The sequence below is a fragment of the Homo sapiens genome, chromosome 7, assembly GCF_000001405.40.
Source record: "Homo sapiens chromosome 7, GRCh38.p14 Primary Assembly".
In the NCBI taxonomy this organism is placed as follows: domain Eukaryota; kingdom Metazoa; phylum Chordata; class Mammalia; order Primates; family Hominidae; genus Homo; species Homo sapiens.
This window is the reverse complement of record NC_000007.14, coordinates 4359214-4484567: the sequence shown is the minus strand read 5'-3', so window position 1 is coordinate 4484567 and position 125354 is coordinate 4359214. Positions and strand designations below refer to the sequence as shown.

At 43.8% G+C, this 125354-nt stretch overlaps 2 long non-coding RNA genes across 2 annotated transcripts; one reads left to right on the top strand and one right to left on the bottom strand.

The window, feature by feature from the left end:
* Positions 1 to 8125: 8125 nt before the first annotated feature.
* On the bottom strand, positions 8126 to 50090 carry LOC124901579 (uncharacterized). Its single transcript, XR_007060198.1, has 2 exons — positions 50046 to 50090; positions 8126 to 8408 (listed from the first exon to the last, which is right to left on the bottom strand). It is a non-coding gene; the product is annotated as an uncharacterized LOC124901579 (long non-coding RNA).
* Positions 50091 to 68051: 17961 nt separating this feature from the next.
* LOC124901578 (uncharacterized) lies at positions 68052 to 71661 on the top strand. The gene is made up of 2 exons (XR_007060197.1): positions 68052 to 68472; positions 71421 to 71661. It is a non-coding gene; the product is annotated as an uncharacterized LOC124901578 (long non-coding RNA).
* The last annotated feature ends 53693 nt before the right edge of the window (positions 71662 to 125354 follow it).

Here is a 125354-nt window from a genome sequence, read left to right as displayed (position 1 = left end):
TCCCCTCCTCTTTCCCCCTTCTCTCTTCCTCCCCCTTTCCCTCTCCCCCTCCCCCTTTCTCTCTCCCCCTCCTCTCTCCCTTTCCTCTCTCTCTCTTATCATTCCCTGCTCTTTTTCTTATTTCTCCCTGCTCTCTTTCTCTCTCTTGTCTCTCTCCCCTCCTGTCTCCCCCCTTTCTCTCTCTCCTCTCCTACCTCCCCCTTTTCTCTCTCCCCCTTCCCATTCTCTCTCCCTGCCTTCTCTCCCTCTTCTCTCTCTCCCTCTACTTCTGTCTCTGAAACCAACCTAGTAGTCCCATAGACAAGTTTTTTTGTTTTTTGGATAAACATAGAAGTTGACCCATCTGATCAAGTTCTTAAAGCTTGAAACTTGGCTTTGTTTTATCTGAGTTCCTGTTTTCTTACACATAGTTACATTTCTTCCCTGCTAAAGAAAGGCCTTTAGTGGGTCAAGAAGATGGATTTGAGACTGAGCTCCCATCTCAGCTGCTGCACCCGATTAAAGCCTTCTCCCTCAGCAACACTCATTGTCTCAGTGATTGGCTTTCTGTGCAGTGAGCAGCAGGGCCTAGACCAAACCCCTGGTGTTTTGGTAACATCTCTCCCCCTCTCTCTTGTCTTTCCCTCTTCTCTCTCTTTCCCTCCCTCTCCTCTTTCTCTCTTTCTCCCTTTCTCTCCACCTTCTGCAACTCTATACAGACTCCCTACTGGGGGCTCTTCCCCGGCAGTTCCCTTAGCAGAGGCAGATGCATATCTCTTCTGGGCAGTTGTTCCAGATTGCTACTGCTACCCAACAAATCAACCCTAAGCTTAGCAGCTCACAACGACCATTTTTGTTTTGCTTATGATTTCATGGGTAAGGAATTTGGGAAGGGTTTGGTGGGGCGGTTCTTGTGCAGGGCCTCTCATGGGGTCACCAGCCCAGAGTGCTGGGGCTACAGCATCTCCAGGCTGCATGGGGCTGGATGTCCAAGGTGGTGCACATGGAGGGCTCAGGTGGGCTGTGGATTAGATGCCCACAGGTGGCCTTTCCAGACAGCTGGGCTCTGAGAGGTGTCCCAGGGACTGGCACTCATGCCCAGAGATCCAGGTAGCCATGTCCTCAGACTCCTCAGGCACATAAGTCAACCAGCTGGGGGTTAGGACACATCACACGTCTTAGGAATTGCTGGGCTTCCTTCCCCTAGGACTTTTCCTCTTGCTTTCCTACAATTTGCTACTTTCCAGCTATATAAGGAGATTTTTAAGCAATGGAGAGAGAAGTCTGTCCTCTTATTTATTTATTTATTTATTATTAGTATATATATATTTCTTTTAGAAACAGAGACAGGGAGGCCAGGTGCAGTGGCTCACACCTGTAATCTCAGCACTTTGGGAGGCCGAGGCGGGTGGATCACCTGAAGGCAGGAGTTTGAGACCAGCCTGGCCAACATGGTGAAACCCCGTGTCTACTAAAAATACAAAAAAAAAAAAAAAAAATAGCTGGGTGCGGTGGCCGGCGCCTATAATTCCAGCTTGGGAGGCTGAGGCAGGAGAATTGCTTGAACCTGGGAGGCAGAGGCTGCAGTGAGCCAAGATCACACCATTGCACTCCAGCCTGGGGCACAGAGTGAGACTCCATCTTAAAAAAAAAAAAAAAAGGAAATAGAGACAGGAATCTCACTGTGTTGCCCAAGCTGGTCTTGAACCTTGGACTCAAGCAATCCTCTTGCCTCAAACTCCCAAAATGCTGGGATTCCAGGCGTGAGGCACCGTGCCTGGCCCATCTGCTTCAATTTAATCTTGGACAGCCGCTCTGCAAAGAGAATTCTAGAAAGAAACTGTGCCCCTGTGAGGCAGGAAAGTGGCTCTTCTGTCCAGTCCAGTGTCCCAGCATAAGCTCTTTCTAACTAAAATCCGAATCTAAAACCAGAAACCAGATTACTTAGCAAAATGCCATTAAATACAATTTGGGGTACATGTCAATATCTTTTAAGCCCCTTACCAAGCTGTCCTGAATCCTCCCTCCAGCACTGTTCAGTCTCAAGATTACAGCAATTGTCCCCTTCCCTCCCCAAACCCAGCAAAGCTTGGCTCATGGTGGGTGTCTTTGCCTGCCTGGCTTTTTGTGTCTAAAATTGAACCGTGATACTTCAGTGTCATTGCAGAATTCCACCTGAGTTTCCCCACATTTTAGTCATTGCTTAAGAACTAAGGCCTTTCTTTTCTTTTTTTAAAAAACCTTTTATTTTCAGTGCAGGGGTACTTGTATAGGTTTGCTGTATAGGTGTATTCATCCATTTTCATGCTGCTGATAAAGACACACCCAAGACTGGGGGCCGGGCACGGTGGCTCATGCCTGTAATCCCAGCACTTTGGGAGGCCCAGGCGAGTGGATCACAAGGTCAAGAGATCGAGACCAGCCTGGCTAACATGGTGAAACCCCATCTCTACTAAAAATACAAAAACTAGCTGGGCATGGTGGTGGGCACCTGTAGTCCCAGCTGCTTGGGAGGCTGAGGCAGGAGAATCGCTTGAACCCGGGAGGCGGAGGTTGCAGTGAGCCGAGATCACGCCACTGCATTCCAGCCTGGCGACTAAGTGAGACTCCGTCTGGAAAAAAAAAAAAAAAAAAAAAAAAAGATGTACCCGAGACTGGGCAATTATTTATTTATTTTACTTTAAGTTCTGGGATACATGTGCAGAACATGCAGGTTTGTTACGTAAGTATACATGTGTCATGGTGGTGTGCTGCACCTATCAGCCTATCATCTAGGTTTTAAGCCCCACATGCATTAGGGATTTGTCCTAACGCTCTCCCTCCTCTTGTCCCCCACCCCCCAACAGGTCCCAGTGTGTGATGTTCCCCTCCCTGTGTCCATGTGTTCTCATTGTTCAACTCCCACTTATGAGTGAGAACAAGCCGTGTTTGGTTTTCTGTTCCTGCATTAGTTTGCTGAGAATGATGGTTTCCAGCTTCATCCATGTCCCTGCAAAGGATATGAGCTCATTCTTTTTTATGGCTGCATAGTATTCCATGGTGTATATGTGCCACATTTTCTTTAGTCTATCATCGATGGACATTTGGGCTGGTTCCAAGTCTTTGCTATTGTAAATAGTGCTGCAATAAACATACATGTGCATGTAAGAATGAGTATTTTATAAAGAAAAAGAGGTTTAATGGGCTCACAGTTCCACGTAGCTAGGGAGGCCTCACAATCATGGTGGGAGGTGAAAGGCACGTCTTACATGGTGGCAGACAAGAGAGAAAGAGAGTCAAGCAAAAGGGGAGACCCCTTATAAAATCATCATATGTTGTGAGACTTACTCACTACCATGAGAACAGAATGGGAGAAACCGCCCTCATGATTCAGTTATCTCCCACTGGGTCCCTCCCACAACACGTGGGAATTATGGGAGCTACAATTCAAGATGAGATTTGGATGGGGACACAGCCAAACCATATCCACAAGTGAACTCGTGTATATACCCAAAGGAATATAAATCATACCATAAAGACACACAGAACTCCTTCACAGTGTGCAACTTTCAGAGGCTATGGGATGGGGCCACTTCCCAGAAAGGAGAGGGCAAAGGAACTCCTGGTGGAGAGGGGATCAGAGAGTGGGTCTGATGAAGTCTAGATGATGTCACGCATATGTTCACTGCAGCACTATTCACAATAGCCAGGACATGGAATCAACCTAAATGCCCATTAATAATAGACCGGATAAGGAAAATGTGGTACATATACACAACATAGAATACTATGTAGCCATAAAAAAAGAATGAGATCATGTCCTTTGCAGGGACATGGGTGGAGTTGGAGGCCGTTATCCTTAGCAAACTAACGTGGGAACAGAAAATCAAATACTACATGTTCTTACTTACAAGCGGGACCTGAATGATGAGGATACATGGACACAAAGATGGAAACAACACACACTGGGGCTGGCTATTGTTTTCTTTTCCTTTTCTTTTTCTTTTTTTTTGAGACAGAGTCTCATTCTGTCTTCCAGGCTGGAGTGCAGTGGCATGATCTTGGCTCACTGCAACCTCCACCTCCCGGATTCAAGTGATTCTCCTACGTCAGCCTCCCGAATAGCTGGGATTACAAGTGCCCACCACCACGCCTGGCTAATTTTTTTTTATTTTTAGTAGAGACAGGGTTTTACCATGTTGACCAGGCTGGTCTCAAACTCCTGACCTCAGGCAATCCGCCCAACTTGGCCTCCCAAAGTGCCGGGATTACAGGAGTGAGCAGCCACGCCCGGCCTGTTTCTTTTCTAATAAGAGCAACTAGGCTTGCCTTTCCGATCTCCTCACGGGGGGGCATCAGGTAGTGGATTTAAGGAAGCATCTATTGCAGCACTAAAAACCCATGCGTCTGTAACCCAGAGCCAATCCAGAGTTAAAAATGGAGAGCAAGGATTTTCAACTATTTCAACAATTTCAAAGTGGTTGGTGTTTGGCTATATCTCAGTCCATCGCATCATGTCACACTGAGATTCTATAAACTGGAATCTACCTTCAGGACTAGCAGGGTCCACTACTGGGGCGGGGGTCTGCAAACCTTTTCTGTAAAGGGCCAGAGTGCAAATATTTCAGGTTTTGCTGGCTCTGTGGTCCCCGTTGCAACTATTCAACAGTGCTGCTGTAGCAAGAAAGCTGACACAGACAATACATAAACCAGTGTGGCTGTGTGCCAATAAAACTTTATTGACAAAATGAGCAGTGGGCCGGATTCAGCCCATGGGGTGTTGTTTGCTGACCCCCGGTCTAGTGAAACCAGGAAGTCCAGCGAAAACCTGCGGGTGAAAGTAAAATGCCACCGAGTCAAGGGAGTAAAGTTCTAGTCCTAGCACCACCCTGACTAGCTCTGTGGCCTGAGGAGTATCCCCCATGTCTCTGGTCCTTCTATTCCTCAATAAGCACAGGAGGTAATTGTAGGGTTTGAGGGGTTTGGAGGCTGAGCAAAGAAAAAGACATGACCACAAGATGGCAGTAGAATGCATACGTTTTCTTTGGTCAAAGCCTTGACAGATTTGCTGGAGGGGGCGGTCCCTCATGGCATGCAAACTTCAGAGGCTATGGGATGGAGCTACTTACCGGAGGGAGGAGAGCAAGAGAACCTCTGCTGGAGAGGGGATCAGAGAGGGATCTGACGATGTCTAGGCAATGTTGCTTAGTCCCAAGTAGCCGGGACTACAGGTGTGTGTCAGCGTGCCAGCTAATTTTTGTATTTTTTGTAAAGAGAAGGTTTTGACGTGTTACTCAGGCTTGTCTTGAACTCCTGGGCTCAAGTGTTCCTCCTGTCTTGGCCTCCCAAAGTGCTGGGATTACAGGTGTGAGCCACTGTGCTTGGTCAGGCTAATTCTTTCTTTTTTCTTTTATATATACATATATATATATATATATATATATATATATATATATATACATGTATATATGTGTATATACATTATATATATATTTTAACTTAATTTTTGTGGGTACATAGTAGGTGTATATATTTATGGGGTACATGAGATATTTTGATACAGGCATGCAATATGAAATAAACACACCATGGGGATGGGGTATCTATCCCCTCAAGCATTTATCCTTTGAGTTACAAACAATCCAGTTACACTCTGTAAGTTATTTTAAAATGTAATTAAAGCCAGGCTCATTCTTTTATTTATTTATTTATTTATTTAAGATGGAGTCTTGGTCTGTTGCCCAGGCTGGAGTGCAGTGGTGCAATCTCTGCTCAGTGCAACCTCTGCCTCCCAGGCCCAGCCTCACGACTCGCTGGGATTACATGCACATGCCACCATGCCCAGCTAACTTTTGTATTTTTAGTAAAGAAAGAGTTTTGCAATGCTGGCCAGGCTCGTCTCGAACTCCTGACCTCAGGTGATCTGCCCACCTCAGCCTCCCAAAGTGCTGGGATCACAGGCGTGAGCCACCACGCCTGGCTGCTATGTTCCTTCTTAAGCCACTCTCAACTCCAACTTCCTTCCTGATTCTAGGATGGGCAGGTGGCTCAGGGCTTGGCTAATCACAGCCTGTGTCCCCCTGCACGCATAAGCCCATCAGGCTGATGAGGGACAATGAGCATTTGGTGGAACTGTTAGTAGAAGGGTGGCCCTTTCCCACTGGACTGGAACTGGGAAGACAGAAGTAGCTGATGGAGGTAACCTGCCTCCGTGTAGGGCCTGAGGATGAGAGCAGTGTGGAGGAAGGCAGCCTCCACACAAGGACAGACTCAGTCCTGTGAGCACTGTTTAAACCCCTGCTCCAAGCCTTGTCTGCTGCCAGGCGTGTCTGAACTTTTCTGTAACACGAGAAAGTCAAGTCACTTCTTTCTGTAAGCCACAGGGAATCAAGTTGTCTGTAACTCTCAGCTGGTATGACACTAATTGATACATATATTCTTTCTTTTTTCTTTTTTTTTTTTTTTTGAGACAGAGTCTCTCTCTGTCACCCAGAATGGAGTGCGGTAGCTCGATCTTGGCTCACTGCAACCTTCACCTCCTGGATTCAAGCAATTCGCATGCCTCAGCCTCCTGAGTAGCTGGGATTACAGATGTATGCCACCACACCTAGCCACGGATAGTTTCATGCTTTATTTCTTGTCCTTTGAGGAGTGGTTATTTTATTATTGTTCCTCCAGTAGTTTAGGAACAGATTAAAGAAGTTATACATCTGTTTCTATTTTTCTAGTAACTACCCTTTAACAGATTAAAAAGTTATACATCTATTTCTATTTTTCTTTTTTCTTTTTCTTTCTTTTTTTTTTTTTTTTTTTGAGATGGAGTCTCACTCTGTTGCCCAGGCTGGAGTGCAGTGGCATGATCTCGGCTCACTGCAAGCTCCGCCTCCTGGGCTCAAGAGATTCTCCTGCCTCAGCCTCCCAAGTAGCTGGGATTACAGGTGCCCGCCACCACGCCCAGCTAATTTTTTTGTATTTTTAGTTGAGATGAGGTTTCACCACGTTGGCCAGGCTAGTCCTGAACTCCTGACCTCAGGTGATCCACCCGCCTCAGCCTCCCAAAGTGCTGGGATTACAGGTGTGAGCCACTGCGCCTGGCCTAAAATGCTAAGTTCAAAATAATTTTCATCTCCAAAACTTTTGAGGTTACTGCTCTGTTGTCTTCCGGCATCCATTGTCCCCAGTGAGGAGCAGAACCCAATTTAATTTTTGTTTCTTTGTAGGGAAATTTCTTTTCTTTTCTCTTCTTGTCTTTTCTTTTTTCTTTTCGACAGAATCTCACTCTGTTGCCCAGGCTGGAGTGCAGTGGTGTGATCTTGGCTCACTGCAACCTCTGCCTCCTGGGTTCAAGGGGTTCTCCTGTCTCAGCCTCCCAAGTAGCTGGGACTACAAGTGCCCAACACCACGCCCGGCTAATTTTTGTATTTTTAGTAGAGATGGGGTTTCACCATATTGGCCAGGTTGGTCTCAAACTCCTGACCTCAAGTGATCTGCCCACCTCAGCCTCCCTAAGTGCTGAGATTACAGGCGTGAGCCACCATGCCCACCCGGGAAGTTGCTTTCTTTTTCTCTCTCTTTCCTTTCTCTCTCTTCTCCCTCCTTCTCTCTCTCTCTCCTCTCCTTCTCCTTTCTTCTCCCTCTCTCCTCCCTCTCTTCTGCCTCTCCTCCCTCTCCCCTCTCTCTCCTATTCCCTCTCTTTCCCCTGCTCCCCTCTCTCTCCCTCGGAATTTTTTTTTTTTTTTTTTTTTTTTTGAGACAGAGTTTCACTCTTGTTTCCCAGGCTGGAATGCAATGGTGCCATCTCGGCTCACTGCAACCTTCGCCTGCCAGGTTCAAGTGATTCTCCTGCTTCAGCCTCCTGAGTAGCTGGGATTACAGGTGCCCGCCACCACGCCTGGCTAATTTTTTGTATTTTTAGTAGAGACGGGGTTTCACCATGTTGGCCAGGCTTGTCTTGAACTCCTGACCTCAAGTGATCTACCTGCCTCAGTCTCCTAAAGTGCTGGGATTACAGGCGTGAGCCACTGCACCCAGACTGCTTTGAAATCTTTTGGAACTTACTCTTCACCCCTGTTGTTGTGAAATTTCCCAGTGCTGCCTGTAAGCGCTTATCTGTTTCACTCACTGTGATCAGCTTCCAGTGAACTCATTCAACACACATACATGTGTCTTCATTTATCTCTGGGTAGTTTTATTTCACTATTAATTTTCTCTCTCTCCTCTGTTCTGTCAATCCTTCACACAGGAAATTCACATGAGATGCCTTTTGAGCAGCTTGATTATTGGGGCCATAATTCATTTTCAGGTGCATTGATCTATTCTTCACCTGGTCTGTTGAGCTCCATGTTGGAACCATTATTTTAAATTTCTGAGGGTCCTCATGGTTTACTTTTCTTTATTCATCACCCTCCACACAAACATACATGCTGTCCCCTCACCAGGCATTTCTTTACCTGTGGAGACAAAACATACGAAAACCAGAAACCTTCTCAGTGTTACTTGGACATCATGCATTCATAGTTGCTCTTCACTTTGGTCATGCATAGCAAGGTCAGAAGAAAGGAACAGAACTGGAAGTTGTACTGTTTTTGTTTGTTTGTTTGTTGTTTTGTGACAGAGTCTCGCTCTGTCACCCAGGCTGCAGTGTAGTGGTGCGATCATGGCTCACTGCAGCCTCCACCTTCTGGGTTCAAGTCATTCTCCTGCCTCAGCCTCCCGAGTAGGTGAGACTACAGGTGTGCGCCACCATGCCCACCTAATTTTGTATTTTTAGTAGAGACGGAGTTTCTCCATGTTGGCCAGGCTGGTCCCGAACTCCTGACCTCAGGTGATCCACCTACCTTGGCCTCCTAAAGTGCTGGGATTACAGGCGTGAGCTACCGTGCCCGGCCATGATACTGTTTGTTTATTTATTTATTTATTTATTTATTTATTATTTTTTTTTTTTAAAAACTCCTGTCAAGGGTAAAGTTACCAATCTTGCGCTCACTTTGGAGCAACACAAGACTTCGTCTTCTCCTCAAAGTGGGACAAATGAACTAAATAGACTTTTTCTGAAATGCTCTACGACCTCTACTCTGCCGTTCCCCTTGTCGCACAGCTCTGTCAGTGAGGCTAAATTTAGATTGTCCCGTTACGAAACCAGGACATTCCATTTTTGTTCAAACAGGAATGACACAGAAGTCAGTTCAGCTGCTTTTAATTCATAAAACAGATGCAAATGTATCTGAGGAAATAAAAGCCGTTAATTGCAGTGTTATTTATAATGGCACAAATTGGAAACAACCAAAGTGGCCAAAAGCAGGAGAAAAGAAAATGAATCATGGGGTACTCAATCAAAGAATATTATGTAGACATCAAAAATGACAGCTACGAAGGCTCAGGGGCAAGACGGTAAGTGCTAATAGGAGGCTACGTGAAAAACAGGACTTAAAATTATACACGTGCTACTACGACAATGACGCATATGTCAAACGCACTGAAAAACAGGAAAAAATGAAAAAAAGTGGTAATGAATCAGGATACTTTTCATGGGGAAGTTTTTTTTGTTCGCTTTGTAAAGCCAAAGCTTTGCCATGTGAGATAACTTTTAAAAGATTAAATTATTAAGAGAAAGAGAAATAGAGAAAGAGAAAAAAAGAGAAAGAAAAAAGAGAGAGAAAGAGAAACAAAGAGAGGCCAGGTGCCGTGGCTCACGCCTGTAATCCCAGCACTTTGGGAAGTCGAGGCGGGAGGATGGCTTGAGCCCAGGAGTTCAAGACCAGCCTGGGCAACATAGTGACACCTTATCTCTACAAACAAACAAACAAACAAAATACAAAAATTAGCCAGGCATGGTGGTGTGTGCCTATGGTCCCACCTGCTCAGAAAGCTGAGGCAGGAGAATTGGTTAAGCCTGGGAGGCAGAGGTTGCAGTGAGCCAAGATTGCACCACTGCATTCCAGCCTGGGCGACAGAGCAAGACCCTGTCAAAAAAAAAAAAAAAAAAAAGAAAAGAAAAAGAAAAAGAGAGAGAGAAAGAAATACAGAAAGAGAGAGGGAAAGAGAAGAGAGAGAGAGAGAGAAATATATACATAATATATACAGAGAGAGAAAGAAAGAGAGCCAGAATTAAAATGACGGTGTTTGAGTAAACATTGCAATAGAATTGGTTTTTGTTTTTGTTTTGTTTTGTTTGTTTGTTTTTGAGATGGAGTCTCGCTCTGTTGCCCAGGCTGGAGTGCAGTGGGCTCACCTCAACCTCCGCCTGCCGGGTTCAAGCAATTCTTCTGCCTCAGCCTCCCAAGTAGCTGGGACTACAGGTGTGCGCCACTATGCCCAGCTAATTTTTTGTATTTTTAGTAGAGATGGGGTTTCACTATGCTGGCCAGGCTGGTCTTGAACTCCTGACCTTGTGATTCACCTGCCTCGGCCTCCCAAAGTGGTGGGATTACAGGCGTGAGCCACCACGTCCTAAGAGTGGTTGTGTGTGTGGAATACTTGTTGTGCCCTGGCCTCTTTAGTGACACAGTGGCTCACGCTGATCCAACCAGAGCTGCATGCAGTGGGACAAGCTCGCTGCTATTTGCCACCACTGATGGGTCAGGGCTTAGCATGAACTCTAACAATTTCTAGCCTCTTTGAGTTAAAATAAACTTCCTATTACTCAGGGTATGATTCAGGAGCTAGAATCTTCCTCTTTGTTCTGTATAGGTGGCCTGGCGCATGCCACCACACCCAGATAATTTTCGTATTTTTAGTAGAGATGGGGTTTCATCATATTGGTCAAGCTGGTCTCAAACTCCTGACCTCAGGTGATCCACCCGCCTCGGCCTCCCAAACATGAGCCACCACGCCCGGCCCCTCCTTTCTCTCTCCTCCCTCTCCCTCTCTCTCTTTTCCCTCTCTCTCTCCTCTCCCTCTCCTTTCTCCTCCCTGTCTCTCCTCTCTCTTTCTTCTCTGTCTTCTCTCTCTCCTCCCTCTTTGTCCTCTCCCCTCCTCTCTCTCTCCCTCTCTGTCTTCTCTCTGTCTCTCTTCTCTCTCCTCTCCTCTCTCTCTCCCTTTCCCCTGCCTCTGTCTCTCTCCCTCTCTGTTTTGGAATCTTTTGGGACTTCCTCTTCATCCCTGTTGTTGTGGAATTTCTCAGCACTGCCTGTAAGTGCTTATCTTTGCATTCACTGTGATCAGCTTCCAGTGAACTCATTCAACACAAATTCTCCTACTGACTAGTATTGCTACTAAGCTTTGAGCTCCAGTTGAAATGGAATGCCTGACCCACGGAGGCCCGATCCCAATTTCTTTGCTTGATACACCTAGTTTAGGTGATCGGTCAAGGAGCTCTAGGACTGAACTCCAGGCCTGACAAGTCAGAAGGGTCCACAAAGCCTTCCCTGTCCGATGGATGTGGGGGCATTGAAGACGGCCGTTGGCCGAGCCCCAGAGGTAACTCAGCCTTCTGTGACAAAGTCGCAGCTCTCCCTGTGAGACAAACCGTGTCTCCCTTTCTGCTTCCTGAAGCAAAGCCCAAGTGACCAGCTCTTTTGGGGCCTTTTGTTCACAAAGGTTCCCCTAAATGCCTGAGTCTGGCTGAGCTGAAACCCAGTGGCGTCTGCGCCAGCCATCCAGTCTCCGTCGAGCAGAACCTGTAGAGGCTACGGCCACTCAGCAGGTGGAGCTCAGCTGCTAGACCATGGCAAATCCGAGACAGCCTGTTAGGGGTGGGAACTGTGGAAAGAGACAGTGGTCGCTGGTGGAGCAGACTGGGTCACTCATGCAGATGGCTCGGCACTGACCGTGAGAGAGGAGAGGCAGGCATCCTGCAGGACAATGAGGGCTGCATTCGCCGAGTGCCTGCTGTGTGCTCTGATGAGGCCCACGGGAAGCAAGCAGCTGAGAGAGACTGTAACTCATTTTCAATTTTTCACAAATGAGGCTGCTGTGAACATGTGTGCTCTGACGTCCTATGTACGGGGGCTGGTGTAGAGTCAGAGAGGGAGAACTCTTGGATGGAAGGGTAGGAGAATTTGCTATTTTTACAGATGCTGGTAAATTGTCTTCCAAAGCAGGGTATGAGTGTTCCCATCTCCCTATGCTTTAAAAAAAATCAAGACAGGATCTTGCTCTGTCACCCAGGCTGGAGTCTAGTGGTGCGATCATAGCTCACTGCAGCCTCAACCTCCTGGGCTCAAGTGATCCTCCCACCTCAGCCTCCTGAGTAGCTGAGACTACAGGTACATGCCATCATGGCTAATTATTTTATCTTATTTTTTTGTTGTTGAGACAGGCTCTTGCTATGTTGCCCAGGCTGGTCTTGAACTCCTGGACTCAAGCAATTGTCTTGCCTTAGTCTCCCAAAGTGCTGTGACCACAGGTGTAAGCCACTGCACTTGGATCCTATGCTTTTTAACGTAGGATTTGAGAAATATTTTAACTGAAGTATACAGCATTTGAATTATGATTTTTTTTACAGCATTTGAATTATGATTTTTTTTTTTTGAGATGGAGTTTCGCACTTGTTGCTCAGGCTGGAGTGTAATGGCACAATCTTGGCTCACTGCAACCTCCGCCTCCCGGGTTCAAGTGATTCTCCTTCCTCAGCCTCCCGAGTAGCTGGGATTACAGGCATGCGCCACCATGCCCGGCTAATTTTTGTATTGTTAGTAGAGATGGGGGTTTCTCCATGTTGGTCAGGCTGGTCTTGAACTCCCGACCTCAGGTGATCCACTCGCCTGGGCTTCCCAAAGTGCTGCGATTACAGGTGTGAGCCACTGCACCTGGCCCTGACTTATGTTTTATTATACAATGTTTTTATTTAAAAACTCTAGTTTTGGCTGGGCGTGGTGGCTCACGCCTGTAATTCCAGGACTTTGGGAGGATGAGGCGGGTGGATCACCTGAGGTCAGGAGTTGAAGATCAGCCTGGCCAACATGGTGAAACCCTGTCTACTAAAAATACAAAACTTAGCCGGGTATGGTAGCACATGCCTGTAATCCCAGCTACTTGGGAGGCCGAGGCAGGAGAATCGCTTGAACCCAGGACGGGGAGGATGCAGTGAGCTGAGAAAGATCTCGCTCTGCCACACCACTGCACTCCAGCCTGGGCAACAGACCCAGATCTGTCTCGAAAACAAAAACAAAAACAAAAAAACTCCCAAAAAACAACCAATTCTAGTTTTGTCTAATACTCGATGCATTGCTTTAAAACAATTAACATATAATAATTGTACATATTTATGGGGTACATAATGATGTTGCAATACATATAATTTATAGTGCTCAGATCACAGTAATTAGCATATTCATGATTTCGAACATTTAGGATTTCTTTGTGTTGGGAGCATTCAGTATACTCCTTCTAGTGATTTGAAACCACATAATATATTATTGTTAACTGTAGCCATCCTACAATGCTATAAACACTAGAACTCATTCCTCCTATCTGACTGTAATTTTGTGTTCTTTAAGAAATCTCGGTGGGGCATAGTGGCTCTTGTCTGTAATCCCAGCACTTTAGGAGGCAGAGATGGAAGGATTGCTTGAGCCCAGAAGTTCAAGACCAGCCTGGGTAACATAGCAAGACCCTGTCTCAACATAAACTGAAAACAAAACTAGCCAGGTGCGACGGCATGCATCTGTAGTTCCAGCTACTCTGGAGGCTGAGGCAAGAGGATGGTGTGAGTTCAGGAGTTCAAGGCTGCAGGGAGCTATGATTGTGCCACCGCACTCCAGCCTGGGTGACAGAGCGAGACTCTAAGTCTTAAAAACCAAAAAACAAACCAAAAACCCAGAAATCTCTCCCTATTCCCTTGTTTTGAAGCATTGCTTTTTTTTTTTTGACAGAATTTCACTCTCATCACCCAGGCTGGAGTGCAATGGCATGATCTCCATCACTACAACCTTCACCTCCCAGGTTCAAGTGATTCTCCTGTCTCAGACTCCCAAGTAGCTGGGATTATAGGCGTGAGCTACCACGGCTGGCTAATTTTCATATTTTTTAGTAGAGACGGGATTTCACCATGTTGGCCAGGCTGGTTTCGAACTCCTGACCTCAGGTGATCTGCCCACCTCTGCCTGCCAAAGTTCTGGGATTACAGGCGTGAGCCACCCGCCCGGCCTGATGTATTGCTTTTTACTCAGAAACACTTACTGAGCACTTACTGGGTGCCAGGCACTGTCCTAGGTGCTGAACACTCAGGCGGATGCATAGGGGGACACAAAAAAGCCCTTTCCTGATGAAGCTTCCACTAGAAGTGGATGAGACAGCAGCAAAGATGCTGGGGTCTAATAACTGCACTCCCTTTCACAGGATGACAGACAGGGACAGGAGTTATGCAGAGATGTGAACTAGAGTCAGCAGTGGAGAGGGGATGCGATTTTAGGACAAGAAAAGCCTCTCCAATCTCATGACATGAGAGCAAAGATCAGAACGAAGTGATCAATATCAGAGGATCCACAGGTGCTGACTAAGTGAATTAGAGTTGCAAATAAAAATTTCTACCACAGCAGCACCTGTCTAAGACACATCACAACTGCCCCTTGTGTTCCATCACACCTGGCCCCAGCCAGCTGCTGCTGACAGAGGCGCATGCACTTGGACTGACCCCTGATACCCTCTGGACCAAACTGAAGACATTTCCCATGCCAATGAACAACGGGGCTTGTTTTAACCCCCATGCACACACCTGTGAGCTCATTCTGCTGCAACCACAACATTGGTGATCAATCCTCCATTAGCACAACCAGCAGGGCCCCCTATCCAGAATGTAAATGTTGTGTTATGCTCAGTGCATTTCTTCATGAGCTCTTCCTCCTTTGCTTGCATCTGAATAGACTCAGCTCTGTATTTTTTAAAAACAAGCTCTGGTCATTTTTCTTTATTCTTTCATAGTCTTTACTGTGCCTGATCTCACTGCATAGCAGCACCCACGCTATTCTTATCCCTTTGGTGCCTGCTACCCTGAAGTTGTGCCATGAATAATGACCAGAAATGAAAACAAACTTTCCAAAGCCTTCCAAGCAGTCCTTTTTTTTAATCACAGAGGAAGCCAGAAAAAAAATCACTTTGACATTCAGGAAGTAAGACAGAATTTACTTTCTGTAGCAGAGGAACTGTTGGGAGATTTCTGATTCCCTTTCAGCTGTCTTCGTTTCTAAGGAATGATTTTTGGTACCAACCAAGTATCCGGTGAGCTATTCTGGACCCTCGGTCAATTGGAAATGTATGAAGTTAAGAGCTGAGTCACCACTCAACAACTTTTGTTCATAATGCTGATGGTCATGGTTAATGTAATACCGTCATTCAAAGCACATATTTTGTCTTAATATTCTGTAGAATTACATTCACACAATTAGATAAACACACATTCATAAAAAATACTTTCTAGTGCCCTGTGCATTTCAAAGTAAAATCTATACAATATAAATATAACCGGGCTGGGTGTGGTGGCTCATTCCTGTAATCCCAGCACTCTAGAAAGCTGATTTGGGAAGACTGCATGAGCCCAGGAGTTCGAGGCCAGCCTAGGCAACATAGCAAGACCCCATCTCTACAAAAAAATAAGATAAAATAATTAGCCACAGTGGCATGTGCTTGCAGTCCCAGCTACTCAGGAGGCTGAGGTGGGAGGATCACTTAAGCCCAGGAGATTGAGGCTGCAGTGAGCTATGATTGGACCACTGCACTCCAGCCTAGGCAACAGAGTGAGACCCTGTCTAAATGCGCACGTGTGTTTGTGGTGTGTGCATGTGCACGAGTGTGTGTTTATATATTAATTATAGTACATTATACTAAATCATATTATAGTCTGATATGGTTTGGCTCTGTGTCCCCACTCAAATCTCATCACCAATTGTAATCCCCAGGTGTTGAGGGAGGGACCTGGTGCGAGGTGATTGGATCATAGGGGTGGTTCCCCCATGCTATTCTCATGATATTGAGTGAGTTCCATGAGATCTGATGGTTTAAAAGTGTTTGTCATTTCCCTCTCTCTCTCTCTCTGCTGCCATGTAAGATGTGCCTTGCTTCCCCTTACCCTTCTGTCATGATTGTAAGTTTCCTGAGGCCTCCCCAGCCATGTGGAACTGTGAGTCAGTTGGGCCTCCTTCCTTTATGAATTACCCAGTCTCAGGAAGTTCTTCATAGCAGTGTGAGAAGGGAGTCATACTTAGTCATAGGGTGACTTAGTGGTTTGATTATCTTGATCATTGGAGGTGTAGCTTTGGATCCGATTGAATGAGTAGAAATCCAATTTGATTGCTAAAATAGCTGGGATTTCATCCACCATAATTTTGCCTATTGATTAGGTTTAAACTGTTTCTGGAGCTTTAATGTGCATATCAGTGGAATCACATGGGGATCCTGTTAAAATGCACAATCTGACTCAAAAAGTCTTGGGTGGCACCTGGGAACCTGCATTTCTAGCCAGCTTCCAGGTGATGCAGATTGTTTTGGCTCATGGACTCCATGCCAAAGGACAGGGGCTACATCTTCCTGTGTGGTGTGCTTGGAGACTCTGGTGGGCCGAGCAGGGGTTGCAGGGCTTGAGGAATCTCTCTCAATTATTATACAATGTTTTTATTTAAAAAACTTGTCTGGGCATGGTGGCTTACACCTGTAATCCCAGGACTTTGGGAGGCCGAGGCAGGTGGGTGACTTGAGGTCGGGAGTTCGAGACCAGCCTGACCAATATGGTGAAGCCCTGTCTCTACTAAAAATACAAAATTAGCCAGGCATGGTGGCACATGCCGGTAATCCCAGCTACTTGGGAGACTGAGGCAGAAGAATCGCTTGAACCCAGCAGGTGGAGGTTGCAGTGAGCCAAGATTGCACCATTGCACTCCAGCCTGGGCAACAAGAGCGAAACTCTGTCTCAAAAAACAAAACAAAACAAACCCCCCCCAAAAAACAAAGAAAAAAAACCCCAAAAACTCTAGTTTTGTTTAATACCTGTTTTAAAAAAATCAAATTAACATATAATAATCGTACATATTTGTGGAATACATAATGATGTTGCCATACATAATAATTTATAGTGATCAGATCAAAGCAATTACCATATTTATTCATAATCTCAAACATTTATGATTTGAGGGCCTGGAAGCGACTGGAGTTTCCAGACTGGTCCTCTCCAGCCAAGAGCAGCCTCACATCTTGACACCAGTGGTTCCATTTTTGTGTGTGTGTGCTGTAATGAAGTCAGCAGCACCTTTGACTTTTAGACCCTAAACCATCAGTATCTGTTGGAAGTTTTTAAATTTCAAGGGACAGAAAAACACAATTCAGAACGACTTTGATGAAAAAGAAATTTATTGGTTCACGTAATTGCAAAGTCCAGGAATAGACCTGGCTTTCGGCATTCAGAGGATGTCACCTGGAGAGATGGGGTCTCACTCTGTTGCCTGGGCTGGAGTGCAGTGGTGCAATCACAGCTCATTGCAGCCTTGAATGCTTTGGCTCAAACAATCCTCCTGCCTCAGCCTCCCAAGTAGCTGGGACTGCAAGCACGTAATAGCACATGTGGCTAACTTTTAAGTTTTTTGTAGGGACAAGGTCTCGCCATGTTGCCCAGGCTGGTCTCGAACTCCTGGGCTCAGGCGATCCTCTTGTCTCAGCCTTCCAAAGCATTGGGATTACAGACGTGAGCCACATGTGCCTAGATTCTATATTATTTTAGCTCCACTTGCCTCCAAGAGGAGGCTGGTTTCCTTATATTCTCACATTCTTAGACTCCTATTCCTGTTCATTCACTGTGATCAGCTTTCAGTGAACTTATTCAACACAAATACTACTACTGACTAATATTGCTACTGAGCTCTGGTTGGAATGGAATGCCTGACCCATGGAGGCCTGATCCTGATTTCTCTCCCTAGTTTAGGTGGTAGGTCAAGGAGCCTGAGATGGCTGGGGCACCTCTCAAGGTCACGGTTGCTGGGTCCCACCCTCAGGGTTTCTGATTCAGCAGGCTTGGGTAGGAACCAAGAACTTGCATTTCTAACAAGCTCCTGGGTGATGCTGAAGCTGCCAGTCTGAGAGCCATGCTTGAGGACCCCCCTCCCTCCAACCATCCTATTTTCTTTTCTTTTTCTTTTTCTTTCTTTTCTTTTTCTTTTTTTTTCTTTTTTTTTTTTTTTTTTAGCTGGAGTCTCACTCAGTTGCCCAGGCGGGAGTGCAGTGGCGTAATCTCGACTCACTGCAACCTCCGCCTCCCAGACTCAAGTGATTCTCCTGGCTCAGCCTCCTGAATAGCTGGAATTACAGGTGTGCATCACTACACGTGCATATATATATTTTTTTTTTGTATTTTAATAGAGATGGGGTTTCCCCATGTTGGCCAAGTTGGTCTTGAACTCCTGACTTCAAGTGATCCACCTGCCTCGGCCTCCCAAAGTGCTGGGATTACAGGCGTGAACCATTGCACCCGGCCCAACCATCCTATTTTCAAGCCTCCCTCTTTTTTGGTACTCATCTCTAGGTCTCACCATGGACTGCCTTGTGTTAGTGATGAGACTGCTCTGTGTTCCTCTCATCTCAGCCATGTTCAAGCCCCTGAGAGCTACGGATGCCCGTTCTCATTCAGAACACAATAGACACGAAAATTGCCAATGAGCTTCTAGATTTGGAGAGAAAAAGCTAAAAGCCTCTGTTAGTTGCTAACCCTGCAGAAGTCCTCTTTAACCCACAACTTGCCTCCTTTCAACATTCCTAATAGGGTACCCATTTATCCGCATACCTCACCACTGTCCCCCACAAAACACAGCCTCATTTACAACTCTATAAAGGAAAATTTCATACGCTTTCCCTAGAGATTTAAAGCAAGGAGTCATTAGCGTAAATGCTGTTCCCACTCAGCAATTTGAAGGAAATCTAAATGCTCTTCCTCAGATGGTGCCAATTACAACAGCCGGTGGAGGTGACCTCCTGCCTGCCCCACGCTGTGGCGGCAATCACCGTGTATCTTCTCAAATCGAGGCAAAGTGGACTCTATTCTTCCCTCAGCTTGTAAGCACTCTCCTTGTGTGCCTGGCACAATTCTCTCTGTGCCTCTGCCCTGTGCTCTTTTCCGTTCTGGCTACAAGATGACTAAGAGAGATGAAAACTATGCAAGCATACAGCCAATCTCTGCTTGTGTCATTTATGCTGGACATCCTTTTGGCCAAAGCCAATACCCAACATCAGCACAGCAGGAAAGTAGATTCTGCCTCTGTAAGACTACACAGCAAGCATGCATGCTAGACAAACAAGAATTCAATCTACCAGACCCTGCACCCACCTCTGCTGGGGAAGAGTTTTTCCTCTCCGAAGAATCTTCAAAGGAAAAAAGAACTGGGCCAACAAAACATCACATCAGCCTTTATTTGCTCAAAAGGAATGTGTAGGCTGGGCGTGGTGGCTCACACCTACAATCCCAGCACTTTGGGAGGCTGAGGCAGTTGGATCACCTGAGGTCAGGAGTTCAAGACCAGCCTGGCCAACATGGTGAAACCCATCTCTACTAAAAATACAAAAAAAATTAGCTGAGCATGGTGGTGGGTGTCTGTAATCCCAGACTCGGGAGGCAGGAGAATTGCTTGAACCCAGGAGGCGGAGGTTGCAGTGAGCCGAGATTGCACCACTGCACTCCAGCCTGGGTGACAGAGCGAGACTCCATCTGAAACAAAAAACAAACAAACAAACAAAAAACAAAAAAAGAAAGAAAAAAAGGAAGGTGCAGTTTACCACTTCAGGCCAGACTGGCTTTTCCCTTGGGCAGCATAGATGATTATGTAGAAGTGTCTTGGAGGGCTGTCTTGTCTGAAATCCTACAGTTCATTTCCTGGGGTTCAGTAATGTTCCCACATGATACTCTTTCTAATAATACAAATTTCATTTCCTTTCATTCCATTCACAATACCTCCGTGTGAAGAAGCCAGGGACTGCATGAAGACACTGAATGGCTCAGTAGGAGAAGTGGTGAATGAGATTTGCTGAAATGCAGGGTGTGGTAAATTGAATTCTTGTTTGTCTAACATGCATGCTTGCTGTGTAGTCTTACGGAGGCAGAATCTATTTTCCTGCTGTACTGATGTGGGGCATTGGCTTTGGCCAAAAGGATGTGAGCACAGATGACACAAGCAGAGATTTGCTGTATGCTTGCACAGTTGGACAGGCACTCTTGCCCTTCCGTTATTTACATGAGAAGAGCTTCCCCTGAATAGCTTCTGGCCCTTGAACATGGACCCCATAATGAGTACACATGGTGCAGACTGAGATCCAAATCATAGAGGTGGAAGGGGTGGGGCCGACCAGACTCGTAGCTTGAAGAAGCAAAGACTCCCAGATGAGCCCAGTTTAGTTCAAAAAACACATGCTATTTTTCTTTACCACCGAATTCTTTTTGATCTGTTTGTTACACAGCAATAGCTGACTGACACAGAGGTCAAAGATGCTGGTGAGAAAGTTGAGATTGCCAAATAAGACTTTATTACCTTCTCAAAGTTGCCTAGACAATCTCTGCTCCCATATCAGAAATCACAGATCCATGCACGGCTTTACCAAAAACCTGATTCATTTTTGTCTCCTTCATGATGATTTGCAGGATAATGATGTCATTAAGAAGCTTTTAAAACTTTCACATTAGCCAAAGGATGGGATCAGAAGAAACACTTTGGCAGGATTTCAAAACCGAAGGGGAGTTGTGAGAGGTGGGTTCATTTATAATAAAAACAAATGACTTGAAGGTTTTAGTTTTCAATTATTAACATTCTAGTGCCAAAGGCCCAGCCATGCAATTTAGTTCTTAGCTATTTTTGCTAATATCTCCTCAATGCTTGACGTCTAAATACCCAGTCAATCAACAGCCATTACAGAGTTATTACACGCAGTGTTGCGTATGGAGCTGGGGAGAGAATATAAGAAGAAAAAATGCTCCCTATTCTTTGAGAATTTATAACTTAGAGTAAACACAAGCCATACATAGATCAATTATTCATTTAAATGTTGAAAGAATTTTATCAATGGACTTTTAATAACTTTTAATTTTTATACATTATTATAATGTGTGTTTCTTTCAAGTAACTTACAAAATATACAAAAGCACAAAGAAAAAATGGATTGCCAATAATCCTAACATTCAGACAGGCACTGTTAACACTGTGATGAATAATTTTCAAACATTTTTTAAGGTAAGCATATTTTTGTACACACGTTTCTTTTTAAAAGCAATGTTGTTTTTGGCAATGGCTATCTTCCATGTTAATAATTATTGATCTGTAGCATAATTTTAATGGCTGTAAAGTATTCCCCTGCATAGGTATGCCATTATTTGTTTCATCAATCTCCTACCAATAGTCATCTAGGTTATTTTCTGAGTTTTCTCTATTATAAAAAGCAATGCTGTTAACATCCTCATACATTCATCTGCATCCAATGGTCCCCTTCTGGTCTTAGGACAAGCTCCTATGAGTGAAATTTTTAGGTTAAGTGTGTGGTATTTCTAGAAAGCATTTGATCCATGTGGGTAAACTGACTTCCAAAGTTTCCGTTTTAAATGTCTTCTCTAAAAAAAAATTATTTTGAGTAGATAGTCATGTCTCAATTGAAACATGTCATGAGGTCGGGCATTGTGGCTCATGCCTGTAATCCCAGCACTGTGGGAGGCCAAGGAGGGTGGATCACCTGAGGTCAGGAGTTTGAGACCAGCCTGGCCAATGTGGAGAAACCCTGTCTCTACTAAAAATACAAAAATTAGCTGAGCGTGGTGGCGGGTGCTTGTAGTCCCAGCTACTTGGGAGGCTGAGGCAGGAGAATCGCTTGAACCCAGGAGGCAGAGGTTGCAGTGAGCCGAGAGCGCACCACTGCCCTCCAGCCTGGGTGACAGAGTGAGGCTCTGTCTCAAAACAGAGAAAAAAAAAAAAAAAGAAACATGTCATGAGTTTGAGTCTGTCTCTTGAAGTCAAAGGCTATTTTCTCAAGTTGATAAGTTGGTTTGAAAAGCCTGATGTACGTGCAACTCAATTAAAAACTTTGAATTTTGCTCCTTTTTTTTTTTTTTTGAGATGGAGTTTCGCTCGTGTTGCCCAGGCTGGAGTGCAATGGCGTGATCTTGGCTCACTGCAATCTCCTCCTCCCGGGTTCAAGTGATTCTCCTGCCTCAGCCTCCCGAGTAGCTGGGACTACAGGCACCCGCCACTATGTCCAGGTACTTTTTTCTCCTGTTTTTAGTAGAGATGGGGTTTTACTATGTTGGCCAGACTGGTCTGGAACTCCTGACCTCAGGCGATCCACCCGCCTTGGCCTCCCAAAGTGCTGGGATTACAGGCGTGAGCCACTGCGCCCGGCTCAAGTTTTGCTCCTTTCTACTTAATGTCCGTAAGTCCCTTCTTTCTCTGTAGTTCACCGGAAGATCAGGTATACATGTGCAGAAAAGAAAATGGGACAGAAGGTGTGACGGCATTGCTCCTGAGACTTTGAGTCTAACTCATTCTGCTTGCCTTGTGTTTCTCCTCCCGGCTCGCCATCCTCACAGCCGTGACTACTTTCAACCAACCAGGCACTCATCTCCATCACCGGACACTTCCAAACGGCTCCAGTGTTTCCATGGATCTGAAAACTGCCTTCAGGTGGGACCAGTACTGCCTCACTCACCAGATGCCCCCCTGCTCCCTGATGGTTAAGGCTGGGTGCTTCACCCACGCGCTGACCTTGGTTTGCTTCTCTGGGCAGACAAGTTTTGCTCTAAATCAATGATCTTCTGATTTAGCGGAAAAGGATATTGCACGCAAGGAAGGAGCTCATAAAGGAACTTAAATGTGGACGTACAAGTTTTGCTCTAAATTGAGGATCTTCTGATTTAGCAGAAAAGGATATTGCACGCGAGGAAGGAGCTCACAACGTAACTGAAATGTGGAGTCTCTTTCACAGAGTGGTGTAGAACTAACAGACCCAGGAAGGGGCACTTCCTGCCCTGATGGGGTGGCTTTTCACTGGGTTTCTTTCTACCAAGTTCTTCTTTTCCCCCACGCTCTTTCAGTTTCTGGTCCCCAAGTTCTGTGTCTGACCTTATGGAGAGTTAAAAAGCAACGAAAACCAAGGCCAAATATAGCAAAAGAAAAGAAGGAAAGAGAACTGAGGGCGCCTGCATTCTCTACATTTCCGGAGATACCCAGATTCCTTGGGTTCTTTTACGTGGAATTTGCTCTTTCCCCATCTGATTTCTCTGACTTCATCTAGGGAACCACAAGATGGGCAGGGGCTGAAGTGGGCCCCTCCCTTAAATCCAAGCCACGTCTGCAGAAGTCAGTGATTTTACAGCTTTCTCTGGAGGAGGAGGGGGGTGCTATTATCCTAACTACTCTTTCCACCTCTGTCTCTTGTTTTAAAAGGTACATCTAAAGCAGAGGGCACGCAAAGGTCGAAAACAAAAGGATGGAGAAAAATATCTGGCCGTAATAATATACTACCCAAAAGACTGTGGTACTTAGGTAAATATTAGACGAAATGGACTTTAAGACAAAAAGCATTAGAAGGCATAGAGTTGGTCTCTGCATAATGGTAATAGGTTCTATTCAGCAAGAAGATACAGCCATTCTATACAGGGATACACTGGGTAAAATATCCCTAGACAGATGAAGCTACAAATGGACAGAACTGCAGGGGAAATTGATAAATAGACCCTTACAATTCTTTCAGTTATTGATAAGCCAATCAGGTGATCAATGAGCAAAGATATGGGAGATCCGCACAAGCCACAACCTTGACCCACATGGAATTCTGCCTTCAGTGCTAGATACACAGAGAGCCCTGACCACCTGCAGACACTAATTGTGTGGTTGCTAGGCCACACAGCAGCCTCCATAAATCTTACAGAACAGGTTTCATACAGCTTTTGTTCTCTGATTACATGGCTATGAAGTTAGAAGCTTCTTGCTCTGCCACCCAGGCTGGAGTGCAGTGGTGCAAATCATAGCTGACTGCGGCCTTGACCTACTGGGCTCAAGTGATCCTCCTGCCCCAGCCTCCCAAATAGCAAGGACCATTGGTGCATGCCACTATGCCTGGATAATTTTTTTTTTTTTTAAGAGATGAAGTCTTGTTATATTGCCCAGGCTGGTCTCAAACTCCTGGCCTCAAGTGATCCTCTTGCTTCGGCCTCCCAGAGTGCTGGGATTATAGGTGTGAGCCACTGGTACCTGGCCAAGTTAAAAGTTAATACAAAAAGGTCAATTTTTAAATGCTCACAAGTTGGGAATTTAAAAACACACTGCTAAATAACTTGTGGATGAGCAAAGAAATCTTAATGCAAGTTGAAAAAGAGTCAAAAGGCGTGAAGTGGGCGGCCTTTCAAACTGGACCCTTCGTCCTTTTAAGGTCGCCATATGAATCTTTGACAATGACCTTGCTTTTTGAGCAAAAACAAAATGTCCCAGGCTTATCACATGCCCTTTGGTCTCAGATGTTGGGTCAGCTGTTTCTACAAGGAATGTTGGTTCCTGTTAGAGGAGGCTGATATTTAGATATCAAAATACAGGTGCAAAGGTGCTCGCTGTCCCTGTAATGTGCACCTAGGACACCCTGGCTTGTCCTTGCTTCTACATCTTTTCAGTAGACACATGCATCTTTTTTTTTTTTCTTTCTTTCTGAGACGGAGTCTCACTCTGTCACCCAGGCTGGAGTGCAAAGGTGCGATCTCAGCTCGCTGCAACCTCTGCCTCCCAGGTTTAAGTGATTCTCCTGCCTCAGCCTCCCAAGTAGCTGGGATTACACGCGCTTGCCACTGCGCCTGGCTAATTTTTGTATTTTTAGTAGAGATGGGGTTTCACCATCTTGGCCAGGCTGGTCTCAAACTCCTGACCTCGTGATTCACCCACCTTGGCATCCCAAAGGGCTGGGATTACAGGCGTGAGCCACTGCGCCTGGCCAGACACATGCATCTTATGAAAATCACAAGTTCATTCTGAGAATTCAAGTGTCACTATTCAGTATTTCATATTTTTATGTTACTATTGAACATTTAAATTTAAAGTCATTTAAATATTAGTTTAATTTAAAAAATCTATTTATTTAACTTAAATGTTTAAAATTTAATATTCAAAAACAAAATCCAGCAAATAAAAACTTTCTAAATTTTACAGTTGTATTTCCTTCCTTTTATAGTGAAAATCTTGTTTCACCTATGATCTACCTTGGCTTGTTTCAAAATAATAATATCAATATTACTTAACACTAGAGCAAAACAAATGTGGCTGCAGTTTTATTTTATTTTAGTGCTCAAAATATGACCCACTAAGAAAGTATGCTCAAAGTCTCATATTCTAAAATTGTGTGGAATATTTCTTAATAATTCTTTTCTTTGTGTGCTTATGCTATCAATTTTATGCACAATTAGGCCCCTTCATTTCAGTTTGGTGCAAATTTTTAGGGATTTACTTATACTGTTTTGTTTATTTATTTTTTCTCTTTTTTTTCCTTCCTTCTTTCCTTCCTTCCTTCCTTCCTTTCTCCCTCCCTCCCTCCCCCACCCCTTCATTCTTTCCTTCTTTCTTTCTTTTTCTTCTTTCTTGAGTTTTGCGCTGTCACCCAGGCTGGAGTGCAGTGGCACAATGATCTTGGCTCGCTGCAGCCCTGACCTCCTGGGCTTAAGTGCTCCTCCTGCCTCAGCCTCCCGAGTAGCTGGGACTACAGCCATGTACCACCACACCCGGCTAACCTTTTACATTTTTTAGTAGAGATGACGTGTTGCTGTGTTGCCCAGGCTGGTCTCGAACTCCTGGACTCAAGTGATCCTCCCACGTTAGCCTCCTAAAGTGCTGGGATTACAGGCATGAGTCATGGAGACTGCCTGTCTTATTTTGTTTTGATTTAATTTTGTTTTTAAAGAAAGCTATTTTAAGTAATTACGTGGTTCCAATAGCAAAATCATGTAACACAGAATATTCAAGGAAGTTGGAATTCCATCTCTGTTCCCTCCACCCATTCCTCCCTGGCCCCATAGGTAACCAGCTGTAATTAGTTGCTGGTTTGAAAAACAGAGGGGGTGTGTGTGTGTGTGTGTGTGTGTGTGTGTGTGTGTGTGTATGTGTGTGTTGAAAGAATGAGAGAGAGAGTGAATCCCTCCCTTTTAAACTCGAAGTCTAACATACTGTGTGAGTCAGGAAAGGCTGTGCTTTCACATAGATTTGATTTGGTAACAGCCCCAAATCTGAGGTGCTTAATCTAACAAAAGGTCATCTCTCACTCACATGGCTTCTCCACCGAGGGTCCGCAGGAGGCATCTCTGCAAGGTCAGAGGCCCCTGCCTACTGCCTTGCCCTCCCGCAGTTGTGCGGGCTGGAGCGCACACCCACGCACTTCCCATGATGGGGAAATGAAAACAGCTGAGACTGTTGGCAGCCTTTGCCAGTTTCCTGAGCCAACACCAACTCTTCCCTCCTCATGCTATTATTGTTAAGTCTCTAATTTTTTGTATTAAGTCTCTCCGAGCTGGAAATGTTAAATCGGTCTCTATTTTCCTGAGCAAACTCTGATGATACAGGTGGAGTCTGGCTCTTATTTTCCCCAATTTGGCATCTTACAATTTCCAACTCTCACGGAGAGAGGGGCGAGTATCTCAGGTCGGGGGGCACCTCTAAGGTTACAGCCATCAGAACAAAGGAGCATTAGCCTCAGCAGACACTCAGATGTATGACAGAGCAGCGCTCGTGGAGATGGCTAAGGCTTTGGGGCAGGAATAGAGAAAGGCCAAGGAATAGACTTGGGAATCTAGGAATAGGTTCAAGTACCCATGGGAACCTGGTGAGTGATGATGTGGCATTGGCTTTCAAATCACAGGCAAAAACTGGATTATTTAACATATCATTTTAGGCAAATTGACAAGCCTTTTCTTTGTCTGAGACGGAGTCTCGCTCTGTCGCCCAGGTCGGAGTGCAATGGTGCGATCTCAGCTCACTGCAACCTCCGCTTCTTGGGTTCAAGTGATTCTTCTACCTCAGCCTCCAGAGTAGCTGGGATTACAGGTGCCTGCCACCACGCCCAGCTAATTTTTTTTTTTTTTTTTTCTGTTGCAGAGTCTTGCTCTGTCCCCCAGGCTGGAGTGAGTGACGTGATGGCCAGACTGGTCTCGAACTTGGTCACATTTTTTTTTTTTTTTGAGACAGAGTCTTGCTCTGTTGCCCAGGCTGGAGTGCAGTAGCACGATCTCAGCAGACTGCAACCTCCACCGCCCCGCCAGGTTCAAGCAATTCTCCTGCCTCAGCCTCCCGAGTAGCTGGGACCACAGGTGCCCACCACCACGCCCAGCTAATTTTTTGTATTTTTAGTAGAGATGGGGTTTCACCGTGTTAGCCAGGATGGTCTTGACCTCCTGACCTCATGATCCGCCTGCTTCGGCCTCCCAAAGTGCTGGGATTACAGGCGTGAGCCACTGCGCCCAGCTGACCACATTCTTTTTAAAAAAATTAGTTCCGCTGCACTCAAGTGATCTTCCTGCCTCAGCCTCCCTAGTAGCCAGGACTACATGCGTGAGCCACTGTGCTTGGCTCAGTTTAAAACATTTTTGTAGAGATGGGATCTCACTTTGTTGCCCAGGCTGGCCTCAAACTCCTGGCCTCAAGCGATCTTCTTGCCTCAGCATCCCAAAGTGTTAGGATTATAGGTGTGAGCCACCACACCCAACAAAAATGTAAGCTTTATGAAGGCAGAAACTTGTTTTTTTATTGCTGAATTTCCAGTACAATCACAGTGCCCAGGACTTGGGGGAAGCCCTGTAACTGTTTGCTGAATGAATCCAGATCATCAAATAAGACATTTGCATGGATAGTCCAGGGATCAGAAAATGTGACTTGCGGGTCAACTTCCGGCCCTCCTCTTGTTATTGTAAATAAAGTTTTACTGAAACACAGCCACGCCTGTTAACTTACTTTTGCACCACGGTGACAGAAGTAAGTAGTTGCAACTGAGACTGTCTGACCTGCGAAGCTGAACACTACTATCTGGCCTTTTACTGAAAAAGCTTGCCCACTTCAGGCCGGGCACAGTGGCTCTTGCCTTTAATCCCAGCACTTAGGGAGGCCAAGATGGGTGGATCACCTGAGGTCAGGAGTTTGAGACCAGCCTGACCAACATGGTGAAACCCCGTCTCTACTAAAAATACAAAAATTAGCCAGGTGTGGTGGTGGGCCCCTGTAATCCCAGCTACTTGGGAGGCTGAGGCAGGAGAATCGCTTGAACCCGGGAGTCGGAGGTTCCAGTGAGCTGAGATCATGCCATTGTACTCCAGCCTGGGTGACAGAGCAAGACTCTGTCTCAAAACAAAACAAAACAAAAGTTTGCCCACTTCTGTATTAGTTGATCAGATCAGCCAGTTTCCTCTAGGAGGGCAGCACTTTGGAGGGAAAAATATGGGATTCATTTTGATTTTTCAACACTTCCTTTTTGACCTCATTCATCATTTATTTAGTCGGACATTATACCGAGACGTCGGATTCTATGGATGGGTAGGGAGCCAGCTAAGCCGGGTAGGGTAGAAAGATGTGTCAATACAGGTCCACAGTCCTTACATGCAACTCCAAAATTCAGAAGTTTTGCAAACTGAAAGTTTTTGGAGCTCTGTTAGCTGCAAAACCTGACCTGAGCTGATGAGAGACTATTTATAATCATTATTTTCCCCACTTACTCTGAATATTCATGTCTTTTGCTGCAGAAATATTAATGGTTTTGATCATGGGGTGCTGCATCCAGATCCCTCAGGGGTTTTAACGCACTACAGAGCAGCTGTGGACGCAATGTATTATCTTTTTGAAAGCTGCAAGATGCTGAATTCTGAAACACATCTGGCCCCAAGTGTTTCAGATAAGACACCTTGGCCTCTAATTGTAACATGACACCATATAGTTATAAGTGAGTTACAAACGGAGGGCTCGACTTTGTACGACTTTGTACACTGGGAGAAGAAAAATCCTATAAAATTGAGGAGGCTTGGGGACTCAGGTGGGCGGCTCTTAGTGGGCATCTGGTCACTAAGTATATATTAGACATTCAGAAATGTTTGGGGAGATGACAGAGGAAGGGAGGGAGAGTTCCAGAATAAGCTAGAAAAATCAAAAGCAAATTTCTCATTTTTCCTAGGGCTGACCCTATCTTAGGCCCCTTCTGTTATGAGTTGAACTCATTCACCTCCCAGTGAAATTGTGCCACTTCTGTGATGTTGATGTCTTTCTGACCCTTTCTGTGATCTTTTCTTTTTGACTGATGTCCCCTTCCCTAGATATCTAGTATCCTCGTGTTGGAGGCACTCCCCTACATTTCCGGTTCTGGTTCTGGTGAGGACACTGTAATGACAGAGCTCCCTGTCCCCGGCCTCCTATATCACTAGCTCAGGTGTCAACACAAGGTGTGTACTGATTGGAGAGGGCAGGTCACATGTCTCTGCTTGAGTTGCAAAGGAAGCTGGGAAAATGAGGTCTAGCATTTTCAGGCCTGGTCGTGGGAGCAGTCTTTACCACTCCATGTGGATCCCCTCCCCCAACTCCCCAAGAAGATGAGAACTTGTCAAATGCTAAGAGGGGTTAAGATACTGGGCAAGGCTGGGCGTGGTGGCCCACACCTGTAATCCCAGCACTTTGGGAGGCCGAGGTGGGTGGATCACAAGGTCAGGAGATCGAGACCATCCTGGCTAACATGGTAAAACCCCGTCTCTACTAAAAATACAAAAAATTAGCCAGGCGAGGTGGCGGGCGCCTGTAGTCCCAGCTACTTGGGAGGCTGAGGCAGGAGAATGGCATGAACCCGGGAGGCTGAGTTTGCAGTGAGCCGAGATCGTGCCACTGCACTCCAGCCTGGGTGACAGAGCAAGACTCTGTCTAAAAAAAAAGAAAAGAAAAAAAAGATACTGGGCATGTAGGATGAATGACACATTGGCCAATGTGTTGGAGAAGTAGAATGATTGTAAAACAAAATGGAGCTAGAAAACCAATGAAATCATGGAAATTCCAAAATGATCTATTGTTTGGATTGTGTTTTCTATGCATTTAGGCCAATCTTTGCATTTTATTCTATCCTCAACTTGGGATTAAATTATACTTTCAGAAGCTAGTCATTTTTTATGTACTGATTGAATGACTTCATTGAGTTGAAAGAACATTCAGCTAGCTGCCTTTAATTGCTTTTTCCCTTTAAATCAAAGGTGCTGAGATTCAGGCCTAGGTCTGCTCCAAATTAAGTGATTATATGTTGTTGCCTTCATACTCTCCTCTAGTAAATAGGCTATTCACTTCCCCTCCTAAAAGTAATGACCCATTCACAGAGGTAATACCTGCCGGCCGGGCGCGGTGGCTCACGCCTGTAATCCCAGCACTTTGGGAGGCTGAGGCAGGCAGATCACAAGGTCAGGAGTTTGAGACCAGCCTGGCCAATATGCTGAAACCCCATCTCTACTAAAAATACAAAAATTAGCTGGGCATGGTGGCGTTTGCCTGTAATCCCAGCTACTCGGGGGCTGAGGCAGGAGAATCACTTGAACCTGGGAGGCAGAAGTTGCAGTGAGCCAAGATCGTGCCACTGCACTCTAGCCTGGGCGAGAGGGCGAGACCCCCACCTCAAAACAACAACAACAAAAACACACATCTGGCATCCTGAGTGTTTGGCTTCCTGGGGAGAGGTGCATTTTCATAGTGTAGGCAGCTCCCTTAGAATTCTTATTAAAAGGATCAAACTAAAGGATAGAGAGAGATAACGGGAATGGCTGCCAGGATAAAGTAGGAAAAGTGATGTCTGTAATCGAGTTGCTTTTCTGTTTGCTGAATTTGATTCATTAAAAATGGAGAGTGATTCAGCACCTATTCTATGTAGAGCTTTACTACCACGGCAGCATAATCTCTCTCTATCTATCTATGGCATAAGGTCAGGGCTGTTGAGATCTGTCTCTCTCTTTTTGTTTCTCTCTATGTATCTATCTATGTATATATATATATATATATATATATATATATATATATATATATATATATGTATCTATCTATCTATTATCTATCTATCGTCTATCTGTCATCTATCTATCTATCTATCTACCTACCTACCTACCTACCTACCTACCTACCTACCTCTATGGCATAAGGTCAGAGCTGATGAGATCTCTCTCTCTCTCTCTTTTCCCTCTATGTACCTGCCTATCATATCTATCTATCTATCTATCTATCTATCTATCTATCTATCATCTATCATTTATCTATGTCTATTGCATAAGGTCAGGGCTATTGAGATCTCTCTCTCTCTCTCTCCATATCTATCTATGTATCTATCTATGGCATAAGATCAGGGCTCTTGAGTTCTCTCTCTCTCTATGTACCTGTCTGTCTATCTCTCTCTCTCTGGCATAAGGTCAGAGCCACTGAGATCTCTCTCTCTCTCCATGTAGCTGTTTATCTATCTATCTATCTATCTATCTATCTATCTATCTATCTATCTATCTTCTATCTATATCTATCTATCTATCTCTATGTATCTATGTATGCATATATGTATCTATATGTATGTATGTATGTATTTGTCTATCTGTATGTATTTATGTATGTATGTATGTATCTATCTATCTATCTGTCTGTCTATCTATGGAATAACGTCAGGGTTGTTGAGACCTTTCTCTCCCTCTCTCTCTGCATATATATGGTACTGTCAGAGAGGACTGGAGGGGCATAGGTGAGAAGGAGGTTGTAGGTGAGAGGCAAAGCTCAAGCAGAGAGAGAGAGGTAAAAATGAAAAAAAAAACAAAAAAACCCAGCCATGACTGAGGACAATGGTGATGTCTCAGTCGGTCCGTGTTAGGTGTATGGATCCGTGCCAATTGTCACAGCTTTGGGAGGAACTGCTTCTTGTAGAATTAAAATCCTTTGAAATGCAGTTTCTTGGGCACCTTGAAAAGCAGAGAACATAAGTGGCTATCATGAAATGCAATCTAGTTAGAATAAATTGTCCAGGAATGAAGGTGAATTAGCTGCAGAGACGCCGACTGGTAGGGCCTGCCCGATTTGGTGACTGCCATCTGCTCTATTATCAGGTGATAATTATTCGAAATGACCTCTCAGCCCATCTCTAGGCTAGTACAGAAGAGTGACGATATTCCCCAATCGAGTTAAAAAACCGTTTTGTGTCTGAATTCCGTTTGAATGAAGGGAACTCAGAATTGACAGGGGGTAGATGGAGACAGCTGGAGGCCTGGGTGAGGCTGGGGGCTTAGGAGCTGACTGTTCTCAGGGAAACTTTCACTGCAACATCTCCTAGAGGCGAGGACTTCGATAAATGGCGAAAAGGAATGAAGAATCCATGCAGGTGTCACAAAAGAGAGAAGGAAGAAAGCCAAGGCCTCCCTTGTCACCGTCGCTATCCATTTCTGCCCCTGTGAGCAAGATCCCATTGTCTTCTGCAAACATCACCTCCCCTCTGGGGCCCACATTCCTTATCTTTCCTAATTGTGAACATTATCCAAGGAGTAATCTTGAATGTGAGTACTTTTGATAATCTTCTTTTCCTTGAAGACCTCTGGTGTTTTTAAGACAGTTTGTTTTCCTTGAGACAGGGTCTTGCTCTGTTGCCCAGGCTGGAGTGCAGTGGTGTGATCTCAGCTCACTGCAACCTCCGCCTCCCAGGCTCAAACGATCCTCCTGCCTCAGCCTCACAAGTAGCTGGGACTACAGGCTCGCAGCCACCACGCCCAGTTAATTTTTGTATTTTTAGTAGAGACGAGGTTTCACCATGTTGACCAGGCTGGTCTCCATCTCCTGAGCTCAAATGATCCGTCTGCCTTGGCCTCTCAAAGTGCTGGGATTACAGGCATGGTGAGCCACTGCACCCAGCCAGAGAGAACTGTTTTTTTTTGTTTGTTTTTTTTTTTTTTTTTTTTTTTGAGACAAGGTCTTGCCCTGTCGCTCAGGCTGGAGTGCAGTGGTGCAATCTCTGCTCACTGCAGCCTCTGCCTCCTGGGTTCAAGCAATTCTCTCACCTCAGCCTCCAGAGTAGCTGGGACTACAGGTGTGCACCACCATGCCCAACTAATTTTTTGTAGAAACGGGGTTTCACCATGTTGGCCAGGCTGGTCTCGAACTCCTGGCCTCAAGTGATCTTCCTGCCTCAGCCCTCCAAAGTGCTGGGATTACAGAGCCACCACACCCAGCCTTCATACTTCACCTACTGCATGTTGAAGCCTTGGAAGTCTACAGCTCCCGTAGTGAACTCAGTTCCCGTCCTGGATCTCCACCCATTTGCAAGGCATTTCTGCTTAGGGCCCCTTCCCTTGTCTCAAACTCAAAATGTCCCAAACAATGGAGGTCAGCCGCCCAGCCCATTTATTATTTTTATCTATTTCCGTCAAGGGTACCACTATTCTCAGTCATGGGGCTTTGAGATTCCTCTTCTCCTATCTGTTGACTTGTGCATTCAAACATCCAGGAACATAACTTTTATTTTTAAAATCTTCCTTGAGGCCAGGCACGGTGGATCACATCTGCAATCCCAGCACTTTGGGAGGCTGAGGCAGGAGGATCACTTGAGCCCTGGAGTTTGAGACCAGCATGGGCAACTTAGCAGGACTCCAACCCTACTAAAAATAAAATAATTAGCCAGTGTGGTGGTGCGTACCTGTGGTCACAGCTATTCTGAAGGCCAAGGCAGGAGGATCGCTTGATCCCAGAGATGGAGGCTGCAGTGAGCTATGATTGCACCACTGCACTCCAGCCTGGGTGACAGACAGAGACTCTGTCTCAAAAATAAAAAATAAAAAATAAAATTCTATCTTGAGTTTATCTTTTCCTTAAAAAAACCTTTTTTATTAGGGTACAAGATAGACACCCACTGAAATGTACCAGAGAAAGTGTACGTCGTGTGTGCATGTGTGTGTGTAACTCTTACCCCACTAAAAAATTTACAACATCCCCATGATCCCAAAAGTAAGCCTCCCTTGGCTTCTAGCCTGTCAATATCTGACCCTAGAGGGAGCTGTACTAAGGTGGTTCACATCAACACAGATCAGTTCTCCTGTCTCACATTTTACATGAATGAAACCTCACACTGCACTATTTTGTGTCTGGTCAACAGAATATTGACTTATAAGATTCATGCATGATACTGCTTGTAGCATTCTTTTTTATTGCTCTATAATATTCCATTGTCTAATATGTGATAGTTGATGTATCCATTCAGTTTTTTTTTTTTTTTTTGAGACAGTATCTCACTTTGTCATCCAGGCTGGAGTGCAGTGGCACGATCTTGGCACACTGCAACCTCCGCCTCCTGGGTTCAAGCGATTCTCCTGCCTCAGCCTCCCAAGCAGCTGGGATTACAGGTGCTCGCCACCATGCCCAGCTAATTTTTGTATTTTTAGTAGAGACAGGGTTTCACCATGTTGGCCAGGCAGGTCTCGAACTCCTGACCTCAAGTGATCCGCCCGCCTCGGCCTCCCAAAGTGCTGGGATTACAGGCATAAGCCACCATGCCCAGCCTCCATTTAGTTATTAATGGACATTTGGGTTGTTTTAGGTTTGGGGCTGCTATGAATAAAGTTGGTCTGAACATCATAGTTTGTGCTTTTGGCAGGCAAATGCACTTATTTCTCTAGTAACAGAGTTGCTGGGTAGGTATATGCCTCATTTGTACTGGGGGGATTTTAATTTGTGAGGGAATGTCCTAGAGAAGGCAATGCCATTGAAAGAAGTATTTATTATTTACATTCCCAAGAGAAGGAGGCACGCTGTGGCACGCCATGCCACACCCCTGCACCACGTCATGCCATGCTGCACCACGCCACACCATGCCACGCAGGGTCCCACAGGGAGCACCAGATTTGGTCAGGGGGCAGCAGCAGGAGCAGGGGGAAGGCCTGGGTCAGTCTTTTATTTACCTGTTCATTGACTTATTTATTTTTTGAGACAGAGTCTCGTTTTGTCACCAGGCTGGAGTGCAGTGGGACGATCACAGCTCACTGCAGCCACTACTTCCCTGGGCTCAGGTGATCCTCCCACTTCAGCCTCCCAGGTAACTGGGACGACAGGCAGGCTAATTACCATGCCCGGCTAGTTTTTGTATTTTTTTTTGTAGAGATGGGGTTTCGCCATGTTGCCCAGGCTGCTTTCACACTCGTGACCTCAAGCGATCTTCCTGCCTTGGCCCCCTCAAAGTGCTGGGATTGCAGGACTGAGCCACTGGGCCCGCGTAGGTCATAGTCTTGATTGGGGTTTCTGAGGGAGGGACTAGGTAGGTCAGAGTCCACAGTTCAGGACTGGCTATTTGAATAATCCTGGCGGGTTCCGTGCTCTAGGGGTGGTCGCTAGTTGCCTGGTACCTGGTCCTGGGGTGATTTAGGGCAGGAGAAACAGTGGCTTGGTGTGTGGGTGTTAGATAAAGGAGGGAGTCAGCTTGGGTAGGAGAGGCATGTCTGTAGCTCAGTTGTTCTCCATCTTTAGGAGTCAGCTAGCTCTTGGGAAGGGCAGTCTCTCCCTGGCCAGCAAGATTTTCAAGATGTAAACATGATAAGACACAGAAAATTCAAAACACGATGAGGATGGAAGGCATCAGGATTCCTGTTTTTCTTTCCATGTGGATGTCTAAAGACTCCAGCGTCATTTATTGCAAAGACCCTTCTGTCCGTTTGGAATGGCCGTGGTGCCATTGTTAATGAAGTGACGGTCTGTGTGTGGGTCTGAGTCAGGACTCTCGGCTCAGCCTCCCTGGTCTCTCTGTCTTTGTGTCAATAGCGTGCTGAGATCCTTGCCATAGCTTCAGTGAAAGTCTATATTCAGATCTTACTTTATCCAGCCAACCTCATCTCCCACAATTCTGCAAAATAAACTCTCTAGTTTAGTGAGGCCAGCTTTTTAAATGTTTTCCTATTTGCCTTTTTGTTTTCATGTTTAGAAATCAAAACAAGCTGGGCTCAGTGGCTCATGCCTGTAATCCCAGCACTTTGGGAGGCCGAGGCAGGAGGATCACGAGGTCAGGAGATTGAGACCATCCTGGCTAACAAGGTGAAACCCCCATCTCTACTAAAAATACAAAAAAAAAAAAAATTAGCTGGGTGTGGTGGCGGGTGCCTGTAGTCCCAGCTACTTGGGAGGCTGAGGCAGGAGAATGGAGTGCACCCGGGAGGCGGAGCTTGCAGTGAGCTGAGATCGCGCCACTACACTCCAGCCTGGGTGACAGAGCGAGACTCTGTGTCTCAAAAAAAAAAAAAAAAAAAAAAAAAGAAACCAAAACAAAAAATGGCTTGAGTGCAAATATTAAACGACTGAACACTGTTGTGCTCTGGTTGGGGCTGAAGTGAGAGATGGGGGTGCCGAAGCTGACCCCCTTGGCTCCCCTCTGGCCTCATGTCCATCATTCATTCACTCAGTCGTGTCCATTCCATTTGTATTTATTGAGTGCATACTATGTGCCAGGCCCCCTGTGCAAAGCAACAGGAAAACAGCAGTCTCCTTAAAGCTTCCAGCTTAAAGGGGGAGCCCTGTAAAAAGGTGTTGTAAACCGCAAACAAATCATATATTAAAATCATATATGGTAATTAGTAAGTCATAATTGCAGATTGTGAACAGGGCTATGAGGAAAACACAATGCAGAGAAAGAGAGCAATGAGAGTGAAACTCCTTATGTAAGTGTTCTGGGATGGCTTCACAAGCCAAGGCCTGGAGGCTGAGAAGGAGCCGGCCTTGCAAAAGAAAAGCTTGCTCTCAGCTGGGAAGTCCATGCACCTGCAAAAGTCTCAAGGCAGGTCCCCAGTGGATGTATTCCAAAAACTAAAGACAGGAGCCCACACAGCTGCAGTGATAAGGCTTAAATAGTGGATTCATCTAGAACTGATTTCTTCAGAGGTTGTAAGTTCTCGGAACATAAGGACTGGGTCCAGTGACTTTTTTTTTTTCTCAAATAATTTGCTATAGCAAGAAGAGCACAGTGTGATGATTATGAAGTATTTGTGGAACGGAGTTATCAACACGTTGTCAGAAACTAGAGGTGCATGACCGGAAAGGCTGGTAAGCCCACTTGTGCCTTTTTCCACTGGTGAATTATTTTTCTTGTTTCGATCTTGGAAAAAGAACAAAATCAAGTGAATAGCTTTCCAGGAGCATGCCCTGAACTTTACAGTTTATATTTCAAGATTTAACATCACTCATTCGTAACTTCTTTGTTCGTGTATGAGGTCATGGTGCTCTTCATTACCTTTTAGGTACATTGAAGAAAGTAAATGAGTAAGTAAGTAACAATGATAACGTCTTCTGAACCTGGGTGGGTAATAATGAAATACTGGCTGTTATTGGGCCATATGTTTGGCTGCAAACCGCTGTTTTTATCATTAACTCATTCAATAATGGGAGATGTAAAGAAAGCACTGGGAAGAGATGTCATATAATTAACGACACCATGGGCCAAGGTGGCGAATCAATGGACATGCTCACCGTATATAAAGTAGCCAGAGATGATCAGATGATCATCTGTACCATTGGGACTGTGGACTCCAGAGCATCTACACTTGCTCCCATCACTGCTCCATCCTTCTTGGCAATGTGACCATGACTCAGTTTCTTCATTCATAATGGGAAGCTTTTACTATTACCCACCTTATAGGATATGTGGTGGACATTATATGATATAATGGGGACTGTGGGCTGAACCTGATCTGCCATTTGTTCCTGTACAGCCTGTGAGCTAAGAGTGGCTTTTTTTTTTTTTTTTTTTTTTGAGATGGTGTCTTGCTCTGTCACCCAGGCTGGAGTGCAATGGCATGATCTCGCCTCACAGCAACCTCCACCTTCCAGGTTCAAGAGATTCTCCTGCCTCAGCCTCCTCAGTAGCTGGGATTACAGGTGCGTGCGACTATGCCCGGCCAATTTTTGTATTTTTGGTAGAGACCAGCTTTCACCATGTTGGTCAGGCTGGTCTCGAACTCCTGACCTCATGACCCGCCCTCCTCGGCCTCCCAAATAAGAGTGGTTTTTTACATTTTTAAATGCTTGGGGGGAAAATAAGAGAAGGATAATATTTTGTGACATGTGTAAATTAGATGAAATTCAATTTCGCCGTCCATGAAAAAGGTTTCATTGGGACATCCACGCTCATTCATTTCCATGTTGTCAATGGCTGCCTTTGCGCGACGGTGGTAGGGTTGGGCACCTGCCACAGGGATCACGTGGCTGGCAAAAGTTGGCTGAACTCTGGGATAATGCCCAGAAAGAGCTTATCACAACAACTGGTCGTATGTCAGCTATGAAAATAATGTATTAACAAAAATGTACATAATCCTTTGGGTTAAGAAAGTAAATTGGTTTCTTTCCCCCCATCCTTTGTCCTCCCTTTAAGATCTTTTTATTCTCATTACAGTTATTCTTTGGGGGAGAGAGGAATATCCCAAGAGGTAGCTGAGATTGAATTTTCGTCACCTTGAAAAGAGGGCACTGGGAGTCAGCTTTTTATGATTTAGAAAAATAAATCAAGGTGATGTTTCTTGCACCTGTGCATTCTAGAACAAACCTGGTGTTTGTGTATGTATGTATGTATGTGCATGTATGTGTGCACGCACATGTATGTGTGTATGTGTGTGCATGTATGTGTGTGCACATGTATGTATGTGTGCATGCATATGTATGTGTGCATATACATGTGTATGTGTGTGCATGTATGTGTGTATGCATGCATATGTATGTGCATATGTGTGCACATATGTGTGTGCATATGTATGTGTGCACATGTGTGTATATGTATGTGCAGAGGTATGTGTATGTGTGTGTGCATGTGTGTGCGTGTGTGCAGATGTATGTGTGTACATATGTGTGTATGTGTGCATATGTGTGTCTGCATGTCTCTATGTTTTGTGTTTGTGTATGTATGTGTGTCTGTGTCCACATGGCTCACTCCCATGAACAACCATAATTCTTCCTCCCCTTCTTCTAGTCCTATCAGCTGGGCTTGGAAGTTACTTATTTTCTCCTGCTTGAAATAGATGTTTTTTATTTGACTCCTCAAACATCGGTTTCTCTCCTCCTACCTCGCTGGCCTCTCCTCAGCAACTCCTTCTGGTTCCTCCTCACTTTCTCAGATTTCAGTGTTGCTGCGCCCCAGGGCTGAGCCTCTGGGGCCCCCTCTCCTGTGTCTGGGTTCCCCACATCATCTCATCTCCTGGCTTGCAGCTGGAAACAGCATCCTCATGCTGGTGCCTCTCAGCTTACGTCTCTCGGCTGGATTTTTCTCCTGAGCCCCAGATGCTGACATTCGACCAACTCTACCTGGATATATCTCAACACTCTCCTGTCCAAAGTGAACTCCTGGTCTTCTCTCCACAGACCCGTTCCTCTCTCAGCCTTTCCTACATCTGTAAATGCCAGCTCCATCTTTCTCATGCCCTCTCTTTTCCTCATAACCCATGTCCAATTTGACTTAAATTCCATTGGTTCCACCTTCAGAAAACTTGAAAAGTCTGGCCTTATTTTACCGTTTCCTCCACTACCACCACGGTGGAAGCTATACTCGCTTCTCACTCAGATGATGTCAGTGGTCTCCTCACCGGTCTCCTAGCCCCACCTCTCAATCATCTATTCCGAAAACAGCAGCCAGATAAATCCTTCTATAACACAATTCAGATGACATCACTCTTGTATTCAAAACTCTGCAGTGATTCCCCTTCTCATTGAGAATAAAGGCTAAAGGTCTTACTTGCTTGCAACCCAAAATAATTGAAATGATTAGAACACAGTTTAAAGTAGTTTACTCAAGTGAAAAGCTGAGACTTGCCATTCAGGTGATGCAGACTCCAAAGGAATGGGGTCAGCGCTCTGACATTAAAAGCTAAGGTCTTGCTTATATTGGCAGAAAACAAAGAAATTTAGTAAGACTATAACGCTTCCCATACAAGGCTGTCTTACAAGTTACCACGTAGTTACATTTTATTTTATTTTCCATACAGCTTCTTTTCTTTTCTTTATAGCTTGTTTTAATTTCATTTCCAATTTCAAACAGTATATTTAACATTCCATCTTAGGTACTGTAAGAGTCATGGAGTCTTCATGTCAGAGAGGAAAGAGGAAAATTAATCTACAATGAAGATCAACAATTAAGAGGGAAGGGGTCCTCCCTGGTGATCCCCCCCGCCCCCCCACTTTTTTTTTTTTTTTACAAAACAATGTAGGTAAGGAAAAAAAGGCTAATCTATAACCAGAGAAAGAAAGGTTACAGCTGCAGCTGTCTAGGTTATAGCTGCCTGTTTATGTGACTCAGGTCCCATGATCACATTTCCTTAAGGCTCAAAGTGTTTTACAGTTCTAGCAGCTTAATTTTGAACTACATATTTTCACATTATGATGCCACGTAATCTGGTTCTGGTTTTCTTTCTGGCCCTGTCTCCCAGCTCTTCCCCTTGCCCCTGCCATGCTGGCCACCTTACTGTTCCTTGAAATACCAGGCAGGTTTCCACTTTGAAGCTCTCTCTTCCTGGAAGTCTCTTCCTCTAGAAAGCTGCAGTTTCTTCTGTCATTACTTTCATGATTCAGCTTAAATGTCACCTTACTCAGGAGGCTTTCCTCTATAAAATAACAAGATTCTCTGTTCCCACCATTCTAGCTCTTTAACTCTCTTATCCTGCCTCACTTTTCTCCACGGCACTTATCAGACAGAAAATATTTATCACTAGCCTTCTCTCATTAGCCCCATCAAGCAGGGGCATTGTCTGTTTTGTTTATCTTGTTTCTCCAATGTCTAAAACAGAAGTTGGCTCATAGCAGGTGCTCAATGAGTATTTGTTGAATGAGTGAATGATACTAAAGAAATCCAAATAAATCCATATTTACTAGAAATATAGTTTGACTCCTCCAGCTAATAGACATTGTCAGAATGAATACAAAACCAAAATCCAACTATGTGTTATCTATTAAAATACATACATGTATTTTAATAGATACATGTATCTATGTATGTATCTATGTATGTATCTATGTATGTATTATGTACGTATGTATAATACATGTATGTATTATGTATGTATGTTATAATACATGTATGTATTTTTACATGTAACGACACATGCACCATCACATACATGTAACGACACATAAACGTATCATCACATACATGTAACGACACGTACACGTATCATCACATACATGTAATGACACGTACACGTATCATCACATACATGTAATGACACGTACACGTATCATCACATACATGTAATGACATGTACACGTATCATTACATACATGTAATGACAAAGTTTGAGAGTAAAAGGATAAAAAATTATAACAGTGGTGTTGCTATATTAATATTGGATAAAATAGATTTTAGTGGAGGGATAAAAAATGTTGGTGAAGGGGTGCTAAAATACATTTAGAAGGAATAAATTTTAGATTTTACAGTACAGTAGGGAAATAATAAAGAATGATAATTTATAGTATACTTCAGAAGCTAGAAGAGAAGGTTCGTAATGTTCCCAACCCAAAGAAAAGACATGTTTCAGGTGATGAATGTCCCAATTATCCTGATTTGATCATTACACATTGTATACAGATACCAAAATATAACACCCCAACATATCTACACCTATTATATATCAATTAAAAATTTTTAAAATAAAATAAAATAGGCTTTAAGACAAAAATCCAAAGAGAATTACTATATTATGATAAAATTTCTTCTCTTGAAATGAATGTCAATTATAAATTTGTATGCACCTAATAATCCAACTTCAAAAATCTACAGAGCAAAGATTAAGAAATCTACAACTAATAATGGACACATCCATCAAAAAAATAGGAGTTTTTAACTTACCTCTCAAGCAGACAAGAGAAAATCAGTAGGATATAAAAAGAACATAATTAACAATCTTGTTATAATAAACATATACAGAATGCTTTGTACAAATCTGGACTTAAAAAAATTCCAGCATGTATCCCAATGTTTCAGTTAAGGCAGTGGTTTACTACCCTACCAGATCCCTTTTGACAGCAAATATTCTGTAATTTTAAAAAAGTTATCTTAAGATGAATTTGATATATATCCAAAGCAAGTTTCATTTTTCTTCCCTCAATAATATAATCAATAAATGTAATCCAGCATATAAACAGAACCAAAGACAAAAACCACATGATTATCTCAATAGATGCAGAAAAGGCCTTTGACAAAATTCAACAACCCTTCATGCTAAAAACTTTCAATAAATTCGGCATTGATGGGACGTATCTCAAAATAATAAGAGCTATCCATGACAAACCCACAGCCAATATCATACTGAATGGGCAAAAACTGGAAGCATTCCCTTTGAAAACAGGCACAAGACAGGGATGCCCTCTCTCACCACTCCTATTCAACATAGTGTTGGAAGTTCTGGCCAGGGCAATTAGGCAGGAGAAGGAAATAAAGGGTATTCAATTAGGAAAAGAGGAAGTCAAATTGTCCCTGTTTGCAGACGACATGATTGTACACCTAGAAAACCCCATTGTCTCAGCCCAAAATCTCCTTAAGCTGATAAGCAACTTCAGCAAAGTCTCAGGATACAAAATCAATGTACAAAAATCACAAGCATTCTTATACACCAATAACAGACAAACAGAGAGCCAAATCATGAGTGAACTCCCATTCACAATTGCTTCAAAGAGAATAAAATACCTAGGAATCCACCTTACAAGGGATGTGAAGGACCACTTCAAGGAGAACTACAAACCACTGCTCAATGAAATAAAAGAGGATACAAACAAATGGAAGAACATTCCATGCTCATGGGTAGGAAGAATCAATATCGTGAAAATGGCCATACTGCCCAAGGTAATTTATAGATTCAATGCCATCCCCATCAAGCTACCAATGACTTTCTTCACAGAATTGGAAAAAACTACTTTAAAGTTCATGTGGAACCAAAAAAGAGCCCACATCACCAAGTCAATCCTAAGCCAAAAGAACAAAGCTGGAGGCATCACACTACCTGACTTTGAACTATACTACAAGGCTACAGTAACCAAAACAGCATGGTACTGGTACCAAAACAGAGATATAGATCAATGGAACAGAACGGAGCCCTCAGAAATAACGCCGCATACCTACAACTATCTGACCTTTGACAAACCTGAGAAAAACAAGCAATGGGGAAAGGATTCCCTATTTAATAAATGGTGCTGGGAAAACTGGCTAGCCATATGTAGAAAGCTGAAACTGGATCCCTTCCTTACACCTTATACAAAAATCAATTCAAGATGGATTAAAGACCTAAACGTTAGACCTAAAACCATAAAAACCCTAGAAGATAACCTAGGCATTACCATTCAGTACACAGGCATGGGCAAGGACTTCGTGTCTAAAACACCAAAAACAATGGCAACAAAAGCCAAAATTGACAAATGGGATCTAATTAAACTAAAGAGCTTCTGCACAGCAAAAGAAACTACCATCAGAGTGAACAGGCAACCTACACAATGGGAGAAAATTTTTGCAACCTACTCATCTGACAAAGGGCTAATATCCAGAATCTACAATGAACTCAAACAAATTTACAAGAAAAAAACAAACAACCCCATCAAAAAGTGGGCAAAGGACATGAACAGAAACTTCTCAAAAGAAGACATTTATGCAGCCAAAAAACACATGAAAAAATGCTCACCATCACTGGCCATCAGAGAAATGCAAATCAAAACCACAATGAGATATCATCTCACACCAGTTAGAATGGCAATCATTAAAAAGTCAGGAAACAACAGGTGCTGGAGAGGATATGGAGAAATAGGAACACTTTTACACTGTTGGTGGGACTGTAAACTAGTTCAACCATTGTGGAAGTCAGTGTGGCGCTTCCTCAGGGATCTAGGACTAGAAATACCATTTGACCCAGCCATCCCATTACTGGGTATATACCCAAAGGACTATAAATCATGCTGCTATAAAGACACATGCACACATATGTTTATTGTGGCACTATTCACAATAGCAAAGACTTGGAACCAACCCAAATGTCCAACAATGATAGACTGGATTAAGAAAATGTGGCACATATACACCATGGAATACTATGCAGCCATAAAAAATGATGAGTTCATGGCCTTTGTAGGGACATGGATGAAATTGGAAATCATCATTCTCAGTAAACTATCGCAAGAACAAAAAACCAAACACCGCATATTCTCACTCATAGGTGGGAATTGAACAATGAGAACACATGGACACAGGAAGGGGAACATCACACTCTGGGGACTGTTTTGGGTTGCAGCGGGGAGGGATAGCATTGGGAGATATACCTAATGCTAGATGACGAGTTAGTGGGTGCAGCGCACCAGCATGGCACATGTATACATATGTAACTAACCTGCACATTGTGCACATGTACCCTAAAACTTAAAGTATAATAATAATTAAAAAAAAATCAATTTAAAGCCCTTACTATGATACAACAGAGAAGTAAAGGGAAACAAATTAAGATAAAATAAATATTGGAATGTGTAAATGCTCAGGTGGGCCTATTCTAGAAGATAAAGGAAGAAGTCAGATGCATCTATGTGTAGAACTACGCTTGTGACAGATACAAATGCAAACGAATAGAGACGTATTGTATTGGCAACTCTATTTATTATGATTAGCATTGCCACTGGTGATATGGTTTTTCCGAAAAGGTTAAACAGAAAACCTCCTGGTAAAATTCCAAAAAATAGTAGCACAATCGTCCCACTGAATTTACCTTCCTGGAAATTCAAGTGTATTAAAACCACGCAAACATACTTTGTGTTTACACATAAATCTGAGTTTCATCTAAGTGTAGATAATTATGAAGAGGTTTTTCATCTTCTTATCATGTCAATGTCGGTGAGAACATTACAAAGTCATGAGAAATTTGCAGAAATCTCTTGTCCACTGCGGAGCACCTAGTGTCTCTGAGCCCACCTACTAAGTGCCTCCAATCTTGTGACAAGAAGTGTTTCCAGCAATTTTCAAAATGCTGCCTGGGATAAGGACTGTCCCTACAGAGAACCACTGAGCTGGGTCATCCCTCTTGAGACCTGTCTAACGGGAAAACAGCGGATCAGCCTAGAACTCCACGTTCTTGGAAGAAATGCACCATATCAGCTGCCTGAATGATGGCCCAGCTGCCTAGTCTTTCAGAATTCCTAAGCAGCATCTTGTCTAAAACATAAGCTGGATTTCTATTGACGGAAACTTCTTTCTATGCCCCTCAAAGCTGTACCAAATGTTAAGGTACAAATCACGTTGTGAATGATTATTAGCCAAATAAAGGGTAAGAATCATACCAGAGAAAAGTTAGTTAGCTTGAGAAAAAGCTATAGATATATATAGATAATTGTGAATAGGTTTTTCATCTTAACTTATTAATGTCAATGGAACATTACAAAACTGTGGAGGATTTGCAAAAGTGTCTTGTCCAATGCAGGACATCTAGCATCTCTGAGCCCATCTACTAAGTGCCCCCGGTCAAGTAACACATGCTCTCTATGTATCTGTGTATATATCTATCCTATCTATCTATCTATCTATCTATCTATCATCTATCTAATCTATCTATCTACCTATTATCTATCATCTATCTAATCTACCTATTATCTATCATCTATTTAATCTACCTATTATCTATCATTTATCTATCACCTATCTTTCTATCTAATCTGTATATCATCTATCTAAACTATCATCTATCTAATCTATCTATCATCTGTCTAATCTATGCTTCATCTTTTTATCTAATCTATATATCATCTATCAAATCTATCTATCTAATCTAGCTCCCTATCATCTATCTATCTATCTAATCTATCTATCATCTGTCTATCATTTATCTTATCTATCTATCCATCATCTGTCTACCTACTATTTATAATCTATTTATCTATCAATCAATAAATCACCTATCTAATGTATCTATCTATCTATCTATCTATCTATCTATCTATCATCTCTCTATAGCTTTACTCTTGCAAACATGGACTTAAATATAAACGTAGATTACAAATAATTTTTATCTCTTTGTAAACAGAGTTCAGTGAGGCCTCTCTGTCAATGGTTGATTTCTAAATGTATATCAGGTTAATAAAACTACATTACTTCCCAAATGTCTCAAAATGACACTTCCCACTGCTTTAGGACCTGACTTTCTTTCTAATCAGTCCAGAGGATTGAGTTTCTGCTGCCTGGTCCATGGAATCTGGGACTTTATCTTCAAATGACCTTCCAGATCTGGGAGGTGTCATGTTGTGAGGTGCAAATACGGTTGGTTTTGGTATTTTTGCAAAAACTTTCTCTTCTTGGGTTTTTCTTTATTTGTGGGAATGTTACTTGGCCATCTGGGACTTTTCAAAGGTGAATATCTCCGGGCTGTGTTCCTCTGACACTCTTTGAACTATTATGGCTTATTAAAAAGTTACCGCTTAAAAGTTTCTATTCCTTTTCCTAAAACATCTGTTTTCAATAACTCAGGCTTCCTTCGGAAATTTGAAATTCTATGATTTTAGGCTTTCCAAAAATAGGTTCGCTGCAGCTGCCTTTCAGACTCATGGCAGCCTTCTTCAGGATGTAGGCTTATTTCAAAGAAACAATCTTCACACTGCTTTGGTCATTTCTGCCCTTTGAATGGATATTTTCTTAATGTATATTCTCGTTGGGGTCATGGCACAGATGGAAAAATTCCTTTATGATTACAAAGCATTCCCAGCCAGCCAAACATAGTTAATAGATGCTCATGGCTACATACTTCTATAGGTTACTATTTCTAATATAGAGAAATCCTTGTCCTCATTTCACATAGCTCGCAATTCAGAGGAAAATGAAGGATACAGATGGACTTTATCCTAAAGACTAAATTATAGTGTTGGGGTGCAGGATGTTGAAATGGAAGCTTTTCTGGCTCAGAGTCTTGTCAGGATAGGTAGACCGTGTCTAGTGGTTCTGCCAGCATCAGCCCACTGTCTTCCAGGAGGCCACCAAAAAGAAGGTGGAGAATCTATTGTGTGGGTTGTGGAAATTGGAAAGGGAGGGTTTCTTTGGGGTGCAAGTGTACTGGTGTGCCTTTGAGAGAAACTGCCATGAGCCTGGTGGCGTTTGAGGGACCTAGGAGTGGGTGTCAGACTCCTTCCTGGGAACAGTAAAGGTGTGGGGCACCCCTGGTGGCAGGGCATGAAGAAAGAGGGCTGCAGGCACCTGCTCCTCCCACAGTGGCAATGGGGGATCCAACATGGGGTAGGGACAGGGGTAGAGGAAGGACCAGATGTAGATTCAAGGCAGTGAGCTATTGGGAAAGTGACTTCCAACATACAAAGGTGTCCTTGCAGACAAAGTGACTCAGCAGATGGGTGGTGGACTGCAAGAAAGCCATGGTTGTTGAAATGAGTCCGATAAAGAAGGCACTACTTATATCAAGGGAGATGTAGTTGGAGCTTCCAGCAGGGTAATATATAGGGGAGCCTTAGAGATACACCTTAGAGTTTCTGCAACAACCAGAGTGCTCCAGCCCAGAGCACCACTGTACCAGCCATACAGCATCCTTCCCATGGTACCTGGCTCTAGGAGCCGATGACAACAGCTAGGAATGTGGAAGGAGGCTGAATCAAAGGACCTTCTCCCTCCCACGGGAGGTTCCTAATCCTAAAGCCAGCCCAAGCCAGTGCAGGAGAGTTTCAGGTTTAATACAATCAGAGAATTCTAGTATTAGAGTGTTTTAATCCCTGAAAGAGACACAATTTTTGTACACATTTTTTGGAAGCAACCCAAACATCTATGTGATCTGTCTGAAGCTTCATTAACGGCTAAGAAAAACTAGCTAAGAAAGTGAGTTTGAAAAGTCCATAGCCAGAAAGAAAGAGGGGGCTTTCTGTTTGCTACCCAGAGACCAGCTCCTTTGATAAATCTTACATGGGTTTTTCAGGGAAGCTTAAACCAAGTTAATAATTCACTTTCCTAATGCAAGAGTCATCATCTCTTCTAGGCTCTAGATGAGAACTCACGGCTTATCTCAACCCCTCAAATATTTACCTTAGGCAGCAAATCCAGTATCACCACCACGTAAGTCTAATAACATCCAGACTTCAAGGAATATACAAGAACAATATTCAAGGGAAGATTAGGGTGGGAAGGTGAACGCTGGGGTCAATGTCTCTAGGAGTGTCAGAGATTCTTCAAAATCTTTGAAACTGCAGGCAAAAATGGTAAGCGCCATGTAATTTCTTTTTTTCTGGGTTCGGGGGGGGGGGGAATGTAACCTTCCTCATTTTCTCAAAAGTGTCTGTGACTGAAAAATAGTCAAGAACCCCTGAGTTAGACCTTGGTTCCCTGATGAACTACTTGAGATAAAAGGAATAAGCGCTCTATCTAAGCATCCAGGTGAATGGCTCGAGTACTCTAGGAACAGGTGGAGAGAAGGAGTTGTGCGTGAAGGACTGTCTGTAAGGCTCAGCACCTGATTAGAAAATGGGAGGTGTGAGATTTGCATCTGGTTGAAAAAAAGTAAGAAAGAAAGAAAAGAAAATGGGAGGAACCACCAGGATTGGGCAGAGGAAATAAACTGAATCTCCAAATAGGCTCAGCAACACCCTGGGGGCCTTGGAGTGAACATCTCCATGACAGCACCCCTCCCTGGGCTGAGATGGTTGTGAAACCATCCCTACCATCTTTATAAAATTAATCATGAGAGAAGGGGCGAGAAATAAAAATAAACCAAACTTGTGGCACATCCAGCATCCATCATGCAGTCTGCTTTCTTTCTGACCTGCTTTCTCATGGCTGTTTGGTGCTTATTGTTTTAGAATCATGTGGACCCTGTTACAAGATTACAGCTCTCCACACCTGCTCTGCAGACAACAGCTTGAACCTTATGAAACATGAAGTTTTCTCTTTGAGATATTCCTTCAGGTCTTGCATACTCATGAAAGTAATGACTTGTTTGATCTGAAAGACCCTGCTGATGCCAGCTGGTCTGAAGGAACCCACAGGAGCTGACTTACCAAAGAATGCGGTTTTCACCTTCTGATGATTTCATTCCCCTGACCCCACCAATGAACAGCCCCTCATCCTCCATGATCCTCTTAAAAACCCCAGAATTCCTCAGAGAGATGGATTTGGAGGTCTCCTTCCATCTCCCTGCTTGGGGTCCTGCCATCGCTAAACTGTCTGTCCTGCAAATTCTGCTGTCTCAGTGCATTGGTCTGTTACTCTGCAGGGGGCACAGGAACCTGTTGGTTCCGTAACAGCAGAGCCTGCCTTTTCAGCCCTTCCTTGCTCAGCCACCAGATGTAGGCCACCCAGGAAGTCGTGACCTTGGGCAGGGTGGCTCTCTGCCACTGAGGCTCACCTTCAGGAGCTGGTGGCTGAAGGCACACACGGTCACATTCCCCCTAGTTGGGCAGCAAAGCCTTCCTTGAATGAGAGTCCTTTCCACAGCTCCATGTCCACCACAACTGTGTTCTCCCTTCCAGAATTACTCTAACAAAGTCCTCCAAGAACATCTGTTTCCCTTCCATGGTTTGTTTTCTTTGCCCAAAGAATCAGGGGGCCATGTTTAGCTTAGGTTCAAAGGACCCTTCTCCCTCCCACTGGAGGTTCGTAATCCTAATGCCAGCCCAAGCCAGTGGAGGAGAGTCTTAAGTTTAATAAAATCAGGGGGTTTTAGTATTAGAGTGTTTTAATCCCCGAAAGAGATACTATTTACTTATATTTTTTGGAAGACATAAAATAACCTACGTGATCTGCCTGAAATTTCATTAAGGGCTAAGAAAAACTAGCCAAGAAAATGGGTTTGAAGAGTCCATAGCCAAAAAGAAAGATGGAGCTTTGTGTTTGCTGCCCAAGACCAGCTCCTTTGATAAATCTTACATGGGTTTTTCAGGAAGTACAAAAAAGCTTAAGCCAAATTAAAAATTCATTTTCCTAATGCGAGAGTCACCCAACTCTTCCAGGCTCTAGATGAGAACTTACGGCTTATCTCAACCCCTCAAGCTGTAGGTATGGCTTTAACTTGACTCAAATGTGCTATTTCAGAAGACGCTCCAACTTTTAAAGAAAACCAAGTCTAAAGTTCAACTCAGGACCTTTCTCACGAATCATGCACAATTGTAATTTTTAGAACTAAAATCGCAACTTCTGAAAATAAAAGAATTTGAAAAGCAACAAACCGATAAACAGAGAGGCATCCTCACCTTCTTCGTGCACCTTCTGGCCTTGCTGCCGGCGCAGCGGGCTCTGACCGTGCTGTGCTTCTGCGATTCAGGTCTTCACCTGATCTCAACAGCTCACCAGCTGGCCCTTCTCTCCCCAATTAGAGATTTTACCTTCACAAACAGCGTCCTTCCTAGGACCACGCTCAGACCACCCAGAAGAACGCTTGCCTTTTGCCTTTTCAACTTCTGTGCCCTTAGCTCCAGTTTAATTCCTCGCCAAGTGTCAGAAACAGGAAGGGGAAAAAAAGGGGTCAGCTGTCAGGGCAGCTTTGCGCTGGGAGCATTACACTCTCACGGCTGTTTTCCCCAATTAGAATGTTTTCTGGACGGTTTGCTTGTGAACTAGGGCATAACCTGTTCAGCTTTCTCCTTTTGGAAAAGCCCACTGATTCTCTCTGTGCCTGAAGTGAAGTGTTAAAAAAAATTCCCTATTGTATATATTCAACTTTTGATACAGCTCTGGAAAAATTGAGCATATACTAAGAATACAGAATGTGATGACATTAGTTCCCTAAGCATATTTGTGATTAAGTAGCTTATAACATCGAAGGATCAACCAATAGACGGCTAAGATAGAAATTAACATGGTCCTTGATTTTAAAAAAAGGTTTAAATTCATTTAAAAGAAAAAAAATACAAAACTGAAGACTGGACGTTTCCAGTTTTCCTTCCTGGAGATTTAATTGAGCCATCTGAAACTCATTTGAGAAACTGATCTTTAAAAAAAAAAAAAAAAAGGCTTTGTGATAAAGTTTAAATTTTGCTCAAGTACTGCTGATGCTTATTCTGCTGTCTCTCCAACAAGAAATGCCCCTGCTCTAGAGGAGAGAGGATCACAGGCAACAACTTAGAACCTGGGGTTTGTGGCCTCGTGTGGTGGCTCACTTCTTAAGCCCAGCACTTTGGGAGGCTGAGGTGGGAGGATTGCTTGAGGCCAGGAGTTTGAGGCCAGCTTGGGCAACATAGTGAGACTTTGTCTCTACTTTAAAAAAAAAGAGAAAAAAAAAAAAAGGCTGGGCACGGTGGCTCACGCCTGTAATCCCAGCACTTTGGGAGGCTGAGGCGGGTGGATCACCTGAGGTGAGGAGTTCGAGACCAGCCTGACCAATATGGAAAAACCCTGTTTCTACTAAAAATACAAAAATTAGCTGGGCGTGGTGGTGCATGCCTGTAATCCCAGCTACTGGGGAGGCTGAGGCAGGAGAATCGCTTGAACCCAGGAGGCAGAGGTTGCAGTGAGCCAAGATCATGCCATTGCACACCAGCTTGGGCAACAAGAGTGAAACTCCGTCTCAAAAGAAAAAAAAAAAAAAGGAAGAAAGAAAGAAAAACGGGGTTTGTGGACTCTATAACCAACTTCTGAGTCAACATGGGGCTACTTGGCTACATACATTCTCTCTTCATGGAACTTATGGTGGTGATCACAGGTCCAGCCCTCCTTCAAACAGAGCTCATGAAAATGGACAGTACCCTTGCCAAGTGACTTGTATGTATTCACATTTAAGACTGAGTTCTTTTTTTTTTTCTTTAAAATTTCAAGGTAATAAATATATCCATCTTGTTCAAAAGCTTCTTTGTGTCCCTTTGTGGTCTGTGTGTTAAGAATGCTTAACATGAGATCTACCCTCTTAACAATTTATTAATTTTTTGGTTTATTTTGAGATGGTTTCACTCTGTCACCCAGGCTGGAGTGCAGTGGTGCGATCACAGCTCACTGCAGCCTCAACCTCCCAGGCTTAAGCAATCCTCCTGTTTCAGCCTCCACCTACCTGATTTCAATTCTTTTTTTTTTTTTTGAGATGGAGTCTCACTCTGTCACCCAGGCTGGAATGCAATGGTATATGGTCTTGGCTCACTGCAACCTCCGCCTTCCGGGTTTAAGCAACTCTTCCACCTCAGCCTCCCAAGTAGCTGGGACTATAGGTGCGTACCACCACACCTGGCTAATTTTTGTATTTTTAGTAGACATGGGGTTTCACTGTGTTGGCCAGGCTGGTCTTGAATTCCTGACCTCATGATCCACCCACCTTGGCCTCCCAAAGTGCTGGGATTATAGGCATGAGCCATCACACCCGGCCTATCCTGATTTCAATTCTTTTGGATATATAGTAATTCCTGTTTATCTGCTGGGGTTACATCCCAAGACCCCCAGTGGCTGCTTGCAACCATGGATAGTACCTAACTCAATTGCTGTCCATCCAAATGCAACTTCCGTTCATGTCTTCTACCCGTAAAGTTAAATGCTTTTCTGTCTAAACGAGGCACTCATCACACACTGTGGCCATAAAACTTTTGTAGTCTGAGAGGCGACAGCAAAACGAGCACACTTTTTTCCCTCTTCTTCACAATTTCATAGACGAAAGACTTGTTCTTACTGTAAATCTTAACAGCTTCAACATACATTTTTTTTCTTTCCTTATTAAGTTGAGAACTTTCACTTCTTGACTTAAAGGAAGCACTTTATGGCTTCTCTTTGACATATCAAAGTTGCCAGCATCTCTGTTCTTGCACTTTGGGGACAATATTAAGTAAAAGAAGGGCTTCTTGAACACAAATACTACGATACTGCAACAGTCAGATCTGATAACTGTGACTCAGTGGGCAGGCAGTTTGTACAGGGCGGATCCACAGTGTGCATCAGTCACGTCCTGAAAGGGACAGAGTGGGGCAGCTCAAGATTTCATCACGCTACTCAGGACAGTGCACAATTTACAATTTATGAATGGTTTCTTTCTGGAATTTTCCATTTTATATTTTCAGACTACCATTGACCATAGGTAACTGAAACTGCAGAAAACAAAACCATGGATAAAAGTTACTGCTGGATACCCAGAAGTGGGATTGCTGAATCATATGGTTGTTCTATTTTAATTTTTTTTTGAGGAAGCTTCATATTGTTTGCCATAGCAGCAGCATCAATTTCCAGTCCCCACCAATGATGTACAAGGGTTTCTATTCTTCAAACCTCACCACTTATCATCTTTTGCTTTTTTGATAATAGTCATCCTAACAGGTGTGAGATGATATCTAACTGCAGTTTTGATTTTCATTTCCCTGATGATTAGGGACGTTCAGTATCTTCTCACGTACTTGTAGGCCATTTCCATGTCCTCTCTGGGGAAATGTCTGTTCAGCTCACTTACCCATTTATAAATTGGGTTATATATAATGTGTATGTATGTCTATTAGTCCATTTTCATGCTGCTGATAAAGACATACCCAAGACTGGGCCATGTACAGAAGAAAGAGGTTTAATTGGATTTATAGTTTCACCTGGCTGGAGAGGCCTCACAATCACGTCGGAAGGCAGGGAAGAGCAAGTCACATCTTACGTGAATGGTGGCAGGAAAAAAAAGAGTTGTGCAGGGAAACTCTGCCTTATAAAGCCATCAGATCTCATGAGACTTATTCACTATCATGAGAACAGTGCAGGAAATTCCCACCCCAATAATTCGATCACCTCCCACTGGGTCCCTCCCACAACACATGGGAATTCAAGATGAGATTTGGGTGGGGACGCAGCCAAAGCATATCAGTATGTATACGTTCACTTACATACTTATTTGCTGTTGAGTTGGGGAAGCTCCTTATATATTTTGGAAATTATCCCCTTATTAAGTGTATGGTTTGCAAGTGTTTTCTCTCATTCCATAGGTTACCATTTTACTCTGCTGATTATTTCCTTAGCTGTACAGCAGCTTTTCAGTTTGATGTAGTCCCACTTGCTTATTTTTCCTTTTGTTGACTTGTTTTTGGTGTCATGTGCAAGAATGTCAAGAAGTTTTCTCCTATGTTTTCTTCTAGGAGTTTTATGGTTTCAGATCTTACTTATCTTACTTTTAAATCTTTAATCCATTTTGAGTTATTTTTTCTGTATTGTGTAAGACAAAGATCCAGTTTTATTCTTTTGGGTGTAGTCATCCAGTTTTCTCAACACTATTGAAGAGACTGCCCTTTCCCCATCGCTTATTCTTGGCACTCTTGTCAAAAATCAGTTGGCTATAGCTGTGTGGATTTATTTCTGGGCCCTTAATTATGTTCCCTTGGTCTATATATCTATTTTTATGCCTGTACCATACTGTTTTGATTACTGTAGCTTTGTAATATATTTTGAAATCTGGAAGTGTGATACCCCCAGCTTTGTTCTTCTTATTCAAAATTGCTTTGGCTATTTGGAGTCTTTTCTGGTTCCATATGAATTTTAGGATTGCTTTTTCTATTTCTGTAAATAATGCCATTGAGATTTTGATAGGATTGCATTGAATCTGTAGATTGCTATGGGTAGTACAGATATTTTAACAATGTTAATTATTCTAATTCATAAACATGGGATGTCATTTCATTTATTTGTGTCTGCTCTATTTTCTTTCATCAATATTTTATAGTTCTATAGTTTAATATTCTTTCATCAATATTTTATAACTCTTTCCTTTTTGGTGAAATTTATTTAAATTTGTTTCCAAGTATTTTATTCTTTTTGGTGCTATTGTAAGTGAGATTGTTTACATAATTTACTTTTCACATAGTTCATTGTTGGTATGTAGAAATACAACTGATAGCATTTGATTTTGTATGTTGGTTTGTATTATTATCATATCCTCCAACTTTACTGAATGCATTTATTTGTTCTAACAAGATGTTTTTCCTGTAGAGTTTGTAGGGTTTCCTACATATTAAATCATGTCATCTGAAAAAAAAGATAATTTTACTTCTTCCTTTTGGATTGGATATCTTTTATTTCTTTTTCTTGCCTAATTGTTGTGGCTAGGACTTTCAGTACTATATTGAGTAGAAGTGGTGAGAATGGGTATCCTTGTCTAAAAGTGAGTTCTTATTGGTAAAACTCAGAACCATTTATTTAGAACATACTTATAGGGCCTCATTTTGAATTTTATACCATGTGAGTTGCATATATTGTGTAAGACAAACTCTATCTTCAAGGACTTTGTATGTTAGTAGGGAAGATAAGTCACGCCCACAAATAACAATTATACAAAATGATATGGAACAATTGTTATGAAAGAGCTATAAATGCTTTGGAAGTTTGAGAAGTCAGAGATAACATCTAGATATATACCCATCATTTATGTATACAGAGGCATTTCTTACATAATTACACTAAGGGGCACATTATCAATAGGATGGTATCTAATTAGAAAACAGAAATGTGGGTTGGCCTGTATATTTCCTGCAGCATATTTCTTCAGTAATCCCTTATTAATATATCAAGAATCTGTGTTTTCTACATGATCATCAAGTAAATATTCTACAATTTTGAAAAAAATCACTAACTGGTAAAATGCTTAAGCTGAGTTGTAATTCTACTTCCCAGAACTTTACTCCTCTGGGACTCACTTCCTCTATGTCATCATTGATGAGGAACAATTGGAAAGAGTTTGTGTGTTCTCACAACCCACACTAGTAGGAAGACCAAGGCGGTAAAAAACTTTTAAGAAAAAAAGAAGAAATTAGGAGAATGCTCTGTAAGCATAACCAGTCTATTTTCTAAGAGTCCTTGGTATCCCCATCTTAATCTCCCTGGGAGGTGAAATTGACTACTGTAATGTAATAAGAGGAAGTTTTGTCTTTGCTGTCAAGAAGCAGTTAAACTTATAAAATCTCATCTTTCCTTGTAGTATTGAAGAGTAATGTCTTGTAGATGTTTCCCACTGTAAAGCATTATATGAAGCAGCTGGTGCAACCGTCCCAATTTAAGTAAAAGAGTGAGAATTCACCAGATTGCACCCTAGAGAAAACCATATGTCATTGGTGGCGTTTCAAGACTCCTGGCTGGGTTGTAGGGTACACAGAACTGCTTTTATTTCTCCTCGTAAGCAAGTTCCAAGTTCGTAAATTTCCCTGAACTGTCACTGGTATGGTAATGAGAACTTTCAGGCCCACATAGCTGATATCTACTCACACTTCGAAAATCCGATTTGAAATATGACACTGAAAATCTTAAGCCTTCGCTCAAGCTCTCCTTGATCATGAATATAGATCAGGCTACTCAGTGTATGAGATGGAATTGTCTAGAGCCTTAAAAAAAAGAGAAAGGAAACTTGTGATGTTTTTCCTCTTACCATAACCCGTGGCCCTGTGGTGCCTATAGCAGAGATATAATGATCAGTACATGATTAGATGTAAATATTGATTCCTTGAGTAATCCATGCAATTGGATGAAAAAACTTATTCACATATTAGTTATTCTTTGAAAACTGATCTTAGAAATGGGGTTCTTAGAAATGATTGCCTTGCTGTTACAGAGGAAGGAAGGAGAGTAACATTTGTAGATCAACTGGTTGCCAAGCATGTGCAGACACTGCTGAGCACTTCCACAAGCATCAGTGCATGTAACTACTGTTATTAATATCTCTGATGCAAAGATAAGGGAACTGGCTGGGCGTGGTGGCTCATGCCTGTAATCCCAACACTTTGGGAGGCTGAGGTGGGTGGATCACCTGAGGTCAGGAGTTTGAGACCAGCCTGGCCAACATGGTGAAACCCCGTCTCTACTAAAAATACAAAAGTTAGTTGGGCATGGTGTTGCGTGCCTGTAGTCCCAGCTGCTCTGGAGGTTGAGGCAGGAGAATCACTTGAACCCAGGAGGTGGAGGTCGCAGTGAGCTGAGATTGCACCACTGCCCTCCAGCCTGGGCAACAGAGCATGACCCTGTCTCAAAAACAAAACAAACAACAAACAAACAAAGATAAGGGACTAAGAGCCAAAGCAGATATGCAGGAAAACTGGCTCAGGTATCCTGACTCCACTGTACGTTGGAGATGATGACAGGCATAAAGGTTGTTGGCATCCGTGACAGTCAACTTCAGTTTCTTACCCAAAGGACATATGGTGGAATCCCTGCTATATAGTCAGATGCCATGGAGAGTAGGCAGAGAGAGGAGTGAATAAGAGAACTATCAGAGAAATAGTGAAGGGAGGAGTGAGGGCTGGGGTGTCCTACACTTTTCCAGAATGAGGCAGGATATGGGATCTTTGCTAAATTGGAAACTCATTGAAATGCTCCTAGATTTTCCCAACATGAATATAGCACAGTTGGGCTTTCCCCAGAGGTATATCCTAAGGCAAGTTCAAGTTTATTTGGAAAAACAATGGGAGGGAAGGAGAAGGCAAAACAGTCAATACAGGGTCCATTATCAAGCAACGTGCCATGTGGATACCTGAAGTTCATGCCCCCTGGAGAACTCTGCCACTGTGGAACACGCACCTCAGTGTTACCCTACCCAATGGATGGGGGAGCTGGGACATTTGTACATCAGGTGCCGTTGGCCATCATTTGGGGTTATATTTGGAGGGCATTGATTCTCTGGCTATCTGGCCTTTCACAGGAAAGAGATACAGGACACACCACAGTGGTAATTACTGCGGAGACCCAGCAAGGGCACCCACAAGGTTAACGATTGATTCATCCAGAACTCCACCTTTTTTTTTTTGAGACGGAGTTTTGCTCTTGTTGCCCAGGCTGGAGTGAAATGGCGTGATCTTGGCTCACTGCAACCTCCGTCTCCTGGGTTCAAGCTATTCTCCTGCCTCAGCCTCCCAAGTAGCTGGGATTACAGACACCCGCCACCACACCCAGCTAATTTTTGTATTTTTAGTAGAGACAGGGTTTCACCAGGTTGGCCAGGCTGGTCTTGAACGCCCAGCCTCAGGTAATCCACCCACCTCGACCTCCCAAAGTCCTGGAATTACAGGTGTGAGCCACTGTGCCCAGCCCAGAACTCCACCTGAATTAGGACACATTGCTTAGCATCTACTCGATACTGGAAAGGAATGAGCAAATCTTGACCCTTTGACTTAAAGGAACTAATCACATTTTCATACTGTCTCATGCTTCTCCATGAAGTGTACTGTTGGCTCGCAGTCTTAAAAATATCCCTTTAACTTCCACTTGATGGAGTAGACGTGCTTTTCCCTATTCATCTTGACAATTACAATGAAAAACCCAGGATGTCAAATGCAAGACAGCCGTAAGACAACAAGGTGACTGCACTTAATGCTAGTAAACCATTTAAAAATGGTTGAAATGGCTTGGGGCTAGGAGTTTGAGACCAGCCTGAGCAACATAGCAAGACCTCTACAACAGATTTAAAATATTAGCCAGATGTGGTTGTGTGCACCTGTAATCCCAGCTGCTTGGGAGGCTGAGGTGGGAGGATTGCTTGAGCCCAGGAATTTGAGGCTACAGTGAGCTATGATTGTGCCACTGCACTGCAGCATGGACAAAAGCATGAGACACCATCTCTGAAACAAACAAAAGCCAAAAAACAAAAACAAAAAGAAAGTAATTGAAATAGGCAACTTTTATATTATGTTTATTTTGCCACAAACAAACAAACAACGACAACAAAACAAAAAACAAACATAAGAAGACTCTGAAAGGGGGAGAGAAGAAGGCAGACTGGCCAGGGACTCCCAGACACAAAGAATGACATGGTGGGCTGGGCGTGGTGGCTCACGCCTGTAATCCCAGCACTTTGGGAGGCCGAGGCGGGTGGATCATGAGGTCAGCAGATCGAGACGATGCTGGCCAACATGGTGAAATCCCGTCTCTACTAAAATACAAAAAAATTAGCTGGGCGTGGAGGTGGCGGCCTGTAGTCCCAGCTACTCAGGAGGCTGAGGCAGGAGAATTGCTTGAACCCAGGAGGCAGAGGTTGCAGTGAGCCGAGATCTCCAGCCTGGCAACGGAGTGAGACTCTGTCTCCAAAAAAAAAAAAAAAAAAAAAAGAATGACTTGATGGTCAGTTCCCTACATTTTCTTCTTCTTTTTTTTTTTCTATTTCTGATTGGGTATCAGAGGGGCCAGCAACAGGAAATGCCAATAGCTACAGAATTTTTAAAGCCTGAATACAAGTCTGTTCTCTAGCCAGGGGACCAGGAAAGGAGAAGTCTGTCAAGACAGAAAACTTTCAGACAGTAATCACTCTACCCCAGCCCAATAACCACAGAACATAGTGTGTTCCCCTATGTCCACTCTGCCAGCAAGGCTTGAGTGGGGAGCCTAGACTCCCATCCTTACCAGGCTGTAATGACAGGACCCATATCCCACTGAATGATGTCAGCAAAGGCGTAGAGTGAAACCAGGACATTCGTCCCCACTGAGTAGCAACAACATGTCCCTCTTCCACCATGCTGGGTCAGTAGAAACCACGCAGGGGGCCTGGATCTTCATCTCCACCCAGGAGCAACAGGACACCCTCTCTTCCCCTTTCTTGCTGGGGTTTTAACCACATCAGACCAATCTGGTTCAACTTTGTGTGTGTGTGTGTGGAGATGGGGGTCTCATTATGTTGCCTAGGCTAGTCTTGAACTCCTGAACATAAGTGATCCTCCTGCCTCAACCTCAAAGTGCTGGGATTACAGGCATGCGCCACCATGCTGGCCCTGGTTCAACATCCATGTAACAAACTTGTGAGTTGTTTTTCAGTTGCCATGGGGCCCAAGGTTGAAGGTCACATAACCTGAGCATGCCCAGATGAACCAAGGGTGCAGCCACAAGGGTACCCTAAGTGGTTGGAAGGAGAAGCGTGGACTGGATTAAGAAGCAGACCCCAAGGCCGGGCACAGTGGTTCACGCCTGTAATCCCAGCACTTTGGGAGGCCAAAGCGGGTGGATCATGAGTTCTGGAGATCGAGACTATCCTGGCTAACATGGTGAAACCCCGTCTCTACTAAAAATACAAAAAATTAGCCAGGTGTGGTGGCGGGTGCCTGTAGTCCCAGCTACTAGGGAGGCTGAGGCAGGAGAATGGGGTGAACCTGGGACGCGGAGCTTGCAGTGAGCTGAGATCACGCCTATGCACTCCAGCCTGGGGGACAGAGCGAGACTCCAAGACTCCGTCCCAAAAAAAAAAAAAAAAGAAGCAGACACCACATGGCAGGATCAAGGATCCAATGAGATTGAGCCCTGGCATCACCCTCTGGCAGGATCCAATCAGATCACACCTCATTGCCCTATGCTTATAAAGCCCAACCCAGCCCCCAGCTCAGGGAGACAGATTGGAGCATTTCCTCCCATTCCTTGCTGGTCAACTCAAATAAAGCTTTTCTATTTTTTTTTTTCTTTGAGACGGAGTTTTGCTCTTGTACCTTAGGCTGGAGTGCAATGGCAGGACCTCAGCTCACTGCAACCTCCACCTCCCAGGTTCAAGCGATTCTCCTGTCTAAGTCTCCTGAGTAGCTAGGATTACAGGTGCCCACCACCACGCCCAGCTAATTTTGTATTTTTAGTAGAGACGGGGTTTCACCAGGTTGGCCAGGCTGGTCTCAAACTCCTGACCTCAGGTGATCCACCGCTTCGGCCTCCCAAAGTGCTGGGATTACAGGCGTGAGCCACTGTGCCCGGCCAGCTTTTCTCTTCTCAAAAGCTGGTGCCATGGTATTGGCCTCTGTGCACATTGGGCAGCAAGCACATCAATTGCTTGGTAATCGGCTGGTGTCAGAGGAGGCCTATTAGGAGTCAGAGCCTTCACTACTGCCCAGCGGTAATGAGGTCATCCCTCTGCTTGTCCATGGTGGCCACACAGGGAACAGTCATGGTGAACCTTTGCCCCTCTCAGCTAGAAAGGTGTTGTTAGAGGAGGTAAAGGGTCGGAAATAGACAGGCAAAGGAGCTCCTGGGAAAAAACGTCTTGGAGATGCTGCCCTTTGACAGTCAGAGAAAAAGATGAAGGCTGCACTGGCTACTTCCGGCCTTGTGGTTGGGCTCTTCCGGCTCCGACGGGGTTTATCGAGCCCTAGTCAGAGATAACCACGGTAGGGACTTCCCGTGCTGATGAGCATGCCCACTCCTCCAAAACCTTGCCCGAGGATATCCTGTTGCTCATTATGATAATAAAAAGCTCATCCTTGGGTGGAGACTTTGCATGCATATGAGACATGTGATGTGTGGACCAGCATGCACAACCACAGAGTGTGCAAACCCAAGGTGACTACCCAAAACATGATTGCAAGTGACGCCCCCTCCTGCCCCTGTAGGAAAAATCATGTAAGATTCTCTAAAGACAGTCCCCCAGCAGCCCGCTCTGTCTCATCTCTTTCAGAGTGCACCATCCCTTTAAGTAAATGCTGCTACTGCTATGTTTCCAGCCTGACCAGCCTGGAGCTGTTTTCCAGACGGGTCAGCCTGCTTCCCTCTTGGGGTGTGCTTGTATCTCCTTAATAAACCTTTTGAGGTTGGGTACAGTGCTTACGCCTATAATCCCAGCATAATGGGAGGCCAAGGTGGGCGGATCACTTGAGGTCAGGAGTTCAATACCAACCTGGCCAACATGGTGAAACCCTGTCTCTACCAAAAATACAAAACTTAGCCAGGCATGGTGGTGCATGCCTGTAATCCCAGCTACTCGGGAGGCTGAGGCAGGAGAATCACTTCAACCTGGGAGGTGGAGGCTGCGGTGAGATGAGATCACACCACTGCACTCCAGCCTGGGCAATTGAGCGAGACTCTGTCTCAAAACAAAAACAAAAGCAAGACCTTTGCTTGGATTACGAATTGTCTCTTGGCTGAATTCTTTCTCCCACATTAGGCAAGAACTGAGGATTCCTGCACTTCCCAGTGACAGTATCAGTAGAGCCCAGGGGTGATCCTGAACTCCCACCCTGCCCAGCAGTAGTGAGAAGTCCCTCCCCACGTAGTGCCAATGACAGCTGAGGCAGGGACGGGACTTCCACTCCCACCTGGTGGTAAGAGAGTGCTGCCCCCTTCACCCACCAGAGCTGTGTCAGAGGAGGCCTGCCCAAACATAAGATTTAAGTAAGAGCTACAGTCACCTGATACAATACTCAGAATGTCCAGGTTTCAAGATAAATCACTTGTCATGCCAAGAACCAGGAATATCTCAGCTTGAATGAGAAAAAGCAACCAAAAGACACCAATGCTGAGATAAAATAGATGTCAGAATGATCTCACCAGGATTGAAAAGCAGGCATCATAAAAATGCTTCAGTGAGAAATCATAAACATGCTCAAGCCAAAAGATAAAAGGGGAGGGCGTCTCAGCAGAGAAATGGATAATGTAAAGAAAAATATAATAATTAAAAGAAAAAAACTCAATGGATGGGCTCAAGAGCAGAATAAAGAAGACAGAGGGAAGAATCAGTGAACTTTAAGATAAAACAGTAGAAATGAACTACTCTGCAAACAGAGAAAATAAACTTAAAAAAATGAGAAAGGGCAGCACTCCAGGGATCTGTGGGGCTATAGCCAAGGAAATAATATTCAAATCCTTGGATTACCAGAAGGAGAGGTGGAAGAGAGAGTGCAGCTGAGAAATTATTTGAAGGCATAATGGCTGAAAAATCCCCACATTTGCTAAAAAAGCACATGTGTACAGATTCAAGAGGCTGAATAGATCTTAGGCAGGATAAATCCAAAGACACATCATAGTCAAACTTGTGAAAACAAAAGAAAAGAAAAGCTCTTGAAAGAAGCCAGAGAGAAATGACACCTTATCGTAGGGGAAAAAGTTTTTTGAATGTCAGTGAATTTCTCGTCAGAAACAAACAAAACTCTTATTTGATTTTATTTTTATAACAGTGAACAAGCAACTCAATGGGGAGAAAAACAGTCTTTTCAAAAAGCGAATCTTAACCTAAACATTGGACCTTACACAAAAATTAACCCCAAATGGATAATGAACTTAAATGTAAATATAAAACTATAAAATGCTGAAAAGGAAACACAGGAAAAAGTCTTCAGAAACTTGAGCTTGATGATGAGTTCTTAGACATGGCACCAGAGGCACGATCTATAAAAGAAAAATATCACGAACTGAATTTCATTAAAATTAAGAACATTTGTTCTATGAAAGACCATGTGAGGAGGATGAAAAGACAAGTTACGAGCTAGAAGAAAATATGTACAAACCATATATCAGGAAAAAGACTCATATCTGCAAATATTATAGGACTCTCAAAACTCAACAGCAAAACAAATTAAACAATCCATTTAGAAAATGAACCAAAGATATGAACAAACATCTCACCAAAGGGTTTATATGGGTGGCAAATAAGCACATGAAAAGATGCTCAATGTCACCAGCTGTTAGGGAGATGCAAATCTGTGGTCATAATGAGATATCAGTACACAATTATCTGAAGAGCTAAATTTAAAAAACTGACAACACCAAGTGATGGTGAGGACATGGAGCAACTGGAACTCTCGTATGTTGCTTTGTGGTACCTGTAAAATGATACAGGCACTCTGGAAAATTGGCACACTAAACATATGCTTAGTATATGGTTCAGCAATTGTACTCCTGGGCATTTATCCCAGAAAAATGAAAAGTTGTGTCTACTTGAAGCTTGTAATCAAATGTTCATAGCAGTATTATTTGTAATAGTCCTGTATTAAGCCATTCTTGTGTTGTTTTAAGAAAAACCTGAGACTGGGTAATTTATAAAGAAAAGAGGTTTAATTGGCTCATGTTTCTGCAGCCTGTATAGGAAGCTTGGTGCTGGCATCTGCTCAGCTTCTGGGAAGGCCTCAGGAAGCTTCCAATCATGGCGGGCAGTGAAGGGAGAGTACGCACGTCACACGGCCAGAGCAAGAGAGAGAGAGAGTACTGGGGAAAGGTGCCATACACTTTTCAATGACCAGATCTAGTGAGAATTCACTATCACAAATATAGCACCAAACCATGAGGGATCCGCCCCCATGATCCAGTACCCTCCCACCAGGCCCCACCTCCAGCATTGGGGATTAGAATTCAACATCAGATTTGGTGGGGACAAATATCTAAAATATATCAAGCCCCAAACTAGAAGCAACCAAAATGTCCCTCAATAGGTGAATGGTTAATTGGTGTTTTGTGGTGCATCCATCCCATGGAATACTGCTCCCTACTAAAAGAAATAAACTTTTTTTTTTCTTTTTGAGACAGAGTTTCACTCTTGTTGCCCAGGCTGGAGTGCAATGGCACAATCTCAGCTTACTGCAACCTCCACCTTCTGGGTTCAAGCAATTCTCCTGACTCAGCCTCCCGAGTAGCTGGGACTACAGGCACCCAGCATCATGACCAGCTAATTTTTGTATTTTTGGTAGAGACAAGGTTTTACCATGTTGGCCAGGCTGGTCTCAAACTCCTGACCTCAGGTGATCAACCTGCCTCGGCCTCCCAAAGTGTTGGGATTACAGGTGTGAGTCACTGCACCTGGCCAGAAATAAACTATTGACACAGGCAACAACTTGGCTGGATCTCATGGGCATTATGATGAGTGAAAAAGCCAGTCCCAAAAGGTCACATCCTGTATAATTCCATTTCTATAATATTCTCAAAATGCCAAAATCATAAAGATGGAGAATAAATTAGTGGTTGCTGGCATTAGGGATGATGGAGGCTGAGGAGTGGCTAGAAAGGGGTGGAATGACGCAGATCTTTGTCAGGATAGATCCGTTCTGTGTCTCGATTATAGTGGTGATTATACAAACCTACATGTGATAAGATGACATGGAAGTGCTTGCACATGTTGTACCAATGTCAACTCCTGTTTTTCTGTATTCTGCTATAATTAAGATGTCACTGGGTGGGTGCTGTGGCTCACGCTTGTAATCTCAGCACTTTGGGAGGCTGAGGCGGACGGATCATGAGGTCAGAAGTTTGCGACCAGCCTGGCCAACATGGTGAAACCCTGTCTCTACTAAAAATACAATAAAACAAATTAGCTGGGTGTGGTGGCGGGCACCTGTAATCCCAGCTACTCAGGAGGCTGAGGCAGGAGAATTGCTTGAACCTGGGAGGCGGAGGTTGCAGTGAGCTGAGATCACACCACTGCACTCCAGCCTGGGTGACAGAGTGAGACTCCATCTCACACAAAAAAAAAAAAAAAAAAAAAAAAAAAGAAGAAGAAAAAGAAAAAAAAAAAAAGAAGATGTCACCATTGGTGGAAACTGGTTGACGTTTTCGTGAGACCTCTCTGCACTCCCTTTACAACATCTTGTGAATCTATAATTATTTTAAAATAAAAAATATTTTAAAGAGTGTCTAACTCCTATGGTTTCTGAAATAATCAAATTAGATAATAACTAAAAGGTTTAGAAGAGTACCTGAAACCTAATACACACTCAACATTAAAAATGGAAAAACACTGTCTCATAAAATGAGTCCCATAATATATTCTTCAGATTTTAAAGTCATTCATGTAAATGTTGTAATTTTTTTTGGTGGTGGTGGAGGTGTTATTGGTTGTTTTTGTAAGTCTGGAAATATTTTCCAGTGAATTTATCAGGATTAGTTTTTTCCTTTGGGTGAAATGTTTTGAATAATTGCAAATTTATGCCATGAAATTGCAGGAACTATAGAACATGACTGGGGAATTTGGAGCTGATGTAAGCAAGAAACTGTGGATGCTGCACACCACCTCAGGTATATCCTAGATTTTGGAAAAGTTTCCTTTTACAGTTTGGAGACCATATATTGCTAGAATTTCATTATGAGTGACAGTCTATGAAAGTGCAGCTCAGTTGGCATGGGGAGTTGTGAATGACAAAGCTCTGGCTGTGCAATTATAAAGGGGCCTAATGAAATGATAATGGGAAAATATCTAATGGAATCTGTGTGATGGGCCACTGGTACATGGGAGAATGCTCATTAATTTGGATGGGTTAAGAGATACAGAGGATATGAAAAGAACATCATGTACCTGGGAGTATGTATCAAACATAGGCTTGAGCCTGTAAGAATGGTGTCAAGATGACCGAGGGTCGGAATCGGTGGAGGTGCACAAATGCTAAACATGATGGATTTTGAAAGCTAAGTCAGGAGCAAAAAGACCAAGAGTTATCGACATTCTTTGGGGCAAAATATCAAAATGTTGTCTGTTTTAGTTGGGATTTTCCAGGGAGACAGAACCAATCAGATATAGAGGGAGAGACATGGAAGGAGATGCATTAGGATAATTGGCTCCCTCAATTATGGAGGCTGGCAAGTCCCATGACAGGCTCTTTGCAATCTGGAGCCCCTGGGATGCTGGTGGTGTGACTCAGCCCAAGTCCACATCCTCAGAGACAAGAAGGTGATGGTGTAATGCTCAGTTCAAGGCCAAAGGTCTAAGAGCCCAGGGGCTGTTTGTCCATGTCGTGGAGTCTAAAAGTCAGAGAGTCAAAGCTTGGAGTTCTGATGCCTCTGGACCAGAGAAGAGGATCTCCCAGCTCTGGAAGAGAGAGCAATAATTTGCCCTTACATGTGGGCCCCCAGTGGATTAGATGGTGCCTGCCCACACTGAGGGCAGATCTTCCCCACTCAGTCCACCCATTCACAGGCCAATTGCCTCCAGAAACCGTCGCAGACACACCTGGGGCAGCCCAATCATTCCAATCAAATGCCAAACTGCCCAGGCTTCGCTTTCAGGAGAAGAGGGAGGGTCTCTGTGCCTGGAGAAGCACTCAGAAGAATTCATGCCATGATTGGGAGTACAGAGTGCTTTACCAGCTAACTGGGTATCCTTTAATTCAGCTAGTTGACACCCCAAGTCATCCATCACAAGAACAAGATCAACATGGAACAAGGGTATTTTGTTTTGTTTTTTTTTTTTAGCAAAAAGAGAAGACTTAAGGAACAAGAATTCGTGTATAGCGGTGACCCCCAACCCATCCAGGGAAATTCGCATGTATTTTCTCCTGTAATCTGCATGAAAACCTTCAGGTGGATATTATCTTCATGTTACACACAAAGAGAACATTGTCCAAAGATAATAACTTTCCCAGGAGCACACACACACACACACACACACACACACACACACACACACAGCCAGAGCATGCCAGCATGGGGATCACACCCCACATCTTCAAGTTCATGCCTCCATTTCTTTTTCTTTCCCTACCCTATGGTGTCCAGCAAGAGAGAGATTTTCCATCTGGAAGGAAAAGAAAACTCAGAACAAAACTGAATCTCAAGATAGTCCGGGAGATTACAAAAGAAAAAAATTGCGTGTCTAGTTATTGAAACGTAAAGACTCTGAGCTCAGAAAGGTGAGTGAGGGGCCCTGTGGATATATTCAGACAAGTAGTCAATCACAGAGAAGCTTGAGCAAAGGCCTTGAGATGGCCCAGAGTGTTCCAAGACCAACCAGAGCACAAGTGGTAAGAGATGACTGAGGTCAACGAGCGTCTTGTAAAATGTTGACTCCATCTTCATGGAGGACTCTGTTGGAACCGACCCTAAAGGGCAGGTGCCAGCTGGAAGGACAGTTAGGACATCAGTGAAGTGGAGGAAGCTGGATTCTGTGTCTGAGATTGCTGGGAGAGGACTGGGCTGGAGACATACTTGTAGCACCATCAGCACGTAGATGGGACTTGAAGCTACAAGTCTGGATGAGGTCGCCAAGGGACGGGGCGTAGGTAGAGAGGAGATTATGGCCTCCGGAGTTAGAAAGTGAGGAGAAGGGGAGGAGGAAGAAGCAAAGGGGATGGAGAAGGCACAGCTGGGGAGGCGGCAGGAAAACAGAGAGGCTTTGGTGTCCTGGAAGCCAAATGAAGAAAATGACTCAATGAGACGGAAGCGATCGGCTGTGTGGAACGCTGCCACTAGAACAAATCAGATGAGAGCTGAAGACTGAGCATTGGGTTTGACAGCATGGAAGGCCTGGTGAAATTGACAAAGGGTGATTGAGTTGGAACGGTGGCTATAAAGGCCTGATTAGAGTCAGCTTGAAGGATCTGGCAGGAGGGGCGCTGGCAGACAGTCCAGAAGCAATATCAGGATCCGCGGGTGACGCTTAAGAGGAAAAGCTCCGGGCAAGTGGAGCCGCCATAGTGGAGTCTTAGCAACGTTGGACCTGGCCCAACAGAAACCGGATGCGTGTTTATCAGGAACATTACGGTAGAGATATCTGCAGCGCGTGGACGTTTGAATGTGATGATTTATTAGGCCATTTACAGCTTTGAGATTCTATCATTCACTTTGCCACGGGTTTTATGAAAGTCAGTTATTGTGGTCATAGAACCCCAGGGAGCCAATGCACCTTGCCCCAGAGATAACGGCGAGGCAGACGGACGCTCCTGCACAGCCTCTGTTTCCATCGTGCCTTCTTTTCCTTTTTACAGTTGTACTTACATTCCTGGCTCCTCGTCTTAAAATGTAGAATGTAAACCAACTCCCAGAGAAGTACTGGGATTCTTCATTGGATCAATAAGCAGAATTGAAAGAAAATCGTCAAAAAGATGCCTGCACAGTCGGCAGAGCTCCCCGGTGGAGAGGAAACAAATGTTCTTTAATGAATAATGAGAATGAAACTCATTCCTAAATCAGGCTGCCCTTGGTGTTCACATGCAGAGTACAAAGGGCCTCAAAAACTTTGTTTAAATGAAAGGAATATTTCGAGTAGTGCATGAGGGGCACCCTTCAGGCGGCAAGACAAGTCACGCTCTCACTTTCAATTAGAAGGTAACTTGATTTTTGAAGAAAATCCTCGGTGCTCAGTACAGCTCAGTATAGCTTTTCTCAAATATTATTTTAGATTTTGGCTACAGTTATTCACATTTCTGACATTACTTTCGACCTCATTATGTACTTAAATTTTTTTTTTTTTTTTGAGACAGGGTCTCACTCTGTTGCCCAGGCTGGAGTGCAGTCGTGCAATCACAACTTACTATAGTCTCAACCTTCCTGGCTCAAGCGAGCCTCCCATCTCAGCCTCCTGAGTACCTGGGACTGCAGGTGTGTGCCATTATGCCTGGCTAATTTTAATTTTTTTTTTTTTGTAGAGGTGGGGTCTCACTGTGTTGCCCAGGCTAGTCTTGAACTCCTGGCCTCAAGCAATTCTCCTGTATCAGCATCCCAAAGTGCTGGGATTACAGACATGAGCCCAGTGCCTGGCCCTATTATGCACTTTTATTTTCCTTAAAGCATATATCCCAATTTAAAATGAGCCTATGCACTTAATTGCATATGTGTCTATTGTCCCTCTACCCTCCCTAAAATGTAAGTTCTCCCTAAAAGCAGTTAGTATGTCAGAAGAATCAGTGCACCCATGGAAATGAGGTAGGAGACGGGGCTTGACTTGACTCCGGACCACACTGAAGACTGGCAGAAACAGGGAAGAGAGGAAAGCGCCTCTTTCGTCTCACAAGACACTCCCACTGGTGCCATGACAGTTCTCCATTGCCATAGCAACACCTGGAAGTTACCGCCCTTTTTCTAGAAATTTCTGAAGAACCCCTTAATTTGTATGTAATTAAACATGAGAATAAATATGATGGCAGAACTGCCTCGGGGCTGCTGCTCTCCACACACTGCCTATGGGGGTAACCCTACTGTGCAGAAACAGTCACTGGCCTGTACACTGCTGCCTCAAACCAGCTGTTTTCTTTTCTTTCTTTCTTTTTTGAGACAGGGTCTCACTCTGTCACCCAGGCTGGAATGTAGTGGCATGATCATGGCTCACTGCAGCCTCGACCTCTCCAGGCTCAGATGATCCTCCTACCTTAGCCTCCCTAGTGGCTGGGACTACAGGCATGCACCACCATGCCCAGCTAATTTTTCTATTTTTTTTTTTTTTTTTTGTAGAGATGGGGTTTCTCCATGTTGCCCAGGCTGGTTTTGAACTCTGGGGCTCGAGTGATCTTCCCACCTTGGCCTCCCAAAGTGCTGGGACTATAGGCATGAACCACCTTGCCTGGCCAATAAAGCTATTTTCTTCTAGCACTGGCTCACCCTTGAATTCCTTCTTGGGTGAAGCCAACTATCTTCCTGAGTGGAGCCCCCATTTTTGAGCTCATCTGCCCCTGCAACAGAAGGATTTCTTTCTTTCTTTTTTTTTTTTTGAGACGGAGTCTCGCTCTGTCGCCCAGGCTAGAGTGCAGTGGCACTATCTCGGCTGACTGCAACCTCCGCCTCCTGGATTCAAGTGATTCTCCTGCCTCAGCCTCCCGAGTAGCTGGGACTACAGGTGTGCACCACCACGCCTGGCTAATTGTATTTTTAGTAGAGACGGGGTTTCACCATGTTAGCCAGGATGGTCTCGATCTGCTGACCTCGTGATCCACCCGCCTCAGCCTCCCCAAGTGCTGGGATTACAGGCCTGAGCCACTGCGCCTGGCCCAGAAGGACTTCTTAAATGCCAACACAGGTTCCTGGCCAGACAAGGCAATGAGCAGTGGTTAGAAATAACAGTAATTAAAACCCCACAATCAGTTTTTAATTGATGCCAACTGTCACTCTCTTTTTTCCCCCGGGACCTGTATATGAAAATCTTTACCAGTTTCCCTCTTTGATTTACATTTCTGGCAGCAGCTCAAATAGACCAAACTCTTCTATTTAAGAGATGGATATGGGCCAGGTGTGGTGACTTACACTTGTCATCCTAGCACTTTGGGAGGCCAAGGTGGGAGGATCGCTTGAGCCCAGGAGTTTGAGACCAGCTTGGGCAACGTGGTGAAACTCAGTCTCTACTAAAAATAAAAAAATTAGCTGGGCATGGTGGTATATGCTTGTCATCCCACTACTTGAGAGGCTGAGTCAGGAGGATTGATTGAGCCCATGAGGTTGAGGCCGCAGTGAGCTATAATCGTGACACTACACTCCAGCCTGGGTGGCAGAGCGAGACCCTGTCTCAAAAAAATAAAAAATGGATATGCTTGTATTCCACAGGGAAAATGAAGAGTTAGCTAATACTAGACACAGGATCAGAAATAGAGGATGCAAGGGTAAACTGGGACCATAGCTTCCAGGATGCTGACGAAAAGTGGGCTCAAAGAGAACAGTAAGAATAGAGGTGAATGTGGCCGGGTGTGGTGGCTCATGCCTGTAATCCCAGCACTTTGGGAGGCCGAGGTGGGAGGATCACGAGGTCAAGAGATCGAGACCATCCTGGCCAACATGGTGAAACCCCATCTTTACTAAAAACACAAACATTAGCTGGGTGTGGTGGTGGGCACCTGTAGTCCCAGCTACTCGGGAGGCTGAGGCAGAAGAATTGCTTGAACCCAGGAGGCAGAAGTTGTAGTGAACCGAGATCATGCCACTGCACTCCAGCCTGGTGACAGAGTGAGACTCTGTCTCAAAACAATAGAGGTGAATGTGTGTTGGGAAATATGTGTTGGGAAAGACAAAGACCATTAATATGCATTGCAGGCTCAAAAAGCCTTCTAGGCACAGGACCAACAGGGTACCCCAGACTCTCACCTTCCCATGTGTAGTACTGTAACAGTTAAACAGAAGAAGAACCAGTATAACTCACCCCATTTTTGTTTAAGGATCCTTTACCCTGCACGTAGGCTGGGATAATTTTAGAGCACTGAGATAATAATGCAAAAACAGCAATCAGTAGCTTTTGAAACTAACTCTGGGATGAAAGGAAAAGTGTATAAGCAGCTAACTAGGTTTTGTTAAAGATTTGCAGGAGCATTGTGAGCTGATCAAGGACAGAGAAGTTCCTGGCCTTTACAGATCCTCGTTGGCATACGGATATCTGCAGTCATCGGTCACCTCTTGATCCCAATTCCTTCCTTTTCCCCTCCTCTTAACATAAAAGGAGGCTGAACGTTTTACTGACTTAAGATGGTTTCTTAGGAAACTGGTCTGTCTTCTTGCTTTGCTGGCTCTCCAAATAAAGTCACTTTCCTTGCTTTCCAACTCCTTGTCTCTCAACTTACTGGCTATTATACAGTGAGCAGAGTGAGTTTGGACTTGGTTATAGTATACTGCATTTTCTGAAGATAGTCTCCACGCCTCCCACCCCACGTACCTCCCTTGCAGTGCGTTATTTTCGCCCTTCTGACCTAGTGGATGAATGTTCGTCTCCTGCGCTAGGACCTGGGCAGCCCCTGGTACTGTCTCCACCAATAGAGTACAATATAAATGATACAATGTGACTTTCAAGGTGGGGTCATAAAAATACCTTGCCTTGGAAGCTCACCTGTGGAACACAGCCACCATGCTGTGAGGAAGCCCAAGCAGCCCACAGACTGGCCCACATGGAGAGAAATGCAGAGCCCTGAACCACAGCCCCAGCTGAGCTCCTGGGCAACAGCCAGCACCGACCTGCCAGACATGTGAGTGCGCTATCTTGAAAGTAGATTCTTCAATACCAGGATAAACTGCCCTAGGTGATGCTGTTTGGAGCAGAGGTGGGCTGTCTTCTTTGAAACCTGCAGATTGTGAGCAAAATCAATAATTGTTGCTAAGTTGCCAGGTTTTGGGTGGTTTATTGCACAGGAATATAGAACTGATTGTGTTATTTTATTTATTAATTTATTTTAGAGATGGGGTCTTGCTCTGTTGTCCAGACTGGAGTGCACTGGTATGATAATAATTCACTGCAGCCTTGAGCTCTTGCGCTGAAGTGATCATCCCACCACAGCTTCTTGAGTAGCTAGGACTGCAGGCATGTGCTACCACGCCTGGCTAATGTTTTATTTTTAAATTTTTATTGTAGAGACAAGGTCTTATTATGTAGCCTAGGATGGTCCTGAACTCCTGGCTTCAAGCAATCCTCCCACTTCAGCCTCCCAAAGTGCTAGGATTACAGACATGAGCCACCATGCCTGGCCAATAACTGATTTTAATATGAACTGTCCTCTTGCCACAGCAACACCTTCCAGTCTACTTGCTCTTCTTACAATTTGATGTAGAGAGTCCTCCATCAAGTGATAGGATCTATGTTCCCTCAACTCGAACCTTCGTAGGCTTGTGACCCTGGCATAAATGACACTATAGGACTCCCAAAGTTGGGGTTATAAAAGGTGATACAGGCCAGGCACTGTGGCTCACACCTGCAATCCCAGCACTTTGGGAGGCCGAGGCGGGCAGATCACGAACGAGGTCAGGAGATCGAGACCATCCTGGCTAACGTGGTGAAACCCCGTCTCTACTAAAAATACAGAAAAAATTAGCTGGGCATGGTGGCGGGCGCCTGTAGTCCCAGCTACTCGGGAGGCTGAGGCAGGAGAACGGCACGAACCCGGGAGGCGGAGCTTGCAGTGAGCCAAGATCACGCCACTGCATTCCAGCCTGGGCGACAGAGTGAGACTGTCTCAAAAAAAAAAAAAAAAGGTGATACAGCTTCTCCTTGAGTCTCAGGGGATGCTTACTCTTGGAACCCAGCTGCCATGCTATGAGGAAGCCCAACTAGCCCATGCAAAGAGACTACAGGGAGAGATCACATGTAGGTGCTCCAGCCACCAGCCCAGCTGAGGTCCAGGTCAGCAGCTAGCACCAACTTCCAGATACAAAATCAAGATTGACTCCAGATCTACACGATCCAATATGATAGCCATTGGCCATGTATGGCTATTTGAACTTAAATTAATTGAAGTTAAAATATAGTTTCAAATTCAGTTCTTCATTAGCACTAGCCACATTTCAAGTGCTCAACGGCCACATGTGGCCAGTGGCTGCTGCATTGGATGGTGCTGTTCTAGATGTTTTCAGGGCCCAGGGCTCAAAAGAGCCACCCCTAGCTTTCAAGTCTTTCCAGCAGAGGCTCCAGATGTGGTGGAGGAGCCGAGACAAGCTGTCCCTGAAGATCTGTGTCTGAATTCCTGACACACAGAACATGTGAGCATAATAAAACAATTGGTTCAGCTGGGCGCAGTGGCTCACGCCTGTAATACCAGCACTTTGGGAGGCCAAGGTAGGCAGATCACCTGAGGTTGGGAGTTGGAGACCAGCCTGACCAACATGGAGAAATCCTGTCTCTTCTAAAAATACAAAATTAGCCGGGCGTGGTGGTGCATGCCTGTAATTCCAGCTACTCCGGAGGCTGAGGCAGGAGAATCACTTGAACCCGGGAGGCGGAGGTTGTGATGAGCCAAGATTGTGCCATTGCACTCCAACCTGGGCAACAAGAGTGAAACTCCGTCTCAAAAAAAAAAAAAAATTGCTTCACGTTTCCGAGTTTTGGGGTGGCTTATTGTGCAGCAGTGGTACCTGGAACCCCGCAGAAAGGCATGGGGGATCAGGCACGGCTGAATGCACATTGGCATTGACCTGGAAGAAGACCCTGTTCTCTGCTGCCTTGCACTATAAAGGAATCGGAGGGGGCAGGAATCACTTGAATGGGGTTATTGCCTTGCTCCTGTGTGAAACATCCTCTTATTGGATGCCAAGTGCCTGGGAACTTTGCATACTGGCTGGTATGGTTTGGATCTGTGTCTTGCCCAAATCTCATGTGGAACTCTAATCCCCCATGTTGGAGGTGGGCCCAGTGGAGGTGATTGGATCACCGGGGAAGATTTCCCTTGAGTGATTTAGCACCATCCTCTCGGTGCTGTTCTTGTAAAAGTGAGTGAGTTCTCCTGAGATTGGGTTGTTTAAAGGCGCATGACACCTCTCCCCTCCCTTTCTCTTGCTGCCGCTCCTTCTATGTACGACGCCGGCTTCGCCTTAGCCTTCTGCCACGATTGGAAGCTTCCCAAAGCCTCCCCAAAAAGAGAAGCCACTATGCTTCCTGCCCAGCCTGCAGAACTGTAAGCCAACTAAATCTCTTTCCTTTATAAATTTTCCAGTCTCAGGTACTTCTTTTCTTTTCTTTTTTTCTTTTTCTTTCTTTTTTCTTCTCTCTGTCTCGCTTTTTTTTTTTTTTTTTTTTTTGAGACAGAGTCTCGTTCTGTTGCTCAGGCTGGAATGCAGTGGCACGATCTTGGCTCACTGCAACCTCTGCCTCCTGGGTTCAAGTGATTCTCCTGCCTCAGCCTCCTGACTAGCTGGGACTACAGGCATGCACCACCACGCTCGGCTAATTTTTTTGCATTTTTAGTAGAGACGGGGTTTCACCATGTTGGCCAGGCTGGTCTCGAACTCCTGACCTCTGGTGATCTGCCTGCCTCGGCCTCCTCCCAAAGTGCTGGGATTACAGGCGTGAGCCACCGTGCCCGGCCTCAGGTATTTCTTTATAGCAATGTGAAAACCCACTAATACACCAGCCTTTTTCCAGCAGGTGGCCTTGCACACTCATTTGTCTCTGTTCCATTTTTGTTCCCTATTTGCCACTAAAAGAGTTTCCAAGTGATTCTTTTTTTTTTGGGGGGGTGACTTTTGGACAATAATAGAAATGCACATAAATTTCAACTTGGGTAGAATAAAAATCACATATATTTTATAAATAGTAAGGCAGCTGCTATGACCAAGGTGTTTCTTGGGCAATAAAAGTGAACATGTTTGATTTCTTTTTCTCTAAGATGCAGCCTATCTGGCCATTAGAAAAACAGTTGTTTGGAATGAAAATGAGTAAAAAAAGTAAAGTAAAAAGTGGAGTTAAAAGAAACTGTCGATTTGGAGTCAACTTTGATAGGCAGGAGAGTGAGTTCAGATCTATGATAGCTATGCTTTTGTAGCTCTATTTTCCTTTGTTAGTAATTCCTGCATACCACATTTTCTCACTTATAGGTGGAAACTAAGCATTCAGTGCCCAAGGCCATAAATTTGGGAACAATAGGCTGGGCACGGTGGCTCATGCCTATAATCCCAGCAATTTGGGAGACTGAGGCAGTTGGATCACTTGAGATCAGGAGTTCAAGACCAGCCTGGCCAATATGGTGAAACCCCGTCTCTACTAAAAATACAAAAATTTGTCGGATGTGGCGATGCATGCCTGTAATCCCAGCTACTCAGGAGGCTGAGGCAGGAGAATCGCTTGAACCCCTGGAGGGGGAGGTTGCAGTGAGCCGAGATCATGCCACTGCACTACAGCCTGGGCGACAGAGTGAGACTCCGTCTCAAATAAAGAAAAATATATGGGAACAATAGACACTAGAGACTATTAGGCAGGGATGGAGGGAAGTGGCTGATGAAATACCTTTCAACACTCCACTCCACCTGGGTGATGGGATCCGTACTCCAAACCTCAGCATCACGCAATATTTATTCCCACGTAACAAGTCTGCACATGTACCCCCATATGTAAAATAAAGTAGAAATTAAAAAATTTATATTCGTGTGGTGGTTCACGCCTGTCACCCCAGCACTTTGGGAGGCCGAGGCGGGTGGATCATGAGGTCAAGAGATGGAGACCATCCTGGCCAACATGGTGAAACCCCGTCTCTACTAAAATACAAAAATTAGCTGGGTGTGGTGGTGCCCACCAGTGTCCCAGCTACTGGGGAGACTAAGGCAGGAAAATCGCTTGAACCCAGGAGGCAGAGGTTGCAGTGAGCCGAGATTGCACCACTGCACTGCAGCCTGGTGTCAGAGCAAGATTCCATCTCAAAAAATATATATATACAAATATATATTTTATATAATATATATATTTTATATAATATATATTTTATATAATATATATTTTTTATTATATATAATATATGTATTTTATATTATATATTATATAATATATATTTTTTACATAATAGATAATATATATCATATAAGATATATGTATATATCTTATATAAGATATAAGTATATATCTTATATAAGATATAATCTATATTTTATTATATAATAATATATAATATATATTATTATTATATATTATATAATATAATATATATAATATATATTATAATATATATTATATAATATAATATATATAATATATATTATATAAATTATAATATATATAATATATATTATATATATTATAATATATATAATATATATTATATATATTATAATATATATAATATATATTATATATAATTATAATATATATAATATATATTATATAATAATATATGTATAAAATATATAAAATATATATTATACACATATTTGTTGTGTCTATATATATGTATTTGTTGAGTAAAAAAGAAAAATAATTTCTGCCCACCTGGGAGGCATAAAGACCTGCAAAAGATGAAGTGTTTGATTTTGAGGGTGACTGAAACCCTTGGACTGCTCCCCAGTGTCTAGAAAGGATGGGTCACAGGACCACGGAGATGGAAGGGGTGACCAGGTTTCAGGGATGAGGGCAGCATCTCCACTCTTTGTGCCTTATGGACATCTGGAACATTGTGCTACTCTTACAGAGCCCAAAGCATAGACTTTGTGTGGACACAGGAAACAAATAACCATTGTGCTTCATGTATATTCAGTTCCTAGACTTGGTAGAGAAGGAATCAAACCTACAAGTATGTTTAAAGCTACTTATATGTTTGATTTCTTCTCTCTATATAAATATGTATTATAGTTATATATTTGAATCTATTCAAAGCTACTTATATGTTTGATTTCTTATATATAAATATGTATGTTTATTATATATACATATACACATTACACACACGTGCATATATAATCCCATTTTGCATACATATCATATACAATATGAATTATATTATTATTTAATTAATACATATAATATAATAATTAAAATAGTTTATAACAAAATATGTTATATCAATATACAATAGAAACAATAATTTATATTAACTTAATAAAAATAATAAATCACGAAATATATTTAAAGTATTAAATATTGTATAAACATGAGATATATTCAAAGTGTAGATATACAATATATAGTCAAAATATATATACATAATATGTAGTCAAAGGGCATATATAATACACATTATACATGTACACACACATACTCTGAGACAATTGAAATAAATATTTCACAAACCTTCCAGATTACTCTTTTCCTTCGAACAGGGATCCTCAAACTATGGCCTACAGCCTGTTTTAGCGAATAAAGTTTTATTGGAACACAGCCATGCTCACTTGTTCATGTGCTGTCTATGGCAGCCTTTGAACTGTAGAGGCAGAGTTGAGTGGTTAGGACAGAACCCATGAGGCTCACAGAACCAAAGATATTTACTCTCTGGCCCTTTACAAAGTTCACTGTCCCTGCTTTAGCATGTGGTCCGACTTGAGTTTCACATGTTGAGTGTGTTTTTCATTTCACACCGAGGGCTTGGGCTGATAGCACTGAGCAATGGACCCTCCCAGAAGCTGGAGTGTGTGTGAAATATGCAGGGTTTCTTGAAGACTGTGCTTCTGTGATTGAAGCTCTGTTTGGGAAATTCACACACCAAAGATTACGTGGTGCATTCTGCCTTGCTTTGAGGATTTAGGTACACTTAAAAGGTCTTTGTTCTCTGAAGTGAGTCATTGGGTTCATATAGTCAATGAGGCAATTTTCCCACGTAAACTTAGAACCTGGGTCTTGGTTGCTGTCAGGTGAACCATCCTGGAAAGGGATGGGGGAATTTGATCTTTGATCAAAATAGCATCCAGTTTCCGTGAAGCCTCTCAGTTAGGCAAACAGGGAGTAAAGATGCTTCTCAACCAGATTTCAGGTCTACATGCAAGGATAATTCAACTTAGTGGCAGAGGATCTGGGAATCTTGAGAGACGGAAAGGGACAGGAGAGTGAATATTTACAGAAACACTGCAGAATCAACTTTCCTGGGGGGCCTTTCCCCAGACTTTATTCTGAAAATCAATGGCTGCAAATGACTTCAATGCCAATGCAATGCATTTATCTAGACTATTCTTCCTCCTTCCTCCTCCTCCTCCTCCTAATTTTCCTCCTTCTCCCCTCTTCTCATCTCCCCTCTTCTCCTCATCTCCCCTCTTCTCCTCATCTCCCCTCTTCTCCTCCCCCTCCTAATTTTCCTCCTTCTCCTCCTTCTCCTCATCTTCCCTCTTCTCCCCCTTCTCCTCCTAATTTTCCTCCTTCTCCTCCTCCTCCTCATCTTCCCTCTTCTCCCCCTTCTCCTCCTAATTTTCCTTCTCCTCCTTCTCCTTTTTCTCCTCCTCCTCCTCCTAATTTTCCTTCTTCTCCTTCTCCCCTCTTCTCCTCATCTCCCCTCTTCTCCTCCCCCTCCTAATTTTCCTCCTTCTCCTCCTCCTCCTCATCTTCCCTCTTCTCCCCCTTCTAATTTTCCTCCTTCTCCTCCTTCTCCTTTGTCTCCTCCTCCTCCTCCTAATTTTCCTCTTCCTCCTTCTCCTCCTCCTTTTCATCTTCCCTCTCCTCCTCCTCCTAACTTTCCTCCTCCTCCTCTTACTCATCCTCCTCATTCTCCTCTTGTATAAGGCCATTATTGTGTTGCTATAAAGAAATACCCAAGACTGGGTAATTTATAAAGAAAAGAGGTTTAATTGGCTCCCTTTTCTGTAGGCTGTACAGGAAGCATGGTGCTGGCATCTGCTCAGCTTCTAGGGAGGCCTCAGGAAGCTTCAGAAGATGAAGGTGGAGCAGGCATGTCATCGCATGGCCAGGGCAGGAGCAGGAGACTGAGAGCAGGAGGTGCTGCACACTTTCAACCAGATCTCATAATAACTCACTCTTTATCTGATATGGTTTGGCTCTGTGTCCCCACCCAAATCTCACCTTGAATTGTAATAATCCCCATGTATCATGGGAGGGACCCAGAGGGAGGTAATTGAATCATGGGGGTGGGTATTTGCTGTGCTGTTCTCATGACAGTGAATAAGTCTCATGAGATCTGATGGTTTTATAAAGGGGCTTTCCCCTGCACATACTCTCTTGCCTGCCACCATGTAAGACGTGACTTTGCTTCTCCTTTGCCTTCCGCCATGATTGTGAGGCCTCCCCAGCCATGTGGAATTGTGAGCCCATGAAACCTCTTTCCTTTATAAATTACCCAGTCTTGGGTATGTCTTTATTAGTAGCATGAGAACAGACTAATACATTATCGCAGTAAGAACAGTACCAAGGAGGATGGTGCTAAACCATTTTTGAGAATAAACGATCGCCCATGATCCAATCACCTCCGACCAGGCCCCACCTCCAACGCTGGGGATTATAATTCAATATGAGATTTGGGCGGGGACACAGATCCAAAAACTACATCACCTTCTCCTCCTCCTCCTCACTTTCCTCCTTTTTCTCCTTCTCCTCCTTCTTTCTTCCCTCAATTCTCAAACCAAGTTTGGTAAGGAAAACAAAGCGAGCCCTTCATTCAATTCAACAAACGGGACTGGGCACAGCTATGTGCAGGTGCCAGCCAGGCCCTGGGGATACAAAGACCCATCCCTGGCCTCGTGGAGCTGAGATTCTGGGTCCCATCATACCTCTCTCCTCTCTGGTATTGGCTCCAGAATCTGTATGGCAACTCCATGGACTCCTATTAGCACCAAATACCCTATGGTTTCTGCTGCAGAACATTTCTTTCAGAATATGTAAAGAAGAGCAGGTAAGTAAACAGTCTAGAACTGTAGAGATAATGAATTCATCTATCAATATTTCATCCTTTACTTTCTCAATTAATCCATGCTGTTTGCAGAGAAACCAAACAACAAACTCAACAAAAAGATAAAGAGGGAAAGTTGCCCACAACTCCATCTCCCTACTGAGAGCCTGCTGTTAACATCTTAAGGGTTTTCCTTCTATGTTTATTTCTATGCAAATACCTGTGCAGTTTTTACAAAATTAGGATTCCATGATATATATAGTCCTGTGATCTGTTTCTCTCACTTAAAATACGTTTTATTTTCTTCTAAGTCAAATGAACTTTCTAACCTGAGCTGAGAAAAACAGGACAAATAATCAATGCTGTTTTATGTTATTTGCTTATTGAAACGTTTGAAGTTGTGGATCCTTGTGTCAGGGGCGCAGGCTACAAATATATTACCTGAAGAGATGTAATTAATTACAGGATTTAAATAGTTCAGCAAGAAAAATAATTGACAATATGTGTCTCTAAAGGAGTCTGTCTCTGTGGCTTGGTCAATTCTATTAAGTTGGTGAGAAAGTATTTGTGGTTTTTGCCATTTAGAAAAGTAATGGCAAAAACTGCAATTACTTTTGCACGAACCTAATAAACAATGCTCTGAAATGGGAACCAAGGGTTGTGGGCTTGGTTGATGGAAGCCAAAGACAGTTTGTTTACAGTTGTTGTCTCCAGGGTCTCTGTGTTAAAATTTGGAAAATTTTGGCCAGCTCCTATGGAGTTAGAGCGCTGACATTTGGGTCGGGAAGGGGGATATCAATGATTAGTGGTTGCTGTGGACTGAATGTTTGTGTCTGCCCCTAATTCACCTGTTGAAGCCCTAATCCTCACTGTAATGGTCCTCAGTGATGGGAGTAATTAAGTCATAAGGGTGGAGCCTTCATGAATGGGATTCCTGCCCTTATAAGAAGAGACATCAGGGAGTTCTCTCTCTCTCTCTCTCTCCTTCTCTCTGTCTCTCTCTCTCTCTCTCTCTTTCTCTGTCTGTCTCTCTCTCTCTCTCCCCTTCTCTCTCTCTCTCCCCTTCTCTCTCTCTTCTCTCTTTTTCACCCTCTCTGAGTGAAGACACAGCAAGAAGGCTGCGTCTTCAAACCAGGAAGCAGACCCTTGCCAGGACCTGACCATGTTGGCACGTTGATCTCTGACTTCTGGCCCCCAGAACTGTGAGAAAGAAATGTTTGTTGTTTAAGCCACTCAGTCTATGGTATTGCTGTTAATGTAACCTGAACGAAGGCAATGGTGAACAAAGAGGTTAGATAGGAGGGTGTGATGGTTAATGCTGAGTGTCAAGTTGATTGGATTGAAGAATGTAAAGTATTGTTCCTGGGTGTGTCTGTGAGGGTGTTGCCAAAGGAGATTAACATTTGAGTCAGTGGACTGGAAAAGGCACAGCCACCCTCAATCTGGGTGGGCACCATCTAATCAGCTGCCAGTGCAGCTAGGATAAAAGCAGGTAGAGGAATGTGGAAGGACTAGACTGCCTGAGTCTTCTGGCCTTCATCTTTCTCCCATGCTGGACTCTTCTTGCCCTTGAACATCGGACTCAAGTTCTTCAGCTTTTGGACTCTTGGACCTACACCAGTGGTTTGCCAGGGGCTCTCGGGCCTTCGGCTGTAGACTGAAGGCTGCACTGTTCGCTTCCCTACTTTTGAGGTTTTGGGACTTGGACTGGCTTCCTTGCTCCTCAGATTGCAGACGGCCTATTGTGGGACCTCACCATGTGATCAAGTGAGTCAATTCTCCTTAATAAACTCCCCTTCATATATACATCTGTCCTATTAGTCCTGTCCCTCTAGAGAACCCTAATACAGAAGGAAAAGAGTTAATTGGATTCATACCTTACATTCATGCATTATAAGTGTGCACTGCCTAGTACTGCAGTTTGAGGATCCCCCAGACCACTCCTCCGGTCCCATGATTCATGAGAAGGGCTCCCAGAACTCAGAAAAGATGTTACACTCACAGCTACAATTTATTATAGCAAAAGGATACAGATTAAAATTAGTAAGGAGAAGAGTCCCATAGGACGGGGTCCAGGATAGACCTGGTGCAAGCTTCTAGTTGTCGTTTCCCAGGGCAGTGATGCAGACAGCACTTATTTCTCCTAGTAACTGTGCATGACCACTAGAATGGAGAATTACCAACCAGGGACACTCACCTAGGCCTTGGTGTCTAGAGTTTTTATTGGAGGCTGGATATGTAGGCATGGCCAGCCACTCATGTGGCTGAACTTAGACTCCAGCCCCTGTAGAGGTTGAGCTGATATCATGTGACCCAAAGCCCCCACCATAAATCCCATTGTTAGATTATCTGGCATGGCCCAAGGCCTCCAGGTAAACAAAGACACTCTTACCAGGCAGGGCGTTTGATACAGTTTGGCTGTGTCCCCACTCAAATCTCATCTTGAATTGTAGTTCCCATAATCCCCACGTGTCATGGGAAGGACCAGGTGGAGATAATTGAATTATGGGGGTGGTTTCCTTCATCCTGTTCTTGTGATAGTGAGTAAGTTCTCACCAGATCTGATGGTTTTGTAAGGGGCTTCCCCCTTTGCTTAGCTCTCATTCTTCTCCTTCCTGTTGCCATGTGAAGAAGGGCATATTGGCTTCCCCTTCCACCATGATTGTAAGTTTCCTGAGGCCTCCCCAGCCATGCTGAATTGTGAGTCAATTAAACCTCTTTCTTTTATAAAATACCCAGTCCTGATTATGTCCTCACAACAGTGTGAGAACAGGCTAGTACAGCTTTTCATGTGAGGTAGGAGCTTGGCAGGACTTGTTTTATGGTCACAACCATGCTAACCAAAACAAGATCTATAAGGACAAAAATAAAAAAACCCAAACAAAACAAAACAAAACAAACCCACAGAAACTGGCAGATGGTGAAAAAAGTGATCCCCACCTGCCCTCATTGCTCATTGGCATAAGACACTCTTACCAGCACCCCTCAGCTTGCATTGACCTACCCCTTAATTTGCAGGTAATTAAAAGTGGGTTAACATGAGTATAAATACAGTTGTCAATGGCCCATAGGTTGTGCCTTGCTCCACAAGGAGAAGTACCATTCAAAAAAGATTGCTGTCTAACACCATTGGCTTGCCCTTGAATTCTGTCTTGGGTGAAGCCAAGAACCCTCCTGTTCTAACCCCCATTTTGGGGGCTTGCCTATTCTGCCACATAAGGGCTTAGAGGTTACCTCCCAGGAGCCAGTTAAGGACCAGAGTTTTAATGTGCAGGGTTTGGACAACTAAGACCTGCTGAGTTAACCCTTCACCGCACAGGTCCCTTTTCACCACTGGTTACTTACTCATCAACTGTGCTTTCAATTTCTGTGTCATCCCTAACACTGACTTGAAGCTTAGCCCAGCGTGAAGATGAGAGATGAAGAGTGTCTTTACAGTACCTCCTGCTCAGCCACTTTCTCTCACCTTGCTCTTGAATCTGATTAAGAAACTAATGAAGGATTTATTTATGGCAGAAAATGGTAAGGCTCTTTCTGATGTGCTCATAGTCAAGAAAACAGGTCAACAAGGAATGCTAGCTAAATATAACTCAAAAATGTGGAATTGTGCTCAAAGGATAAATAGCTTCTCAGGATCCAACAGAACCCCATGTAACTGGTACTGTTTAGATTCCCTGGGTACTTGTGAGAGTTAACGAATACAAATGTAGGCTAATAATACAATGAAAGATCAGTAAATGTAATGGAATTATGATGATTTTATTGGGGAATATGATTTTCTTTTTCTCAAGATGTTATTATTCATACTTGAGAATTACATTAGTTCAAATAATTATTGGAGTCTCCAAAGAAAGCACTATGTAACTCTTACAAATACCTTCCCAAGGTGTCAAAAAGAGTTATGCTTGACAAAAATCCTCAAAATGAAGAACACACACACACACACACACACACACACACACACACTCCTTCCTAAGCCACACACATGGGCTTATGGAATTAAACACTCAACACTAGACTTTTTTTTTTAAGGTATATAATCAGCAATAAGTACATAAAATGATGATCAGCCTCATTAGTAACCATGGAAATGCAAATTAAAGCCACACTTACAGGTTGGCAACATTTAGGAAGGTTGACTCTAGGAAACATTGGTGAGAACATGAGTCAACAGGATTATTTGTATTTTACCAGAGATGGTGAAAATTGATGCAATGACCTTGGGAGGCCATTTGGAAATATCTAGTGTTGTTGGCAACACCCCCTACTCCATCAAATTCCAATTCCAATCCTAGGTCCAGATCCTAGAGAAAATCGTACATGTACATTCACAAAGACCCTTTGAGAAGGTTCATAGCTGCATTGTATGCAAAAGGAAAAATGATGGAAATAACAAACTCTCTATCTTTAGGAGTTTGGGCAACGTACAGTGGTACAGCCACACCATGGAATATCTTTGGAGTCTGACAGTGCACATGCTAAAGCTCTTGTCTGCTAGTGCTTGTGGGTGCTTTCTCTGGTCACGGGAACCTAATTAACCTTTTCTCAGCCCCCCTCCCTCCCGCCAGTCTTCAAACAATGACTGCTGGAAGTTGGTGGATAAATAACCCCGGCTCCACCATTCCTCCAACACCTGTTCTTCATGTTCTCCAAGAGTTCTCCAGTGGGACGGGGGCTCGCTGGTGCGCCGTGATAACCTGTGCAGATACACACTGTTGATTGGTTGCTTTCTCTTCCCATCTAACTTCCCTTTGCCTCCTCCTCAGATCACCTCCAAATAAACACCCTGGAGCTTGAACCTTTGTCTCAAGGTCGGCTTTTGGGAAAACCCAGGCTAACACCTGACTCACAAGAAGCTCCCTTTGGGAACATTCCCTCAAAATCTGTTGCTTGGCAATCCTTGGTAAAGGCTCCCGCAGGCCCACCATACCTCCAGTCATAGCAAGAAGCCCACCTTGTCATAGCAGGTCATAGCAAGAAGCATTCATTGTCTCTGCAATTCACCCATTTCTCTCAGCTGACTCCCCTGTGCCCTCTACTTTGTAGCCTACAGGAATAGGAAGGCTCCGATCTCTGGGATATGGTCTCCATGACTACAAGTTTTATAGAGTGACTCCTTCCCACACCGCCATCCACGTTCCCTGACAGCTCCTCTTACCTACTCACCCCACCCTATGCCCACCTGAAGAAAACACTTTTCCGAGAAAATGCATCTGCTAAATCTCTGTAGGTCCTGCTGTCTTTTTTGTTGTTGTTTTGAGATGGGGTTTCACTCTGTCACCCAGGCTGGAGTGCAGTGGTACAATCTTGGCTCACTTCAGCCTTAATTTCTTGGGCTCAAGGGATCCTTCCACCTCAGCCTCCTGAGTAGCTGGGACTACAGGTGTGCACCACCACACCCAGATAACTTTTGTATTAGAGATGGGGTCTCGCCATGTCACCCAGTCTGGTCTCAAACTCCTAAGCTCAAGTGATCCACCTGCCTAGATCTCCCAAAGTGCTGGGATTACAGGCGTGTGTGTGACCACCGTACTCGGCCAGGTCCTGCGGTCTTGATCACACACCTGCACACCAGAGAACACAGAGGAACAGTAATCTGTTTGCCACGGTCAGACTTTTAGGTACCTTTCAATCAATCAGAGATTTTTTTTCTGGACAAAACCACATGATTTTGCAAAAACAACCCTTATCTTTTGATAAAGGACCTTATTATACAGCTGTCTTCCCTCATAATCATATTTGAGAAGGTTATGCCACACCACGGATTGGGGAGGGGTACCCGATAACTGTTGGATGATGATTTTCAAATTAAAAATGTGCACAAATAGCCTACTGTGAGTACCTGAAGATACAATATCTAATAAGCTTCTCAGGAGTGATTTGGAGTCAGATGAATTGGAATAATTATGAAGCAAAATAAAAGTGATTTAATAACCCTAATTTTATTTACAGCAAATGTTAAAATTATCCTAGTTTGAAACTGGCCACTTTAACTAAAAGCAGGACAAATCCTGAAAAAGGGCTTTAAACCTCAAAAATCTGATTTAGTGAGGTTCAAAGCTGGAAGGTCCTACATCTTCTTATGTTTCCTTAAATCTCTTCTGGAACAAGAAGGGTTCTAGATGAAGTAAACATTTAATTTATTTTTGTACAAACGAGGAAACTCTTGAGATTGAAGAGGGATGCAAAAATATAAATAATTTAAAATATATTTTTATTGGCTAACAAATTGGTTTCATTATATTAATGGACCTATAAAATAATTCCTTTCAAAAACTGTTTTTTTAAAAGTAAATCTTAAAAAAATAATTGCAATCGATATGCATGTATTACCTGCGTAAATCTATAAGCAGTTTATTGCTACCTTAAGAAAAAGTAATTTTAAATTTGTTATATTAATGATCTGACACTAAACACTAAAATAAGAAGAATATTTATGCTTGCTAGCTGTTCACATATTTCTCTCTGTTTCTCAGCCATATCTACTTCCAACACCACATGACTGGCATTTTTCTGAAAAATGAAGTTTTTCAATATTGTTTTATGTTATTTTTCATAAAGTTGCCTGCAATCTTCCTCAAAGTGGCTTTTATGGTTAATGAATTTGAAAATGTTGACACCTTCAATTGATTCTTCTCAGTCAGTCACAATATTTTAAATTGTAAAAATGCTTCTCTCTACAGATGCTGAGGTATTTGGTAATCTCAGAGCCATTCTGATACAGGGAGGTTATTATCAGTTTTAATATTTTTGTGTTAAAATGTGTAAATATTTCAGTCCAATTTTTTACAGATCTTGTCTTTTTGCTTCCATTCAGAATACCTTGACAAATACTCTTATAAATAAAAATTTGTGAAATAATTTCCTTTAGTTTTGATTCTTTTGAGTGTTTTGCTAACAATCAGAGCTGCTGGGAAATGATAGGTACTGAGTATCAATTTATCAAATTATAAATAGGAGCTGCATCAAAAGATTTTCCCTGTACATCTAGATTACTCCCAAACACAATTTTAGAAGTTTAAAATTAAATCTTGTACACGGCTTGAGCTCACATCAATTAAGTTGTTTACTTCCAGGCTTGCTTTTGTGGGGACAAATTTCAATACCTTCCTGATTGCAGACTTTATTTCCAATAATTGCATTTTGCTAAGATCTTCAAGTGTTGGAGATCTTTCAGTATGCCATGATTACTTTAATTAAAAATTTCCAACTGACTTGAAAAAAAATTCATCCAAAATTTGGAAGACTCATTTACAAAAATAATAGTCACTGTCATTGTGGGAGACTTATTTAAATAGTGTTCTATTTTAAAGTACTTAAAGGCTCAAACATTTCTAAAATGCATTGCAGGTGAAAAGCAAGGAATGTGTTCATTAAAAAAAAAAATCATCTGGCTGGGCACAGTGGCTCACACCTTTAATCCTAGCACTTTGGGAGGCCAAGGCGGGTAGATCACCTGACGTCAGGATTTCGAGACCAGCCTGGCCAACACATTGAAACCCCACCTCTACTAAAAATACAAAAATTAGCTGGGCGTGGTGGCATGTGCCTGTGGTCCCAGCTACTCGGGAGGCTGTGGCAGGAGAATCGCTTGAACTCAGGAGTTGGAGGTTGCAGTGAGCTGAGATTGTGCCATTGCACTCCAGCCTGGGTGACAGAGCGAGACTCTGTGAAAAAAAAAAAAAGCATAAACATCATTTAAATAATTTTGTAGTTTGGTCACTCTTAAATAAAATATTTGTAAGTTGCAGCAGGCATAGTTTCTGTTTCTATTGATGGAATATTTGCTGCATATTTGGGAATAATTATGTATGTAGCACAACACGTTCCAAGTACAATTTTTGTTCCTTAGGTTGTGTAATTTGGTAAGAATGATCTTTCTACCTTGACACTGTGCTCCGTTAAAATCTGTCATCATCATGGTCAAAAAATTATTTTATCTTCAATATTGAACTTAACTGAATTGTCAATAGCATTTATGATAATTTTAGATGCTTCACCTTCAACAGGATGAATTTTCAAGGGTTTTATTTTGATCATATGAATTGGATGAAAAAAATCCAACTGGAATTGGAATTATCTGATTTTCAATTCAAAACATCTTTTGACCTTTATACAAAACTGGCATCGCTTAATTGTTCCTGAAATTCCTCTGTTAACAAAGATGGCACATAGTGGAGCGAAGCTATTGCTTCACCCTTTGCACATATGCAGGAAAAGTTGGAGTGAAAATGAGCAATATTAACTTAGAAGAAAAGTCACTTGATCTAAATGAAAACTCATGCTTCATGGAGTGCTACCTAAATGAACTTCCACAGCCGCACGTGGTGAATTGTCATCTTTGAGCACAGTCTTCTTAAAATGTCAATTAGCTCTTGAAGGAGATGCTAAAGCTTCTTCAGCAGGCAGGTTTTTCTTTCTCTGGTTTTTATATGAGGGTTGCTTTCACTGTGGTCCCCCTGGTATGTCAGCAAGCTTTTTGTGTCAATTATGTATTCGTCATCAACTTTCTTGAGAAATGAAAACTCAGTACTTCATTTTCACGAAACGCACACTTTTGCTTTTCTTTGTTTATTACTACCTTAAGGGTTTGTTGCAAAATTTAAAAAGACATTGCCAAACTATAAAATACAAATCTAGTTGTAGGTTTGCTCCATGCACTAAACATCCACTGTACTCTCGCAAGAGCATTCAGATTATTCTAACAGATCTTACGGCACAGCGTTTCCCACATAAACTTCTCATGCACCCATCTATCTCTTCCTGTGTTTCTCAGTGACCCAAACAACCTGTGGTCTTGTGGTTTCATGGGTTTGGAGTGTGTATTAATCTATTCTCACACTGCTATAAAGAACTGCCTGAGACTGGGTGATTTATAAAGGACAGAGGTTTAATTGACTCACAGTTCCACATGGCTGGGGAGGCCTCAGGAAACTTACAGTCATGATGGAAGGTGAAGGGGAAGCTAGGACCTTCTTCACATGCCAGCAGGAAAGAGAAGCGGAGCACAGGAAAAAATGCCATTTATAAAACCCTCAGATCTCATGAGAACTCACTCACCATCATGAGAACAGCATGGGGAAATCCACCCCCATAATCCAATCACTTCCCTCCCTTGACACATGGGGATTACAACTGGAGATGAGATTTGGGTGGGGACACAGAGTCAAACCATATCAGAAAGTAAAGCATAGGCTCTGTTCATCCAACTGTCCACCCCACAGGGACTGATAGGGGCAGCTATGCTGAATATCACCACTGCTACTCAGGACTGCATGGGGTGAGCTGTGTCTAGCCTCTTCTGTCCAAGTGCACTTCATTTTTATCAGCCAGACAACTTTATTTTATCAGCAAGTCCCCTACATGCTCTCCTTGAAAGAGAAGTATCAGTTGGTGTTGGGTATAGTTGGGAAACAGGGGACAGATTATGATATATCAACTTTCAGATTTTGCCATATGTGAGTATGAGAACTCCATTTCCTGCACACTTGTCTCATACACGACCAGATAAGATGATGGCAGGAGCTTCCAGTACACGAAGTGGAGGCCCATCTGGTCTTATCCTATTTATAACACCGTGTTGTTAGAAATGAGAACTCGAAGACAAATGCTAACCTGCGACAATAGGGATAAAGTGATTCTGTCTCAGGAAAGTTGAGAAGTTTGGTCACCCTAATGATAATAGGCAGATAGGTAGGTAGACAAATAGATCACCAGGTAAATGATAGATGATTGGTAGATAGGTGATAGGTAGATATGTGATGGATAAACAATAAATAAATGATAGGTGATAGATCATAGGTAAGTAAATAGATGATAGATGAATAAATGGATGAATAGGTGATAGAGTTATACATAGATGGCAGATAGAGAGGTAGGTAGGTAAACAGAGATAGAGATAGATGATAGATAAATGATAGACAGATGATAGGTAATATAGAGAGATGATATAGATAGATGATATAGATAGATGATATAGATGGATAAATGATATAGATAGAAAAATACATCGATAGATAGATGATAGATATAGATGACAGATGATGTAGATAGATGAGATAGATGAGATAGATAGATGAGTTAGATATACATGATAGATAGATATAGATATTAGATGATAAACAGGTGATAGATGATATAGATAGATGAAATAGATAGAAGAGTTAGATAGACATAGATGTCAGATGGTAAATAGGTGACAGATGATATAGATAGGGTGATAGATAGACATAGATAGATGATCAATTGACAGAGCCTACAATAATTTCGCTAATAGTCAATTTTGGAGCCAACTGTGTTTCAGTTAACCACTAATATTTGGCACATTTACTATTTTGTGAAAGGTCGAACACAAGTGTGGTTTTACCATGTACTGAGAAGTCTTCTACTCTAAGAACTTACAGTTAATCTCTCTGAGTTTCAGCTCCCTTTTTTTTTTTTTTTTTTTTTGAGATGCAGTCTCACTCTGCCGTTCAGGCTGGAGTGCAGCGGCACAATCTTGGGTCACTGCAACTTGTGCCTCCCCAGTTCAAACGATTCTCCTGTCTCAGCTTCCTGAGTAGCTGGGACTACAGGTGCACGCCACCATGCCCGGCTAATTTTTGCATTTTTAGTAGAGACAGAGTTTCACCAAGTTGGTCAGGCTGGTCTTGAACTCCTGACCTTGTGATCCACCCGCCTCGGCATCCCAAAGTGCTGGGATTGCAGGCGTGAGCCGCTGTGCCCGGCTCATCTCCCTTATTTTTAAAAGGAAGAGAAAAAAGCACTTTCAGCTCACTGTACAAAAGTGTGATTTGAAATAAGGTGCTATCTGTGAGCATGCTTTGAAAAATGTGAACTAAAGGCATCCTCTTTTCATAAGGAGAAAACCTTCAACATAACATCTCAGCCATTCCAAACTGCATCTGCATTTCTGCTGGTTCTACCAGGGAAGAAAAATATATTATTTCATATTCCAGCAAGATGAAAGGCAGGGAGTGGGCGTGACAGTTTATATTCTTATACAGATTTCCTTTTCTTCCCACTGAAAGGCATCACTTACTGTGTTTGATTTTTAATTTAAAAATGTTTATCGAAGTATTATGTACACATAGCTTAAAAATCAAATAGTATCACATGTTTATGATGAGAATCAATCCCCCCATCCACAAGTCCTACTTCTCACAGAAAACCACTTTTAACTTGTTTTTCTTGTGATAAAATATACATAACATAACATTTATTATTTTCATCATGTTTAAATGCACAGTTGAGTGGCATTAAGCACGTTCACAGTATTGAGCAGCTGTCACCACCATCATCTCCAAAACCTTTTCATCTTCCCAAACGGAAACTGTGTCCCCATGAAACACTCAGTCCCCAGCCCCCTCCCCAGCCCCTGGCACCCGCCATTCTACTTTGTGTCTGCATGAATCTGACTCCCCTAGGAACCTCCTATAAGTGGAATCATATAGTATATGTCTTTTTGTGTCTGACTTATCTCACTTAGCCAGTCCGCAAGGTTCACTCATGTAGTTGAGTGTGGGTCAGAATTCCCCTCATTTTTTAACCTGAATAATTCTCCATTGGGTGGAAAGACCTGATTTGTTCATCCACTCATCCACTGATGGACACTTGAGTTGCTTCCTCCCTGCGGCTGTAGTGAATACTGCCGCTATGAACACGGTGGTAAAAAGAGCTGTTAGAGTCCCTGCTTTCACTTTTGTGTTCTATACCCAGAATCATTTTTGGTATAATTCTATTTTTTTTTTTGAGACAGGGTCTCCGTCCATCGCCTAGGCTGGAGCCCAGTGGCATGAGCTCAGCTCTGCTGCCTCCACCTCTCAGGTTCAAGCAATTCTCATGCCTCAGCCTCCCAAGTAGCTGAGATGACAGGTGCATGCCACCATGCCCAGTTAATTTTTGTATTTTTAGTAGAGACGGGGGTGGCGGGCAGGGGAGTTCGCCAGGTTGGCCGGACTGGTCTCAAACTCCTGAGCTCAAAGTGATCCTCCTGTCTCAGCCTCCCAAAGTGTAGGATTACAGGTGTAAGCCACTGTGCCCAGCACCCAGAACCACTTAACTTTTGACAGGTTTCTTTTTTTTTTTTCAGGTGAATCTCTTGCAAAACTCTAAATAATGTGCCGATCTAGCTGTGCTTTTATTTTTAAACTTGAGGCCTCTGTTAAGTCTCTGCTCCAACAGATGAAGACTTTGCTCTTGTATCTGCATCCCCCATACTTCCTTCTCAGGCTCCCAATATTTTGAGTTAAATGAATACATGGAACTGACATGACTGGTGTTCACTGCAGAGCTCAACAGCACACTCTACTCGCATGTTCTTTCCACAGTGACAGTCCTTTCCTGGGAGCCTTTGATTCTCAATTCCCCTGTGCCCAGGGATGCTGTTTCCTCCAATTGTTTCTTTCTTTCTTTTTTTTTTTTTTGCGACGGAGTCTCGTTCCATCACCAGGCTGGAGTGTGCAGTGGCGTGATCTCGACTCACTGCAACTTCCACTTCCCAGGTTCAAGCAATTCTCCTGCCTCAGCCTCCCGAGTAGCTGGGATTACAGGTGCGTGCCACCACACCCAGCTAATTTTTCTATTTTTTTTAGTAGAGACGGGATTTCACCATGTTGGTCAGGCTGGTCTCGATCTCGTGACCTCGTGATCCACCCGCCTCGGCCTCCCAAAGTGCTGGGATTACAGGCATGAGCCACCGTGCCCAGCCACATCCAATTGTTTCTTCATCCCAAAGGATAGAAACAGCTGCTAGTCTCTGGGTGTCTCCATTTCCCTTGTTCTCTTTTGTCTCCTTAACTAACAAAAAACCGGAGTCATTGCCCCATTGTTGTTTCTTTATTGGAACCATCTGTGGTCAGTCTGATAAACCACACCTTCTCCTCTCCCTGTGTGATATCTTGTTTTGCTGGAGCACTTTATCAAGAGCTTGAAAAGAAAGTCATGCACAAGAATCACTTTTTTCTAAGTTCTGGCCTGTCTGATAATGTCTTTTTTCTCATTTCTTTCTTTCTTTCTTTCCTTCCTTCCTTCCTTCCTTCCTTCCTTCCTTCCTTCCTTCCTTCCTTCCTTTCTTTCTTTCTTTCTTTCCTTTCTTTCTTTCTTTCTTTCTTTCTTTCCTTCCTTCCTTTCTTTCTTTTTCTTTCTTTCTTTCTTTCCTTCTTTGTTTGTTTGTTTGTTTGTTTGTTTCTTTCTTTCTTTCTTTCTTTCCTTCTTTCTTTCTCTCTTTCTTTCTTTCTTTTCTTTTCTTTTTTTTTTTTGACAGGGTCTCAGTTTGTCTCCCAGGCTGGAGCACAGTGGCATGATCTCTGCTCACTGCAACCTCCACCTCCCAGGTTCAAGCAATTTTTCTGCCCCAGCCTCCCGAGTATCTGGGATTACAGGCACCCACCACCATGCCCGGCTAATTTTTGTATTTTTAGTAGAGATGGGGTTTCACCACATTGGCCAGGCAGGTCTTGAACTCCTGACCTCAAGTGATCCGTCTGCCTCGGCCTCCCAGAGTGTTGGGATTACAGGAGTGAGCCACGGCACCCAGCCGATAATGTCTTTTTTCTAAACTCCCTGTCACCTGAAGAATCACAGGTTCATAAATTTGGAAGGGAGAGCTTTATTTCTCATAAAACTTTGCAGCCCACAGCCTGGCTATCTTGCAGACTGGGAGGTGTAGACTCCTGCACAAGCTGAGAACAAGACCCTCGGGAGAGGAAAGCATTAAGAATGAAATGCATGCTGAACAGGCTGGCTATGTGTACATATTCAGACAGCACAGGAGATTCACGAATGTTTATGAAAGGAGAAGCGTGCACATGTGCAACTGAGCGTCATGTTTCTTCGTGGGTTGTGTGTTTAAAAAATGGTTGCATGCAGCCAAAGAAACTATCATCAGTGCAAACAGGCGACCTACAGAGTCGGAGAAAATTTTTGCAATCTACCCATCTGACAAAAGTCTCATATCCAGAATTTACGAGGAACTTAAATAAATTTACAAGAAAAAAACAATCAATCAAAAAGTGGGGGAGGTGGGGGGGTCAGCCCCCTGCCCGGCCAGCCGCCCCATCCGGGAGGTGAGGGGCGCCTCTGCCCGGCCGCCTCTACTGGGAGGAGAGGAGCCCCTCTGCCCGGCCAGCCGCCCCGTCCGGGAGGGAGGTGGGGGGCTCAGCCCCCAGCCCAGCCAGCCGCCCCGTCAGGGAGGGAGGTGGAGGGGTCAGCCCCCTGCCCAGCCAGCCGCCCCGTCCGGGAGGTGAGGGGCGCCTCTGCCCGGCCGCCCCTACTGGGAAGTGAGGAGCCCCTCTGCCCGGCCACCACCCCGTCTGGGAGGTGTACTCAACAGCTCATTGAGAACAGGCCATGATGACAATGGCGGTTTTGTGGAATAGAAAGGGGGGAAAGGTGGGGAAAAGATTGAGAAATCGGACGGTTGCCGTGTCTGTGTAGAAAGAAGTAGACATGGGAGACTTTTCATTTTGTTCTGTACTAAGAAAAATTCTTCTGCCTTGGGATCCTGTTGATCTGTGACCTTACCCCCAACCCTGTGCTCTCTGAAACATCTGCTGTGTCCACTCAGGGTTGAATGGATTAAGGGTGGTGCAAGATGTGCTTTGTTAAACAGATGCTTGAAGGCAGCATGCTCATTAAGAGTCATCGCCACTCCCTAATCTCAAGTACCCAGGGACACAAACACTGCAGAAGGCCGCAGGGTCCTCTGCCTAGGAAAACCAGAGACCTTTGTTCACTTGTTTATCTGCTGACCTTCCCTCCACTATTGTCCTGTGACCCTGCCAAATCCCCCTCTGCGAGAAACACCCAAGAATGATCAATAAAAAAAAAAAAAAAAGACAAAAAAAAAAAAAGTGGGGAAAGGACATGAACAGACACTTCCCAAGAGAAGACATTTATGTGGCCAAACAAACATATGAAAAGGAGCTCAAATCACTGATTAGAGAAATGCAAATCAAAACCACAATGAGATACCATCTCATGCCAATCAGAAAGGCCAGGGGCAGTGGCTCCCTCCTGCAATTCCAGCACTTTGGGAGGCTGAGGAGGGAGGATCACTTGAGGTCAGGAGTTCGAGACCAGCCTGACCAACAGGATGAAACCCTGTCACTACTAAAAATACAAAAATTAGCTGGGCGTGGTGGCAGGTGCCTGTAATCCCAGGTACTCGGGAGGCTGAGGCAGGAGAATCGCTTGGACCCGGGAGGCAGAGGTTGCAGTGAGCTGAGCTCGTGCCACTGCACTCCAGTCTGGGTGACAGAGCGAGACTCCATCTTGAAAAAAAAAAAGTGAAGAAACAACAGATGCTGGCAAGGCTGTGGAGAAATAGGAACACTTTTACACTGTTAGTGGGAATGTAATTTAGTTCAACTATTGTGGAAGACAATGTGGCGATTCCTCAAGGATCTAGAACCAGAAATAAAATTTGACCCAGCAATCCCATTACTGGGCATATACCTGAAGGAATAGAAATCAGTCTATTATAAAGATACATGCACATGTATGTTTATTGCAGCACTATTTACGATAGCAAAAACATGGAATCAAACCACATGCTCACCAATGATAGACTGGATAAAGAAAACATGGTACATATACACCATGGAATACTATGCAGCCATAAAAAGGAGTGAGATCACATCCTTTGAAGGGACATGGATGAAGGTGGAAGCCATCATCCTCAGCAAACTAACACAGGCACAGAAAAACAAACACCACATGTTCTCACTCATAAGTGGGAGCTGAACAATGAGAACACATGGACACAGGGAGGGGAACAATACACACTGAGCCCTGCTGGCAGGGTGAGGGGAGGGAGAGCATCAGGCTAAATAGCTAATGCATGCATGCAGGGTTTAATACCTAGGTGACGGGTTGATAGGTGCAGCAAACCACCATGGCACAACCTATGCAACAAACCTGCACGTTCTGCACATGTATCCTGGAACTTAAAACAGAATAAAATAAAACAAAAAAAATTTTTTTAAATAGTGCATGTTCAAAAAATGATGGCATTAGCATGATCCAGGGGTGCAGTTTTGGGCTCTCTGACATCCAAAGATGAAGCAGGGCTAGAAACCCCTCATTGTGCAGCCTCCATTGCCTGGCCAGAACTCCTCCACGGCTGGTGGTCTCTTAATAGGAAGAAATGCATTGTGAAACTGGTGAGCTCTCATGCCAAGACTGCAAAGAAGGATGAAGTATCCAGTCCTGGCCTCAGACAATTGTCTAAAGGCGATAAAGGAATGAGGCATCTGTTTCTTGTTTTCTAGAGCCTTGGGTTCTGTTTCTTCCTTAGGGAAGAATTCTGCTTAGGGATTAATAAGGAAATAGCATACTGAACTGTGTCCAACCTCCCATTCCATCATGGCTGGGAGCTCAGTTTTTATTTTCTGAGATAGGGTCCTGCTCTGTTGTCCAGACTGGAGTGCAGTGGCACAATCAGGGCTCACTGCAGCCTTAACCTCCTGGGCTCAAGCGATCCTCCTGCCTCAGCCTCCTGAGTAGCTGGGACTACAGGCATAGGCCACCATGCCTGGCTAAATTTTGTATTTTTTGCAGAGATGAAATCTCACTGTGTCACCCAGGCTGGTTTCGAACTCTTGGGTTCAAGCCATCCACCTGCCTGGGCCTCCCAAAATGCTGGGATTACAGGCACGAGCCAAGTTTTTAAAGTTTCTTGGGGGGCCCTTTAGCCCTCTGTTCAATCTGTGGGAGGCTTATCATTTTATCTTTTTTCGTCTGTCATTCCACTATATTGATAGTTTTTCATGGTAAAGAATTCTAAACTGCCAGTACTTTGGGAGGCCGAGGCAGGCGGATCACCTGAGGTCAGGAGTTTGACACCAGCCTGACCAACATGGAGAAACCCTGTCTCTACTAAAAAAAAAAAAAAAAAAAAAAATACAAAATTAGCTGGGCGCGGCAGTGCATGCCTGTAATCCCAGCTACTTGGGAGGCTGATGCAGGAGAATCGCTTGAACCCAGGCGGCAGAGATTGCAGTGAGCTGAAATCGCGCCATTGCACTCAGCTTGGGCAACAAGAGTGAAACTCTGTCTCAAAAAAAAAAAAAAAAAAAAAAGATTTCCAAACTGAAAACCATGTTCCCTTGGACATTTTACAAAATCCACCATTGTGTTCTAACCTCCAGCATTGTTGGGAGGTAAGACACCATTACGATTCTCTGTTCTGCATAGGTGACCTGGTTTTATTTGTTTTCTTTCCTTCTGGGAGCTTCTCTGATACAGAGGGTTCTGGAATGATACCCTACAATAGTGGGTGAGTTATGGCCTTTCTCCATTGCTAGAAATGGTCACAGATTGTTTCTTCTTTTTTTAACTTTTTTTTTTTTTTTGAGAGAGGGTCTCACTCAGTCACCCTGGCTGGAGTGCAGTAGCACAATCATAGCTCACTGCAGCCTCAACCTCCCAGACCCAAACAATCAGCCTCCTGAATAACTAGGACTACAGATGTGTGCCACCATGTCCAGGTAATATTTTAATTTTTTTGTAGAGACAGGATCTTGCCATGTTGCCCAGGCTGGTCTTGAACTCCTGACCTGAAGTGATTCTCCTGCCTTGGCCTCCCAAAGTAGTGGGATTACAGGCATAAGCCCCTGTGCCTGGTGACAGATTGCTTCTTTAATTGCATGTTTCTGTTCTCATATTCTCAGCTCTCTCTTTATGAAACTCCTAGGAGTTGGATGTTTGATCTCCTTGGTTGATTCTGTTTCTTATCTCTTTATATCATGACGCCAGCAAAGTCCAGTTGACACTGGTAAATTTCAACACAAGAAAAAGCTGTTTTACTGGAATATTACAAAAGAAATCTTATTCCATGGCAAAAATGAAGAAAAACAGCTAAAAAATTGCAAAGCAAAAATGAGCGAGCAAGAAACATTTTTTTAAAAAAAACAGTGTTTGTTTTATTTCTTTATCGTCTCTTTCTACCATCTCACTGAAATATGCTGGAGAGGAAAGGAGGCACTTGGCTTTGTTCTCTGCTCTATCATCAGTGCCTGGAAACACTGCCCGACACAAAGGCGGTGCTGAATAAACATTTATGGAATGAATAGCAGCTCCATTAGTTGGCATGCATGGTGATATGGTTTGGCTCTGTGTCCCTACCCAAATCTCATCTTGAATTGTACTCCCATAATTCCCACGTGTTATGGGAGGGACCTATTGGGAGATAATTGAATCACGGAGGTGGTTTCCCCCATACTGTATCTCATAGTAGTGAATAAGTCTCATGAGGTCTAATTTTTTTTTTTTTTTTTTTTTTTTTGAGATGGAGTCTGGCTCTGTCGCCCAGGCTGGAGTGCAGTGTCGTGATCTCGGCTCACTGCAATCTCTACCTCCTGGCTTCAAGCAATTCTCTGCCTCAGCCTCCCAAGTAGCTGGGATTACAGATGCCCGCCACCATGCCCAGCTAATTTTCGTATTTTTAGAAGAGATGGGGTTTCACCATCTTGGCCAGGCTGGTCTTGAACTCCTAACATCGTGGTCCACCTGCCTCAGCCTCCCAAAATGCTGGGATTACAGGTGTGAGCCACCATGCCCGGCTGATCTGATCGTTTTATAAGGGCTTTTGCTTCTTTCTCATGTCTCTTGCAGACACCATCTAAGATGTGCCTTTTGCCTTCCAGCATGATTATGAGGCCTCCCCAGCCACGTGGAACTGTGAGTCCATTAAACCAATTTTTCTTCTAGTCTTGGGTATGTCTTTATCAGCAGTGTGACAACGGACTAATACACATGGCGTCAGGAACCTGGTTACTGGTTCTCTTCCCTCCTAGGCCCCAAGAGCTGAGAACTTGCCTGGAACATGATAGATGTTTATTAAGGAAGTGTTAAGTCAGAAAATTGGTGGGAATCCTGCTGAGAGATTCCAGCCTGCTAGATTAGACCATGAGGACACTTCTCCTGGGGCTGTATTTCTCCAGAGGATAAACTTCTTTTCTTTCTTTCTTTTTTTTTAAATTTTATTTCCATAGGTTATTGGGGAACAGGTGGTGTTTGGTTACATGAGTAAGTTCTTTAGTGGTGATTTGTGAGATTTTCGTGCATCCATCGCCCAAGAGGTATATATCGCACAAATTTGTAGTCTTTTATCCCTCACCCCCTTTCCACACTTTCCCCCTAAGTCCCCAAAGTCCGTTGTGTCATTCCTTTTTTTTTTCTGAGAAGGAATCTCGCTCTGTCACCCCGGCTGGAGTGCAGTGGTACAATCTCGGCTCACTGCAACCTCCGTCTCCCGGGTTCAAGTGATTCTCCTGCCTCAGCCTCCTGAGTAGCTGGGATTATAGGCACCTGCCACCACACTCGGCTAATTTTTGTATTTTTAGTAGAGACGAGGTTTCACCATGTTGGTCAGGCTGGTCTCGAACTCCTGACCTCGTGATTCACCCGCCTCAGCCTCCCAAAATGCTGGGATTACAGGCGTGAGCCACTGTGCCCAGCCTCGTTGTGTCATTCTTATGCCTTTGCATCCTCATAGCTTAGCTCCCACTTATGAGTAAGAGCATGTGCTGTTTGGTAAACTTCCTATCTCTGGTTCGGCATTGGATGCCTGGCTGCCAGGTTCTGTATGGAGGGTGGAGGGATAGGACAGATGGTCTGCGGCCCCATCACAGACATTCAATTCGGCCCCTTGTTCTCAGATCTTATCTTACCTGTGTCATATTGGGGGACTAGATGTCTCGTTTATCTCAAATTCCACGGGAACACACTGGCTCCGTTCTTCTCCCCTTCTCCCTCCCAAAGCTCTCCAAGCTCTGACTCCTGCAGCCTGCAAGAGTGATCACCTCTCCAACTCCCTGTCGCCTTCCACTTCCTACACTGTTCAGTCTCTCACCCACTGACGGTCCCTTTCATAGTCGCTGTGTCAGTGTAAGCTTATGTTTTAAAACATTCCCTTATTATCGTCTTAACTGGGCTTTGGGAAAGAGGGAGAGGAGACATCCTTGGTGCCTAAATTGCCATATTTTGCATGGTTCTCTTCTGCCATAATGGGAGGCAGATGGCTCAGGAGGACGGCATTACATTCAGAAGCAGGGATCGCTGGCTGGGTGCGGTGGCTCACGCCTGTAATCCCAGCAATTTGGGAAGCTGAGGCAGGAGGATCACTTGAGGTCAGGAGTTCGAGACCAGCCTGGCCAACATGGTGAAACCCCATCTCTACTAAAAATACAAAAATTAGATGGGCGTGGTGGCGCTTGCCTGTAATCCCAGCTACTCGGGAGGCTGAGGCAGGAGAACTGCTTGAACCTGGGAGGCGGAGGTTGCAGTGAGCCGAGATCGTGCCATTGCACTCCAGCCTGGGCAACAGAGCAACACTCTGTCTCACTAAATAAATAAATAAATACATACATACATACATACATACATACATACATACATACATACATACACACATACATAAAAGAATCAGGGATCACTGCGCCCCTGACTGGCAAGATAACTGTTCTTCAAATCCTGATGGATGTAATGCCTGCAGTTCACAGTGTTTTCCCCTTTGGTGGCCTCTGAAGGAACAATTCATTATCATGAACAAAGCCACATGGTGGTAAACTCATCACCTGGGGTTACCACCCCAGGACCTGTGAATCTAGGTGGGAACGTACGGTTGCTTCAGACAAGGAAATGAAACGTCGGTCCCTGCTGGGACCCCACAGTACAGACGAGAGCATCTCGAGGTCTCGAGCTCAACTGATGGTGAGAATGTGCTGCTGCACCCTCCACCTGCCAGAAGACGAAACACATTTTCAGGAAGAATGAGTGACCTGGAAAAATGATTCAGTACAGCTGTCAGGAAAATCCAACGAGGACCCGCCTAAGGCTCCGGCTGCCATCGCTGTGCAGAGTAACCAGGGGAGGATAAATGAAGTTGCAGGAGAATCTGAAACCTCCGAGACCTGCAAGAGCCCAAACTGCTGACTCTGTTTGGATCTCTCCCCTCCCTTAGAGAATCCCACAAGGACGGGGCCCATAAACAGTGCTTCGGCGGACTATCATTATTTTGCATTTCTCAGTGACATCGGTGAGCAGCCAGGCAGATAATGCATTTTTTTTTTTCTTTTCCTACAGAACACTGCTTTCGGGAGACATAAAGTATGTGGTTGTGATTCAGGAGGAGAGTGTGACCTCATCTTTAAGCACAGCCTTAATGAAGAGGTAAAAACACTCCAGCTTTGGATGCTGAGGTCAAAGGATGCCACCGATTCTCTTCTTTCGCTGTCCTGGATCGGTTAGTGCTTCCCCAGGGTCCACGTCTTCAGAGAAGGCTAAGGGGGCAGGGCTAATGCCATCTGACATTTCCCAAAAGAAGCCCCTTCATTGATGAGGCAGGGAAAACTAATGCGGGAGGGTCAGCAAAGCTCTGATGCTTCGAAGACAGAGGGCATCTTGGAGCTGAATCTTGAATATCTGAGGTGACAAAGACAGGAACCTTCTAGGGACAGGTAGAGAAGACAGAGCTGGGAGTGAAAGGACAGGGAGGAGAAGCACCTAGACTCAGGCACCTAGTAGCAGAGTGGGGCTTTTTGTCTTCCCAACAAGAGGAGAGTGTCTTTCAGAACCCCTAGAGAAGTATGGATGATCTGCTCAACAGGTCATCCATAGACTCAGTAGAACATTGTGTGTGGTGAGTTTGGGCAACCCTGAAGCTCCCCTGTCTGTGGGCTTATCCATGTCATCTTCCACTTGTATCTTCCATTACTTCTGTTGGTCCTTCCTCTTGTGCCTCTATTGTTTCTTCCTCTTCAGTTCATTTCGTAGGCATTGATGTTTCCCAGGTTTGGGGCTTGGATAATTTTCCTTCTTGCTCTAGTTAAGCAGTTTCCTAACTGTTCTGAGGATATTGGATATTTTACAAAAAAAAGAAAAAAAAAGAAAAGAAAAATCCAAGGTGAAATAAATGTTCAGGAGAACAGGTTACACAATGTGAAATAAGTTTCCTGGCCGGGCACGGTGGTTCATGCCTGTCCTCTCAGCTCTTTGGGAGGCCAAGGTGGGAGGATCACTTGAGGCCAGGAGTTCAAGACCAGCCTGGGCAAGGTAGTGACATCCCCATCTCTACAAAAATTTTTTTTAAAAATTAGCTGGGCATGGTGGTGCATGCCTGTAGTCTCAGCTACTCAGGAGGCTGAGGTGGGAGGATCACTAGAGCCCAGGAGGAGGAGGCTGTGGTGAGCTAAGATTACACCATTGCACCTCAGCCTGGGCAACAGAGTGAGATCCTGTCTCTAAAGAATATAAATAAATAGTAATAATAAGTTTCTTACTGGACATCTCAATCTGCATTGCAAACACCCACCATCCCCTGGAATCAGTATTCAAGGAATCAATTGTTAATAGTTGCCTAAATGGTCTGTTAATGCACTGTCAGTCATCCGGGTGGTGCAAACTATCCCTTAGTCCAGACGCCCCAAATAATGGATTCTTTCCTAGAGCCTTCGGAGAGAGCATGCCCCTATCAGCATTTTGATTTTGGACTTCTGGCCTCCAGAGCTTTGACAGAAGAAATTTCTGTTGTTTTAAGCCACGCAGTTTGTGTTAATGCGTGACAGAAGCCCCAGGAAACGAATAGAAACCTAGACCTAAAAACCTGATACATGGCATCTCTTAACCCCTCTTCTGAGACACTACTAAGATTCTGTTGAGGTGGAAATATACCCAACGGCAGCGGGTGATAAACTCAGCTTTGCTTGGCCAACAGGTTATTCTGGGGGTCTTCCGGGGAGATGACAGTCAGTAAATTTCTTCCTTTACCTCAGACCCTTACTCTTAACCACTATGTTGCATTGACTCCCAAGGCTCTACAAAGAAAAGGCTCAATCATGTAAAGATCTTTTTCTCTATTTGTCTCATGTATCTATCTATTTGTCTATCTACCTCTCTCTCTATATCTATATATATACACACACACACAGACATATATGTATACGCACAAGGGGGTATATATAGTATATGTATATAAATGAGAGAGAGAGAACAGAGAGAGAGAGAACCTGTGGGTCACACCGAAATAATGCTCTTTCTCATTAGGGTTCTCTTCTTGGAATATATTGCATTTGTCCTGAGGTATCTTGGTTTAGAATTTGTCCATTCTTTACTCATTTACTAAATCTTTTTTGGTCTACATACTATTTTACCAAGACCCTTGGGAAACTAGAGGTAATAGGAAAGAAAATAGTTGGTAGCATACAGAGTGAAGAATATTTAAATAAAATAGATTAAGTGGGTAGAACATTCACATCTAAAATGTGTACTACAGATGGATAATGACCTACTACCATATTAGTATTGATGCTCTGCCCAGGATGGAGCCAGTTCCTGCTAACAGCAGTTATTTCGAACAATAGGAGAATTACAGCATGGTTAAAAATACATAGAAAGGGAAGAAAACTCACATTTAATAACATTCAACATGGATGCTTAAAGACCCGCTATTGTATTAGTATTGACAAGGATCAGCAGGACACCTAAATGCCTCAGGTTTTAAATGACAGTCCTGATCGTAAACATTCTGTCTTTTGGTCTGAGCCTGTGGTATAATTTGAAGATTGGAAAGTAGGATTAGGCCCCAGTTAACTGTGAAAACTATCCATCTATTCAAGAAATAGTGGAGTGAAGCAAGTGGAAAGTCATAGATTTTGGACTGAGATACTACAACCGACGGGTACTCCTTTCGGACTCAGATAGTACAACCACTAAGTAAGTACTCCTGTTGGACTCAGAGACTACATCCACTGAGTACTCCTGTTGAAGTCAGATACTACAGCCACTAGGTACTCTGGTTGGACTCAGATACTACAACCAATGGGTACTCCTGTTGGACTCAGATACTGCAACCAATGGGTACTCCAGTTGGACTCAGATACTACATCCACTGAGTACTCCAGTTGGACTCACATACTATAACCGCTGAGTACTTGGTTGGACTCAGATACTACAACCAAGAAAGAGGTACTCCTGTTGGACTCAGATACTACAACCACTGAGTACTCTGGCTGGACTCAGATACTACAACCACTAGGTATTCCTGTTGGACTCAGATACTACAACCACTAAGTACTCTGGTTGGACTCAGACACTATAACCAATGGGTACTCCTGTTGGACTCAGATACTACAACCACTGAAGTACTCTGGCTGGACTCAGACACTACACCCAGTGGGTACTCCTGTTGGACTTGGACACTACAACCAGTGGGTACTCCTGTTGGACACAGATACTACATCTGCTGAGTACTCTGGCTGGACTCAGATACTACAACCAGTGGGTACTCCTGATGGACTCAGATACTAAAACCACTGAGTACGCTGGCTGGACTGGACTCAGATACTACAACCACTGAAGTACTCTGGTTGGACTCAGACACTACAACCAATGGGTACGCCTGTTGGACTCAGATACTACACCTGCTGAGTACTCTGACTGGACTCAGATACTACAACCAGTGGGTACTCCTGTTGGACTCAAATACTACAACTGCTGAGTACTCTGGCTGGATTCAGATACTACAACCACTGAGTATTCCCGTTGGACTCTGATACTACTACATCCACTGAGTATTCCCGTTGAACTCAGATACTACAACCAGTGGGTACTCCTGTTGGACTCAGATATTACAACCGCTGAGTACTCTGGCTGGATTCAGATAATACAACCACGGAGTATTCCCACTGGACTCCGACACTACCTCCACTGAGTATTCCTATTGGACGCAGATACTACAACCAATGGGTACTCTGGTTGGACCTAGATACTACATCCAGTGATTACTCTGGTTGGACTCCGATACTACATCCACTGAGTATTCCTGTTGGACTCAGATACCACAACCAATGGGTACTCCTGTTGGACTCAGATACTACAACCACTGAGTACTCTGGTTGAACCTAGATACTATGCTACCTGGGACCCTGAGCAAGTCACTTCACCTCTCACTAAATCCATTTCCTCCTGTGTACAGTAGGGATGGTAACTATTTAGTAAGAAGTAAATGAGGTCACCCATGTTTCAGGGTGACATTGTGAAGGATATTGGTTAACATGTTCTTTTTTCTTTCTGTTAGTCCCTGAATGTTGCCACTTTTAACATGAGTTCCCCTATCCCCTGCAGCTTCTGGCCCAGGGGAGACTGGAACATCAAATCAAATCATTGCATTTTTAGTTTTGAAGAGCTAAGGGCTAGATATAAGACAGGGGGATTTGGCAGAAATATTGTGAAGTCAGTATCTCCAAAGTTCATGTCACTGCAGAGGAAATAAATTATCTCTGAATTTGTGGATGAGAAGACAATTGGAAACAGCAGACATTTAGATACTAGTGAGAGTTCTGTATCCTGTATCCCACACAAGCAGGTGAACGAGAAGGCTTAAGGGAGGGCGGCCAACAACTATGGGATATTCCAAAAAGATACAAATCTGAGAGGCAGGGGGATACATGTACCCCTTCCAGTCTGGGAGGAGTTTCTTCCACCATCAAGGTAGGGGGACAGAACAATAGAGATGCCTGAGCAGGCTACAGGGGCAGAAAGGTCTGAGGCAGCCCCACTGTTCCTCTCATGGACCCTGAGTAGAAGCTAGGTCAGCCAGGGTTTCCTTTGTAGGAGGTAGGATGAAGATGGTGGTAAAGAGATCTGTGAGCTCAGAGATCTGGTGGGAACACAGAGGTCACAGAGACTTGCACGTGCTCTTCTAGAACCTTGCCTATTTCCCAGAGTGACATGAGTCTAAGTCTCCTCCTCCCCTGCCCTTGAATCTGAGTGGGCTTCATTTTGCTTGCAACCAAAATAATGCAGCAGAAGTGACCCTGCGTGACTTCCAAGGCTAGGTCATAGTGCATAGAAGATGATGCAGCTTCCTCCTTGTTTACTGGAATACTTGATCTTGAAGCCTTCAGCACCATGCAAGGCAGTCTGATTGCTCTGGAGCCACCATGCTTCCAGGAAGCTCAACTATCTCACTTGGAAAGGCCATGAGACTACGTGGAGTGAGAGAGATGCTGGGTCCAGTTTCTCCAGTCCCCACCTAATGTATGCTGTTCCAGGTCCACCCATGACCTGGTTTTATGGCCTGGAGCCAGACCACCCAGCCAGGCTCCTCCTGAATTCATGACCCACAGAAACCATGAGAATAAATAAATGTTTTAAAGTCTTTAAGTTTTGGATTGATTTGTTACATAGCAATAGAAAACTGAAGCAAAGCCTGAAATGATAACAGACACCCATAATATGACTAGGGTATATTTTGTACTATCTGATGGAACAGGGTTTGAATAGAAACTAAGTTTAGTGAAATACAATTATATTTTATTTTTTTGAATTACAATTTTGAGGTTTGACAATGTTTGCCTAACCCTACAAATAGTTACTCAAAAACTAGCAAGGCTGTAATAGACTGCCCTTAGTGATGGACACATGGGGCTGAACACAGTCCAGTCTTGAGATTCACTAGTCTGTGGCTCTGGTAAAGGTGGGAGCTGAGAACCTCAGAGTCCCTGTGAGTTTTTTTGGAATTTATTGGAAGAGGGATTTGGAAGAGTCAGACTCATAAGAGACCTCCAGGATTCCCAGAAGCTCCATCTCCAGCTCTGAACCCTTCCAATAGAGGAACTCCTCGTGTCAAGAGCCCTCCCTCAACGACACCCCAGGCACATTGCAGCTGTGGCTCAGTGTGGGATTGAGGGGCTGAGGGAGAAGGATCTGCACACCATCCCTGAGCCCGGTCTCATGCCGTAGTCTTAGACAAATCCTCTGGCTCCCACTCCTGTTATTTCCACTGCAGACCCCAACTCTGCACATGCAAGTCCAGCTAGTTAGAGCCAGTGGGGGAGGTGGAAAGGAAAGAGGACTCTGCAAAACAGGAATGAATATGGACTATGTGTAACAAAAAGAATACGGTCAAAGAAGCCAGGAAAATTTGAGTTCAAATTCTATCTACAAAACCAAAAAATTCTATATGTAGCAGCCAGCCTCCAAGACGTCAACCCAATGAATTCCCTGCTGATGTCCACACCCTTGTTTTATCTCTTCCACATAATATACTAGGGGTGGTCTGGGTGACCAGTAGAACATAGCAGCATTGATCATAGGTCACTTTTGAGATTGGGCTATAAAAGACACTGCTGATTCTATCTTATTTTGCCTTTCTCTCAGATCAGTCCTTCTGGGGAAAGCCAGGTGCTGTGCCATAAATAGCTCTTTTATTATTATTATTTTTTGAGACAGGGTCTCACTCTGTCACCCAGGCTAGGGTGCAGTGGTGTAATCATAGCTCACTGCAGCCTCGAACTCCTGGGCTCAAGCCATCCTCCTTCTTCAACCTCCCAAGTAGCTTGGTCTACAGGTGCATGCCACCCTGCTGGGCTTGGGAAGGAACAACAGTCACAGGTGTGGGCTTGGAAGCCAATCTTCAATGCAGTTAAATCTTCAGATGATCTTAGACCTCACCAACTAGTTGACTGCAACTCACGAGAGACCCCACGCCAGAAAATCCAGCTAAACTGCTCCCAGATTCACGATCCATAGAAACTGTGTGAGACAATAAATGCTTGAAGATGCTAGGTTTTGGAAGGTTTTGGGATAGTCTGTTGCACGGCAAAGGACATCGAGTACATCATCCCTCCCAGTTTCTGTTGGGTAACCTTGTGTACATTGCTTCCCGCGTTTCATCTATAAAATGGGGTCTATAGCAGTCACTGCTCACTCCATCCCTTTGTGACTGGACACCAAGAAAGGGTTCTTGGATCTCATGCAAGTAAGAATTTGAGACAAATCCATAAAGTGAAAGCAAGTTTATTAAGAAAGTAAAGAAATGAAAGAATGTCCACTCCATAGACAGAGCAGTGTGGCTGCTGCTTGCCCATTTTTATGGTATTTCTTGATTATATGCTAAACAAGGGGTGGATTATTGGTGAGGTTTCCAGAAAAGGAGCGGGCTATTCCTGGAACTGAGGGTTCCTCCCCTTTTTAGACCATATAGGGTAACTTCTTGACGTTGCCATGGCATTTGTAAACTGTCATGGGGCTGGTGGGAGTGTCTTTTAACGTGCTAATTGTATTAGTCTGTTTTCACGCTGCTCATAAAGACATACCCAAGACTCGGCAATTTACTAAAGAAAGAGGTTTAATGGACTTAGAGTTCTACACGGTTGTGGAGGCCTCACAATCATGGTGGAAGGCAAGGAGGAACAAGTCATGTCTTACATGGATGGCAGCAGGCAAACAGAGAGCTTGTTCAGAAAAATACCCATTTTTAAAACCATTGGATCTCCTGAGATTTATTCACTGTCACAAGAACAGCATGGGGAAGACCCACCCCCATAATTCAATAATATCCCATGGGGTCTCTCCCACCATAGGTGGGAATTATGGGAGCTACAAGATGAGATTTGGGTGGGGACACTGAGCCAAACCATGTCACTAATGCATTATAATAAGCAGTGAGGGTGACCACTGCCATCTTGGTTTTGGTGGGTTTTGGTCAGCTTCTTTACTGCATTCTGTTTTTTCTTCTTTTTCTTGAGATGGAGTCTCACTCTGTTGCCAGGCTGGAGTGCAGTGGCATGATCTCGGCTCACTGCAAACTCTGCCTCCCAGATTCAAGTGATTCTCCTGCTTCAGCCTCCCGAATAGCTGGGACAACAGGCACGCACCACCATGCTCAGCTAATTTTTGTAATTTTAGTAGAGACAGGGTTTCACCACGTTGGTCAGGATGGTCTTGATCTCTTGACCTCATTATCCACCCAGCTCGGCTTCCCAAAGTGCTGAGATTACAGGGGTGAGCCAATGCACCCAGCCTGCATTCTGTTTAATCAGCAAGGTTTTTGTAACCTGTACCTTGTGTTGACCTTCTATCTCATCCTGTGACTAAGAATTCCTACCCTCCTGGGAATGCAGCCCAGTAGGTCTCAGCCTTATTTTACCCAGACCCTATTTAAGGTGAAGTCTCTCTGATTCATATGACTCTGACACCTGGGCCCCTCCCAGAGTTCACCTGCAGGTGGTTCTTAGACACCTGCAGCTTCCTGTGCCTCTGCCTGAGTTCATTCTCTGGTCTATAGGAACATCCTTAGCCTATGCACACAGGCCAGACTAGAAGCACCAAGGAGAGAACGGCCCAAAAGACACCTCCAATCAATGCAGAAAGGGAGCTGATGGAGAAATATCCCCCGCTCTCTCGCTCCTTATGGGGAAGGAAATTCTGACTGTTCCACACAGTGTTTCATAGAGTTTTCAGTAGGATTAAGCCCTGGTTGTCCATCACGGTGGCCTTTATGCAATCACACCTTTTATTCATTTCCTCCCTTTCTCATCTCAGTTCATTTCCTTGCTGGGAACACTCACAAATAAAATGCTTGCACCCAAATCCTGTCTCAATATTTGCTTTAGGGACAACTCAAGACAGGTATAATAATAACTGCCTTTCTGGATTGTTGTCCTGATAAATTGAGGAGACTTGCCATGAGGGCTCAGAGGCAAAAGTGCTAAGACTCTGAAAAATCTTACTTAGGAGTGCTCCATGCAAAGCAGGGCTTGGTTATGGATTATTTAATCAAATGCAATGTTTCTTTTTCTTTTTTTTTTTTGCTCAAATTATATCATGTGCTTTATATTTCTTTCATTTGAAAGAAGCACTATATGGATGGAGAATATTTTAATCTTAGTAACAAGTTGATATATTCATAGAATGAGCTCAAGAAACAATTTCCAAGATGTCCAGAATTAAATCCTTTCTTTATTTGGTGGTCTCTCTTCTGAAGAAACAACCTGTACATTAATGGTTTTAGAGAAAGCTTTGCAAACTCCATTAGATAGTTAGGAAAACATCTGGACACCCAGGCTACCCGGTGATGAAGAGGATGACCTTGAGGAGGAAGGAAACAATACAATTAACAAGCTGAAAGTCAGTGCAATGCTTCCCCTCCAGACTGAACGGGGATCAAGTTACAGATGATTCTCCTAATTCGCTATAACCATGTTCTATGAAGTCACTGCAGACACTGAATTGGTGAATACCGAGCCGTCGCTCCTGGGGGACATATAAAGTTAGGATCCTGTGAGTCTTTGGTTACATTTTTGTGAACCAATCAACACATTACTTTTTTTTCTTTTATTTGTTTGGAGACTCACTTTGTCACCCAGGCTGGAGTGCAGTGGTGCGATCTCAACTCACTGCAGCCTCGACTTCCTGGGCTCAAGCAATCGTCCTGCCTTAGACCCCCAAGTAGTTGGGACTGCAGGTGCACCACCATGCCTGGACAATTTTTGTATTTTTAGTAGAAAGATGTTACCCAGGCTGGTCTCAAACTCCTGAACTGAAGTCATCTGCTCACCTCAGCCTCCCAAAGTGCTGGGATTACAGGAGTGAATCACCATTCCGGGCCTCAATGTATTACTTTTTTGTATGTGTTTCTGTTTAAAGACACCTTATTTTGTATATATTTTTAATGCATATTAAGCTCATGTCCAATGGGACTACCACTCCTGCCTGAGGGAGCTTCTCTAACACACCTATTTTCTCCATATGGCACGTCACAGCCTGTTGTCCTTACAAACACCAGACAGCCCTCAACACTATGCTTTGGGTCATTTTAAACAGCAAAATCGACAGCAAAATCCACAACAGAAAGCACAGAAACGTGAAAAGCAGAACACTAACTAGATCATGGAAAAGACACTGTTTACAGTAGAAGAGCTGGGACAGAAGGTGGGGCATCACCTTGTTCAACCTCAGTGAGGAATGTGCATGCTGGGAGATTGTTACGGGCTTAATTCTGCCCCACTCAAATTCCTATGTTGAAGCCCTAATGCCCCCACCCTGTCCCAGTACCTCAGATTGTGACTGTATTTGGAGACAGGGCTTTTAAAGAGGTGACTAAGTTCAAATGAGTCTGTGGGAGTGGACCCTAATCTAATCTGACCGGTGTCTTCATAAAAAGAAGAGATGGCCTGGGCAACCCCATCTCTACAAAGATTCCAAAAGCTAGCTGGGCCTGGTGGTGCACACCTGTAGTCCAAGCTACCCGAGAGACAGGCGGGAGGATTAATTGAGGCCTGGAATTCAAGACCAGCCTGAGCAACATAGCGAGACTCTGTCTTTACAAAAAACAAAAAAAGAAGAAGAAAGAGTAGTCAGGTACATCTTTTTTATATATTTATGCAGGAAAAACAAGACCTCTGCCAGAAGCTTACAGTAGGATTTGCTTGCCTCTCTTTGGCAAGAACTGTGCTCCAGGGCAAATCCTAGCTGCAAGGGAGTTGGGGAAATGGAGGATTTTTCAGCATCTGGAGTGGAGGCAGAGGTGGAGTGGCTCAGGAACATCTGTTGAGTTAACTCACAGGCAAAGTGTGCCAGAGCTTGATTCTCAGGTCAGCCAAGATGATCATGAGATGTTCCAGGCCTCCTTTCTACACTGCAGCTATCCCAGCGTGGTGCAAGAAAGCAGGGAATTCACAGATTGTTTTCTCCCCCTGGAAATTGGGTTTAGCTCATTTTGAGTTGCTTTTGCATTACCTAAAATGACAAGGCAGGCCACTCCATCACTTCTGCTCAGAAAAGCACCTTCTGGGTTCATGGCCTGTGCTTCTCTTTTCAAGACCTCCTGGAGCATGCAAGGGTCTCCCTCATGCTCCCTGCCTCCTGGGACCAGACACTCTTTCAGAATCTTCAAAATGCTCTCCTGCCCACCCCTTCCTGAGAACAGGAGGTCCTCCCAACCTTTCCTTTCACCTGATTCTGTAGAAGAAAGAATGTTCTAAGTTTAAGGATTGTTCCAGAGCAGTCTTGGCATCATTTTTATGGACCAGGCTTTAAGATTAAATCAGCATTTCCAACCTAGTTTCCATAAACCCACAGGTGTTCAAACATATGTCCTGGGGTTACTGAAATGGCTAAAAATGATTATAGCTCATATTTCCATTTCAGTTTAAAAAAAAAAGCCTGTATCAAGCTTGTTATTTACATGTTTTTATTACTTAAATTAGAACCATTTCAAAGCCTCCACGTGTATACTGGGTGAGCCCTCCACTGGCGGGTGGAGTATGGGTGGCTGTGGCCATCTCTTCCCCATGCATTTTCTCACTTATTGACTGACTCAGGCCACCAAGGCATGCATTTGCCCATTATGCAGGTTTAAATTGTCTTTAATTGTCTGCTTTTAAATGTCCATCTACTTTAGCGATTGCTTTAATGCAGGTATAGAATAGACTATGTTCAAAGATGAAAAGCATATGAAACTTTGAATTTTAAATATAAGTTAAATAATGGAGAATAAAAAGAGATAAGGATTTTTCAACTTTGTCTCCAGACGATTCTCGGCAGCCCTTGACTAGATCCCTAAATTATAGTCATTGTATAGAAAATGGCTTGCCGACATTTCTTTATATTTTAAAATTTAGTGTTACAAGAAGGAAGGACATTGAGAGAATCATCTAATTTGACTTTCCATCCTTTCAAATGCAGGCTTTATTCCCACTGTCTCTGCCATGTGCTATTTGGGAAGATTTGCAACCAAACAGTAACTTGAAATCTTCCCTCATCTTTTCACTTAAAGATAAAACACAATACTTATTTTTAAAAAATTAACCAGTTGATCGTGCACTGCTGATGGAAATGTAAAATGGTGCAGCCACTATGAGCTTAATAACCCTGAACTGTGCACTTAACAATAGTTACAATGGTAAATTCTGTGATTACATTTTACCACAATATAGAAAAATGTTCCCAATCTGGAACTCTCAATATTTTATTTAAAAAACTTTGCAGCCGGTAAAAAAAAAAAAAAAGTCAATGGATTGATTTGAAATTCGAGATTCAAGCATTTCAAACATCAAGACAATTTTTGTCCATCCTTAGAATATAACGGAGAGGTGAATTTCAATTCTATCTCAATATTCTTTTTTTTTAGTTTTAATTTGTTTGTCCATGAATCAAGCTTTTCATACAGAGTTAATGCAAAAACCCCAGCATTTTAGGTATATCTCATGAAATAAATATCTATATAATGCATTATGTCACATATGATTTCAAAGCGACACTGACTTAAAGTGATGCATTTTAACTGAAAAGTCCTGCTTTATCATGCACCGATGGGCGGGATTATCTGCGCAATGTCGCTGAGACCAAAAACTGCATGTCCGAGAGGACCCTGCCCCATAAGCTTCTGGTTAGCGTTTCTGGAAAGAGGAGTTCACAGGGGATTTGGAAGAGGAAAGAGCAACCACTATTCCCTGAGCATCCTAGTCTGGTGAAGGGAAGGATGGACCTAACGTGCTTGTGGGTCCAGCTGTCCCCGCCGACCCCCACTCCACCTGGGGGTGCACAGGCCTTCAGCTCCATTGACGGCCGGCACCTCCCACTGACTCCACATGCAGACCCTTGGCTGTGGGTCTAGAGGCACAGCGACCACTAGGGCTGCAGCTCCACAGTCCTCTCCATGGCCTGCTGCACTCCAGCTTGGGCTTGGCTTCCCAAATTTCCCTGCAGGAGCCAACTTGCCCATGCCGCCCGTGCTGCCCAGTGACCCCAGGAGAAAATAACAGGCTCAGAGAGAAGATGTGAAGTGAATCCAGGCATGGAGACAGGTCAACCAAGCCCAGGCTCCATCAGCCACACTCCAGCCAACCAGCAGAGGTGAACCCCAGAAACATGCCTGTCATTGTCTGCCAGTGGGCTTGGAGATGACTTGTTACGCAGCATAATTGCAGCACTCGCTGACGAATACACGTCTATCGTGTGCTCAAACAAGGGGTGCAAAGGTGAAAAAGTTTCATAAAAGAAGTTTCCGTTGTCTAAACAGCTCATAGTTGATTCAAGAGACAGATATGCAAATAAATGAAAAATACTGAGATAAGCGTTAGAAATGTATGAGCCCAGGGCAGTGGCAACTCCAAGGTGGAGTGGTGTGGTCTGCTCCTCCTGGGAGCCAGAAACCCCTCCTAAGGGGGGCTGCTCAGTGAATTTTCTCCAACCCCCTCAGCTCTGCCTTCCAACCTTCATTTCCCCAGGCTACCCACAACCTAACATCTACAATAAATCCCTTAGCCCATAATACTCATAGCAGTTTTGCTTCCCTAGTTGAACACTGACAGATATACCAAGAAAAAAATTGCAATATGGTTAAAATTCCTAAGATGGGTCCTACGATTACATATTACTGTGAAGGGGGCTTATGAATTCGGATACATTGGAAAACCCTCAGGTCAATGAAGACCTAAATGCAATTTCATTTCTATTTCACTGTATGATTTTTTTTCCCTCTCAAAAAAAAGCTTGCAAACCCCCAAATCCCACAAATTCAAATTTGGAGGAAACTAGGGCTGCCGTATCTGTATTTTATTCTCAGGACCTATCATAGAGGCTTCCCAAAGACTGTGAAGTTTGCTAATGTTTACTTCCCTAGCCTTTTGTGTGCCTCTTCCCATGGTTTCAGAAAAACCTGTCCTGGTCCAATCCTTAAAGCAATGGAGACTTTTGGATTCTGGGTAAAATCTGGCCAATTTTAGAATCCTAGCCTGTAGGCGATCACTTACATTTCCCTTAGGATTTAAATCAGAAGTTTCCCACTGCTGGCCAGGAGGTAGGTAGGTTTGGACTATCAAGACCTTGAATTTGACATATGAGTTATATTTCTGGTTTATTTGTCTTAAAATTGAAGGAGGGCTGGGCGTGGTGGCTCATGCCTATAATCCCAGCACTTTGGGAGGGAGAGGCAGGATGATCACTTGAGTCTAGGAGTTTGGAAAGAGCTTGGGCAACATAGTGAGAGCCCATCTCTAGAAAAAATTTTTTAAAATTTGCCAGGCATGGTGGTGTGTGTCTGTAGTCTCAGCCACTCGGGAGGCTGAGATGGGAGGATTGCTTGAGCCCAGGAGGTTGAGGCAACAGTGAGCGGTGATCATGCCATTGCACTCCAGCCTGGGCAACAGAGCAAGACCTTGTCTCAACAATCAACCAATCAATCAAAAAAATAAAAAATTGAATTAGCTGACAACTTTTTTATTTTTTTGAGATGGAGTCTTCTTCTGTTGCACAGTCTGGAGTGGAGTGGTGCGATCTCGGCTCACTGCAACTTCCACCACCCGGGTTCAAGCGATTCTCCTGCCTCAGCCTCCCTAGTAGCTGAGATTACAGTTGCCTGCCACCAGGCCTGGTTAATTTTTATATTCTTTTTAGTAGAGATGGGGTTTCATCATGTCGACTATGCTGGTCTCGAACTCCTAGCCTCAAGTGATCTGCCAGCCTTGGCCTTCCAAAGTGCTGGGATTACAGGTGTGAGCCACTGTGCCCGGCCTGTCAGTCAACTTTTTTACACATGGAATGATTTCTTATTAAAATCTTGATTCTGACCTCACCAAAAACAATCAGAAGATGCAACATGATTGGGTCCCGAAACCTACTCACCAAAAGGTGAACAGGGCTGAGCAACAGCAGTTAGCCCCAGTCCCCACCACCCCCTATTGTCTTAACCTCAGCCCGCTGCCTGTGTTTATGCTGCCTGCCTGGCTGCTGAGGGCCTTGGAGTTTACTGCGCAGGCCCTTCCCAGGCAATGGTGCCAGACACTGTGAACTGCAAGCCGTTCTGCTCAGACAGCACACAGTCTTGCCGCCTGAGCCCAGGAGCACTTCACATGCTTTCTGCTGTGGTGGATGAGACTTTTTGCACAGAGTACAGAACTTGAAGTTTCATCAGCTGAAAGTTTTTCATTTTCTTCTATCTCAGAGATCTCAGCCCACTTGCAAGCTTTTTATCCTTCTGACGGCTCCCCCCAGCTCCAAGTCTTTGTTGACGTTCAGATCCTGTCAGCCTAGATGATATTATCTGCTTCCTTCATCCTTGTTCTATCTCAGGCATAGCCTAAAAATCAAGTCTCTTCTGACGGTCCTGGCATTTTCTAAGGTTGTGATTTTATATATTACACTGCTTTCAGGTTGAATTTTTCTTTCACTACTTCAAAGTCCCTCTTTAATCATTTTTCAGGTTTTCTCCATCAGGTTTTTGCGTGGGAATTTTGGAGGGTTGCTGCCGTGGTTGTACTAAGGTGCAGGGTGATGCAAGCCCCCAATTTGGGCTCCATTTCTCAGTTGACCTCCCCCTGACACCCTGTGCTCCAGCCAGACTGAATGACCAGAAGATTCTGAACGTTGCACACACGTTTTTCCTTTGCTTATAGTCCCCACACCTCTGTAGCTGCCTGGTGAACTGCTATTCATTCTCAGTTCAAGACATCCTTCCCAGGAGGGGTTTCTGGCTCCCAGGAGGAGCAGACCATACCCCTTCACCTTGGAGTCGCCACTGCCCTGGGCTCATACATTTCTAACACTTATCTCAGTGTTTTTCACTTATTTGCATATCTGTCTCTTGAATCAACTATGAGCTCTTTAGACAATGGAAACTTCTTTTATCAAACTTTTTCACCTTTGCACCCCTTGTTGAGCACATGATAGACGTGTATTCGTCAGCAAGTGCTGCAATTATGCTGCGTAACAAGTCATCTCCAAACCCACTGGCAGACAATGACAGGCATGTTTCTGGGGTTCACCTCTGCTGGTTGGCTGGAGTGTGACTGATCGAGCCTGGGTTTGGTTGAGCCTGTCTCCAGGCCTGGGTTCCATTCACCTCTTCCCTCTGTGCCTGTTATTCTTCTGGGGTCAGCTAGATACCTCAGGCGTGTTCTTCTCATGGTGGTGGCCTAAGTGTGAGAGCACAAGCCCAACTGGATGAAGATACATTACATCTTGGCGTCTCACCTGCTAACATCCCATTAGCCAAAGCATGACATATGGCTAAGCTCAAAGTCAAATGGTGGAGAAATACCTTGCCCTTTGTGAAGCCATGACCAGGGTGTGGACATGCAAGATGACCACAAGGGAGTGAAGAATTCACACCAATCATTCAGTCTTCCCCAAGGTGCTGAAACATTTGTGCAATCAACAGATAGGAAATAGTTGAGAGACTCGGGAAAATTCCTCATTCACTGCATAAAAATTAACAACTGCAAATTTACATTCGTGTGAGACCAAGTTTTGGGAGGCTGCTCCAGTGTGTCCCCCAGACTCACACCCCCGACCCCCAGAAGCACTGGCTTCACTGACACCAGCCTCCCCTGGGGTTGAGTAGTTGCATCGTGGGGTGATAGAACACGGCGCCATCTGGGTAAACCACACTCCAGTCCCCATTGCTGTTTTCTCTAGCAACGCTTCACTCACACATCAAAAACGAGCAAGAGGCTGAAACCATATTAAAGTCTTTTAATTTGTCTTTATTTATTACAGGTGGGGTCTTGCTATGTTGTCCAGACTGAACTCAAACTCCTGAGCCCGAGCAGTTCTCCTTCCTTAGCCTCTCAGACAGCTGGGAGTACAAGTGCGCACCACAGCAGTGGACTTCCATATTAAATTTTTGTAAGGGGCTGGGCTCGGTGGCTCACACCTATAATCCCAGCATTCTGGGAGGAGTCAGAGGCAGGGATATTGCTTCAACTCAAGAGCTCAAGTCCAGCCTGGGCAGTATACCAAGACTCCATCTCTAAAAAAAAAAATTATCTGGGCATAGTGGTGCACACCTATAGTCCCAGCTACATGGGAGGCTGAGGCAGGAGGATAACTTGAGCCCAGAAGTTTAAGGCTGCAGCGAGCTATGATTGCAGCACTGAACTCCAGCCTGGGTGACAGAGGTTAAAAAAAAAAAAAAAAAAAGAGGGAAAAATTTATTGTAGGCCATCTTATTTTATTAGTCCATGACTGTGATATGAGTTTTGGGGTATATGTGGGAATTATCAACAAAGCATAGGAAAGAATAGCTCCTCTGACTCATTTTTGTTCCATTAGTAATATTTGTTCTTTTGATTATTTGTGAGATTCTATTAAAAGAAACCAAGGAAGAACAGCCCTTACTACGATCCTGCCTGTCAATGTTTATTTCAGCGATATTTACGCCATGAAATTTGTTTATAAGATTTTTTTCTTTGTCAAGTTGTTGTGGCATTTCCCTCCATAATTTATAGAGAGGCAGAGGTTGGGAGGAATATGCATAAATATTTATTTGCTGAACAGTTAATTCTTACTGTTAAAAAATGATCTGGGAAATTTGAGGGGAATAAATTTTCATTACGTAGCAGGAAATGTTGAATGATTGAGTCAGCATTTTAGAATGCCTGCCTGTGAAATAAAGGTAGGTCCATAAACAGTGAGGGGCTGTTTGGATTTGCCTAGATAGGGACATTTGCCCAGCGTGGGAGAACAGAGGGGGGTTAGAAGATAGCAAAAAGGCATTCTGGCCGGTCGCGGCAGCTCACACCTGTAATCCCAGCACTTTGGGAGGCCGAGGCGGGCAGATCACCTGAGGTCAGGAGTTTGAGACCACCCTGGTCAACATGGTGAAACCCCATCTCTACTAAAAATACAACATTAGCTGGGTGTGGTGGCACACGCCTGTCATCCCAGCTACTCAGGAGGCTGAGACAGGACAATCGCTTGAACCTGGGAGGCAGAGGATGCAGTGAGCCAAGGTCGTGCTACTGTACTCCAGCCTGGGTGAGACACAGCGAGATTCTGTCTCAAAATAAAAAAAATAAAAATAAAAAAGTAAATAAAAAGCATTCTGAGTAAAGTCATGATTGTGAGCTGCAAAACACTGACCCCTGTCACTTGGAACTAGAGTTGAAAAATTACATGTGGGCAATCGTATTGCTAATTACCATTGACAAGGTGTCTTCTTAGTCGGTGTAGCTTATGTGCGTGACATATGGCCAAGCTCAAGGTCTCAGAGGGCCATACCCCAGTGCATGTGTAAAGAGACGAGGTTTGGCTGAGAAATGTCTCATTACCATCATTTTCTATAAAAACCACATGAATTATTTTAGGGCACTATGTCTCACCACCCCGGTACAGAGACAACGATAGGGTTTATAAAACACATTCTCTTGGCCAGGCGTGGTGGCTCACGCCTGTAATTCCAGCACTTTGGGAGGCCGAGGCGGGCGGATCACCTGAGGTCGGGAGTTTGAGACCAGCCTGACCAACAGGCAGAAACCCCATCTCTACTAAAAATACAAAATTAGTCGGGCATGGGGGCACATACCTGTAATCCCAGCTACTCAGGAGGCTGAGGCAGGAGAATTGCTTGAACCCAGGAGGCAGAGGTTGCAGAATCACTTGAATCCAAGATCACGCCATTGCACTCCAGCCTGGGCAACAAGAGCAAAACTCTGTCTTTAAAAAAAAAAAAAAAAAAAAAAAAATCCTAGACTCAATAGAAAGGAATGTCTGGGTTAAGATAAGGAGCTGTGGAGACCATGGTTTTATCCCGCAGATGAAGTCTCCAGGTAACAGGCTCCAGAGAAAATGGATTGTATATGTTCCCATCAGACTCTAAGAGTCTGTTCTACCAGCCTTAAGGTTTCTGTGTTGAAGTTAATACTGGTCAGCTATGCCTGAATTCCAGTGGGAGGAGGGTATAATGGGGCACATCTGACTCCAGTTTTCCATCATGATCTGAACTAGTTTTTCCGGTTAACTTTGGAACACCCTTGGCCAAGAGAAGGGATCCATTCAAATGGTTGGGAATTTTACTTGGCTTAGAATTGCATTTTTTGTTTGCAATGCATAACCATCAACTGAAGTTCATAGTTTACATTATGGTTCACTCTTGGTGCTGTGCACTGTATGGGTTTTGACAAATGTGTAACGACATGAATCCGCCATTATGGTGTCATACAGAGCAGTTTCACTGCCCTGAAAACCCCCTGTGCTCCACCTCTTCATTCCTCCCTCCCCTCAACCCCTGGCTGAGTATGCGATGAGTATACTGAATATACGATGCTAACTCATCAGCATTTGCAACGTCTGGCTCCTTTCTGGCCCCCATGCCTTTGAGGTCAGCGTGGCCAGGCAACTGCTTTTGGCCAATGAGATGAAGCAGAAATGAACGGCATTGCTTGCAGGTGGAAGCATTTCAATCCCTGTAGGAGAGCCTCCCGGATGCTCTCGCCCTGCCAAGGTGTGATTACAGCAGCACATTTTAGATATTTTATTTAATATTTGCACAATAAAATACGTAATATCTGCACAATGAAAGGCAACATTTGCATAATAAAATAGGTGATATTTGCATAATTAAACAGGCAATATCTGCATAATAAAATAGGTATTATCTTCATAATAAAATAGGTAATAGCTGCATTTATAAAATAGGTAATATCTACATAATAAAATAGGTAATATCTGCATTAATAAAACAGGTACTATCTACATAATAAAATATAATATCTGCATAATGAAATATTTAATATATGCATAATAAAGTAGATAATATCAGCATTCATAAAATAGGTAACATCTACATAATAAAATATGTAAAATCTGCATAATAAAAGGTCTAATATTTACATAGTAAAATAGGCTATATCTGCATAATAAAATAGGTAATATCTGCATATTAAACTAATATTTGCATAATGAAATATGTGATATCTGCATAATAAAATATGTAATGTCTGCATAAAAAATAGCAAATATCTGCATAATAAATATGTAGCATCTGCATAATAAAATAGCTAGTATCTGCATAACATTAGATACTATGCAAAGATAAGCCATTACCTGGAAGGAGACTGCCCAGAGAGTTACTGAGCCGCACGGGGGACTTGGGGCAAGCAAGAAACAAACCCTCACTATGTTAAGCCACTGAAGTCTTGCGGTCCTTTATTACTGCAGCATAACCTCACCTAATCCTGGGAGTGTGTGTGGAGGTCACAAATGTTCTCAGAGTGGCCTTTTGCAATGATTATCTTGGTCCAGACTAGAAAGAAAAATGCTGCTGTTCTTAGTGGTAAGTGATCAACTGCATTCTACAAAGTGGGACAGCTTCTAAATGTAGCTGATAAGCCATACACGAAAATGACAACCATTTCAGCAAAGCTGAATACCTTCATATTTCAAAATGCTCCACCACAGACAATAAGTTTTGATGACCACATGATTTCCTTTATTTTGGGACCTCAACACATGAACTGCATTATGAACTGTATTATGAAAGAAACCACTGACACTTTTTTACCTCGCTTATTTATTCAACAAATATTTATTGAGCGCCAACTCTGCATCTAGCACTCTTCTGAGTGATATATCAGGGAATGAAGGAAGTAAAAATTCCTGTTGGCCTAGAGTTTACATTCTAGGGAGACACAGGCAGTAAACGACAAACACAGTACATAAATAATGGGCACAGCATGATAGAAGGCAATAAGTTAAAAAAAAAGTAATAGTAAAAAAAAAAAAGCAGAGTAAGGAAGATGAGGAAGGCTGGGGATGTGTTGCTATTTTGAATAAATGGTCTGGAGAGAACTTATTGAGAAAGTGACATTTGGGCAAAAAATTGAAGGAGGAGGAGAGAGGGCACGTCATATAAATATCAGAGAAAGTATGTTCTACAGAGATCAGATCACCTGTGCAAAGGCCCTGAGGTGGGGACAAGCCTGGGGTCTTATAGGAACAGCAAGGAGATCAGTGTGGCTGGATGGAATGAGAAAGTGGGTGACAGAGTGGAGGGGGAGAGAGAAGATGTGTCTGACGTGCCGTGCAGGTGACATAGAGACAGAAGAAATTGAGAGACAAATAAATACAGAGCCAATTTCTCAAAGAAAAATTGAGAGCCAAGAAGAGACATGATCTGTTTCTTTTCTTTTTGGGCCTCACTCTGTTACCCAGGCTGAAGTGCAATGAGGCAATCATGGCTCACTGCAGCCTCCAAATCCGTGGCTCAGGCGATCCTCCCAGCTAGGCTTCCCGAGTAGCTACATGGCTAATTTTGAAATTTTTTTTATAAAGACAGAGCCTCACTATGTTGCCCAGGCTGAGCTCAAAGTCCTGGCATCAAGTAATCCTCCTGCCTTGGCCTTCCAAAGCATTGGGATTACAGGCATGAGCCATGCACCCGGCCTGACAAATGTTTTAACAGGATTGCTTTCCCTGCTGTATGGAGAGAAGTTGCAGAGACCATAGAAGGAACAGGGAGACCCCTTAGAAGACGCCACAGTCTTCTGGCACCCAAAGCAGAGGGGGTGAATGAGGCTGCCTAGATTCCAGGTTCATGGTTTCCAGGAGGAGGCAAGCAGATCTTGCTGTAGTTTGACTGTGACATGTGAGAGATAGAGGAGAGTGAAGAATGTCTCCAAGGTTTTAGCCTGAGCAGGGGGATGGACAGAGACATCAGCTCAGTTGGGAAGACCCTGAGAGCGATAGCCTCGGGAGGCAGACAAGGAGCTCAGTGCTGGTCATGCCAGGCATGAGATGGCTTGAGCCGTTGTGTTCATGTCCTGGGACTGCCAGAACAAACAACTGTAGATGGGGTGGCTCAAAACAACACAGTTTGTTCTCTCACAGTCCTGGGAGCCAGAGGTCTGGAATCTAGTGGGACCGTGCTTCCCCTGGAGGAGGCAGGGAGAATTTATTCTTGCCTTTTCCAGCTAGTGGTATTCCTGGTGGCGAGGATGCATCACTGCAAACACAGCCACCATGGTTCCATCACTGTGTGTGTGTCTCTCTCTCTCTTTTTTCTTGACGGAGTCTCACTCTGTTGCCAGGCTGGAGTGCAGTGGCACGATCTCAGCTCACTGCAAGCTCTGCCTCCTGGGTTCAAGTGATTCTCCTGCCTCCTGAGTAGCTGGGATTACAGGCGCACTACCATGCCCAGCTAAATTTTGTATTTTTAGTAGAGATGGGCTTTCACCATGTTGGCCAGAATGGTCTCGATCTCTTGACCTCGTGATCCACCAGCCTTGGCCTCCTAAAGTGCTGGGATTACAGGTGTGAGCCACTTGTGTGTCTCTTACAAGGACTCACAGCTGGATTTAAGGCCTACCCGGATAATTCAGGATCTCCTTATTGCAAAATCCTTCCAATCACATCTGCGAGGACCCTTTTCCCAAATAGTCACCTTCATAGCTGGCCAGGATTCGGATGTGGGTATATTTTTTTGGGGGTGGGGCACTCTCAGCCCATTGCAAGTCTTCAGTGGCTTAAGGAAGAGGTCTCCAACCCCCAGGTCATGGACCAGTACTGGTCCATTAGGAACTGGATCACGCAGGAGGTGAGTGGCTGGCAAGTGAGCAAAGCTTCATCTGTATTTACAGCCACCCCCCATCACTTGCATTACTGCCTGAGCTCTGCCTCCTGTCAGATCAGCCGCAGCATTTGACTCTCATAGGAGTGTGAACCTTATTGTGAACTGCCCATGGGAGGGGTCTAGGTCATCTGCTTCTTAGGAAAATCTAATGCCTGATGATCTGTCACTGTCTCCCATTATCCCCAGATGGGAGCATCTAGTTGCAGGAAAACAAGCTTGGGGCTTCCACTGATTCTACATTACGGTAGAATCTACATCTATTATTACTGCAATGTAATAATAATAGAAATAAAGTGCACAATAAATGGAATGTGCATGAATCATCCCGAAACCATCCCCTTGCCCCTGTCTGTGGAAAATTGTCTTCCATGAAACCAGTCCCTGGTGCCAAAAAGGTTGGGGACTGTTGCTGGTTGAAGATCAGTCTCTCAATGGGTGTGTACCCACATCAGACCAAATCTGTTTCTTCAACTTTTTTGTAACCAAGTTGAGACTTGTTGTTAGTTGCCATGGTTATGGTCAAGTAACCTGAGCACTCCCAGATGAACCAAGTGTGCAAGCATAGGGGAAACCTAAGTGCTCGACTGAGGGGTGGGGACTGAATTAAGAAGCCGACACCTCATGGCAGAATCCAGGATCCAATCAGATCAAGCTCTGGGGTCACCCCATGACAGTGTCCAGTCAGATCATGCCTCCTGACATCACCTTATTGCAGGATCCAATCAGATCACACCTCATTACGCTATGCTTATAAAACCCGACTCAGCTGGGGATGCTCTGGGGAACTCTCCTCTGTGCTCTCCTGAACTTGTTGCAAGTAATAAAATCCCCCTTGTTAAATCCTCCCTGTTTGTGGTCATTGAGTTGGTACCCACCAAGAGACGGAGCCTACCCATTGTGAGGTTAACAGGTGGTCTCACTGGGGCTGGGCGAAGTTCTTGATATAATAGTTTAGGTTTGGGGGGCATAGTGAGGTGAGGAACTAAAAGTGAGTTTTGATACATACATAGTTGCTTAATAAGCAAATGCTTTGCCCTGTTGAGCAATCTCACGTCCTGAAAGGTGTCTGTCCCAGCAGTGTAGCGTTCAGCTAAGTTGAACTTGAAGAAGTTCGTGAATGAAGCAGTGAAGCTCTTCACTGCATTATAGCCTGTGTGCCTGAGCAGAAACCCTCTGGTCTTAGTCCTAATCTTTAAGCTGAGTGCACAGAGATTGAGACAGCTTCACAGGGGCAAGATGAATCTCCTGACCTCCCTTCCCTGGGTCAAGGTCTTGGAGGGGAGGCGTGGTAGAGAAGCAAAAGAGAAAGCCAGCAATCGAGAGCCTAGGTTTCTTTTTTTTTTTTTTTCTAGTTCCACAGACTCTCTTAATTCTCAGTATTCCTTTTTTTTTTTTCCCTTCATGTCTTTTTTTTTATTATTATACTTTAAGTTCTAGGGTACATGTGCACAACGTGTAGGTTTGTTACATATGTATACATGTGCCATGTTGGTGTGCTGCACCCATTAACTCGTCATTTACATTAGGTATATCTCCTAATGCTATCCCTTCCCCCTCCCTCCACCCCATGACAGGCCCTGGTGTGTGATGTTCCCTTTCCTGTGTCCAAGTGTTCTCATTGTTCAATTCCCACCTATGAGGGAGAACATGCGGTACTATGTTTCATTCATCACGGGAACTCTTGGTTGAATATGGCTTCTCCCAGTGGTTCCCAATCTCCATCCATATAGGGGCTGCAGCAGAGGGAAAATGTCATCCTCACTCAACCTGGTTCATTCATCCAAGTGGAGACATCAAATAATATTGGACAATACCTTTTAATTATGCATATTATTGTGCCTTCAGAGCTGAGTGAGATTCTCAGGTCATTTGCTACTCTTCTCATGTTATTAGCCTGAGGCATCCCGTAGACATTAAACTATAAGAGTGTAATGATGGCGACACAATACACTAATGGGAGAGCTGGGCTTCAAATCCCCACCTCCATCCTCTTGACATCTCTGCCATGACTGCCTGGGCATCAGTAAGCTGAAAGGTCTCTCCCTGCCTCAGCCATCCTGGGGAACCTTAGTCCCTGCAGAGCAATCTCT